Raw genomic sequence first — 144,179 nt, forward strand, 5'->3', positions numbered from 1 at the left:
GACAGGCCTCTCCCTGCTTCTAGAAGATATTCAACTTTCTACTCGCCACCTCTTTTAGACTGTGGTTCTTGAGGTGTCTGTGCTATTCTGTGCAACACAGATATTCCATTCACCTCTTTTTATGCACAGTCCCCCTACAGGTTGTAGCCTGTCAGTTTTATTTTATTTTTTTTATGCGAGGAAGAAGGAACCAAAGGCCATGAGCCCGCAGTAACAGTTCCCTACAAGAGAAAAACAAAACACAAGAGAGAGCCAAATTCAAGATCCGATCATTTTGAGATGCCTGGACACACTGCGTTTGAAAGACTGGAGATCATAGGCAGCAGGTAATACAGACAGAGGGAGACAGTTCCAGAGCTGACCTGTTGCATAAATGAAAGACTGGGAGTAACGGTTAACTCTTACATTAGAGAGTTGGACAGAAAAGGGATGAGAGTTTGCTGCGAGACGGGTGCTGCGCGCCAGTCGTAGAGGTGGAGGAATGCAAGCAGACAGTACAGAGGAGCAGTGACCATTAAAGTAGCGATAGAAAAGAGATAAAGATGCAACAGTGCGGCGAAGAGACAGAGGTTGAAGGGAGTCAGTAAGAGCAGGAGAGTTAATGAGACGAAAAGCCTTTGACTCCACCCTATTGAGAAGAGCTGTATGTGGGGAGCCTCCCCACACATGAGACTTGTACTCCACACAGGGGCGGATAAAACCCCTGTATAGAGTCAACAATTGTGCAGGGGTAAAGAAAGAGCGGAGTCAGCTTAGCACACCCAATCTCTTGGAAGCAGATTTTATAAGAGATGTAATATGATCTTTCCAAGATAAGTCCTGAGTAAATGAAACCCCAAGCATGTTCAAGGATGATGCAGGATTAAGCTGAATATTATTAAACATTAGTGGGTATACCTGTGGAAGATTTTGTCGGGTTGATAGGTGTAAGAACTGAGTCTTAGATGCATTAAAGAAAACCATATTATTTTTACCCCAGTCAGAGATACGAGCCAAGTCAGACATTAGGCGTGCCATAGCCTCATCCCTTGTTTCTTGAAGTAACTGTTGAGATGGGCGTTGCGGGAACCGAATGGAAAGGTGAAGGGTGGAGTCATCAGCGTTTGAATGGATAGGGTTAGATGTATAGCTTAGAAGATCATTGATGAATAAAAGGAAGAGAGTTGGTGATAGGACAGAGCCCTGAGGAACACCACTGTTGATAGATCTGGGAGAAGAACGATGGCCGTCTACAACAGTGGCTATAGAACGATCAGAAAGGAAGCTAGCGATGAAGGCACAGATAGAAGGATAGAAACCGTAGGAGGGCAGTTTGGAAATTAAAGATTTATGCCAGACTAGATCGAAAGCCTTTGAGATGTCAAGTGCAATGGCAAAGCTTTCGCCAAAGTCCCGAAAGGAGGATGACCAGGAGTCTGAAAGGTAGGTGAGAAGATCGCCAGTGGAGCGTCCCTGACGGAACCCATACTGACGATCGGAAAGAAGGTTGTGATAGGAAAGATGCCTTAAAATTTTTCTATTAAGAATTGACTCGAAAACTTTTGAAATACAGGAGGTTAAAGCAATTGGACGATAGTTGGAGAGTTGGGAGTGGTCATCCTTCTTTGGGACTGGCTGAATGAGAGCAAACTTCCAGCAAGAAGGAAAGGTACAAGTTGACAGACAAAGGCGAAAGAGTATGCCTAGGCAGGGTGTAAGCACAGAAGCACAGTTCTTGAGAACAACAGGAGGGACCCCATCAGGCCCATATGCCTTGTTAGTACTGAGGTCAGTGATGGCAGAAAATACATATACTGAAGAAATTTTAACGTCAGCCATGAGGAAGTCAGAGGGGGGAAGTGATGGAGGAACAGCACCAGAATCGTCTAAGGTGGAATTGGAGGAGAAAGTCTGTGAGAAGAGATCTGCTTTATCAGTAGAAGAAATAGCTACAGAACCATCAGAGTAGAAAAGAGGAGGGAAGGATGATGAGGTAAAGTTGTTGGAAAGATTTTTGGCAAGGTGCCAGAAGGAGCGAGAAGAATTCGAGTTGGAGAGTTGAGAGCATTTAGTATGGATGAAATTATTTTTAGTGGAGCGAAGAACAGACTTAGCACGATTCCGGGCAGAAACGTAAAGATGATGTGATTCAGGGGTGGGTTGGCTCCAGTACCTTTTGTAGGCCTTCTCCTTGTTGCAGACAGCACTAGAACAAGCGTGATTAAACCAAGGCTTTCTTGCGTTAGTCAAAGGATATGAGAAAGGAATGTATGCTTCCATGCCCGAGAGAATAACCTCCGTAATGCGCAAGGAACACTCAGATGGCTCACGGCCATGGAAGCAATAATCATTCCAGGGAAAATCAAAGAAGTACTGCCTGAGGGCCTCCCAGTCCGCAGCTCCAAAATGCCACAGACGGCGTTTCCCTGGAGGGTCCACAGGCCGTACCGGAGTGATAAGACAGGTTAAGGTATTAAAGTTGTGATCGGAGGAGCCCAAAGGAGAGAAAAGATTAACAGAGTAAGCAGAAGGATTAGTTGTGAGGAAGAGGTCAAGTATGTTGGAGCTCTCTCCAAGGCGGTCAGGGATACGGGTAGGGTGCTGTACAAGCTGCTCTAGGTCATTAAGGATAGAAAAGATGTAGGCTTGTTCACCAGGTGGATCTGTGAAAGGAGAGGAGAGCCAAAGATGGTGGTGAACATTGAAATCTCCAAGATTGGAGATTTCAGAGAAAGGAGAAATGGACAGAATGTGTTCCATCGTAGAAGTAAGATAGTCAAAGAATTTTTGATAGTCAGTAGAATTAGGGGATAAGTAAACAGCACAGATATATTTAGTCAGAGAATGACAGGAAAGCCGAAGCCAGAGTGTGGAGAATTCAGAAGAATCAAGTTCAGGAACACGAGAGCAAGATAGGTCGTTGCGTATTTATACACAACAGCCATCTTTGGCTTTGAAATGAGTATAGAGAAAGTAGGAGGATACAGAAAAAGGTTTGCTGTCAGTTGCCTCAGACAGCTGAGTCTCCGTTAGAAAAAGATGGTGAGGTTTAGAGGAGGAGAGGTGGTGCTCAACAGAGCAAAAGTTAGATGAAAGGCCGCGAATGTTGCAGAAATGAAGAAGAAGAGAATCAGACAGTGGTTCCAGGCACCTCGAGTCGTCACCGTGAGAGGGGCAGATGGCGGGGGCATTTATGGTCCCCCCCCCCCCGGGGACTCCGAGGCTTGATGAATCGACGCCATTTTGGTGAATTTTGAATAGGAAGTGTAGTGTGTACTGTGCATGTAGTATGGTGAAGATAGTTAGAGAAATTTGTACTGGAGAGCATGCTGGCCTACTCTCTGTGTAACTGAGACACTGAAAAAGTTCAGCAAAGGGGGATGGTCAGGAACTAGTCCTGAGGGCTGATGAAACGGGAGCTCCAGCACTCCCTGTCATCAGCTTTCCATCCACCTCGGGAGTACTGCCCTGCTCGACTGGTGCTACAGTCTACTCCTCCTGGAAAGGACTTACATCATCTGTTGCCTTTACTTACCACCCTCTGTACTTGTCTCACGTGCCGATCTTGATCGCCTTATACATCAGCTTCCTAGGCAACTTGTTTTCCTAGGTGGTGTAATGAGGCATGGTGCTTTGTCTGGTGATACTCTGAGGAATTCCCATGGTGATCTAGCATCTTCGATTCAAAATTTGGACTTGGTTCTTCTGACTACTGGCAAGCCAAAGCATTATTATGTACAAAATGGTACTTATTCTTTTATCAACCTTACTTTGGTCTCCCCTTTTCTTTACAGACTTTGCCTGACTTACACGGTAGTGATCATTACCTTATTGTGATTAAGTCATGCAACTCCGTGCCAGTGGACCTTGCCCCTCGCTAATGTTTGGGTAAGACTGACTGGGCAGTTTGCAGAATGCTGTAATATTGGCCAAAGTGTTTCTTGCATTCAGAGTGTTGATGATACAGAACAGTATTTTACATCTACTGCATGCAGTATCAGTTTAGTTTTCCCGGTATTACTCGAACGTCTGGAAAGTTTTGTAGGAGACCTGTGCCTTGGTGAAATGAGGTGTGAGCTTTGGCCAAAACTGTGCACAATGCTGCTGGTAGGAGATAAGGAAAAATATTTATTTTTTTAAAATTCTATTTAACCAGTCACGTCCCAAGCTATTTCGCACCTCCGACACCTCCCAATCCCGAGTTATTTTGGAAAAAAATGTTTTTGGCTAAAACTTCAGCTTTTGTCGAGAAACAAAGGAAAATCACCAAGAAAGGGCTAACTGTGGTCCATAAGTTGTCGGAACAGGTGAGGTCACCCGCGCCAGGTATCGTATTCTGTCACTGACGTGTGAGGCACTCACGTTTTCTATGGTAGGTAATTTTGGGAGAAACCACAAAGAACACCTGTATATTTATTGAATTTGAACTAATAAACAATAAGAATGACAATATAATGGTTTTCAATTACATATATACGAAAAATAAGCATTGTACCTTTGCACGAGCATAGCAAGTTTGGTCAGAGTGGTAACATGCTATGCGCTAAGTTTCTTGTTTCAGTCAACATATCATTTTTTCTACTTGTATACTACTGTTTCAATGACATTTTACTATTTTGTACTGTCTGTAAATGTTTTCAGCTGTTTTCATTCATTACGATGACATGTAGCATAACTATAGTGCACATCTGCTTACTCAGCGCACTCACTATGACTCGTATCACAACATACCATATTGTTTTATCACTTTCATAGTATTGTTTTTTTTACATTGAACCTTTCCTCCACCACTGTAAATGTTTTCAGTTATTTACATTCATTATGAGGGCATTTAGTGAAATGCTAACGCATATTCACATAGCAAGCACAATCTCTACCACTCGTGTTTCAACTTCTATTTTATTTCTTCACTCCCAATATACTTCCCCAGTTACATTACACCCGTTTACACCCTATATTGCACAATACATATTTAGGGGCCTTATTTATTCAACTGAGCATCAGAATATCGCACCAAAATACCCTCGCAATGAATGTTTCGACTAAGATAATACTCATACACTTACATACTAATTTTCCACTTATATTACACCCGTTTCCTCTTGTATACTCCTATTTACATATTTACGGGCCTTATTTATTCCACTGAGCATCAGGAAATCGCATCTATATATTCTTGCTAGGAATATTTTGACTTTGAATAAATTTCAGCACTTACAAAACTTTCAACTTATATTACACCCGTTTGCATTTTTCATACAAATATTTACATATTGACGGGCTTTATTTATTCCACTGGGCATCAGAAAAGCACATCTACATACACTTGCTGGGAAGGTTTCCACTTAGAAAATATTTATGCCCTTACAGATTTTTCCACTTATAATACACCCGTTTCCACTTCCATACTACTATTTACAGATCTATGGGCCTTATAATTACACTGAGCGTCTGTTTGTCGCATTTCTTTCTGAGTATCAGCGTCATATCGCATTCACACCATATCAGAAGTGCATCAAGGTGTGATACTGAAACAAGGGTGAATGGAGAGACCCACGTCACACGCAATGCACTGGTAGCGGGTGTCTTTTCTCTGAGTGGTGGGTCTCACCCTTGAAATTGCTACACACATGACACCTGCGTTGGGGCCTAGATCTATTTGGCTTGGGAGGTATAGGAGTGAGGAAATGGCGGGCGGATATTCTCAGGGGAGTTTGGGCGGTAGGGGCAGTGCATGTGCGGTGTTGGGGCCTTTCAACCACATACCGGGCAAAAATCTCACATGTGAGCTCCCTCACAAACCCTTCAAAGGTTTCCTGAACTCCTTTTGTCATGGCGTGCAGGTGGTGGCAAATCAGGGCAGTTATATCTAGCAAGTGAAAGAAGAGCTTCTTGTACCACTTCATCGTAGTCCTTGCACACTCGACAGTGGATATCATGGAGTCTGTCTGGTCCACCAGGCACATGTTGATGTTGTAATTGAGGATACACTCAGGTTTCCATATGTGGCGCCTGTTCTCTTTCCGGTAATCCACGGACTCTGTACGGTGCATCAAGGGGCGGTGAACAGTGGACAAGAGGCTGACTTCTCTATTGTGGTTCCACACTGTTGCTAGTATACTGTTTACCTGGAAGAAGACAACCTCATTTCTGTCAAGTTTCCGCCCCACCTTGACCAAGTAACGCCAGTTCACCCTAACGGTACCACAGATTCCCGTGTCATGCCTGTGTAGATAACGAGCGAGAAGAGGGCTAGTGTACCAGTTGTCCAGGTAAAGGACGTGACCACGATGAAGGTAGTCTTCTATAATTGTCTTTATCACTGCTCCAGACAGTCCAATACTCCGATCTTCTATTATGTCTGTCTGTGCAAGGGTGTACAAGACTATGTCTTGCACATAACCAGTCCTACAGTCACACATAACAAAGATCTTGAACCCAAAACGGTGCCTTTTGCTGGGTATGTACTGCCAAAATGAAATATTGCCTCTCTACAACACTAGACTCTCGTCTATGACGAGGTCTCTATAGGGATAAAATGAGGAACGAAACCTTTGCCTCAGGTGATCAAAGACCAACCTAATTCGCCTCATTTTATCTGTGTCATTTGCATTTGCAGGATCATCAGCATCGTAAAAGTGGAGCCGACTTAGGATTTGCTGAAAGCGATTACGGCTCATGACTTGGTCAATTATTGGTGTCAGCATAATAGGGTCCCTTGTTCAGTATGCCGGAATTCTGTTCTTTCGTACAATACCCATCACAAGTACCAGGGCAAAAAATAAAATCATGTCTGCAAGGGAGACTGGGTAATCATATTTAATAGAATGCCTGCTTCTTGTGCCCAGTCTTTCAATCTCACGTTGCTGGCTGCTAGCGAAACGGTTTGTTTGGTCCACTATTTCCTCCACAAAACCCTCACTGAAAAAAAGGTGGAAAAAATCCAGCCTCGTGGAATTAAGGTGAATTCCTGGAGCAGTGCAGCCAGCGCGCCCCTGCTTAGTGAAGGGGTGAATGATGGGAGAAAAATCACTCCCATCCTCCCAGTTCCACGACACAAATCCCTTGTCCCCATCATCCCCATTGTTGCCTTCGTCTGGGTGGGGAGGAGATGCTGGTGGGGGAGGTTGGGGAAGAGGAGTGCGGAGGGCTTCCCCACTCGCACTCCTCTTCCCTCAGCCTTTACCCTTTCCCTTTCCCTTACCCTTAAGGCCTTGTGGAACATTAGGGGACTGTGGGGATGAAGTCTGGGAATATTGGGGAGCATAAGACGTGCTGGGGAGTGGTTCCTCCCCACCTTCCCCCTCCATCACAACACAACGTGATTCATCACGCACCCTCACTCGCCCACATGTCTGGGAATATTGGGGAGCATAAGACGTGCTGGGGAGTGGTTCCTCCCCACCTTCCCCCTCCATCACAACCCCACGTGATTCATCACGCACCCTCACTCGCCCACGTGATACTCCCCGCTGCCTCACACCACCACGGGAGAGCAATGACTCACTCCCGCCACTCTCACTTTCTATACTCGCCCCTGCACTTTCCTTTTCACTCCCCACTCCCTCCACGCCACTTCCGCCCTCCCCAAACAAAAGACTAGGCAAATACCTGCTTGTACGACGTGGTGTGCGCTCAGGGCCAATATAGGTGATAATCTCTCAGCCGTACCATGTGGTAGCACGTCCCACGGCTCCGTCCTTGTCCTCGTCCTCATCCTCGAAATTGGGCGCCACATCATGTAGGGGCTGCCGAGAGGATGTTGCACATTGTTTTTGTGCAGGCCAGCCCTCTCTAGCAGCACGATAAGTCACGTAGCGCCGCTTCCTGGCAGACGGGACCTCCTCATCACTGCTGCTGCTTTCCACCTCCTCTGGTTGGACATAATCTTTGTTTACAACCTCATCGTCCAGTGGGGAATCACTGTTGCCTGTGAAGGCGTCCAGGGCAGCTTGGATTTCCTCCTCCGAGAGACCTCTATGCGCCATGTCTGACCAGGGCCACCGCTAACAGGTGAGTGACCGAGCCGAAGGTGAGCACGGGTCGCGCGGGGTTGCCGAGTGTCCCCGCCTGGTGGCAGGTAGGGGAAGGCTGAGTGACCCTACGAATTTTGAAAATTGTGCAAATTATGCACCTTGCCATTGCACGACGTACCAGTACGTCAAAGGGACTGGCATTTACAAAATGTTGCAACGTAGTCATACGTCAATGGACTCGGGTTAAGAAAGTTCGTACCCTTCATCGCTCACGTCACACCTCATGGAGAACCTATGTTTCATGTGTCTCCTCGTCGACTCCTTTACCAGTGATCTGGAAGAAAGTGAGGAAAATAATGGGCAAGTTATCATTCTCCTCCCCTGGTACTTAAACTCCAGGGGTTTTCTATATCCAGCACCTCCAAGGTAGCTTCAGCCGTGGCAGTCACTTTTATAATATTTCCATTTAGCTTCTCTTGCCATCAACAGGAAAGGATAGGTCTTTCTTTTTTTATCTAGTGGAGGAGAACCTTATAATGCTTCCTTCATTCTATGTGAACTGTGTGCTGCTCCCTAGCAGTGTAGTGACTCTGCTCTTGGACCTGATGACACTCCTTATGCTATGATCCACCATCTACCATACGATTCTCTGTTTTAACAAGACCCTTATTATAGGATATGGGAGGAAGGTATAATCGCCGGTAATTAGAAGATACTTATAGTCCTCCCATTTCCTAAGCTCGGTAGTGATCAGAATCTGTCTATCACAGGACGCTTGAATCCCGTAAGGGGTGGCCACAAACAAATCACCTCCATGTCGCCCTGTATAACGCCATTTCACTGCCCTGCATCGAGCTTACATCCTTCCTCTCTTGTATACTTCTCCACACCATCCACACCATGCCTTTCACCTCCCCCTCATTCTCACCACCTCCACATCACTCACATACACTCTTCACGTTAATCTACTCTCTATCCTCTCTACATGGCCAAACCTATCTATCTATCTATTGCCAGACGCCTCAATCCCGTTTGGGGTGGCCACAAACAAATCGCCTCCAAGTCGCCCTGTCCCCCGCCATTTCACTGCCCTGCTCCCAACTCACACCCCCCTCTCTCATATACCTCTCCACCCCATCTCTCCATCTCATCCTCGGCCTCCCCCTCCCTCTTTCCCCCTCCACCTCACTTACATACACTCTCTTGGTCAGTCTTTCACCCTCCATCCTCTCCACATGGCCAAACCACCTCAGTGTGTTCCTCATAACGCTTCCTATCACATCCACATCAACACCACAACGCTCCTTTATATCCTCATTCGTCAGCCTGTCTCTCCATGTGACTCCACAGGCTCCTCTTAAATAACTCATTTCCACGGCTCTCACTCTTGACTTGTGTCCTTCCAACAACGTCCACGCTTCACTTCCGTACGTTAGAGTTGGTATCACAATACTGTCATGTAGTAACTTTTTCACTTCCATGCTCACTTCCCTGTTTCTTATCACTGCTTTCAAAGAACCAGCAACCTTTCTTCCCTGCTGTACCCTTTCAAGCACTTCACCCTCCAAACCTCCATCCTTACTCATCACACTACCCAAGTACTTAAACGTACTCACATTTTCCAATTCCTCACCATCCAACCTCACTGTACATTCACTGACTTCACCTCTCTCAAAGACCATCACTTTACTCTTCCCTACATTCATGGCCAAACCACCTCAGTGTATTTATCCTAATGTTTCGTATCACATCCACACCACAGTGCTGTTTCACTTCCTCATTTGTCAGTGTTTCTCCATGTAACTCCACATTCTCCTTTCAGATAACTCATTCCCGCTTCATTTGTGTCCTGCCAACAAGGTCCAAGCTTCACTTCCATACGTTAGAGTTGAAATTACAATACTGTCATGCAGCGACTTTTGTACTTCTATGCTCACTCTCCTTTCCATATCACTGCTCTAAAAGAACCAGCAACCTTTCTTCCCTGTTGTTCCTTTTCAAGCACTTCACCCTCCTTACTCATCACAGTACCCAAGAACTCAAACAACTCACATTTTCCATTTCCTCTTCGTGCAGCCTCACTACATTCAATGGCTTCATTACTCTCGAAGACCATAACTTCACTCTTTCATACATGCACCGATATATTCCGTTTCTTACACATTCTTCCAAACTCATTCACCATGCCTTGCAGCTCCCCTTCGTCTTCACGTAACAATACAGTATCATCTGCAAACAACAGTGCTAGGAATCTCCAAAAACTGTCCTCCAACGTCCATTGCCCTACCTTGTATCTCTTTTATAACCCCCTCCATATACAGATTGAACAACCATGGGGATATGACACATCCTTGTTTCAGTCCAATATCCAAATAGCAAATTTCACTCAGTTCACTATCCACATGCAGTGCAACCATAGCACCTTCATACATACTCTTCACGGCATTGAACAACTTTCCACTTACTCCATATATTCTTAATACTTTCCACATTCCTTGTCTATTCACCCTGTCATATGGTTTCTCGAAATCCATGAAGGTCTCATACATCTTCTTCCCTTTCTCTAGAAACATTCCCACCAAAGACCTAAGAATGAATATCTGATCTACACAACCTCTTCCCTTTCGAAAAACATCCCTGTTTTTCTCCAACTAATTCCTCTGTTATTTCCCAAACTCTGCCAATACTTATCAAACCATATACTTTTCCTATTACACTAAGAAGACAAATATCCCTTGACTACCACACACTTCTTTTTCCCCTTTTCCTTTCTACAGGGTAATAATTATCCTTTACTTCCAGCCACTGGGACTCTACCTTCCTCCTAGGTTAACCTGCACATTTTTCATATCAATTCTAGTATTATCTCTCCGTGCTCCTGTGACATAGCAGGGCTTTATGATCCAGTACAGGGTCTAGCTCTGGGGAACGCCATTTCTCCCATTTTGTCTCCTCCGTGATTCAGCATTTCAGCACATACTCCATCAGTTTGAGGGGCTTTCCCCATTTTGAGACTCTCCATTGCTTGCATTACTTCCGATCCACTGATTTCTTCCTTTCTTCTCACCCCTCTCCTTCTCCCGGCCATTCCCCAGCCTCTTTCACTCCCTTCACTTTCATTCTCTTAAGTTCAACGATTCCTTAATGTGTTCTCTCCAACTGCTAATTTTTTTCCGTCTCCACTAGCAATCTACCATTTTTATCTTGCACTCCCCGACCTAATTCTTTATCATCCTGTGTAACTCTCTTCACCTCTTTCCAGAACATTTTCTTACATTCCCTCCACTTTACACACAAATTCTTTCCAAATTCCTCATTCACTCTCTTCTTGCTCTCTCTCTCATCCATCTCTCAACTTCGTCCATGCCCCAGTTTTCCATCCCATCACTGCATCCTTTCTTCTTTTGTGCCACAGCCTGGCTCACCCCCTCATTCCACCATGCTGTTCCTTGCCCCCGCTTTCGTCTTCCCACCACCTCGCATACCACCTCACATTCTGCACAAACTTCTGTGAATATCTTGAACTTACCTTCCACGTCCCCTATCTGCTCCAGATCATTTTTATCCAATCATTCCTCCACTTCTTTCTTATATTCTGCCTTTTTTCCCTCCTCTTGCAACCTTTCTACTTTCCGTGTATGGAATACTTCCTCCTGTCCTTCCCTTCTCCTGCCCGTATAATTCATTTGACCCTTGACTGTCACCACCACCATTTGGTGGCCAGAAAGTCAGCTCCCCCAACTTATGTATGTTCTTGCATCTTTTTCACACCTTCTCATTCTATCAACCACACTCATATAACCAATCGTTGCCTTCCATTCGTTCAGTTCACTCCTCACTCTCCTCATCACTAGCCACGTATACCTGTGGATCATTTTGTGTCTAAAGAGGGTATTGGCTATCACCAACGCTATCCTTGCACAAACGTCCACCAGAGTACTGCCATTCTCTTCCACTTCTGCAGGCACAACCCAGTCTCTAACTTCTCCATGCACCTTCACATTCCCTACATTTCCATTCGTATTTCCAATCAGAACTACTCTCTCATTCCTTTCAAACTTTTCCATCCAAACTTCCACATTTGTCCAGAACTCTTCTTTCAGTCTATTTGCACGATCTTGCGTTGACGCATACAAACACACTATCGCTCATATTTTCAGTCCAACACTCAACTTATCAACACAATCCTTGTGCAGAGGGATCCATACTATCTTATATTCACCTTCCATCTCAGCACACAACAATACAAACTACTCCTTTTGCTATCTCATTCTCACCTACTCCCGCACATATGCCGTATCCAAACTCCCATTCTCTCATAGTTTCACCTCCCCATTTTGTCTAATTTATTCCACATACATCCACTTTTGCATCCTCAAGCACTTGGACAATCTCATTCACTCTATCACCTCTCATTACATTCCATGTCAATCCGTACTATGTCCTTTTTTCGGTGCTTAGTAGTCAACTGTTTATCTGTCCTGGTCTGAGGCTTTTTGTTTGTATTTTTAATAATTTTCCAGGGCGTGGCACTAACCCTCCACCAACCCACTTCTTGTCACGAAGGGAACACGTGTTGGTTGGTTATAAAGTTACCACCAAGCATTGTAAATATTTTTTTTGTTTTGTTTACAGGAAATCATTTGGCTTGCCACTCAGTGTTCAGCTACCTTAAAATAGAGTACCGCTACACTAAGTGGGTGGATAATGGATGCCCCCACCTACCTCCCATTTCTTAAGCCAGGTAGTGATCATTCTACTGTCATTAATTATCACCCTATTTGTCTGACATATTGTCTGTGCAAACTGAGAAGATGGTTAGTGCAAGGCTCCTTTGGTATCTACGGAAAAATATTTTTTTTCTCTCCATCACAAAGAGAGTTTTGTACAGTGCAATGTGCATCATACAACCTCATCAGACTTAGAGACAGAAACATGTGAGGCTCCTGCATCTCAACAACATCTTGTGGCTGAATTATCTGATCTGGAAAAAAAGAGATATGCTATGGCACGGCACTATGGCATTCTGAGTCAGCTTTACAATTCTGAGATTATTCTTTAGCGGGTTCTTGTCAGATCGCAAGTTTCAAGTTTGTGTGGGCTCTTCACTTTCTGTCCTTTGAGTTCTGGGGGAGGGTGTTCCACAGGGGAGTGTGCTCGGTGTTCCTTTAATTGCTGTTGCCATAAACAGTATAATAGGTTCCCTGCCTACGGGGATGTCTTCTTCCCTCTATATGGATGGCGTAGTGATATGGTTTGCTGGATCCCGGATGTGTACAGTTGAGAGGAGAATGCAGCTAGCACTGGACAGGGTCGCCAACTGGACGAAACAGAGAGGTTTCTGGTTTTCTTCGAGTAAGACTATGGCAATGCATTTTTATAGAATAAGTGGGGTTCACCCAGACCGTGTTTTATTTCTAGGTGGGTGCTAGCTACAGCGCAAGTTTCATGGCTTAACATTTGACTGTCGACTTAAATGAGTTTTGCATTTGAAACTTCTAAGGGTATCTTGTTTGTCAGCAATGAATTTGTTAAGGGTAATATCTTACATCTCGTGGGGAGATGATCAGAAGACACTTGTACACCAGTATCAAGCCTTAGTGGGATCTAAACATGACTACAGTTTCAAGGTGTACTCCTCTGCTACTGTGCTGCGACTTCATATTCTTGATCCTCTTCACAATCCTGGTTTGCGTCTTGCACCTAATGCTTTCCAGTCATTCCCTATTCCTAGTTTTTGGTCGAGGCTGGCGTGCCTCCCCTAGATCTACAGCGCAAGTCATTAATCATTCAGTGCTGACACCTTGTGGGACGTAGCCTATGCCAGACTCACTCACCACTGTTTCTGTGTCACAACAGTAATATTTTTCAGTATTATGTTTTGCATCCTCGCACTCCACATCCCTTTGGCTATACAGTCAGTCAGATTATGGGAGGTATAGGTTTGTCTGCAGTGCCTGTCTCTACTGTCCATCTCCCAAGGATCACTCCATGGTTCCATCCATAGATGCATGTGTGATGAGATATTGAATGTATCAAGTCTTCTATTTATTCTTTAGCTCTCTATCATCTGTTCTTAGATCATTTATCCGTTCACAGAGGCACCGTTCTTGTATATACAGATTACTCGATGCTAGATACTGGTGTCGGGTTTTGGATGGTTTCCCCAAATTTTGTAAAGGGAGGAAGTCTTCCTCTATATCCCATATTTCAATTGCGGATCTGACTGCTGTTGTTTTAGCTTTTCTGCTGCTTTAAGATATGAGAAGGCTTCTTTTATGATTTTAATGATTCTCTAAGCGCCCTTTTTTTTTTTTTTCTGATACAGAGGCATGTCCAGTTTTGTTAGGTTCCCATGCATGTTAGTGTGGGGGCAGTGAGAGGGTGGGTACATTAGGTAAAGCTGTATCTTCTCGATGGCGATCTACCAATTACCAGCTTCCTACTTCCGATTGGGCGCCTTCCTTGAACTATGCAATATGTATTTGTTGCCAGAGACAGTGGGATGCTGTTCCACATAGAAAATTGAAGGAAATTTGTCATAGGTTAGTTGTGCCGCTGGTTCTCTCCTTCATGCCTCAACGATTGGATGTGTCTGTTGCCCAATTTCACAATGGGCACTCACGGCTTACTCATGGGATCCTGATGTGTGGTGGGACTCAGCTGTATTGTGATGATAGCCTTGGTCTCCTCGCTGTCCGTCACTTGTTGTCTGCGGGACCTACGTCAGAAATTCCTCCAGAGGCATAAGTGGGGAGGTTGGGGGGATGGTACATACTGCCTGTCCTCGATACTTAGAGGAGCCAAGGGCTATTTCACTAATGTTTTTAGTTTATTTTACGGGGCGGGCTTCCTACTATTTTTATATTGCACCTGATATATAATGAATTAGTCTGTTTTCTTTTTAAGTATTTTATTTCTACATGGGGACATCAACTTTGTTATAGAATGAAAATTTTTAGTTTTACTGGTGTCTTTTGACTTTTTGTCCGGTGGTATATGACCCTGGTAGTTGCGCCGATAGTTTTTTTTTTTTTTTAAATTCAATAATCAATTAATAAATCACTGAAACTAGGTCAGTGTAACACGGCCATGGTGTTGTACATTCTCAATAGGTATGATGGAAATCGGTGGAGAAAAGTGATGGAATAATAATGATAATAATAATAATGACAGGTACAATGATCTCCATCCATGTTAATAGGTGGAGAACAATGATAATAAAAATACTTGTCGTGGATTTCGGGTTTCAATATTCACGTCCACGACAGCACATTTCTTGTAAATAAATTATTGTATTGCATGATTTGGGTAAGATATTATTTATCACTAGAGATAAATCTGGTCGTGGAGAAAACAACGTATTTAGTTATACAATTATTCAGTAATGTTAAGTTTCATTTGATTGACTTCGTGCACGAAGCTGCTCGAAGCTGTACAGTTCTCTCCTTGCCACCAGCTAGTATACATGTGCCTCAAACCTTCTCCAGGAATCATCCATCATTCTGCCTTATTACCATCAACACTACAGCTAAGTACTCAGCATATTTATTTTGGGCCTTTGAATATTTATACTAAGTACAGATCAAACGCCATCCACATACTGTATATAATGGTGAGTTGTTGTTATGCTTTATGTTAGTTGATAGTTAAGACCCCCTATAGTGATAATAACTAACATAAATTGGTGCCGTGACCAGGATTATATCAAGTGATAGATAATAAGGGGTTGTGGGTGTGAGAGCGGGAACATTGTTTGTGCTGTGTCGGCCATCAACCATATGTTGCGTGGAGCACCAGGGGAGGCTGCGCGTGGTTGGGGGGGTGTCGGGGTAGGGTTTGAACCCTCCCCAGTAGATTATCCGTCCCCTTTGAAGAAAGTAGCCTTCTTTGGACATTTCTATGTCCAGAGAGTCCCACTAGGTCGTCCGGTGCAGTATCCAGACGATGGTCCACCCTTTTATGTCCGCAAATTTGGCATCCCTGGTGCCAAGGTCAGCACAATTAGAGATAGTAATGAATACCAGGACCTCCTGACATACAAGGCAGACTTAACAATTCTGATCGTCTGGGGGAACTTGTCCTGAGATACGGCCTTGAATCAGTTGGCCCTCGATATAGAAGCCTTGGCTAAGGAAATTGAGGATGAGACAATGGGCCACTGTTTCATTGTCGGCATCGAGAAAAGGACGAACCCCCGAGGTATGACCTATGAAGACTATATCTGGGCCAGAAACGGAGTAAACCTGCGTCTGAAGAGAATTTTTCCTTTTGCAAAGGCTCGGTTTATCTTCATGGGGATGAATGAGTCTGACCTGTCATGAGATGGGGTACACCTAGATACACCAGGCAACAAAAGGGTGATGGATGGCCCTCTGAAAAGAGCGTGTTGCTTTGTTGGGCAACAAGCTCCTTGTGAGGGAGTTTAGGGTTTGGACTGCTTAACATACTGCCCTCACAGGAGCTTGACAAAACTGTCAAAATTTTAATATCGAGATGTGGCTTAGTTTTGTTTCATTTTATTTTTTTGGATTCGCCCATGAAAGACTACATTTAATTTAAAATTCTGCATTTGCTGTCTTCTTCTTTCACTTGATTGGCCTATATATTGTTTAATATGGATAGAATAAAATCATTAAAGAGGCTTAGAGCACCCAATAAGGGAGCTGTCACTAAACTGACCACTAACTTGACAGAATTTATAGAACATGCCACAACCCTTCATGACATCAAAGGAATGAAAGTGGCAGTTGAGAAAATCCTCGCTGAGATCGAGTCTTACAATCAGGAGTTGTATGAATTATATCCTGATGAAGACCTAGAAGGAGAAGTGGTCAGTGATATAGAATATGTTAATAAGGTCAACAGACACTTGATAGAATGAGAGTGCTCTAGAATTACCCGCCAAGGACTCGGTAGTAAAAGAACAGGCAGAGAGTCGGAAAACAAAGGGAATTAAATTACCGTCTCTGAAACTGCCAATATTTGATGGTGATCCGATTCAGTGGCTGGGTTTTGGGGAGTTATTTGACTGTAGTGTGCACTCCCGAACAGATCTGACAGACATCCAGAAATTTACATATCTTAAGAAACAATTAAGTGGTGAAGCGCTCCAAATTATTAGTGGATTCAGTTTAGTAGCAGCTAGTTATGAATCAGCAGTCACAGTTTTAAAGAATACCTACGGTCAAGAAGATCGAAGTAAGGCTGCGCACATTGCAAAATTATGTAATTTACCTCCTCAAGCTCATGAAGTAAATGAACTAAAAGACTTTTCTGCATCATTTGAATGTGCATTAGAATCACTACGTGCAATGGGAGTGATCGTGAGTGAAATTTGTGTTGTTTTGCTCCATAATAAACTCCCTAGTACACTTTCAGAAGTGATCAAACGTGAACTAAAAGAGAAGTGGTTGGATGTAGATGATTACGCTCGTGTGATGAAGACGGAGGTATGTAATATCGAAAGTAGACAGAATCCCATGGAACATTTGGGTGTGACCGCTATGGCAGCATATGCAGTGAAGCAAGTGAAGCACGCTGAACCTATGCAGAGGAATGGATGTAAATTGTGTTTTAAACCAGGACATTTTTGGGCTAAGTGTGCAAAGTATAAAACAAAGAAGGCAAAATTAAATAGAGCAAAGCAATTGAAGCTGTGTGTCGGATGTTTGTCGGCAGATCATGGTAGTCAGAGTTGTACAAATCCCAAAGTAAGGCCATGTCGATATTGCCAGCAGAAACACTACAACTATTTGTGTCCGACTTCTCGTTCTGAACCCCATGAACAAACAGTAACTAAAAAAACAACCAATGGCTGTGGCTTCCAGTCGTAATGCAGTGTTGTTGCCAACGATTCAGATTCAATTGGTTACTCAAACGGGCGAGCAGAACAAGGTTAGGGCTCTATTAGATCAATGCTCACAACGTACCTTTGTTCTAAGATCAAGTTTAGCAAACTTGAAGGTAAACAAGATGAGAAAGGAACGTTTACAACTGCAAGGATTTACTGGCTCTATGGGTAGTGATGAGTATGAGGTAGTGGAGTTGTTTTACCTCCATCGTAGAAAAGTGCGCAAGTTGAGGGTGGTGGTTGTAGACGAACTACGTAACTATAAGCCAGGGAAGGGGCTGCATCATAACGTGCGGGATCTGAAGGCTCGGGGCTACAAGTTAGCAGATCCAAGTGTCACCAGTGGGGTTATGGTCGAATTGCTGATTGGGGCGGACTTTTATCATCACTTTGTACACACTGGCTATATAAGGGAAGGAGGCATAATTTTGTTACCCACAATTAATGGTTATACACTGAGTGGCACTTATTGGTCAGATGAAGAAGGTACTCATGTTGAGCTGGTAACTGTTCTGAAATTGGCAGTAGATTCGATAATGGAGTTAGCAAATATTGATGGCAGGAATACTACTCCAGAAATCAAGGATCTGACAGCTCTATGGGACTTAGATCACATAGGTATTAGTCCCAATGAGACCGATAAGAAAGGAGAGAAGGTATTAGGTAACTTCTATGAAACGGTACAATATTCCAAAAAACAGGGACAATATGTTGTGGAATTACTGTGGAAAGAAAACGTTGATAAGTTACCTGATAATTTTAAGTTAGCCTTGGGCAGATTAAGAGGTTTGCAGCGTAAACTCATAAAGGATCCCAACTATTGCAAACAGTCATCCAGGATCAATTAAAAAGAGCATTCATAGAAAACGTTGAGGACAAGAGTCTGGTAGGACATCCTGTACACTATCTAGCTCATCATGGTGTCACTAAAGATAGCTTAACAACACCAATTAGAGTAGTGTTTGATTGTTCAGCTAGAGAGCATGAGAGGGCATATAGTCTGAATGAGTGCTTACACGCAGGCCCATCTTTGGTTAATTACCTCACACAGATATTGTTGCACTTTCGGTGTCATCGTTTTGCCTGGGTGAGTGACATTCAGAAGGCATTTCTTATGGTGGGGTTATCTGAAACGGATAGGGATGCCACTAGATTCCTCTGGCCTGTTGAACATTTAAATCTAAATAGCCCTTACATGATATATAGGTTCAAGGCAGTCTTGTTTGGAGCCACTTGTTCCCAATTCCTCTTGAATGCCACCATACAAAAAACAATTATCAGTGGTTCAGGAGGATAAAGCCTTGATTGATAAATTAAGGAAAAGGTTGTATACTGACAATTTGCAAGGAACCAAGGAAGATGAGGATCCTTTACAACAATTGTGTTGGGATGCCCTGAGAGTATTTTCAAGTGTCAATTTGTCCTTAAGAGAGTGGGTAACAAACACTGTGAAATTGCGGAAGCTACTCCACCTAAAAGGTTTGGCTTTTGAAGTTCAGGACAAGGTAAAAGTACTTGGCATTCATTGGCTAACTGATATGGATAGTGCAGGGACATGAAAGCAGACCCACAGTATTGACGAAACGTGAGGTGTTGAGCATAACTGCAGGTGTGTTTGACCCTCTGGGAGTATTATTGCCGGTGACCATCCGTGCTAGAAAATTTGTGCAAGATCTATGGCATATTGAATGTGGGTGGGATGTTCCCATACCGGAGAACATGGGAGGCTGAATGGCAGGGGATATATGAGGATATGATTAACAGTACCAGTATTGTATTTCCCCGCCAAGTCACTGATAGTAAAAAAGGTCACGCTGCATCTATTTAGTGATGCAAGCACCACTGCTTATGGTGTAGCAGCCTACTTAGTTAGTGAGGGAAGTAGTAGATTAGCTATGGCAAAGGCCAAAGTAGCACCCATTAAACCCCTCACTATACCAAAATTAGAACTGACTGCTGTCATGCTAGCAGCTCGTATCGCCAAGTATTTTTATGAGGCCTATGCGGATGAGTTAAGCATAGAGAACATGTACCTCTGGACAGATAGCCAGATAACCTTATACAGTAATCCCTCCACTACCCGACGTAATAGAGCCAAAGGCATGTCTGGAAAGTGGTTCTGTCTGGATAGTGGGCACCAGCCTCCTGGACTTGTACTTATAGACCTAACTCAGAAAAAAACCCATACAACTCCCTCTGGACATGCATAGCACCTATTTAAGACCCAAATCACACCAATAAGGGACATAAAATACTGAAATAAATGCAAAAGAACCATAAAATGAGGTTTTTGAGGTAGGTTTATACAATATTAAACATTCTGGGTACTTACAAGTCCCTGGCTCCTGGACTGGTAGTTATGGACCCTAACCTAGCCTAACTCAGAAAAACACCTCCCTACTGCACATGCATAGCACCTAAGACACTACATATTGACACCAATAAGGGACATAAAAGAGTGAAATGAGGTATTAAAGGTAAGTACAGTATGGAAAACACAGACAGTACAGCATGAAACATTCTGCATACTTAGAATAAGTCCCTGGCCATCTCGATGAGTAACCGCCTCCTCTCAGACTCTGACAGTAAGAAGGATTTCCTGAAACACTTGCAGTACACTGTTCATGAAGTCTTGCACTTAACTTAGTCATTCGCACTCAGAAGTCTATTCTCTTTACACTGCGCACTCTTGTCTTACTTATGCTCCATTGTAAATTAATAGGTGTTGGACTCTGCACTTTAAGTCTTTCCACACATAAAACCATTTTCTAAACAAAACACACTCAAGTTAATTTACGTTAAATTTACTGTCCAAAAATTATTTGTCTTTTCACTCAGATTTCTAATTTCTTAACAATACTGTATGCACTGTTTTTCTTTCACTGCACAACACTAAATTCCCGTGTGGTCTAGTGGAGACGTTCTTGCCGTTTAATCACTGTCAGAGTCTGAGAGTAGCACAGGGAGGTGACCTAGGGGTGCGTCGCTGGGTCGTGGTGATGGCATACCCACTGCAGACGACTCTGAAGACAGACGCAAACTCACATCGAGCGGTAACTCCACCGTGGCTAATGTGCTGGGCTTTGGCTCGGAGCATGAGGGCCTGTCTTGGGGAGGCAATGGAGTGGAGCCAGGGCTGGGCACAGCGGGGGTCACGGGCCTGAAAGATCTGTCAATCGTTGATTGACGCAAGGAACGACGATTCTGACGATTAATGATGCACTGCCTAAAAGCACGCACTTCCCCCATAAGTCCCAAGGGCCCCATCTCCCTGTCGCAGTCCGGGTGTTCCAGGTAGTTCAGAACGAATTCTAGGTGTTCTCGGAGTGCGCTCAGCTTGGGGATGGCTGGAGTAGTGTCATGCTGAGAGGAGTCCGCATCATCATCGCCGTCCTTGTCGGAATCTTAAGCTGGGTACTGACACCTGCAACTGAAGATGCGATCTCGATATCAGACAGGGTCTGATACCCAGGATCGCCCTTGTCGTCATCCAACCACTCACGCACTTCGTCCACATCAACATCGTTCCCATGCGCACATAGACGTGCATGGAAGTCATCCACTTCGAAACCTAGGAAATCGTGTTCCACATCCGTTCCGAGAAGCAGACGAGACCAACCATTTTTTAGAGTCTTGACAGGGACTTCTTTCCATGCACTGGCCCAGTTGTAAATGGCAGACTTGATGTTGAAGCGGCGAAGGTTTTAAAAAGTCCGCTAGCCTCGCGTGTCCCGTCCCTCCCTGCACTTGTCTTCGTCCTCCAGAACAACCATCACCTCGTCCAGGAACTTCCGCCGGTATAGCCGCTTCGTTGCCACAATCACTCCTTGGTCCATTGGTTGGATGAGAGCAGTAGTATTAGGTGGCATGTTCTGGTGTCAACATCTTTTTCCATATGAAGTTGTAGTATCACACATTTTACATAATAATTTTTAAAGCTGTTTAGTCATAATTAACAGTGTGTAATGAAGTGTGAATGATGAACAACCAAATATCATTTCGCTGTTAGCTGTGGTATAGGAAGAAGGTGGATGGCAGACCATAAGTGCCACCCTGTTTCAATTATAAAATGAAGGTTAGGAGAAGTGAAAAGATATCTGAATAGTGCGTAAGTGTAAAGTCCTGGGGAACCATTTATTATGTTGGTATATGTGAATGTACTTAATACCATTTTATAGAGGTGTATAATGTGCTAGTAGAGCTGTCATTTATCTCTACTTTTTGCATAAGCCCAGAGTATATGTAATGCTCGGCACCTCACTTTTTAGCTGACCTAAGCACCAACGCCCTAGTCGGCACGGTGAGCATACAGCATCAGAGGCCGTTTTACAGTTTTAAAGGGAGGTTGTATCGCTCTTACATATCTCTCGGGTCGCAGTTATATTATTCTGTACCCAATAAAGAGAGATTTAATCTGCTCATTTCTGTCACCTTACGCTACCACTTAATAACATACCAGCTTCCACCTTCTCGTGGCAGAGGACCTTTGGTGGGAAGTGTCGGGCAGTGACGGCGAGTAGCTGACGTGTACTACAGACAGTGTCGTCGATCCAACACGGTGGTCTAGTTATACTATACAGCAGAACACTTAATATGTAGTCAACTGCTACTCCATAACGGCTACATTATTTTATTGGTGCTAGCGGTGGCACGATATTTAGTGCTAGCTGTGTACCGATACATTAAATTGGTGGCCAGCAGTGCGACGATACATTAAATTGGTGGCCAGCAGTGCGACGATACATTTTATTGGTGCTAGCGGTGGCACGATATTTAGTGCTAGCCGTGTACCGATACAGGCAGAAACATGCACCTAATGCGGCCATTCTCAGCCACCAAGCTCTTGTCGCACGGGTGAGCAGGTGCATTGTCAAGGAAAAGGAGGGCCTTTACCTGGTCGTGTGGGATTCCCAGTTTCTCTGTCTGGTAATGTATGACCTCCTTGACGAAATGGCAGTGGAACCAGTCTTTGAAGATGTGGCCTGTGAACCATCCCTTCAAGGAATGGTACCAGACGACAGGAAGGACATCCATCACCCGACGAAGACACCGAGGCTGCTTTGCATGGCCAACAATAATGGGCTTAAGCCGGTTCATGTCATTAGCATTAGCTCAACACAAAGCAGATATCCTTTGCTTGGAGAGCTTGCGGCCAGGTGCACGCTTCTCCGTCTCCTCGGCTGGAGTGTTCATAGGCAAAGAGTGATAGAATAAACCAGTTTCATCAGCGTTGTAGACTTGACTGAGAATGAGGCCCTCCCTGTCGATCAAGCCCTTCACCTTGTGCCGAAACTCCTCTACTCCATCCTCGTTAGCATCCAAAGCTTCGCCATGAGACTTACGGTTGGTAAGGCCATGTCGTAACTTGAATGCGAAGAGCCAACCCTTGGATGCCTTGAAGTCTAGGGCATAGTGAAGCCTTGCGAACTTCTCAGCAGCAGCCTTCAGCTCCGTACCACATACTATCACACCAGCAGCACGTTGCTGTCGATACCAAATCAACGTGGAGTGGTCGACTTCAGCAAACATGGGAGTAAACATCATCTTCCTCTCCACGTTGTGTTTGCTTTTTGACGAGAAGTCAGCCGTGTACTGCATAAGTTTCTCTCGAGATCTCTTGATATCAAACAAAGCAGATCGGGCCAGGTTGAACTCATGAAGGATGCATGACAAAGACCATCCCACATCTACTTTCTCCAGTATCTCCCTCTTCTTCTCCAGAGTGAAAACCACTCTCTTCCTCTTCTCAGGTGGTGGGGCCATCATCACACACACGAAGGAGAGGCACGAGAGCAGCAGGAGAGCCTGCAGCAGGTAAGGCACCACCCCAAAAGCAAGCAATTGGGCAGCCATGACGATGAGCGTACACTCACGACAAGAGACGGGCGGAAAGTGGGGAGGATGCAGGGGCGCTCTAGCAGATGTCGGAGGAATGACGCACCAAAACAAAGCTGTCCCGCGCCGCGTGCGCCAAATTCAAATTACGGGAGGGAAAAGTCAGATATTTTTCTAATTTTTTGCGGTTTTTGGACCATTTTGGGAATATTGGATCTCGGGACGATTATGTCCGGTAAGTGGGGATGTCCAGAAAGTGGGCGTGCGGATAGTACAGGGATTACTGTACTAGTTGTCTAGTAAAAATTATTGCCTGTATATGTTCAGAACAGAACTGACGAAATAAAGGCATTAGTCCCTGATCCTGAATTTCGTTATGTGTCTACAAAGGACAACCACAGTGATTTGGTTTCCAGAGGGATGTCATATGCGTCCTTAATAAGGTCCTCTTCTTGGTGTGGAGGGCCCACATGGTTACTTCACCAAAATATGTGGCCGGAAAATAGTCCATTTGAGGAAGTTGGGGACGCCACCACGGGTTGTCTCCTCGAAGAGACCCTGTCATTGCCAGTATCGGTAACCCTTCCTGCCATATTGAATTGGGACCGACATGGTTCTTATGTGAAGACAAGGTATGTGATGGCATGGGTATTGAGATTTATCAAGACACTGAAAGATAGGAGACAAAGAACTCATGAGGCAATGCTGGCTTATTTCACAGTGCCGGAAATAAGGACAGCAGAATCAGTAATGATTAAGTTAGCTCAAATGGAAGAGTACCCTGAGGATTACCATTATTTATCCCCTGGAAAGGGCACACCAAGTAATGTTGTGAAGCAGTTAGGCCTCTATATGGAAGGTGGGCTGTTGCGTTGTAAGGGTAGGTTACAGTTGTCGGACTTAAAGGATGAAGCAAAGTACCCTATCCTAATACCTATAGTAAACATAGGTTAGCGGCTCTCCTTTCCAAGTACTGCCACAAGAGTGTAGCCATAGTGGAGTAAGTTATGTTGTAAGTTACATAAGACAAAGATTTTGGATTCCTCTAATCAGACAAGTTGTAAAGAAGGTTTTAAGGAAATGTATAACTTATAAGGTTACAAGGTGCCCCATATAGTCCTGTACAGGCTCTGCCGTTACCCTACTTTGGGGTTCAGGAAGTGAACCCATTTCAAGTAACAGGAGTAGACTACACAGGTGCTCTACCCATTAAAGAATAGGGTACCATAGGAAAATTATATGTAGTCTTGTTTACCTGTGCAGTTACTAGGCCTATACACATTGAGACGGTGTCAAACCTCTCCTGTGAGTCCTTCATTCATGCCTTACGTCGGTTCTGTAGCAGGAGAGGCTTTCCTGAACTCATTATTAGCGATAATGCTACTACAAATATAAGTGGAGCCAGTGCATTGAGGGAGTTAAAAAATGACCCAAGGTTACAGAATGAATTGGTAAAAGTAAACTGTGAGTGGCAGTTTATACTGGCCAGGGCGCCATGGTTCGGTGCCATCTGGGAAAGAGTGATTGGCATCCTAAAGGCTGGCATGCAAAAGGTATTGGGTCAAGCTTTAGTAAGCCATGAAAAAACTGGATACCGTATTATTGGAACTTGAGGCCACAGTCAATGACCGTCCACTTGGATATACATATGGTGACCTTGAAGAGCCACTCCCTATCACTCCTTCACAACTTATTAATGGGAGGCATCTTAGACAGTTCCCGAAACAGGAAGTCAGGGATGATGATCTCACGGACATCACCTGACGGACTAATTCGGGAATAAACAGATGTCTCCTATACGTGACAAAGATTTCACGAGATCTATGGAGGAGATGGACCACTGCCTACCTAAGATCTCTCAGGAAGCAACATCGTCAATTAACATACAAGAAAGGGAAGGCAGTGCCTCAAGTTGGGGATGTCGTGCTGACACACGACGATGGGCCTCGACTTCTATGGCGACTAGGTCGGGTCATCAAATTGTTACGTGGTACTGATCAAGAATGTTGGGTAGTCCAGCTAAGAACAAGCGCCGGTTTGACCAGAAGACCGGTTGTTAAGCTGTATCCACTAGAAATTAATCTAAAAGTGAAAGAAGATGACAGCTAAACCGGCGCTACCCAACACCTCCCTACACCCATATATGACCGATGTGATGCCCTGTTGAGGACATCATGTCGGACTGCCCTCGGTTCCTCCCAACTATGGCGTACCCTGATTGGGACGGGACAGTTGTAAATATTGTATATATTCTGGGCGGGGGAGTATGTCGTGGATTTCGGGTTTGAATATTCCCGCCCACGACAGCACATTTCTTGTAAATAAATTATTGTATTGCATAATTTGGGCAAGATATTATTTATCACTAGAGATAAATCTGGTTGTGGAGAAAACAACGTATTTAGTTATACAATTATTCAGTAATGTTAAGTTTCATTTGATTGACTTCGTGCACGAAGCTGCTCGAAGCTGTACAGTTCTCTCCTTTGCTACGAGCTACTATACATGTGCCTCAAACCTTCTCCAGGAATCATCCATCATTCTGCACTTATTACTATCAACACTACAGATAAGTACTCAGCATATTTATTATGGGCCTTTGAATATTGTTACATAGCCTATGATTTCATCATCCTTTGTGTAATTTTAACGCACAGTTGCTGCATGTTTGATCACGAGCGTGTTCTGCCTCAGTCCCCCCCTTCTACCGTTATAGTAGAGTAAGTCGCCCTTTCTGTTATTCAGTGCGGGATTGTCGACCGTTTGTCCCCATCGCTTCATTTGCGCGTCCTTATTACAAGTTGTATCAGGCTCTGCTGGCCCCTATATAATGAGCTCAGTCTCTGCATCATGGCCACTTAGATCTGCTCCTCATTTTGTTCACATCTCTGTCCTCCCCTGTACAGATATTATTATTGTGAGTGCTCAAGAAATCTCCAAACATCTAGCAGCTGTGTGTAATTTGAGTATAACTATTGTTGCATTTTTTCTTGTACTGTATAGCATAAGTTTAATTTGTAGGCCTAGTGAAGTTTTTGTAATTTTTGTAGGGTTCTTTGTCAGTCATTTTTGATAATAGTTTGTATCTGTAATAATTTATCTGGCATTCACTGAGTATTATCTGGTATCTCATTTTATCAGGGCTGACTTAGATAAATTTACTCTTGCTAATTTCGTATTAATAGAGGCTATTGCAGTTAACCATATATTTAACCTGTTTATTTGCCATTACATTATCCTTATGAGTCCTGAATGTTTTGTTGTTAATTTAAGCATTAAACTTTAACTTGTAATTTTACCTAACTCTTTTGTTTTGAACCTGGAACTTTACGGGACAGTAGTGACTCTTCGTATTCTCACTTAAAGTGTACATTATCTTTCTCTGTTCCGTAACATAAATTTGGCGACCTCGCCAGGATATTCAGGATATTATCATAAGGATATTGCTTGATATTTTGTGACTGTTACTTATTCATGATGGCTACTATTACTACACTTGATGAAGCCAAAGATTTTTTGTCAAATGTGCAAACAGTGTGTGATATAGAAAACAGAACAAAGAATGAACTTAAGCTTGTTGCTCAACAGTTGGGAATTGCTGTTCGCTCTCATCATTCTAAAGATCAAATTGTTGGTATGATTAATAAAAGCTTGTTTAATGTAACTCCTCCAAATGAGCAAACGCAGATTGAATTAGCTAAGTTACAGCTAGCCCTGCAGGAGGCTCGTGTTAATGAGGCAAATGCTCGTATTCAAGAGGCAGAGGTACGGGCTCAGGCACAAATTGAGCTTGCCAGGATTCAGGCAGACCATGAGTATCGCATGAAACAAGGTGGAACTGGATCATCTTGCTCTGATGATTTTGATGTGGCTAAAAATGTTAAACTTGTCCCTCCTTTTAATGAATCTGATTTAACAAAGTATTTTCAGTTGTTTGAGAGGGTAGCTACAGGTTTTAATTGGCCTAAGGAGTATTGGCCAGTACTCCTTCAAACTGTTCTCACCGGTAAAGCTCAAGTAACTTATGCATCTTTGCCTCAGAATCAGTCTGATAATTATGATGTAGTTAAGAGCTTGATTCTTAAGGCCTATGAGCTTGTTCCTGAAGCTTATAGAGTAAAATTTAGGACAACTTACAAGCAAGATAAGCAATCCCATGTTGAGTATGCAAAAATCAAAGAAGATCTGTTAGAGCAATGGTTAAATTCTAAGAATGTGGATTCTGATTTTGATAAATTTAAGCAGATGATTTTGCTGGAGGACTTCAAAAGGTGTATTTATAAAGATGTAAGCCTATATCTTGATGAGAAAAGAATAGATAATTTGTCTGATGCTGCAGTTTTAGCTGATGAGTATGTTCTCACTCACAAGAGATATTCTAGAGAAAAAGGGAAAGCTGAGAGTAAGTACGTTGCCTCTACTCAGAGTACAGGTAACAGGAAAGAGAATAAGGATGATGTTTCTCAGGAAGTAAATACCAGCTTCACCTCTAGATTTCAGAAAAGTAAATGTACTTATTGTAGTAAGCTTGGTCATACTACGGAGAGATGTTTCAGGAGACAGCGTGATGTGAACAAAAAGGAGTCTTTAAATATTCAGTCAATTGGTCTAGTGTCCACTCTTGAGAGTTCCCAGAATTCTTTAACTGAGTTAACTGAACCTGCTTTGAGGGGTAACTTAAATTCTCATGATGGAGCTCCTCTTTTGAGCAGTAACGTGGGTGACACTCTCAAGAGTTCATGTGCTAATTTCCTGTCTGATGGTTTTGTCAGTCCTCTGGACAGTAATGACAGGAAATCAGTTAAAATATATCGTGATACAGGTGCTTGCCAATCCCTTATGCTGACCAGTGTTCTAGGCTCTAATGTTAATTCCTCTGATGAAACTGTAATCTTACAAGGTGTAGGGAATAATTACTTGTCTGTCCCTCTGTGCAGAGTGAATTTAGAGTCTGGTTTTGTTAATGGTTCCGTTATGGTTGGGTTGGTTGAGACACTCCCAATGTCAGGTGTAACTTTCTTACTTGGAAATGATATTGGTGGAAGTCAAGTGTGTCCAGCTCCTCAGTTGTCTAGTGAGCCAGTGGCTGCGTCCCAGGATTGTGATGTCCCTGATGTGTTCCCTGCATGTGCTGTCACTAGGGCTAAGTCTAAAGTTACTGGTGATTTAGAGGATAATGATGATGATGATGTTATCCTAGCTGACACTTTTCTTGCTAATTTGGACCACTCACCAGATGAGGCAGTACCCCGTAGTGTTGATAATTTGTCTCGTCAAGAGTTGGTTGAGTTGCAGGTTGCTGACCCTGAGTTGAAAGGTCTAGCTAACTCTGCTTGCAGTGAGGAAGAGTCAGCTGGTGCTTCTACTTGTTATTATGTAAAGTCAGGAGTACTTATGAGGAAGTGGAGACCCCCAACAGCATCAGCCGACTGTGAATGGGAGGTTGTACATCAAGTTGTCATCCCTCGTGTTTGTAGGCAGGATATCATTAGAGTGGCTCATGATTCCAGTTTGGCAGGACACCTTGGAGTGAGGAAGACTGTGGCACGCATTTTGAAACACTTCTACTGGCCAGGTATCTTCAGGGATGTTTCCTGGTATTGTAAGTCTTGTCACACCTGTCAAGTTGTAGGAGAGTGTAATCAGACTGAAAAGGTTGCACCTCTAGTTCCCATTCCTCCTTTTGAGGCGCCTTTACCCCGTGTGTTGGTGGATATTGTGGGCCCTCTTCCTAAGACTTCTTCAGGATTTTCTTATGTGTTGACCATGATTGACATGGCTACTCGTTATCCTGAAGCCATTCCACTTAGAAACATCTCAGCAAAGAACGTGGTTAAGGAAATGCTAGGGTTCTTCACAAAGTTTGGTCTGCCCAAGGAGGTACAGTCAGACCGAGGAAGTAATTTCATGTCAAATGTTTTCAAGCAGTCTCTGAAAGAGTTGGGTATCACCCAGATCACGTCTTCAGCTTACCATCCCCAGACCCAAGGAGCGTTGGAGAGATATCATCAAACACTCAAATCGATGCTCAAGAAATACTGTTTGGAACATCAGAAAGACTGGGATAAAGGTCTTCCATTCGTTGTGTTTGCTGCAAGAGAATCTCCAAATGAATCACTGGGCTTCTCACCTTTTGAACTACTGTTTGGCCATGAAGTAAGAGGACCCCTTAAGTTACTCAAGGAATGCTGGCTGTCGGAGGAAGATGACGTCAACCTGTTGGAGTATGTGATGAATTTCAAAGAACGGCTGTCCACTGCTTTACAGCTGGCGAGAGAGAATTTAGGAGCTGCTCAGGAGAAGATGAAGACTTGGTATGATAAGAAGTCCAGGTTACGCCACTTTCAGCCAGGAGATCAGGTTTTGATTCTGCTACCAGTTCATGGGCAACCTCTTCAAGCCAAGTTTAGTGGTCCTTATTTCGTGGAGAAGAAACTCAGTGATGTCAACTATGTCATCGCCACACCAGATCGTAAAAAGAGCAAGCAACTATGTCACATCAACATGCTTAAGTTATATCACAGGCGGGACGAAAATAATACAGTCTGCACTGTAGCTGTTCCACCCGAGTCTACAAGTGAAGTTCTCCCATGCAGCATGAGCCTGAGTGATAGTTTGGGGAAGAATCCTGATATCATGAATGATCTCCAGACTAAGCTTTCTCATCTACCACCCAAGGAAAGGCAGGAGTTTTCGGCATTACTGCAGGAGTACCCGCAAGTGTTCCGTGCTACTCCAGGAAGAACCACTGTGTTGATGCATGATGTCGATGTTGGAGACGCAAAGCCAATTAAACTGCCTCCTTACCGTGTGAACCCAGTGAAAGTTCCTCTCATCGAGAAGGAGCTTGGCTACCTGTTGGACCACAAGATGATTGAGCCCTGTCAGAGCGAGTGGAGTTCTCCTGTCACTCTAGTCCCTAAGCCAGGTGGGTCACAGAGGCTTTGCATTGACTACAGACGTGTTAATCAGATAACCAAAACAGACACTTACCCTCTCCCTCGTGTGGAAGATTGCATAGACAAGATCGGAAAGGCTAGGTACATAAGTAAGTTTGATTTGTTAAAGGGATACTGGCAAGTACCTATGACTGAACGTGCTAGGGAGATCTCATGTTTTGTAACACTAGGAAAGGCTTTTGCATGTTCTGTAATGCCATATGGTATGAAGAATGCACCAGCCACATTTCAGAAGCTCATGAATGTTGTAACAGAGGGTTTGGCAGGGTGTGTTGTTTATATTGATGATGTATTAATCTTCAGTGACAACTGGAAAGATCACCTATGCCATGTCAGTAAATTTCTTGACCGTTTAGTTCATGCTAATCTTGTAGCTAATTTTTCAAAGTGTGAGTTTGGTCAAGCTAAAGTTCAGTACCTTGGGTATGTAATTGGTGATGGACATGTTGCACCACCAGGAGCTAAGGTTCAGGTTATAAGTGATCTTCCCAGACCTAAAAGTAGGAAAGAGCTACAAAGATTTTTGGGAATGGTAGGTTATTACAGGAGATTTGTTCTTAACTTTTCTATTCTTGTATCACCACTTACAGACCTACTGAAAAAGGGAGTTAAATTTGTCTGGACCGATAACTGTGAATCCTCTTTCAACAAACTTAAAGCTATTCTATTAAGTCAGCCAGTGCTCGCTACTCCAAATTTTGCTAAGCCTTTTAAGATGGCTGTTGATGCAAGTGATACAGGAGCTGGGACTGTTTTGCTGCAAGAGGATGATCAGGGTATTGAACATCCTGTATCTTATTACAGTAAGAAGTTCACTCCACCTCAAAAGAACTACTCAACTATTGAGAAAGAGCTTTTGGCCTTGATTTTGGGTTTACAGCAGTTTTCATTTTATTTGTGTTCTGGTTTTGACCCCATAGTCATTTATACCGATCACAACCCACTGAAATTCCTTAGTAAGTTTAAAGATAAAAATCAGAGATTGACAAGATGGAGTCTACTTCTTCAGGAGTATTCATTAGACATACAACATGTCAAGGGGAAAGAAAATGTTATTGCAGATTGCTTATCTAGACTTTAGACAGATTGTTTTAGAGTAATAAGAAATTTCCTTTGTAAATTTCTTTTTTCTTTGTGGGGAGGTGTTACATAGCCTATGATTTCATCATCCTTTGTGTAATTTTAACGCACAGTTGCTGCATGTTTGATCACGAGCGTGTTCTGCCTCAGTCCCCCCCTTCTACCGTTATAGTAGAGTAAGTCGCCCTTTCTGTTATTCAGTGCGGGATTGTCGACAGTTTGTCCCCATCGCTTCATTTGCGCGTCCTTATTACAAGTTGTATCAGGCTCTGCTGGCCCCTATATAATGAGCTCAGTCTCTGCATCATGGCCACTTAGATCTGCTCCTCATTTTGTTCACATCTCTGTCCTCCCCTGTACAGATATTATTATTGTGAGTGCTCAAGAAATCTCCAAACATCTAGCAGCTGTGTGTAATTTGAGTATAACTATTGTTGCATTTTTTCTTGTACTGTATAGCATAAGTTTAATTTGTAGGCCTAGTGAAGTTTTTGTAATTTTTGTAGGGTTCTCTGTCAGTCATTTTTGATAATAGTTTGTATCTCTAATAATTTATCTGGCATTCACTGAGTATTATCTGGTATCTCATTTTATCAGGGCTGACTTAGATAAATTTACTCTTGCTAATTTCGTGTTAATAGAGGCTATTGCAGTTAACCATATATTTAACCTGTTTATTTGCCATTACATTATCCTTATGAGTCCTGAATGTTTTGTTGTTAATTTAAGCATTAAACTTTAACTTGTAATTTTACCTAACTCTTTTGTTTTGAACCTGGAACTTTACGGGACAGTAGTGACTCTTCGTATTCTCACTTAAAGTGTACATTATCTTTCTCTGTTCCGTAACAATATTTATACTGAGTAAAGATCAAACGCCATCCCCATACTGTATATAATGTTGAGTTGTTGTTATGCTTTATGTTAGTTGATAGTTAAGACCCCCAATAGTGATAATAACTACCAATATTGAAAGATACAAGGATCTCCACCAAAGGTAATAGATGAAAGTCAACTAGGAGACTGTAACTGCCAAAGACATTTACTGCTCTCCATCTATGAAATTGTTGCTGAACTTATTTTTATGAGATGGCCAAATTGCCACCAAAAAGTATACATATCTGATCCAGGACCAAACAAAACTTCCTACGCCAAGAAGTGCACCATTTTTTTTTTTTCTTGTATGGAAGACAAATTGAAAAAATGTTGAAAACTAGGGTGTCCGAAATATCGTACTGCCACGCATGAATCACCTTCAGTTACTTTCTGAGCAAATGTATGTCTATCTCTTTATCGCCAGACGCTTCAATCCCGTAAGAGGTGGCCACAAAAATCGCCTCTATGTCGCCCTGCCTCCTGCCATTTCGCTGCCCTGCTCCCAGTTCACACCCCCTTCTCTCATATACCTCTCCACTCCTTCCCACCATCTCATCCTTGGCCTTCCCCTCCCTCTTCTCCCTTCATCTCACACATATACACTCCTTGTTAGTCTCTCGCTCTCCATCCTCGCCGCATGGGCAAACCACCTCATTATATTTCTCCTAACGCTATCTGTCACATCCACATCCACAACACAGAGTCTCTTTCACTTCCTTATTTACCAGCCTGTCTCTCCATGTAACTCCACCATGATCCTCTCAAATAACTCATTTCCATTGCTCTCACTTTTGACTTATTTCCTTCCAACAAGGTCCACGCTTCTCTTCCATACGTTAGAGTTGTATCACAATACTATCATGCTGCAACTTTTTTACTTCCATGTTACTTCTTATCACTTCTTTCAAAGAACTAACAATCTTTCTTTCTTGTGGTACACTTTCAAGTGCTTCACCCTCCAAACTCCCATCCTTACTCATCACACTACCCAAGTACTTAAATGCAATCACATTTTCCATTTCCTCGTCATCCGGCCTCATAGAACATTCACTGACTTCATTTCTCAAGAAGACAGCAGTTTTACTTATCCCTACATTCAACTTTAGAGTCCGTTTCTTACACTCTCTCCCAGTCTCATTCACCAAGCCTTGCAGTTCCCTTTTGTCTTCATGTAGCAATACATTATCATTTGCCAACAACAGCATTGAAAGTTTCCAATCAATACCCTCTCTCATTAGGGCCACTTCAACATCCACTGCCCTGCCTTGTAACTCCTTTATAACCCCAGTCATATACAGATTGAACAGTCATGGAGACATGACACAACCATGTTTCAATCCAACATCAGACAGAAAAAATCACTCAGCTCACTATCCACACGCACTGCAGTCTTAGCTCCTTCATACATACTCTTCACGGCAGTCAACAATTTCCAATTTTCACCATATATTATTAATATTTTTCACATTCCTTGTCTTTCCACCCTGTCATATGTTTTCTCCAGATCCATGAAGGCCGCATACAACTTTTTTCACTTCTCTAGGAACTTTTTCTCTATAGACCTAGGAATGAATATCTGATCTACAAAACCTCTTCCCTTCCTAAATCCTCCCTGTTTTTCCCCAACTAATTCCTCTGTTATTTCCGTGATTCTTTGAATTAGCATCCTATCATTTACTTTTCCTATTGTACTCAAATGTCTGAAAAATAATTTTATTACACGTTTTCTGTCCATGTTCATGTAGCTATAATAGTTTTGGAGAAAATTTAGGTTGAAAATTAATTATTAATGAAATTTTTGGACCAGCGATCTTGAAACTGAGTCAGGATCACTGAAAAGGAGTCAGTGTAATATAGTCATGGCGCTGAAAACCCTTAATAACATGACGAAATTCAGAGATGAAAAATAATGAAATAGTAATTATAATAACATAGAGGACTGCAACTCTCAGAAACATTTAATGATCACCTAGGACAATTTAGCTGAGAGGCACAATATATATATATATATATATATATATATATATATATATATATATATATATATATATATATATATATATATATATATATATATATATATATATATATATATATATATATATATATATATATATATATATATATGTGTGTGTGTGTGTGTGTGTGTGTGTGTGTGTGTGTGTGTGTGTATGCCCCGACAGAGGATCGAGTGGCAAGAGTGAAAGATGAATTTTGGGCGAGTGTAGAAGCGTGTATGGACAAGTTTGAGAGGAGCGAGAGAGTGCTGTTGATTGGAAACGTGAATGGCAAAGTTGGGAATGTACGAGTGGATGGAGTGGTTGGTCAGTGGGGTGTGCCAGCTGACGTAGATGGGAATGGAAGTGCTTTGGTGGACATCTGTGCTGGAAATGGGTTGGCAATAGCCAACACCTACTTTCGGCATAAGATGATCCACCGGTACACATGGAGAGTAATGAGGAGGATGGATGGTGAACTTGTTGAACGAAAGGTAATGATAGACTACGTGTGTGTGGATGAGCGAATGAGAAGACAAGTGTTGGATGCAAGAATGTGGAGAGGGTGGGGGAATGGAGTCTCGGACCATCACTTAGTGATGGCCAAGGTAGAGCTGCAAAGAAAGTGGTTGAGGAGACGAAGGGGAAGACAGGAGGAAGCAACTCCTGTGAGAAGAGTGGAGGAATTGCAAGATAGTGAGAAAATGACAGAGTATAAGAGCATAGTGGAAGAAAGATTGGGAAGGTATGAGTTAGAGCAGATGGAAGGGGTGGAAGACGTATGTAAGATATTCACGGAAGAGATAGGCGCAGCGTGTGAGGCGGTTTGTGGAGTGAGGAGGAGATGCAAGGGTGTGCAAGGGACAGCATGGTGGAATGATGAGGTGAAACGAGCTGTGGAACAAAAGAAGAAGGCATATAGTGAATGGTTAGCGAGTAGAGGTAGGGGAGAAGATGAGAGAGAGAAGAGAAAGGTATATGTGAGCAGGAGAAGGGAGTTTAAATTAAGAGACTGGTGAAGGAGAGTAAAAAGAAAGTGGATGAAGAGTTTGGGAGGAATCTGAATGTGAAATGGAGGGAGAGTAAGAAATTGTTTTGGAAGGAGGTCAAGAAAGTAAGGCAGTGTGAAAGGGGAAATAGTAGGGGAGTGAAAGATAGGAATAATAGATTGTTGGTGGAGAAGAGAGAGAAACTGAGGAGATGGAAGGAGCACTTTGAGGATTTGTTGAATGTAGAGAGTGAGAGCAGTGCGAGTATAAGTGGTTGGGGAATGGCTGGGAGGGGAAAGGATGAGAGGAGGGAGGAAGAGATCAGTAGGGCGGAAGTAGTGGAAGCGATGAAGAAGATTAATTTGGGAAAGGCCCCAGGAATTGATGGAGTGTGTGGTGAAATGCTTAGGTATGGGGGTGAGATTGTTGTGCAGTGGATATGGAAGTTGTGTAGATTGGCTTGGGAAGAGGGAAGGGTTCCAGAGGACTGGAAATCAGGTATAATTGTTCCTTTATACAAAGGAAAAGGGGAGAGGGAAGTATGTGGTAACCATAGGGGTATTTGCCTACTTAGTGTGACTGGTAAAATATATGGTAGAATACTTATTGATAGGGTTAGGCATATGACAGAAGAGCTAGTTGCAGAAGAACAAGGGGGATTTAGGAAGGGAAAAGGGTGTGTAGATCAGATATTTGTTCTAAGATGTTTAGTGGAGAAGTATCTAGAGAAGGGAAGGAAAGTGTATGCTGCCTTCATGGACTTGGAGAAAGCTTATGACAGAATAGATAGGCAAGGTATGTGGAAGGTATTAAAAATATATGGAGTGGAGGATAAATTGTTGAGTGCTGTGAAGAGTATGTACGAGGGAGCTAGGGCTGCGGTGCGAGTGGATGGTGAGCTGAGTGAGTTCTTTGATCTCAATGTGAGACTGAAACAGGGTTGTGTGATGTCTCCATGGCTGTTTAATATATACATGGATGGGGTTGTAAAGGACGTGCAGGGTAGGGCAGTGGATGTGGGGGTGGCTCTAATGAATGAGAGTGAGATTTGGAAGCTTCCGGTATTACTGTTTGCTGATGATACAGTACTGTTGAGTGAAGATTAATGGGAGTTGCAAGGTTTGGTGAATGAATTTGAGACAGTGTGTAGGAGGAGGAATCTGAAAGTTAATGTAAACAAAAGTAAAGTTATGGTGTTTGAGAGGAATGAAGTCACAGAGTGTGCAGTGAGGTTGGATGGTGAGGATAAGGAGAATGTGAGTGCATTCAAGTACTTGGGTAGTGTGATGAGTAGGGATGGAACTTTGGGGGATGAAGTGCGTGAAAGGGTACAGCAGGGAAGGAAGGCTGTTGGTACAATGAAAGCAGTGATGAGAAATAGGGAGGTGTGTATGGAAGTTAAGAAGTCACTGCATGATAGTATTGTGATCCCTACCCTGACGTATGGAAGCGAGGCATGGACCTTGCAAGAGGGGAACAAATCAAGAGTGAGAGCAGTGGAAATGAGTTACTTGAGAGGAGCATGTGGTGTGACGTGGAGGGACAGGTTGACGAATGAAGAAGTGAAGGAACGCTGTGGGGTGGATGGGATATGGTTGAGAAGATTAGGAGAAATACACTGAGGTGGTTTGGACATGTGAAGAGAATGGAGAATGAAAGACTGACTAAGAGGGTGTATGTAGGTGAGGTGGAGGGAGGGAGAGGGAGAGGTAGACCGAGGATGAGGTGGAGGGATCGAGTTGAGAGGTATATGAGGGAGGGGGGTGAGTTGGGGGGAGGGTAGTCAAATGGTGGGTGACAGAGCGACTTGGAGGCGTTTTATCTGCGGCCACCCTTTGCTGGATTAGGGCGTCGGGCTATATATATATATATATATATATATATAGACACTGGGTGGATACTAAGCATACTGCCCTCCGCCTATCGGCTCATAGTCGCGAAGCTCATAGGTCCCTACCCGGGGGTTCCCTACTTTATAAAAACTTGAAAAATCCCAGCTCTGTCCAGTATTCCGGACACTGGGCTCCGATGGGAATAACTCAAAAACCGTTGAGCAAACTGTATCCAAAAAGTAAACAGACCTAGCCCAGGAGGAGACAAAACCTGTAGCGACAAGAAGTGACTTATTATATTTTGTGATTTCCTGTATGGAAGAGCAATTGAAAAGTGAGGTGTCCAAAATATCGTAATGTCACGCATGAACGGCCCTATTTTTTTTTTTTTTTTTTTCATGCAAACGTTTTGAAAATGATTGTGTCATGGGATTTCCTTCCATGGTCATCCATCTATAGTAGTTCTGGAGTAAACTGAGGTTCATAATTCATGATTTTTGGACATTTTTGAACCTGTGACTTTGAAGTGTCGGTCAAGGTCACAGAAATTTTGAACTGTAACAGTCTCATGGTGTTACACATCCTCAGTAAGTATGATGAAAATCAAAGTGGAAATGTGCGATAATAATAATAATAATAATAATAATAATAATAATAATAATAATAATTAGATTATAATAATAATAACAATAATAATAATAATAATAATAATAATAATAATAACTAGGAGACTTTAACTGTCAGAGAGAGTTACTGATCTTTACCCACGAGAAAATTGCTGGAGTTTCCTTTTTTGTAATACCTCAAAAATCGTTGGTCAGACTGCCACCAAAAATATACAGACCCCGTCCAACACCAGACAAAACTTCCAGGGCCAAGAAGTGCGTCATTTATATGTTGTTTTATCCCGTACGGTAGATCAATTTTATAGTGTTGAAAAGTAGGGTGTAGAAAATATTGTAATGTCAAGAATGAATGACCTTCAGATTTCTTCCATACGAATGTTTAGAAAAGAATTATATCACGGGATTTCCCTCCATGTTCATGTAACTATATTAGTTGTGGAGTAAACTGAGACTGAAAATTTGTGATTTTTGAACATTTTTGGACCTGTTCCCTTGAAATGTTGGTGAAGGTCACTGAAAATGAGTTAGTGAAATATCCTCAGTTCTGCACATCGTCAACAAGTATGATGAAGATCGGAGACGGAAATTGATGGAATAATAATAATAATAATAATAAATTTGTGGTAGGTGAGGGCGCTCACCATCCACTCACTCAATGTAGTGCTGCTCTCGGGTGTCTGCTCTGTCCTCTCCTCCATCCTTCTTTCCTTCCATCTTCTTCTGTCTTTCTTTCCTTCATTCTTTCCTCGTCTTTCTGCCTGTCGGTGACTTTACACTCCCTCTTCTGTCTGTCTTCCCTCATTCCTTCCTCTTCCTTCTGTCCGTGGGTGACTCTACACTGAGTGACAAGCCAAATGGTTTCCTGTACACCAGGAAACCATTTACTACGCTGGGTGGTAACCATATAACCACATTATAGCGCCTGGTGGTTTAGTGGGTAATTATTGTGTTCCAATCGGATTGAGCCGGTGAAGGTTTATATCCAAGGGTTGGTTGGGGTTTATTGCTCACGTAGTGCCACTCAGGGATGAGTGAGGCTGGTCACTCTCATCTTAAATGTCAGGACCAACTGCCTAGCCCCGGGCTCCTACGCTCCTCATGGGGCAACGTAGGATTGGATGATGATGATGAATTAAAAAAAAAATAAAAAATAAAAAAATAATAATAATAATAATAATAATAATCCACCCATCCATCATCCAATCCTATGCCGCCCCATGAGGAGCGTAGGAGCCCGGGGCTAGGCAAGTTGGTCGTGACATATAAGATGAGAGTGACCAGCCTCACTCATCCCTCAGTGGCATTACGTGAGCAATAAACCCCAACCACCCCTTGGATATAAACGTACTCAGGCTCAGTCCAGTTGGAGCACCTTAAGTACTCACTAAACCACTACTATCCATTTCATGGACCGTGTATCATGGTTTTTCTCAAATATCTTTCAAACTAATCAATTGATCGGTATGATACTTTGACACAGTGTACATGACACCTCCCGCTAATTTTTGGTAATATACGGCATTGCCAAGTGGTGTTAGTGAAGGCGTTTACTCTTGACGTTTAAAGGCAAAGTCGCGTGAGCCCTGCAGGGCTAATCTACACAAACGAACGTCCGCTACCCCCCATCTCCTTCCTCTCCCTCCCTCCCTCTGTCTCACTGTTTCACTCTCTCTCTTTCTCTCAGCATTCCCCCCAATACCTGTATGTAACATACAATATGCAATAAAATACCGTTTACCATTATATTATTCAGTAGTAGCAGATAACTGGAAAGTTCTTAATGAAAAGGATATAGCGTGGTCTGACCTAACGACCATAATAGGCTAATGGTTAAGTTTTCCCAACGAGGGTGTCAGGTCCGGGGTTGATTATATACCGTACCGTACTGGTTTGTAAGTTAAACTGTGTGATTTAATTTTGGATACCTTATCTTACCTGCTCGTAGTAAACACGTCGATATGGGGGGTAAAGGAATTAAGAGATCGTGATAGTAGGCACATTATATTGGGTGAATAAGGTGACGGTCATACGCTCTTTAGTCAACTCCCGTTTATATAACTTCAGGACATACAATAACAATGATTAAGTGAACACAGACTCTACAAACAACAACATACTGTATTTATGATACCCGATACTACTCATTATAACATGATAGAGTGGACAGAGGGGGGGGGGGGCCACGGGAAGGCCAGCAGGAATGAGGGTTGAGGGGGGAAGTGAGGAGGGGGAGGGGGGAAATGAGGAGGGGGAAGGGAGAGGGGGGAGAGGGAGGGAGGGAGGTAAGGAGGGAGAGGAAGGGGATGGGGGGTAGCGGACGTTCGATTGTGTTGATTAGTCTGGCGACTCACGCGACTTTGCCTTTAACCCGTCACGTCCCGAGGTTTTCCGCACCTCCGACATCCCCCAGTCCCGAGGTATTTTCAAAAATTATTTTTTTGGCTAAAACCTTCGCTTTTGGTGAGAAACATCGAAAATTCATAGAGAAATCGCTCACCTGAGGTTTAAAGTGCCCAGTCCAGGTAGGAGTTCCTCCTTACCCGAGTGGGTTTTCTAACATGCTGGCAGCAAAGAAAACGAGTTCTATGGGAGGGTAACTATTTTATCCACTCATAAACGGTATTTATTTATTTACTTGGTACGAATGTATATGTAGTATGACAGTATAATGGTTTTCAAGCAGTAATAAAGGCATTATAAGCATTGTTTCACTCACTAACTAATCACCATACCTGACCTATTTTTGCCACATTACTTGATCATTATTTCTGGCTGTTTCTTCTTCTAATGCTATGTAAACATTGTCCTCCACATTGTCATCGATTGGGGAATCACTCTGGCCCTGAATAACTTTACTAGCCAGGTCACTGGTAACAGGTCCTTTGCCAAGACAATGGCGTGAGGGGGGGAGGGGGGAGGTTATGCAGTGTAAGGCATGGTCCCTGCTTGGTATCTTGTACAGGAATAGAGGAAGGTGTCCCGTGTATACATACGAAAAATCACGTGCGAAAATTGAAAATTGTCGAAATTATGCACATTGCAATTGCACGACGTACTGGTACGTCGCCGGGACTGGCAAATGCAAATCGTTGCAACGTACCCATACGTCGTCGGGACGGGGCAGGTTAAACGTCAAGAGTAAACGCCTTCACTAACACCACTTGGCAATGCCATATGTTACCAAAAATTAGCGGGAGGTGTCATGTACACTGTGTCAAAGTATCATACCGATCAATTGATTAGTTTGAAAGATATTTGAGAAAAACCATGATACACGGTCCATGAAATGGATAGTAGGTGCCATAATTCGGTTATACGGCTACCACTCAGGGTAGTAAATGGTTTCTGGTGTACAGGAAACCATTTGGCTTGTCGCTCATTGTTGAGTCACCCACAGGCAGAAGGAAGAGGAAAGAGTGAAGGAAAGAAATACAGAGGAAGGAGTGTAAAGTCAACCATTGGCAGAAGGAAAAGGAAAGAATGAAAGAAGATGAAGAAAGAGAGGAAAGGGCAGACACCCAAAGCAGCACTACATCGAGTGAGTGGATGGTAAACGCCCCCACCTACCACTAAATAATAATAATAATAATAATAATAATAATAATAACAATAATAATAATGATATAAATACTTACGGACACAAATATCTCTACCCATGTTGATAGGTGGAAGTCAATATTTGACGCAATAGTATTAGTAATAGTACTGGTAACAGTACTTGCAGCAGCAGCAGTAATAGTAGTAGCAGTAGTAATAACTGTAGCAGCAACAGCAGCAGTAATAGTAGTGGCAGTAGTAATAGTACCAGTAGTAGCAGTAGTAGTAGTAGTAGTGGCAATAGCAATAATAATAATAATAATAATAATATTAATAATAATAATAATAATATTAATAATAATAACATTCATCCATTCATTCATCATCCAATCCTACGTTGCCCCATGAGGAACGTAGGAGCCCCGGGCTAGGCAAATTGATCCTGACATTTAAGATGAGAGTGACCAGCCTCACTCACCCTGAGAGGCATTATGTGAGCAATAAACCCCAACCATCCCTTGGATATAAACCTTCACCGGCTCAATCCGATTGGAGAGCCTTAATTACCCACCAAACCACCAGGCGCCAAAATTTGGTTAAATGGTTACCACACAGCGTAGTAAATGGTTTCCTGGTGTACGGGAAACCATTTGGCATGTCACTCAGTGTAGTCACCCACAGGCAGAAGGAAAAGGAAAGAATGAAGGAAAGAAAGACAGAGGAGGGAGTGTCAAGTCACCCGTAGGCAGAAGGACGAGGTAAGAATGAAAGAAAGGAGAGAAGAGGATGGAAGGAAAGAAGGATGGAGGAGAGGAAAGGGCAGACACCAGAGAGCAGCACTACATCGAGTGACTGGATGCTAAGCGCCCCCACCTACCACAATAATAATAATAATAATAATAATAACAATAACTAACATTAATATATTTTGTCTCTTGTCTTTGGGTTATACACGATGATCCACATATACAGTAACCCTCGTGTGTTGTGGTGACGGCTTAGTATGATGGTGAGGAGAACAGTGACTGTGGATCCTCTCTTAAATTATTAAAAACGATACAGTTCAAGAACGTAAGAAAAAGGTAATACAATTCACAAAAAGCGTAATGGGAACTTAAAATGATATTGGCTAAGCTCAACATTGTATCGCTGACTGAGCTGTCCCCGGAGCAGACGAGAAATGGATGGGCAATATCTAGACAACCCTGCATGAGAGTTTGTGAGGAGGATGGCAGTCTTTGGCATTAATGAACGCTTGCTCCTGACTGATGGATTTTGTTTATAGTACTGTTGAGAGAGAGAGAGAGAGAGAGAGAGAGAGAGAGAGAGTATAGTATGCGGTCATAATAATATATTCCACTACCACTGAAGTACTGAAGATACGTTGAAAAAAAAATCTCTAAGGTAGTCGAAAGAGAGAGAGAGAGAGAGAGAGAGAGAGAGACAGACAGACAGACAGACAGACAGACAGACAGGGGAGGGAGGTGAGTAAAAAAGAGACCTAACTTACCAGCCAGTGTTGAAGGGAAGTACCCTACATTTACATGGGCATCCAAGGGCTCAGAGCATTCTGAAATATAGCCAGGCACTGCATTGTAGGTCTGGTCGTCCATCTCACCGTGGAGTTTACTTAGGATCTGTGGAAATAGTTACAAAGATTCTCAAGTATTTGGCCATAAGGCTGCGAACTGACTGTGAGCGGGCAAGCGGGAATAATAGCTTGGGCGGGCTGGAGCATCTGAATGTCCAAACTAGTGGCGAGTAGGCGGGTGTTGCCATGGCAGCGTCATCACGTCACCCTCGGCAACTGCACGTGGCAAGATCCCTTGTGCTTAAAAAAAAAAAAAAAAAAAAAAAAAATTATAAATAAAAGATATAAAGGTAGACGCATTCTTAAGAAAGTAACAGCTGCTGGAAAACAGTATGCTGAAGTACAAACTGCTTCCTGAAGGAGACATCTTATCCTTGACAGGGTTGAAAGCTGCAAAAACTAAGCCTACTAATACCAAGACGGTTCACTTTCCGTCAGGGTGCAGGGAGGCGTGGCTTGTGTGACGTCAGCTGGATTAAGTACCAGAAAATGTATAAAAGGGCAGACTCAAATTAAGCATTTTTGATAAGGGAAAATGAAGAAGGGGAAGAAATGCAGACTCGTTTAACCCTATAATATAGCAGTAGGTTCCCTCACACCCCTACACCTTCCCTCACACATTTCAGTCCTTTCCCTCATTTCTCCGGACTGAAAATGTGTCATGGTCAGATGAGTGGAGCAAACATACACTCACGGTCACGGTTGTCACGGGGTTTTGTGCATCTTATATTAAGAAGGATTTAAAGGATAAGTTTACAATGTTATTCCCTCAAAGAAAGAAAAAGTAAATTTCAAAGATCTGTTACTTTCGAGCTATCAAACACCCTTGTAAATTGGCGCGATTACTTACACCCAATTCAGATTTAATTACTGGCTTCCGATACAGACATGATGTTGGGCCAGAACAGAACGGAATCTGAATCTATGTGCAAATGGTTGTCGGCACTTGCACTGGGATGATTCAGGTCATCTGGCTTGCCTGTACCATTCCGACACCACGTGCCATCACAAGCCAGCATCGGTACGGTTCTGATCCAGCATAATCATAATTCCTGGGATGAACAAGAGTCTGAGAGAAATAGAAGTACATAAATAAATATGTTGATGAATTATTAATTAAGAATCACCAGTGCAGCATCGCTGACTGAATCCATACCAACGGTAAAAGAAAAGTTTACAAATGAAAAGATGCTTCAGAATCGTTATATTTAAGATATATTCAAAGGCTTAAGGAATACAAGAAACGGCACTGTTTTGGTGATAACACTGTTGGATGGATGGAAGAAAATTATTTCCAGGCGGTGCAACAGGTACGGTTAAAGCCGCACGATTTCACTGATTACGACTAAAAGCAAATAAAAAATAAACACATTGATTAAAGTAAAAACTAAAAGACAATCAAGTCATTATACATTACGTAAAAAGAAAAAGTTAAAACCAGCCCATAAGACCATTGAACACACGACGGTGGTTACTACGGTTATGACAAAAAATTATTCTCCCTAATTTTAAAAACCCTGCTATGCTGGGTGATGAACTTTAATGTATAAATCACATATATGATGTTTGTTTTGCATTTGCCTTAAAAAAGTCTTCCCACACAAACATTTTCCATTGGGCTAATTTTGTGCATTTTTTACAGTTTGTGCTGTTTAATCGGAGTCGATGTATTTCTAGTACATTTGTGTTTGCAGGGTACCTAGTGTTTATTGAGACAGCACTACCATGGCGTACTCCAAATCTAGTGATTCTGTCGCGAAGAACGCGCAGAAATGGGGTGCAAACGTGCCATAATCTAATTATCTGAAGCGGCGTAATCTACCCAGAATAGGACGTTTGACTGTCATAATGCCTTCAAAATGTGATATATTGGGAAGGCACCATGTGTTATTAGAAAAGGATAAACTAAAGTAAAGCAGGATTCAGCAAATATATGGCGAACTAATACAGTTATGGCAAAAATTTAGTTTTCCTGCATCGAGTCAAAAAGTGATTAAAGCACTGCTGAACAAACTGATCAATGAATATGAAAGCTACCAAAGATGACCAAAAGAAGTGTTTCAAAAAGAGTTGAAAAATCTTTTTGACACATCCAAAGTTAATGAGGAGTGGCTTTTCCGGGAAGATGGGGAACTATATCACAAACAAGTTACATCTGGTGGAAAAGTTGATACACTACACATAAACTTGCAGGATTATCCACAATCCATCCATCAAAAAGGCAAAACACTGTGAAACAAGTGATACTCCAATAACACAGCAAGTTGGTACACCATACGAGATTGAAACTGAAGATACTACCTCAAGTGTCTCCACAAGTGATACAGAGAACAATAACAATGAAGAAGCCCCAGGTACAAGGAAGATGTCGTTTTCAACATACCATGCAAAGAAATTGGTAACAAATCATTCATTGTCAACCAATAAATCACCTAGTGTGAGCTCAACTGTCGGTAATGAAGGCATCCCTGTTTTCATACCAACACAATCTGGTGTATGGCGTGGCGTTGCCAGGGCTGGAGAAAAACAGAAGGAAAAAAATCAGATCACTAGTACAGGAAAAGAAAAAGTATTGTTTGCATTTTGATGGAAAATAATTATCCAATACTGAGTACCAGGTAGTCTGCCTTCAAAGCAAAACTAGGAAGATTAGTTTGGGAATCATAAAATGTAGTGGACGATCAGCTCAGAATATTTTCAATGGCCTTTAGAAAGTTCTAGATGAATATGATGCCTGGTCAAGTATTAAAATTATTATTTGTGATACAATGGTAAACACAGGACATATGAATGGTGTTGTGGTCAGAATACAGAAGAAAATGACTAAAAAGGGTTTGGAAAAACCACAATATATCGGATGTCACATTATATCCTGGACAGAATCATGAAGCATGTGTTGGACTTCTTTGTGACAAAGGTTTCCACTAAGCCATGTTTGAATTACGAGTTTGATGGGGAACTGACTGAAAAGTAAACGGAACTACAAAGTTCTTTTGAAGCAGGTAAGAAAATGGAAATGGGTGAAAATCCAGGATGGAGAGATGACTTCAAATTCCTGTATGAATTGTGCAAAGCATTCCAAATCTACAGGGAACAAGGGGCATTTCCAGAAATCAAATGGAGGAAACTACCATCATTACATAGCGCCCACTGGAATTCGGGGGCAATTTACACCCTAATCGCGTATTTTCTGCTTCCAAACAGGAGAGGCACATTGGAGATACCAGCACGCTTTATTGCCTATGGATGGCAAGAGGCGTTGTTTTCTGATCGGAAATTCAAAGAGATATACTATGAAAACCTATTGACCAGCGATAAAGAACTCAAGTGCCCTTGCACACAGAAGTGCCTTGAAACCCACTGGAGCATGAAAAGATCTCTGAACATACCACGGACCAACATCATTGATGAAAGGGCAATGAAACTGATGGAGGAGTTGAGTGGAAACTGCAAGAAGGACATACTTAAATGTGAAGATTGTGGCAACAAATACACTGTAATTATGTAGTGTGCATCCTACGTTTTACGATTTTTGTGTTTCTTGCAAAACATTTTGACTTGGTGTGGGGGATCTTTTGATGGAATTAAGCGAAATGACTATTACATTGTTCTACGTACTATCGCACCCCAAAGTTCAATGACAAAGCTGAACGAGGCCATCTTGAAACTGACACATATAATCTTAATACAGAGCCATCTCTACTCAGGATCCCGAACTACATGCCTCGGATAGTATTCATGAAGAATGATGTTATGAATATTGTGTATATTTCCAATCGGTACAAGGTATGCAACAACAACCGAAGTGGCAACTAAGTGCGCGACATGCCACTACACGCAAAGTAAATGTGCAGGCTCCAATGCTTTCTTACCTTGGAAGCCACAACCTGCTGTAGATGGCAGTACAGGTCCCAGGGTCCGAAGCCTCATACCAGCACACTAGTGTTATTTGTTTGTCAATGGACTTTTGGGCGCGATAGTACCAAAATGCTCATCGATTCCTGCTGCAAGCTAATTATTTTTTCTAGTCATAACGCTAGTGGTTACCCTTCTTAGAGGTAGGCTGAACGAGCGTAAACTTAGAGAGAGAGAGAGAGAGAGAGAGAGAGAGAGAGAGCGCGAATGCGTTCTGTTTGAGTGACGGTACAAAATAAGTCGCACAACAACGTGGGAAATGTATCCATAATTCCAGGTTGCCAAGCGTTTAACAGGTGTAATAGATAAGGTAAAGCCAAAGAAAAAAAAAATAAATAAAAAAAGCTTGTGAAATATATTACCTGGATGCAAGTGTCCAGCTGAGACTGGCAAAACTCCATCGTCCTTGGTTTACTGCACTGAGATAGCGCTGGGGAGAGGAAGGAAGTTATTGTGAGATTGTGACACATGAATGAAGTGATTTGTTGGTAAATATTGCTACACACCAGCATAACCGTAACTCCCCCCCCCCCTCTCTCTCTATAAAAGGTGAGATTTCGGTGATTACATATAGAAGATGAGACTTTCCGCTATATATATATATATATATATATATATATATATATATATATATATATATATATATATATATATAACACAAAAAATAAATAAAAATAATAATTTGGTTTTACGCCAGGATCCCCGAAGGGCTAAGTCGATGCCCCTGGGTAGAGGACTTTGGACTGGAGCGTGTAGCATTTTATGACTGGATGCCCTTCTTGATGTCTACCAATGACCCTTGGGTGGATTCGATCCTCCGATCCTTCGGTCAGAGCGGAGCGCTCTAACCCACTGAGCCACGGCTGATTTTATATATATATATATATATATATATATATATATATATAAGCATAAATAAATAGATAGACTGATAGATAAGAGAGCAGAGGAAAGAAAAACAAATGAATAAAAATAATAATCCATACACCAGATTAATGGCGTCCTCCATTCATAAAATATCTGTAACAGTTGGACTTGAACAGCTGTACGTTGAAGTTTGGGGGGAAGCAACGCCGCCGGGGAAATGAGTTCCAGAGAGATGCACTTTGGGGAATAGAAGTATTCAGATAGACAGATGTTCTGCAATATGATTGTGTGATAATCCAGTCATGAGCGCTACCAGATGCCTGTGTCACATGATGGAAGGCATGGAGAGGTGGCACAATGGACGCAACTTCGTCTAAGCATATACAATAAAAATATCTCTAAATTAATGCAAGTGAGGCAACATTCTTTTTTACCTGAAAGGGAGGTAGTTTATTTATAATAGCAAGATTATTGACCCTTTAAGATTCTTATGACTATTTCGATCGTCATGTCAAATCCAACCTCAGAGATTCCGGTGACGCTTTGCATCGTCATTTTACGAAACTTTTGTTTATTATTCACCAAAAATCGCGTTTACTCATCATAACAAAGAGGCTTGAGCATTATGTCACCGAATGGTTGCTCTATCCGTGGAGGTACTGCTCAGCTGGTCTGACTCATGGCTTTGTTTCTTTATAACTTTATCTATCTATCTATCTATTGCCAGATGCCTTAACCCCGTGGGGGTGGCCACAAACAAATCGCCTCAACGTCACCCTATCCCCCACCATTTCACTGCCCTGCTCCCAACTCACACACCACTCTCTCATATACCTCTCCACTCCATCCCTCCATCTCATCCTCGGCCTCCCCCTCCCTCTCCCCCCTCCACTTCACTCAGATACACTCTCCTTGTCAGTCTCTCACCATCCATCCTCTCCACATGGCCAAACCACCTCAGTGTGTTCCTCCTAACTCATCCTATCACATCCACATCCACACCACAATACTCCTTTACATCCTCATTTGTCAGCCTGTCTCTCCATGTGACTCCACAGGCTCCTCTTAAATAACTCATTTCCATTGCTGTCACTCTTGACTTGTGTCCTTCCAACAACGTCCAAGCTTCACTTCCATACGTTAGAGTTGGTATCACAATACTGTCATGTAGTAACTATTTCACTTCCATGCTCACTTCCCTGTTTCTTATCACTGCTTTCAAGGAACCAGCAACCTTTCACCCTTGCTGTACCCTTTCAAGCACTTCATCCTCCAAACTTCCATCCTTACTCATCATACTACCCAAGTACTTAAACGTACTCACATTTTCCATTTCCTTACCATCCAAACTCACTGTACATTTACTGACTTCACCTCTCTCAAAGACCATCACTTTACTCTTCCCTACATTCACCTTTAGATTCCGTTTCTTACACACTCTCCCAAACTCATCCACAAAGCCTTGCAGCTCATCTTCGTCCTCACTTAACAACTTAGTATCATCTGCAAACAACAGAACAGGGAGTTTCCAAACACTACCCTCTATCTCTAGGGCCACTCCAACATCCACTGCCCTACCTTGTACCTCTTTTATTACCCCTTCCATGTACAGATTGAACAACCATGGAGACATGACTCATCTCTCTTTCAACCCAACCTTCAAGGAGAAAAATTCACTCTGGTCACCATCCACACGCACTTCAGCCTTAGCATCATCATATATACTCTTCACAGCATTCAACACCTTCCCATCTACTCCTTATATTCTTAATACTTTCCACAATCCTTGTCTATCCACCCTGTCATGTGCTTTCTCCAAATCCATGAAGGCCGGATACAACTTCTTTTCCTTGTCTAGAATCTTTTCCACTAAAGATCTAAGAATGAATATCTGATCTACACAACCTCTTCCCCTCCTAAAGCCTCCCTCTTCTTCTCCAGCTAATTTCTGTGGTATTTCCCTAACTCTGTCAAAAAGTATCCTATCATACAGTTTTCCTGTTACACTAAGAAGACAAATGCCCCTATGATTACCAGACACTTCTTTTTCCCCTTTTCCTATGTACAAAGGAATAATTATACCTGACTTCCAATCCTCTAGGACTCTAACTTCCTCCTAGGCCAATCTACACATCTTCCACATCCATTCTACTACTATCTCTCCCCCGTGCTTCAGCATTTCACCACACACTCCATCAATTCCTGGGGCTTTCCCCAATTTGACTTTCTTCATTGCTTCCACAACTTCTATCCTACTGATTTCTTCCTGTCTTCTCACCTCCCTCCTTCTCCCAGCCATTCCTCAGCCACTTATACTCGCATTACTTCCATTCTCTACATTTAATAACTCCTTAACCACTTAACTGCGGGGTGTCACTTTCGTGAAGCTCGGGAGCAAGGGATCATACCGTGGGGCGTCACTTTTGTGATTCTGTGTTGTTTTGAATTCGCCAGGGCTTTCATGTGGTGGCTTGTACCATCTATCAGTACTACCAGTGTCCATCTATACTCAGTTCTGCTAATGTCACCTGTACTCCCATCCACTGTTGACAATTTAGCCATTTTTCTCCTGTCTTTGACTCCACCCCTCCTTACCTCCCCTCCATTACCCTCTCCTCCCGTCTGACCAGCTGCACTGTGCTACACAAATGCTGGACGGATTTTTCAACTCATTTTATCCATTGAAATGTGCCCTTTGCCCTATTCTTATACAAAATAATATATAAAAGAAAGAGAAAAGGTAATTGATACTGCCATACATCTGGAATGGGCTAATTATTACCTGGCAACACCTCATGTGCACTCGTTCACTAATTTTCCCTGTTTATTTCCCCTTGAAATATTTCCGTATGACCTGTTCTCATAATAAAAATATATATAAGAAAGGACGGGAGAAGCCTGAGTGATATTTACATTCACCTGGAACTACCTAATTTATTATGTATTGTCTAAATTTCCTGCCAATCATTTCATAGCGTATATATTAGCAGCTGTCACCACGCTGACATTGGCAGCCCTTCACTGTCCCTAGGCCACAGCATTCAGTTTACTGTCGTCTTTCAAGATGAAACCACATCGGATTCGCTCCTGTCCAATTCCGCTGCTTTTAAGCCCCATCCAAAGGGCCCTATGACCTCCACCCCTACTAAACCTCGTGTGGAAAGGGGTAAAGGTCTAAGTGACTGCTGTGGAACGTGAACTGGCTAATTTATCAATGATAATGATGGACAGTGACTACGATCTTTCTGGTGACTCTAAAACAGTGCAAGTGGAAATGTAAATAAAGTTTAAATAATGTGTAAACAGCAGGTGAAAGCAATGAATGTAAATATAACTGAACAGTGGAAAATTGTTTTATAAGTTACTGCAAGTGACAGTGCATAACATAGTGTAAATAAAATAGAAATGTAAATAATGTAAATAAAATAGAGAATGTAAATAATGTAAATAAAATAGAGAATGTAAATAGAAATGTAAATAAGCAGTAATATAAGAATATGAGTATATATACTAGGAGTAATCAAGGTGAAAGTTTCACTCTAGCATGTATGAATACTGGGAGTAATGAAAGATAAAGTACTAGGAATATAAAGTGTGAGTGTGTTTATAAATAATAAATGACAGCTCCGCCTCAGAATACCATCAGGGAACCAACACAATGCTCGTATGCGTTCATAATTTACATTGCTTTCAGTGGGTTTTTTTTGGGGGGGGGTTTATGGATTCCAAACTACCTGAAATTCATAGAATAGTGTTTGTAGTTATAATATCAGGCAGTGGTAACCATATTACTGGGTATCGGGAAGCGTAAAGTGGAGGCTTCATTACCAACTTCAGAAGTCTCCACAAGTCCTACTGTAGATGACGAAGGCTCAATAAACACCCCAGGGGAAAGCAGAAGGTATGTGCCATATGCATATTTATTTTCAATATTCTAGGACTAATAACTGATTTTTGGCAAATATTTTTAAAAAGTCAGTCAGAGCATGAATATCCTCGCGGGACACGCAAGGAGCGCAAAAACAACCCCGCGGTGTAGGGGTTAAAGTGTTCTCTCCATCTGCTCACTTTTTCTCCGTTCTCCACTAGTAATCTACAATTTTTATCTTTCACTCCCCTGCTAAATTCACTGCCACCCTGCCTTACTCTCTTCAACTCTTTCCAGAACATTTTCTTACAGTCCCTCCACTTTACACTCAAATTCCTTCCAAATTCCTCATCCACTTTCTTTTTACTCTCTCTTACGAATCTTTTCACCTCTCTCTTCCTTTCTACATATAACTCTCTCTTCCGCCTCTCAACTTCATCCACACCCCTATTTCTCATCCACTCATTGTATGCTTTCTTCTTTTGTGCCACAGCCTGTCTCACCTCTTCATTCCACCATGCTGTTCCTTGCACCCCCTTCCGTCTTCTCTTCACCCCACACACCACATCACATGCTGCACATTTTTCTCCAGTGAATATCTTGCACACACAATTTCCACATCCCCCATCTGCTCCAGTTCATATTTACCCAATCGTTCCTCCACTTCTCTCTTATATTCTGCCTTTTTCTCATCCTCTTGTTACCTTTCCACTCTCCTTGCAACTACTCCTTCCTCCCATCCTTCCCTTCTTCTATTTCTCCATCTTGGATCTTGATTCTGGCCACCACAAAGTAGTAGTCAGAAAGTCCACTCCCCCAACCTCAATAAGCTCTTGCATCCGTTACACATCTTCGCATCCTTTCAACCACACACACATTATCAATCATTGTCTTTCTTTCGTTCAGTTCACCATCCACCCTTCTCATCACTCGCCATGAATACCTGTGGATCATTTTGTGGCTGAAGAGGGTATTGGCTATCACCAACCCCTTCCTGGCACAAATGTCCACTAATGCACTGCCATTCTCATCTATCTCAGCAGGCACATCCTACTCACCAACTATTCCATCCACCTTCACATTCCCTACTTTACCATTCATATCACCAATCAAAAACACTCATTCCTTCCAAACTTTTCCATGCACACTTCCACATTTGTCCAGAACTCTTCTCTCACTCTGCTTGCACGATCTTGCATTGGCACATACTCGCACACAATCGCCCACATTTATATTCCAAATTTCAATCTTACCCACACAGTCCTTGAGCCAACTGATCCATACTCTCTTATGTTCTTCTTCCATCTATTACTCGCAACAGTACACACTCCTTCTTTTGCCCTCTCATTCTCACCTACTCCTGCACATATACCCCATCCATACTCCCATTCTCTCACAGTCTCACCTCATCATTTAGTTTCAGTTACTCCACATACATCCACTTTCGCACCCTCAAGCATCTGGACAATCTCTCTCTCTTTCATCTCATCATTCGCACCCCTTACATTCCATGTCGCGATCCGTAGGCCTACCATGTCCTTTGTCCGGTCCTTGGTCGTCATCTTTTGGTCAGTCCTTGTCCGAGGCTTCTTGGTCGTCTTTTTAGTTATTCTTTGTTAATATTTTTCTACAACAAGGTGTAAAATTTTTGGTTTTTGCCTAACTTCAACTCGTCATTTTGACCTTTTATTTTCCTTGTTTTCCTTTTATGAACGCACTATGATAAAGTACAACTAGTGTGAGTTGCTGACTCTAGCACAGACATAATCTGCCCTGCACAGAAACCTGATAAGGTTAATAATTCCAACAGCTTTGTTCTAAATATTGTCTATTTTTTTTTCTTTTTTTTTTTATGCTACCATTCCACATGCATTTCACAATGGTCAGCAATATTCAAGCTGTGAGCACACATGACTATATATATATATATATATATATATATATATATTTAACACAAGTAAATGGTGGATTACAATCATAACATTGGCGATGCGACATCATACACCCTTGCCTCACTCCATTGTTGATATTTAACCCGTGGAATGTGCACTTACCTTTTTTTTTTTTTTTATCCCACCAGAAGGATTTTTTCTTTTTTTTTTTTTAACTTGAAGATAAACATCCAGGGCATCGTCTGGTGAAAAGAAAAAATCTCTCTCTCTCCGTCTTTGCGTAGGGCCACGCGTAATTTTATGCACATGAGTAGTGAAAAAATGAAAAATAAATCCTTTTTTTTTTTTGTTTATTATAAACTTGGTAAACATCCAGGACATAATCTGGTGAAAAGAAAACATTCTCTCTCACTCCGTCTTTGCATAGCACCATGCATAAGTTTTCATAGGAATCAAGTTGTTTACAGTGATGCACGGCCAGCACAGCCTGAGCTGCAGCTCCCATTGCGACGCTACCCAACCTGAGCTGTGGCTTGCAATCCACGGGTTAAGGACATCCTTAGAAATCCACAATGCATCTCTATCATTAAAAAAGAAAATAATAATAATAATGGCAATATTCAGCAGCTCTCCAACGACACCATACATCCTCAAAGCTTTCCATAATCCTTCCCTATTCACCTTGGCATACACATTTCCAGATCTATAAATGCCAAAAATTGCGTACATTCATTCACACTTGCATTCTCCCTTTTTTTGCTGTAAATATTTGATCCACACATCCCCTGCCACGCTTGAGCCTGTTTTATGGTTAGTTAAGGAAGCTCCCTGTCACTTTTCCTTACCAGTTTAGTTCTTAGTACCGTTCATTAATGGGCCCGCGAGTGTTAGTTTTGCCATCCATTCTAGTGTTTAAAAGATAAATACAACATAACAGGCAGTAGCAAGGTATTTGGGAGCTTCTTTAATGGACGAGAAAACACACTGTTCATCACAAACCAGACATTCTGATATATTCTCCAGCATTCCTCTAATTATTCTTCCATATGATATTCCTATACAGTATACACTCACCAGACTAATAATACTATACTCTTATTTACTTTCATTTTTTTTGTATGTACAGGAACATAACTAAGGCAATCTTTCACTCCACTGCTATAATTTCTCTAATTTCTAGTATAATCCCTGGGTAATATTTATGCCACTCTTCCTCGCTTTACTTAGAACCGTATTCTCCTAAGTTAAGTAAGCTCACTAATACATTTTCTTTAGTGATTTATTCTGTTTATTACACCTTAGTCTCCTTCTGTGTATTACATAAATTATTTCAATAACGTCATAGTCTGCACAAGTAACGTATGGAAGGACATTAACCAGCCACATCCAAAAATATATCGCAAAGTAAAAGATGTTAGGGAGCTTTGTTACCCGATGAGAATACTACCATATATCATATCAACACCTGCTGCTTTTACGTTGTTTAATCTCCTCACAGCATTAAAACAAACAAACAAATCCTACTCACCTAACTGCCAATCAAACAGGTCCTTGAGATTAAACTTGGATGGACTATCAACCCGACAGCCCATGATTCCTGTCTCGCCCGTTGGTTCAGAGGCTGCCATCATCATCATCATCATCATCATCATCACAGGAGTCAGCAGTGCCTTCATGATGGACGATTGAGCAGCAACTTTTCAATCTGTAGAAGAGTTTGGTTAAGTTTGGTTTGTCAGGTTAGATAATGGGGTTAGGTCTAGTTGGATTAGGGTAGTTAGGTTACAGTAGTTAGGTTAGAGTAGGTTTGGTTAGGTTCTGTTTTCTTATATTAGATAAGATTAGTTAGGATAGGTTAGTGTTCCTAGGTTACGTCGGATTAGTTTAGTTAGGGTTAGTATATGGGTTAGGTTAGATTAGAATACGGCTTAATTTAATGCCTATCGAACAAACGAATTATTACGAATATATTATTTGGTGCCATGATGATTTTGGCGATACCATACTGACGAAGATTGTTGGCCATCCATTATATATATATATATATATATATATATATATATATATATATATATATATATATATATATATATATATATATATATATATATATATATATATTAGTTGAAGAAGAACAGGAAGAACAGGGAGGCAGGGAGGCTTTAGGAAGGGAAGGGGTTGTGTAGATTAGATATTCATTCTTAGATCTTTAGTGGAAAAGTTTCTAGAGAAGGGAAAGAAGTTGTATGCGGCTTTCATGGATTTGGAGAAAGCATATGACAGGGAGGATAGACAAGGATTGTGGAAAGTGTTAAGAATATATGGAGTAGATGGGAAGTCGTTGAATGCTGTGAAGAGTATGTACGATGGTGCCAAGGCTGCAGTGCGTGTGGATGGTGAACTAAGTGAATTTTTCTCTTTGAAAATTGGTTTGAAACAGGGATGTGTCATGTCTCCATGGTTGTTCAATCTGTAAATGGATGGGGTAATAAGAGAGGTACAAGGTAGGGTAGTGGATGTTGGAGTGGCCCTGGTGAGAGAGGATAGTGTTTGGAAACTCCCTGTACTGTTGTTTGCAGATGATACTGTGTTGTTGAGTGAAGACGAAGGGGAGCTGCAAGGCTTGGTGGATGAGTTTGAGAGAGTGTGTAAGAAACGGAATCTAAAGCTGAATGTCGGGAAGACTAAAATGATGGTCTTTTAGAGAGGTGAAGTCAGTGAATGTACAGCGAGATTGGATGGTGAGGAATTGGAAAATGTGAGTACGTTTAAGTACTTGGGTAGTGTGATGAGTAAGAATGGAGGTTTGGAGGGTGAAGTGCTTGAAAGGGTACAGCAGGGAAGAAAGGTTGCTGGTTCTTTGAAAGCAGTGATAAGAAACAGGGAAGTGAGCATGAAAGTGAGAAAGTTACTACATGACAGTACTGTGATACCAACTCTAACGTACGGAAGTGAAGATTGGACATTGTTGGAAGGACACAAGTCAAGAGTGAGAGCAGTGGAAATGAGTTATTTAAGAGGAGCCTGTGGAGTCACGTGGAGAGACAGGCTGATGAATGAGGATATAAAGGAGCGTTGTGGTGTTGATGTGGATGTGATAGGAAGCGTTATGAGGAACACACTGAGGTGGTTTGGCCATGTGGAGAGGATGGAGGGTGAAAGACTGACGAAGAGAGTGTATGTGAGTGAGGTGGAGGGGGAAGAGGGAGGGGAGGCCGAGGATGAGATGGAGGGATGGGGTGGAGAGGTAAATGAGAGAGTGGTGTGTGAGTTGGGAGCAGGGCAGTGAAATGGCGGGGGACAAGGCGACTTGGAGGCGATTTGTTTTTGGCCACCCCACACGGGATTGAGGCGTCTGGCAATATATATATATATATATATATATATATATATATATATATATATATATATATATATATATATATATATATATATATATATATATATATATATATATATATATATATATATATATATATATATATATATATATATATATATATATATATATATATATATATATATATATATATACCAGTAACACAAAGAGTAGGCCAGCATGCTCTCCAACACAAATTTCTCTAACTATCTGCACCAAACTACATGTACAATACACACTATACTTCCTTTTCCAAAATAAAAAAAAATCATGGCGTCTTATCACTCAGCCTCGGAGTCCCCAGGGGGGGGGGGCCATAAATGCCCCAACCTTCCGCCCCTCTCCCAGTGATGACTCGAGGTGCCTGGAACCACTGTCTGACTCTCTTCTTCTTCGTTTCTGCAGCATTTGCGGCCTTTCCTCTAACTTTCACTCTGTTGAGCACCACTTAACCTCCTCTAAACCTCACCTTCTTTTTCTAACTGAGACTCAGCTGTCCGAGGCAACTGACAGCAAACCCTTTTCTGTATCCTCCTACTTTCTCTATACTCATTTCAAAGCCAAAGGTGGCTGTTGTGTATATATACGCAATGACTTATCTTGCTTTCGTGTTCCTGAACTCGATTCTTCTGAATTCTCTACACTCTGGCTTTGGCTTTCTTGTCATTCTCTGACTAAATATATCTGTGCTGTTTACTTATCTCCTGATTCTACTGACTATCAAAAATTCTTCGACAATCTTACTTCTACGATGGAACACATTCTATCCATTTGTCCTTTCTCTGAAATCTCCATTCTAGGGGTTTTCAATGTTCAACACCACCTTTGGCTCTCCTCTTCTTTCACTGATCCACCTGGTGAACAAGCCTACATCTTTTCTATCCTTAATGACCTAGAACAGCTTGTACAGAACCCTACCCATATCCCAGACCACCTTGGAGAGAGCTCCAACATACTTGACCTGTTTCTTACAACTAATCCTTCTGCTTAAACTCTTAATCTTTTGTCTCCGTTGGGCTTCTCCGATTACAACCTTATCACCTTAACCTGTCCTATCACTCTGGTACGGCCTGTGGACCCTCCAGGGAAACGTCGTCTGTGGCATTTTGGAGCCACGGATTGGGAGACCCTCAGGCAGTACTTCTTTGATTTTCCCTGGAATGATTATTGCTTCCATGGCCGGGAGCCATCCGAGTGTGCCTTGTGCATTATGGAGGTTATTCTCTCGGGCATGGAAGCATACATTCCTTTCTCATATCGTTTGACTAACACAAGAAAGACTTAGTTTAATCACGCTTGTTCTAATACTGTCCGCAACAAGGAGAGGGCCTACAAAAGGTACCGGAGCCAACCCACCCCTAAATCACATCATCTTTACGTTTCTGGCCGGAATCGTGCTAAGTCTGTTCTTTGCTCTGCTAAAAATAAATTCATCCATACTAAATGCTTTCAACTCTCCAACTCGAATTCTTCCCACTCCTTCTGGCACCTTGGCAAAAAACCTTTCTAACTACTTTACCTCATCATCCTTCCCTCCTCTTTTCTACTCTGATGGTTCTGTAGCTATTTCTTCTACTGATAAAGCAGATCTCTTCGCACTGACTTTCTCCTCCAATTCCACCTTAGACGATTCTGGTGCTGTTCCTCTATCACTTCCCGCCTCTGACTTCCTCATGGCTGACATTAAAATTTCTTCACCTGATGTATTTTCTGCCATCACTGGCCTCAATACTAACGAGGCATATGGACCTGATGGAGTCCCTCCTGTTGTTCTTAAGAACTGTGCTTCTGTGCTTACACCCTGCCTAGGTAAACTCTTTCGCCTTTGTCTGTCAACTTGTACCTTTCCTTCTTGCTGGAAGTTTGCTCTCATTCAGCCAATCCCAAAGAAGGGTGATCACTCCCAACCCTCCAACTATCGTCCAATTGCTTTAACGTCCTGTATTTCAAAAGTCTTCGAGTCAATTCTCAATAGAAAAATTTTAAGGCATCTTTCCTATCACAACCTTCTTTCTGATCGTCAGTACGGGTTCCGTCAGGGACGCTCCACTGGCGATCTTCTCACCTACCTTTCAGACTCCAGGTCATCCTCCTTTCAGGACTTTGGCGAAAGCTTTGCCATTGCACTTGACATCTCAAAGGCTTTCGATCGAGTCTGGCATAAATCTTTAATTTCCAAACTGCCCTCTTACAGTTTCTATCCTTCTATCTGTGTCTTCATCGCTAGCTTCCTTTCTGGTCATTCTATAGCCGCTGTTTTAGACGGTCATCGTTCTTCTCCTAGATCTATCAACAGTGGTGTTCCTCAGGGCTCTGTCCTATCACCAACTCTCTTCCTTTTATTCATCAATGACCTTTAAGCTGTACATCTAACCCTATCCACTCATACGCTGATGACTCCACCCCTCACCTTTCCATTAAGTTCCCGCAACGCCCATCTCAGCAGTTACTTCAACATATAAGGAATGAGGCTATTTCACACCTAATATCTGACTTGGCTCATATCTCTGACTGGGGTAAAAATAATCTTGTTTTTAATGCATCTAAGACTCAGTTCTTACACCAATCAACCCATCAAAATCTTCCACAGGTATACCCACTAATGTTTAATTATATTCAGCTTAATCCTGCATCATTCTTGAACATGCTTGGGGTTTCATTTACTCGGGACTTATCTTGGAAAGATCATATTACATCTCTTGTAAAATCTGCTTCCAAAAGATTGGGTGCGCTAAGCCGACTCCGTTCTTTCTTTACCCCTGCACAATTGTTGACTCTATACAGGGGTTTTATCCACCCGTGTGTGGAGTACAACGCTCATGTGTGGGGAGGCTCCCCACATACAGCTCTTCTCAATAGGGTGGAGTCAAAAGCTTTACGTCTCATGAACTCTTCTCCTCTTACTGACTCCCTTGAACCTCTGTCTCTTTGCCGCACTGTTGCATCTTTATCTCTTTTCTATCGCTACTTTAATGGTCACTGCTCCCCTGAACTGTCTGCATGCATTCCTCCACCTCTACGACGGGCGCATAGCACCCGTCTAGCAGGAAACTCTTATCCCTTTTCTGTTGAACTCTCTAATGCAAGAGTTAACCGTTACTCCCAGTCCTTCATTTATGCAACAGGTCAGCTCTGGCACTGTCTCCCTCTGTCTGTATTTCCTGCTGCATATGATCTCCAGTCTTTCAAACGCAGTGTGTCCAGGCATCTCGAAATGAATGGATCTTGAATTTGGCTGTCTCTTGTATTTTGTTTCTCTTTTGTAGGGAACTCTTGTTGCGGGCTCATGGCCTTTGGTTCCTTCTTTCTCGCATATATATATATATATATATATATATATATATATATATATATATATATATATGGTGATAGGGAGAGTTGGAGCTCCCGTTTCACCAGCCCTCAGGACTAGATCCTGACCATCTCTTTTTGCTGAACATTTTCAGTGCATTCATTTACACAGAGAGTAAGCCAGCATGCTCTCATAATACCTCTACCTTGAACTGTCTACACCACACTACATGTGCATAACATATCACACCTTCTATTCACTCTCTTGAGCAATGGCCTTTGCAATGTTATTATCAAATAAGGTAGTACCTCGGATTGCCACCACCGGCAGGGTAGCGCTGGTGGCACAGGGTCCTCTCGGTTGCCATCAAGTGACTGTGCCGGCAGCGACTGTTGCAATTTTCTGTAATGCTCGTCAGCGGAGAAGTGAAAATGGAGCCTTATTCTTCACCAACATCTGCGGCTTTAACACAAATTTAAACTATGTTAGTTTTTTCCTTCAATCCATATCCCCTTTGGCCCTTTTCCTCACAGAACCACAAATCTCATCCGCTACTGATATATCCCCATTTTGTTTTTCTGGTTACCATCTCCTTACAAACTTCCATAACAAGGACTGCACCTGTTGGTATATCAAATCCCAATATGCAGTTGACACTACTTTAAACTTCACTTCATCCAGTTTTGATTACGTATTGTATAAATAAATTATCAAAATATTACCAAATATACTTGTGTAGTCTATCGCTCCCCCAGTGCTTATTCGGAACCCAATGTATGTGATTCCATATCCACACATTAACCTTGCTCTTAGCACCGAAATTACTATTTTGGGTGATTTAACATACATAATGTTGAATGGTTATTGCATTCTGCTAGGACTGATGATGCTGGTCTTGAGTGTGAGCTTTTGCAGAATCGTTTAATCTCACCCAGCTGGTGAAGTAACCAACCAGAATACCTGATAATCCTGACGATAATGTCCATCTCTTGGATTTATTCTTGACAAATAATCCAGATCAATACAGGATAGAGGTACTGTCACCACTTGGATCCTCTGACCACAATTTCATCAAAGCCTCGTTTGTTAACCCCCTCACACCTCCCCGTTCTGAACCTGTCAGGATGACCCGATGGCACTTTGATAGGGCAAACTGGGATGGATTTAGAAAATACCTTGCTGACATTCCATGGCAGTCTTTCTTCTCTCCTGATCCCAGTTCTACTCAGTCCCAAATTTGCAACTTAATACCAGCTGGTATGGATTTATTTATCCCAAGTCAACAGTTCACTAAAAGATTGAACTCTCCAAAATGGTTTGATGGCAGTTGTGCCAGAGCAACAGCCCAAAAGTCATTAGCATATAACTCTTACTTAACCCGCCGCGTGCTGGCTACTTTTAGCCCTCTGGGTCACCCCAGTGCCTGCCATTTTTTGACTTTTTCTTTTTTGGCTAAAATGATAGATTTTGATGTGGAAACAACGAATTTTGTCATTAAAATGCTCACCGAGGCTCAAAAATGAGTTTTATAGAGTCCTTCATACCTTTTGTTCAGGTGTAGTCGCTCTCACACTCACCACGTACGTGAGAGAAAGCCGTTTTCTATGTAAGGTATATTCAGGTATTTATGCTGGGAAAGTATAGCAATGTTCAGTACACTTTTCTGATCACTTATTACTTCAGCATCTATCACAATTTGCATTTCTTTCTCCCTGTGAATGCATTATCTTACACTTACTTGAAGATAGGTTCAACCTGACTTCATTACGTACAGTCCTGGCACTTACAAGAAAGTATTTTCAAACTGACTTCATTATATAGTCCTTACACTTATAAGAAAATATTTACAACTTACATTAACTTGAAAATATTTACAAAATGCCTTCACTATGTACAGCACTGGGTGAGGCACACAGGCAGAGTGAGCGTGAGAGGGGGAGAGCGTGAGTGTATAGCCTTGACACCCTGGGACATGGTAGAGGAACAGTTACCTTACATGCCTGCCAATTTTTACCTGCGAATCTTGAAAAATGCGGTCACAGTGAAGTTTTTTATTTTAAACCATTTTAAAATGGCACTGGCACTGGCCGCAGCATTGTCAGACCGTTTTAAAATGGCACTGGCATGCGGCGGGTTAAAATCAAAAACATCTGAATCACTCTCTCAATTTAAAATTGCTAGAAATCAAGCAGAAGCTGTAATAAATCTAGCTAAATCAAACTTTCTTCAAAAGCAAGCATCAAAACTACTTAACAACCCTAATGACAATAGAATATTCTGGTCAACTCTGAATTCTTTCGATAATAACTTTAACAATTCATCTTCCATTCCCCCACTAAAATCTTCAGATGGCAACATTATAAATGACCTGTGTGGGAAAGCAGATATTTTGCCAGTACATTTGCCAGCAACTTCACCGTAGACAAAGCCAGCCAGAATGTCCCTGTACTAGAACTTGACTCTCGAAATTGTCCCACTTAAAATACAGACAAGATACGTAAAATCCATCCTAGACAATTTACCTACCAACAAAGCTCCAGGCCCAGATGGAATTCTGCCAATTGTTTTGAAAAAGTGTTCCCCTAAACAAATTTCCTCTATTCTAGCTAAATTATTCAGACTATGCGTACGTATTTCTTGATTCCCAAATTCATGGAAAGAAGCTAATATCCACCCAATTCCGAAGAAAGGAAGTTCCTCTGACCCCTATAATTATAGACCAATAGCTGTCACATCTTCTCTCAGTAAGGCATTAAGAAGCACATTGTTAAACATCTTGAATCCAACAACTTAATTAGCGATAGACAATATGGTTTTTGCCACGAAAGGTCCACCATTGACATACTCAGTCTCCTAGTTCATACCATCCATCAGTCAATTGATCTACTAGTACATGGAGAAACTCATGCAGTAGCCCTTGGTATTTCTAAAGTTTTCGACAGAGTTTGGCACCATTCCCTGCTGTCCAAACTCTCTTGCTATGGACTAACGTCTTTTGTTCTCTGATTTCCTCATATCTTAGTGACAGGAAAATAAGAGTAAAAGTAGATGATGTATATTCCAATTTCCACTCCAGCATGTTGCAGGGATCAGTTCTGGCGCCATCTCTATTCTGGTTCATATTAATGATCTCTTATCTGTAACTCACAATCCCATCCACTCATATGCAGATGACTCAACAATACATAGTTCATTCACACTCAGACACCAATTTACAAAGTCTAATATCTCTACCTCTCAACTCAGTACAGCCTTCTCCATAAATCAAGACTTATCTACGATCAGTGAATGAGGAGAAAACAACCTTGTCTCAATTAATGCTAGAAAAACTAAATATACACAATTTACTGACAGCCAGATACTGCCAGATTCGTACATTACCTTCAGTGCTACTAATATTCTCGTCTCCGAAAGTATTGAAATTCTCGCCGTCTCACTTAACAATGCCCTCAGCCAGACCTCTCATGTTAGGTCGCTTGCTAAACCTGCCTCAACGAAACTTTTTTTTTTAATGTGAGGAAGAAGGAACCAAAGGCCATGAGCCAGCAATAAGTTTCCTCCAAGACAAAAACAAAATACAATAGAGAGCCAAATTCAAGATCCGATCATTTCGAGATGCCTGGACACACTAAGTTTGAAAGATTGGAGACCATAGGCAGCAGGAAATACAGACAGAGGGAGACAGTTCCAGAGTTTACCTGTTGCATAAATGAAAGACTGGGAGTATCGGTTAACTCTTGCATTAGAGAGTTGGAAAGAAAAGGGATGAGAGTTTGCTGCTACACGGGTGCTACGCTCCCGTCGCAGACGTGGAGGAATGCATGCAGACAGTTCAGAGGAGCAGTGACCATTAAAGTAGCGATGGAAAAGAGATAAACATCCAACAGTGCGGTGAAGAGACAGAGGTTGAAGGGAGTCAGTAAGAGGAGGAGAGTTAATGAGAAGAAAAGCCTTTGACTCTACCCTATTGAGCAGAGCTATATGTGGGGAGCCTCCTCACACATGAGAGTTGTACTCCACACAGGGGCGGATAAAACCCCTGTATAGAGTCAACAATTGTGCAGGGGTAAAGAAAGAATGGAGTCGTCTTAGCACATCTAATCTCTTGGAAGCAGATTTTACAAGAGATGTAATATGATATTTCCAAGATAAGTCCCGAGTTGATGAAACCCCAAGCATGTTCAAGGATGATGCAGGATTAAGCTGAATATTATTAAACATTAGTGGGTATACCTGTGGAAGATTTTGTTGAGTTGATAGGTGTAAGAACTGAGTCTTAGATGCATTAAAAACAACAAGATTATTTTTATCCCAGTTGGAGATATGAGCCAAGTCAGACATTAGGTGTGCCATAGCCTCATTCCTTATATGTTGAAGGAACTGCTGAGATGGGCATTGCAGGAACCGAATGGAAAGATGAAGGGCGGAGTCATCAGCGTAAGAGTGGATAGGGTTAGTTGTACAGCTTAGAAGGTCATTGATGAATAAAAGGAAGAGAGTTGGTGATAGGACAGAGCCCTGACGAACACCACTGTTGAAAGATCTAGGAGTAGAACGATGGCCGTCTACAACAGCGGCTATAGAACGACCAGAAAGGAAGCTAGCGAAGATGGCACAGATAGAAGGATAGAAACCGTAAGAGGGCAGTTTGGAAATTAAAGATTTATGCCAGACTCGATCGAAAGCCTTCGAGATGTCAAGTGCAATGGCAAAGCTTTCCGCAAAGTCCCGAAAGGAGGATGACCAGGAGTCTGAAAGGTAGGTGAGAAGATCGCCAGTAGAGCGTCCCTGACGGAACGCGTACTGACGATCAGAAAGAAGGTTGTGATAGGAAAGATGCCTTAAAATTTTTCTGTTGAGAATTGACTCGAAAGCTTTTGAAATACAGGACGTTAAAGCAATTGGACGATAGTTGGAGGGTTGGGAGTGGTCACCCTTCTTTGGGACTGGCTGAATGAGAGCAAACTTCCAGCAAGAAGGAAAGGTACAAGTTGACAGACAAAGGTGAGTTTGCCTAGGCAGGGTGTAAGCACAGAAGCACAGTTCTGAGAACAACAGGAGGAACCCCATCAGGCCCATATGCCTTGTTAGTATTGAGGCCAGTGATGGCAGAAAATACATCAGCTGAAGAAATATTAATGTTAGCCATGAGGAAGTCAGAGGGGGAAAGTGATGGAGGAACAGCACCAGAATCGTCTAAGGTGGAATTGGAGGAGAAAGTCTGTGCAAAGAGATCTGCTTTATCAGTAGAAGAAATAGCTACAGAACCATCAGAGTAGCAAAGAGGAGGGAAGGATGATGAGGTAAAGTTGTTAGAAAGATTTTTGGCAAGGTACCAGAAGGAGTGGGAAGAATTCGAGTTGGAGAGTTGAGAGCATTTAGTATGGATGAAATTATTTTTAACAGAGCAAAGAACAGACTTAGCACGATTCCGGCCAGAAACGTAAAGATGATGTGATTCATGAGTGGGTTGGCTCTGGTACCTTTTGTAGGCCCTCTCCTTGTTGCAGACAGCATTAGAACAAGCGTGATTAAACCATTGCTTTCTTGCTTTAGTCAAAAGATATGAGAAAGGAATGTATGTTTCCATGCACGAGATAATAACCTCCGTAATGCGTAAGGCACACTCAGATAGCTCTCGGCCATGGAAGCAATAATCATTCCAGGGAAAATCAAAGAAATACTACCTGAGGGCCTCCCAATCCGTGGCTCCAAAATGCCACAGATGACGTTTCCCTGGAGGGTCCACAGGCCGTACCGGAGTGACAGGACAGGTTAAGGTGATAAGGTTGTGATCGGAGGAGCCCAACAGAGACAAAAGATTAACAGATTAAGCAGAAGGATTAGTTGTAAGGAAGAGATCAAGTATGTTGGAGCTCTCTCCAATGCGGTCTTGGATACGGGTAGGGTGTTGTACAAGCTGCTTTAGGTCACTAAGGATGAAAAAGATGTAGGCTTGTTCACCAGGTGGATCAGTGAAAGGAGAGGAGAGCCAAAGGTGGTGGTGAACATTGAAATCTCCTAGAAGAGATTTCAGAGAAAGGAGAAATGGATAGAATGTGTTCCATTGTAGAAGTAAGATAGTCGAAGAATTTTTGATAGTCAGTAGAATTAGGAGATAAGTAAACAGCACATATATATTTAGTCAGAGAATGACAGGAAAGCCGAAGCCAGAGTGTAGAGAATTCAGAAGAATCGAGTTCAGGAACATGAGACCAAAATAAGTCGTTGCGTATATATACACAACAGCCACCTTTGGCTTTGAAATGAGTATAGAAAAAGTAGGAGTATACAAAAATGGGTTTGCTGTCAGTTGCGTCAGACAGCTGGGTCTCAGTTAAAAAAAGAAGGTGAGGTTTAGAGAAGGAAAGGTGGTGCTCAACAGAGTGAAAGTTAGAGGAAAGGCCGCGGATGTTGCAGAAATGAAGAAGTCAGAGAGTGGTTCCAGGCACCTCGAGTCGTCACCGGGAGAGGGGCGGAAGGTGGGGGCATTTATGGTCCCACCCCCCTGGGGACTCCGAGGCTGGGTGATGAGACGCCATAATTTGAGTTTTGGAAAAGGAAGTGTAGTGTGTACTGTGCATGTAGTTTGGTGTAGATAGCTAGAGAAATTTGTACTGGAGAGCATGCTGGCCTACTCTCTGTGTAACTGAGACACTGAAAAAGTTCAGCAAAGGGGGATGGTCAGGAACTAGTCCTGAGGGCTGATGAAACGGGAGCTCCAGCACTCCCTGTCATCAGCTTTCTATCCACCTCGGGAGTACTGCCCTGCTCGACTGGTGCTTCAGTCTACTGTAGTAATTTCTTCACTGACGAGCAGTTACGTATAATTAATAAAAGTCATGTGTACTCTGAGCTTGAATACTGCTCACCCTTGTTGAATGGATGTGGAGAGGTTGCATTAAAACAACAAGACAAAATTCAGAACAAAGCCATTAGAATTATTAATAACCCTGCTATTACTAACAAACTACCTCCCCTACAAGTAAGAAGGAATGTTGCCTCCCTTGCATTATTTTACAGATATTTTTATGGCAAATGCTCAGACAAAATTGCGTCCATGGTGCTATGTCTCCATACCTTCCCTCGTGCTACACGGGCATCTGGTAGACTTCATGACTGGAATGTCACTCAGCCGTATTGCAGAACTTCTGCCTATCGGAATCCTTTCATTCCCCGAACTGCATCTCTCTGGAACTCGCTTCCTCAGAGTTGTTTCCCTTCAAACTTCAACCCACAGCTGTTCAAGTCTAACTGTTACAGATATTTTATGAACAGAGGACACCAGTAATCTGGTGTGTGGATTATTATTTTTTTTTATCATTCGTTTTTCCTTCCTCTGTTCTCTTATTTAATATATATCTATATCTATATCCATCTATTTATCTAATCTCTCTCTCTCTCTCTCTCTCTCTCTCTCTCTCTCTCTCTCTCTCTCTCTCTCTAAATATACCGTATATATATATATATATATATATATATATATATATATATATATATATATATATATATATATATACTAAGGAGAAAGTCACCTCAAAGCTGATAATCTTGACCTTTGACCTTTAGGGTACGTTGGGTACGTTGGGTACACACGTGCTTGCAACCTAATGAGGTAGCAGGTGTTAAGGTACATAGAGGTCATTGACCTTTATGGTACACACGTGATTTGTATACTAATGTGCTAGGGAACGTAGAGGTCATTGACTTTTACATACCCAATGACCTTCACAAAACCGTTGAAGGTCATAGGGTACAGGGAGGTCATTGACCTTTAGGGTAGGGAGAGGTCATTGAATTTTAAACTGAGGTTGAAGGTGTGAAATGGGCTTTCATGTGTCCCAGAGGTCAATGACCTTTGCGTACCCAATGACTTTGACATGACTGATGCTTAGTGCATGACTTTGAACGCCATAGGGTTCAGGGAGGTCACTGACCTTTAAGGTAGAGAGATGTCATTGAGCTTTAAACTGAGGTAGAGGGATGTTAGAATGGGCATAGAGATCATTGACCTTTGCGTACCCAATGACCTTGATATGACCTTGAAGGTCATAGGGTACCCACATCCAAACGTATCCCCCCCTCCCCCTAGTTATTGCATCATGTTTGGTAATTCAGGTTGAAACAACATATCGTATTTTTACACGTTGGTCCCCCAAGGTATTGCATCATGTCTGGTAAATACAGGTTGAAACATGTTACTGCTTTCCCACTTGGTAAACAGAGGTTCGGTTGGTAGAGAGATGATGTAAACCTCCTGGATGTTTCAACTCAGAGCATGTTGATCCTTATTGGAAAAAAAAAATCAGGTGTGTCCTCGTAACATATTTGTTCCATTTCAAAATGTTATGTATGGTTTAACAGGTTATGTGTACTTTTAGACACTCCACTCCCCTTCCTGTAACGGTTCCCTGCACTGCCCAAATCGTGTCCCTGCCCCGTCCGCCCAGTGCTGCCCGACAAGCCTGCCACCTTAGTCGAGGTGAGAGAAAGAGAGAGAAAGAGAGAGAGCACACACACACACACACACACACACACACACACACACACACACACACACACACACACACACACACACACACACACACACACACACACACACACACACACACACACACACACACACACACAGAGTTACATAACCATCAGACCTGCTCTTCCCACCACCACCCCCCGACACACACACAAACACAGAGGAGATACGTAACATTAGATGCATACTTCCTGCCATCCTCTCCCCCCCCCACACACACACAAAGAGGAGTTACGTAACATTAGATGCACACTTCTCGCCACCCCCTCCTCCAACACACAAAAGGCAGGAAGGGCGTATTCCCTCCTTCAGTTAGTTTTGTGGAAAGTGAAGTGGGGGTGGGTGGGAAGTGGGAGTTCATGAGCAGACCATGAGAGGAGCAAAGGTTTGCCCAGATTGCCGAAGGCGCAGATAGAAGCATATGCCAAACACAAGTGTCGTGGTAAGTTAGTTAACACCATTTTAATCCTAAAATCACTTCCTCTCTCCCTCCCTCCCATAGATAAGAAGGTACTAATATATTTAACTAATTACCAATCCTTAACCCAAATCTTATTTTGTATCACGTACGTAAAACTAACAGCCATAGAAATAAATATAGGAAAAAACTATCTCATTCCTGTCCCCAATATTGAACATTTTTTTCCATCTTTTACAGGGCACCAACATACCCACTCACAGAACACACACACTGTATCTCCCATACACCAAACGAATCCCCGTGATGGAGACATTAACACACCACCCGAATCTAACAGACCGACTTCTCCTCAACTTAGTACCAGCAGTTATAGAAGAAAATGCACATTCATGCCGGGTAGTAAGCGCGACTCAGGGAAATCAGACATGTCACACGATGATGTAACCCCTCCCTCTCCACCACCACCACCACTAACATCACTACCACAACCACCACCACCTGTGAACAGAAAGAGTACTGTTTGAAGATGGGGAGGGTGAAAGAGCAGGTTTAAATATCATTGATGACGATGATGATGATGATGATGATGATGATGATGATGATGATGATGATGATGAAACTCCGCACATTCTTGAAATAGAAGAGGCTTTTGGTAGGCGTTATATTTCCATTATCTTATCCATTCCAAAACATGAAAACCCTTACCCAATTCTGTACATTCAACGACATTTTCAGTATTTCACTGACATGCTGAGTTTAGTTTATCACAGTCATATATCTGAGAGGAGATCATTAAGAATTTGGGGCATGATGCCACTGATTCTCATAAAACAGGATGACAACCAACATTTCCAAAGATCAGTGGTCTATCAGATTATACCGAGTATCAATGCATTGGCAGATGAACCAGAGGTTGTTGAACAGCATTTCCATGATTATCTCTATGAAAGACTTGAAACGGATTTACAGTATCTGGAGGGTGGCGGGTGGGTTTTGGATGGCATTCGTTACTCCAAAGTAATGATTTGTATTCTAGAAAGGGAGAATGCTGTCGGTACCTCTATGCCTTACCCGATGGAAGTACGTGGGAAAGAGTGGGTATTCAACATCCCTGATGATGACAATTGTTGCATGCTTCGATGTCTCGCAGCATACCAACGTCAGTTAACCAACCCCCGGGAAGAATGGTCCCACACCAAAAAATGGTAGCCGAATTGTGCCGCTGCAGAATGATAGTGTCGGTCGGTGATTTGAGCTTTCTAGTATCATTTGAAAAGATCCATATTTTAGAGATATTAAACAATCCCACCATGTATGTGTACAGACTAGAGCCCATTGACACGCAACACATGGCTTTCCCGATGCGAAAAGGGAGCAAGAAGTATGAGAATGTAGCATATCTGTTTTTAGCTGGCGGTCGGCATGTCATACTCATCAAAGATTTCCACCAGTGGGTCAGGTACTATACACACCAAAAATTCCCCTTCTACTGTCGCACTTGCATGTACGGTTGTAAAAGTCTGGGAGACCTTAACTCCCATGAGCAGGGATGTATGGCTGAACAGACGCTGATTTTCCCAGAACAAGGGGAAAAAAAAGAGGTTCATGAACTATGGCTACACCTAACCCCCATCTCACCTGGCATTCTTTGATTTCGAGTCAAGAATGCACGAGCATACTGACATTGAGTATGAAACATTTGGTCTTTCTCCCATAGGAGGGGGGAGTCATAGACTCACACGTGTATGCCTGGGAGGATGCCGCCACCCATTTCATCAACACCATACCAGATTTCTAAGATTTTATTCGCGCAAATTTTCCCGACTATAAAATAAACTGGGGTGAGGAAGTCAAAGCTAAATTTGCGAGGCAGGAGAGGTGTGAACTGTGTAACATCGAGTTTACTGAGGGTTCTGATAAACACTCTCATCACAACCACCGACTTCCGACTTATAATTACATTGAGGCATATTGCTGTCGGTGTGACCAGGCCTGTCACAACTCATGCAAACGTTTGATAACTTAAGCCCATAACATGTCATACGATTGCTCCCTGCTCCTTAAGGAAATGGAACGTGAAGCAGACGACATCAGTATATCGTGTAAAGGCGGGATGACATTGTTAAGGGTTGACATCGGCAATATTCGCATGAAGGATTCCCTGGCATTATTACAAGCCGGCTTGGGTAAACTAGTTAAGTCGCACGTAGCCGAGGGTCTCCCTCTAATGTACACCTGTCACATGATAGAGCACCTACGCCTCAAGGGTCAGGAGCTCTTAATGACAGGCAAGGGAATATTCCCTTATAAAACAGTGACTACGTATGAAAGTTTGAATGAGATAGAGATTCCTGCCAAAGAGAGATTCTACAGTCATCTAAGACAGGAAGGCATTTCAGATGAGGATTATGCCTTAGCCTAACGTGTTTGGGATAAGTGCAGGTGCAGAGATCTCCATGGTTACATGCTAAATTACGTCAGGTGGGATGTTGGATTCCTGTCGGATATATTCATGCACTGGCAGGGCATTTTAAAGGACATGTATACCTTAGACCCAGTTTACTATGTCTCCCTGCCTGCCTATTCTTCTGATGCCTTCCTTATGTCCTCCAGTGTTGAACTAGATCTTCTCTACGTCCCGGAATTGTACTGATTGATGCGAAATAACATTTTCGGGAGACTGACAACAGTTGTCAGACAGATCACAACCAGCAGTAAGTTTACTGATCCTGTGGGATTTAACCCCACAATTGAGAAAGGGTCCTGGATTCCCTACCTGGACCATAATGTCCTCTACCCAGATATCATGCAACAGCCACTGCCAGTGGGAGATGTCTGCAAACTATCACCAGAGGAAATGAGAGAGTTCCTCGGTGTTGGGCTTTCAAATTACGGCACCAAAGGAGAAAGACGTTACTGAATCAGGCTCGCCACGAAAGCAGTTCGTCCGGAAGTAGCAAGAGAAACTGATGAGCTGCCCCTGGTACTACCACACAAAGACATAGGGCCCTCTCTCTTGTCCTACTTCAGTACCGGTATTCCACAGAGAGGGGCGAAAGCTCCCCAGCTACAATCGTAAACTCGTGGCCTGTCACGAATGAAAGCACGATGCGTTGTACCCCCTCACAACGTTACAAACACTTTTGCGACTGGGGATGGAAACTGAGAGTGTTCAAGAGATTTACACCTTCAAGCAACAGCCGTTCCTGAGGGATTTCATTTGCAGAAATGTCCGCATCAGACACCAAGCCAACAGCAAAATCAGACAAAAGGCACTGAAGACAGCATCAAATGCCATGTTTGGGAAGACTTTAGAGAATCCGAAGAAATACTCAGAAAAAACCGAGGTCGTGACAAAAGAGGCGAGATTCAAAAACTAATTCGGGACCCCTTTTAAAAAGAGATCGTCCGTTTGAGAGACAAGAGGGTAATATGCACTCATAAAGTCAGGAGTGTCAAAATATTGCATCCCATGGCCGTAGGGTTCCAATTCCTTCATTTAGCCAAGCAAAGGGTTTACGAGTTCTACTACAATGTACTGAAGAAACATTACTGTGATAGGATAGAACTCGCCTACCATGACACAGACAGCTACATCTTTCTGCTGAAGGAGGTAGATGACATTTTCGAGGAAATAAAAAAAAAAACACCACTATGTGACTGGATGGATTTTTCAAGCTTCGTCCCCACTCACTCTCTTTTCGATCCATCACGGAAAGGTCACCTGGGGTACCTCAAGAGCGAGATGGGGAACAGTATAATAAAAGAGTTTTTTTTTTCCCAAACCCAAGAGTTACACCCTCCTTCTGTGCAATAAGTCTTCCTTTAAACACAGCAAAGGCCTCCCTCAACATCACATCAGAAGACTGACACAGGAGAAATACCAGGAATCCCTGCAAGGAGGTGCAGATACAGAGTACTGTAATGTTTACAGCATCAGAAGCATTGACAGACAGGTTTGCACAACAGCCATTCAAAAGAGGAGTCTGTCTTTGCTTGATGACAAGTTATATCATATTAATTGTTCGCACTCGCTGGCAAACGGTCACCCAGATATACCCCCCAGCACCCCTGACCCACCACCACCACCACCACCACAGCTCCCACACTTCCCCCCAGAAGGGAAACACTGGAATGAGAGAGAGCAATGATACAGATGGTTACTATGCAGGCCACCACCACCACGGTCAGGTGGGGGGGGGAGGAGGAGGTAGTACATAAAAGCCTCTTCCCCCCCTCAAAATCAAGGCAGTCAGTTGATCAAAGTTAGGGCACGTAGGGGTGGCAGGCAGCCTGGCAGGTGGGCATGTAGGTAGGCAGGCAGGTGAGTCGGGTGATTAGTTTGGAGAATGCACATTGTGTATCCGCAGAGCATCTCAATATTTTCAGAACACCTACCAGGCTATTCGTGGTGAGGGACAGCAACAGTGATATATCTGAATTTCTCTCAAAACTAATTACCAAATACCAGAGTAAATTTTATAAAATCATCATTTCAGGAGTTAATAACCACCCTTTGCAGTCTAATCCCAAAATATCCCCTAAACTCGAACTGCACAAATGTATAATTAATATTTTTGTGGAGGTCGATGGATCAGAAGATGAAAGGGGGATTCTATACATCCTCGATGATTTATTCTTTGATGCTTTGGAAGATAAGACTGTCATGAAATCTTACACAAGGGGAAGACACGACAATATCAGTTTTATCCTCATAACCCAGAATCTTTTTGCGCGTGGAAAGTTCTCTAGGGATATAATTTTAAATGCAAGTCACTTTGTTCTTCACAAGATGCGTGATTTGAACCAGACTGAAACTTTAGGGAGACAGCTGTTTGGGAAGGTGGGCTGCAGGCAGATTGTGGATGTTTATAAGAAAGCAACTAAGGAGACCTACAGGTATTTGCTCGTAGACGTTGCCTCCAGCACACCCAATTATTTAACCCTCAGATCCCAAGTTGTTGGACCAGATCCCGAAACTGTTTACAAATGGAAACCATAAATGCAATGGTGAAAGGACTATACGAAGACGCCGATGAACCTTTGGTGTATGGGGGTGTGCAGAAATTATACTGAGCTGATAAACGCTTGAACCCGAGCCTCACAATGAAAATGGTAAAACATTTTTTAGAGGGAAATAGAGCCTATATCTTCTATACTTAATAAAAAAAAGTTTCTTCGCCTTAGAGTACTGGCCCCTAAACCTAAAGTTATCTTAGCTTGCGATTTGTGTGACATGAAATGGTTAGCAAAGCTTAACCCGCCGCATGCCAGCTATTTTTAGCCCTATGGGTGACCCCAGTGCCAGCCATTTTTCGACCTTTATTGTTTTGGCTAAAATGATAGATCTTGATGTGCAAACAACAAATTTCGCCATTAAAGTGCTCACCGAGACTCGGAAATGAGTTTTATTGAGTCCTGCATACTCGTTTACAGGTATAGCCTCTCTCTCACGCTCACCACGTACGTGAGAGAAAGCCGTTTTCTGTGTAAGATATACTCAGGTAGTTATGCTGGGAAGGTATAGCAATGTTCAGTACACATTTCTGATTACTTATTACTTCAGCATCTATCACAATTTGCATGTCTTCCTCACAGTGAATGCATTATCTTACACTTACTTGAAGATAGGTACAACCTGACTACATTACGCACAGATCTGGCACTTACAAGAAGGTATTTACAACTTGACTTCACTATATAGTCCTTACACTTACAAGCAAATATTTACAACTTACACATACATGAAAATATTTACAAAATGCCTTCCCTATGTACAGCACTGGGAGAGACACACAGGCAGAGTGAGGCAGAGCGAGCTTGAGGGGGTAAGCGAGTGAGCGTATGCCTTGACAGCCTGGGGGATGGTAGAGGACCAGTGACAATACATGCCTGCCAATTTTTACCCGCAAATCTTGAAAAATGTGGTCACAGTGAAGATTTTTTATTTTCTATCTATCTATCTATCTATTGCCAGACGCCTCAATCCCGTTCGGGGTGGCCACAAACAAATCGCTTCCACGTCGCCCTGTCCCCCGCCATTTCACTGCCCTGCTCCCAACTCACAACCCCCTCTCTCATATACATCTCCACCCCATCCCTTCATCTCATCCTCGGCCCCCCCTCCCTCCTCCCCCCTCCACCTCACTCACATACACTCTCTTCATCAGTCTTTCACCCTCCATCCTCTCCACATGGCCAAACCACCTCAGTGTATTCCTCCTAACGCTTTCTGTCACATCCACATCCACACCACAACGTTCGTTTATATCCTCATTTGTCAGCCTATCTCTCCATGTAACTCCACAGGCTCCTCTTAAATAACTCATTTCCACTGCTCTCACTCTTGACTTGTGTCATTCCAACAACGTCCAAGCTTCACTTTCATGCGTTAGAGATGGTATCACAATACTGTCATGTAGTAACTTTTTCACTTCCATCCTCACTTCCCTGTTTCTTTTCACTGCTTTCAAGGAACCAGCAACCTTTCTTCCCTGCTGTACCCTTTCAAGCACTTCACCCTCCAAACCTCCATCCTTACTCTTCATACTACCCAAGTACTTAAACATACTCACATTTTCCAATTCCTCACCATCCAACCTAGCTGTTCATTCACTGACTTCACCTCTCTCAAAGACCATCACTTTACTCTTCCCTACATTCACCTTTAGATTCAGTTTCTTACACACTCTCCCAAACTCATCCACAAAGCCTTGCAGCTCCACTTCATCTCCACTCAACAACACAGTATCATCTGCAAACAACAGTACAGGGAGTTTCCAAACCTACCCTCTCTCACCAGGGCCACTCCAACATCCACTACCCCATCTTGTACCTCTTTTATTAACCCATCCATGTACAGATTGAACAACCATAGAGACATGACACATCCCTGTTTCAACCCAACCTTCAAAGAGAAAAATTCACTCAGTTCACCATCCACACACACTGCAGCCTTAGCACCATCATAGAAACTCTTCACAGCATTCAACAACTTCCCATCTACTCCATATATTCTTAATACTTTCCACAATCCTTGTCTATCGACCCTGTCATATGCTTTCTCCAATCCATGAAAGCCACATACAACTTCTTTCCCTTCTCTAGAAACTTTTCCACTACAGATCTAAGAATGAATATCTGATCTACACAACCTCTTCCCTTCCTAAAGCCTCCCTGTTCTTCTCCAACTAATTCCTCTGTTCTTTCTCTAACTCTGTCAATAAGTATCCTACCATACACTTTTCCTATTAGACAAAGAAGACAAATGCCCCTATGATTACCACACTGGCCGCAGCATCATGTCAGACCGTTTTAAAACGGCACTGGCACGTGGCAGGTTAATAAAGGCACTTGATACCTGTTAGTCTCCATCGATGTAGATTGTTTGCTAAAGTCATGCCCTTAAAGAATAAATCTAGTCATTCAGTCACTGGAGCTTCTATACAGGTTCTGGAGAGCAAAGATTTTAAAAGAGTCAGTCGCCTTGTCTGAGATAGAGGCACCAAGTTCACCAATCCACAACTGCAGAAGTACCTAGCACCTAAGGGCATTTGGGTCTATAGCACATCATCTCAAGAGATAAAGATCTTACCAGCCGAGTGCTTCGTACGAACTCTAAAAGCAAAAATATATCAATATTTAACAGCAAAATAACGCACGAATGTGTATCACCGTCCTACATGAGTTGGTGGAAGGGTCTAATAATACCCCGCCCAAATGACTAACATCCGGTCAGACACCTAAGGAAGTGAATTTGATGAAAGGTGCTCGTTCATTCAGGCATCAGTTCAGGAAAATGTTTAAATCCCCGAGGTCCAGTGCTCCCCCCATCACTTTACTGCTAATCCCGGGACGTGCGGTGCATATTGTGGGAGCTGACTAATCATCCAAATTTACCGGGGTATCATGTGCAAAACACTGAGAGGTCTTTGTTATAGATAAAGTTGTGCATCACAGGATTACACACGTACTGGTTGAAAGATTTAAAAGAACGAACCCATAAGCGGGGTATTTTAGAGGAAGGAATTAGTATGTGTATCTACACCAGAGACCTTCCTGGTGAGGGTCATCTGCTCTCGTACCCAGAGAGGAAATAAAGAATGTTTCAGGTGGGTCGGGTATCCCAAATCCAAAAATTCATGGATTGCAGCCAAAGATCTTCAAATTATGTAACATGCCCTCCTCTCCCCTCCTTAAGAGACACAGTAAGATTGTACTGTTGCTTCAGCACCTGAAACCCCAGCTAAGAGTGAAATTCATAACCTCTCTCTCTCTAAACAGCATATCGATACCATTTCCAATCTGTTCAGGAACTTTCTGAGAGGAAACCTCGCCCGAGATCCGCAGATTGTGAAAAAAGCTAAGAAATTCGGGAAGGAGCTCAAGGCAGTAGCGTGTAAAAAAACGGAGGTTAAATCCATGAAACACATTCTTTTGAAACCAATGGGAGGAGCATTTTTGAGTGTGCTATTACCCCTGGCTGCTTCCCTCATCAGTGGATTAGTAACACGATGATAAAAGAATATCTTTTGATCCCAAGGCCCAAAGCCGAAAGTTTCTTATCCACGAATATAGAAAAATCTGACATCAGCCCACAACCGCGAAAACTCTTCATCTCACAACCCCGTCTCTCCCTCCCTAAAAAAAAGTAAAAGTCGGGAAACCCCCACTTTGGCACTTACTCCACCTGTACACTCCCCTGAATCATCGGAATTACACCAATTCTCTTCTCTCTATGTTTGAAAATGTACCAGGGGTGGAATGGGACACCTCTGGAAATTTAATCTCGCCAGTGACATGGCAAAATATCCTTGAAATAATATCTCTGCTGGGTATGCCCAAAGCCTCCCATCGCACCCCAGGTTTGGATATCCTGCACCTTAACATGTAACTAGATACCGCTAACATTCCCCCGAAGTTTTTGAAAAGTGCAAGCTTAAAGGCAAAGCTGAGTAAGAGTGGGGGTTGAATGTCATTAGGCAACAGTTGGGTGGCTTACAGTTAACTGCCAGTTCCCAAGCCCCTCCCTGGAATCCCACCCCAACCCCAACCCCACCCTCTGGATGCTTTGGGGATAAAAGTCCCCACCGAACCCGTTGGCTGCATCACACCTCACCTCTCCTCACCTTACAATGGACACACCCTCTCAAGCTAAGAGCCCCCAGTCACCTCGTGGACGAAGATTACAGGAAGAAGACTTGCCGTTTCGTGGTGGGGTTAGATTCTACTGCCTGTGATGCGTTCGGGTATGTGAAGGAGCTGGGGAAAAAATACCCCCAGCTCAACTTCTTCAAAAGCCAGCAACATCTGTACAACTTAAACCATTGTACCAGAGAAAGCCACATCAAGGTGGGGAGTCTTTGCCTTGTCAGAAACATCAGCGAGGATCCCTGGTTTGCTGGAATTGTGGTGCAGTACGCCATTTGATACCCCACAGAAGACAATGAAATGTCCAAGTGTTACATCCAACACTCGACCGACGCAGATTATGTTGAGGGATTGAGGAGCAATACTCGAGAGAACCACCAACAGTATTTTGCTGAGGCCCTGGAGTGACTGACTGGTTTTCTCAAGTCCAGGATGAATGATCTGCAAACAGTGGTGTTCTTGAGGAGCAATACTCGAGAGAACCGCCAACGGTATTTTGCTGAAGCCCTGGAGTGACTGACTGGTTTTCTCAAGTCCAAGAAGAATGATCTACAAACAGTGGTGTTCTCCATGAACAGCGATAGTTGTGTGAAGAAACACTGCAGGAAACAAGAGTTTGCCGAACATTAACTTCTGCTGATTCGCAGTCACTGAAGATGTGCACCAGGATGGAATAGAGGTGGTGTTAACTTCCCACTCGGAAAACTTCCTCCAGGATGTGCGTCTGTATGCACAATATCTTGAAGTCATGAAGGAAGCCACTGTTGGGAATACAAAAGGTGATGAAGATGAACTGTGTACATCTACAGATTGCCCCACCACCACCGGTCCCGCAGGTGAAGAGCAGGAAGAAAAAGAAGAAGAAGAGGAGACGTTCGACCAATCCATGGAATTTGCTAAGCCCAGCCAAAGAATGGACGAGGAGGTGGATATTGAAGGCAAAAAAGAAATGGAGGAAGACAGTAAGAAACGGAAGCTGGAGTGCAGTGGTGATGACTCCCTTCCCCAGGAATGGAAAAAGAAGAAAATCACAGGTAGTGGTCATTAACTCATTGTACCCATCCCAATAAAAAGAAAAAAAGGAGCATTGTATATTTATACCACTAAATGTTTAGGTCTGGAGTTATTCTAAGGTGTGAAGCACAATGGAGAAGTCTGATACTTAGGTGTGTCTGAGCAGCTATGGTAACTGGGACGTATTCCCTCATAACCAAAACCATCCATTGAAAATAAACTATTCCCCTCTCTTCATCTCAATCCTACTAGACAACACGAAGTTGGTTTAGTAAACACTGTGTATCCATCAAAACAATATGCCTTAATTGGAGATAACCCCGACCGCAGGATCACACTTTATGGTATCAAACCGAATGATAGCACCGAACACGAGTTTTTTGTTTACACTCTTAGGTCAGACCCACATCACCATGATGTGAAATTTGCCATCAGAGTCTAGAACAGCGAGATATCCAACGACTTAAAGAAGAGGGATGAGGGATCATTATCAAAAATCCTTCAACGAGAAGGGGTTCTTTGAATATTCTCCATGTTTTGACAGAGTTATTGTGTACTGGAAAGAGGGAATATCTAACCCACAAGATGTATATTGCACCATTAAACTGAAGTTTGGGTAGATTGGCAAAGTTCCTAGGGTCCGAACAAAATGAAACATTGGCATTATACAAACCCTTTGACTTAAGAGTACTGGCTGCGAGAGTCCATACACCCGAGGCCTCAACAGCAGTACCTACAACAACAACAAGAGTATGGTGGAGATTGAGAGAGGGGTATGGGGCAGTGGCGGCGGCGGAGGCACCGGTGGTGGCTGTGGAGGCGACACTGGCAGTGGCAGCGGCAGTGCGACGCACACAAATAATTCTTCCCTTGGAGGGGGATCCCGGGTGAAAGCGTCGATACAAGTATGTGGCCAGCCTACCACTAAGACAGTTTTGTTACTGCAGTGTATGTGTGTACATACATTAATGAAAGAAGTAATATTGGTAATCAGTTTGTAAATATTTTCTATATCTTTGCCCTTCCAATCTCCCCAGCAAAAAATGATAATGCAGTCGTTTACAAGAAAGTCTTCTCACATCACATTGAATCCATAACCATAAAAGTAACAGATGCAAATGAGTAGCCCATTTACTTCCAAAGAGACCAAAGAGTCATATGCATCTTGCATTTTAGGTCCAACTAAATACCATTACTTCTGAGATATTTCATCAGTGCTGCCTCACCGCACTCAGAATATAGGTGCCGTTTCACCCACTCAGCGAGGAACATTTCCTCAAATTATTTGTCGAGCCCCTGTCTGGGGGCTCACTGGTCGATTTTTAAATATTATAAACCCTCTCTGTGAGGAACAGGGATGTCCGGACTACCAGCGGGGCTGGGTAAAGAAAGTCACCCTTTTTCTTGTTAAAAAAAAACTCTCCTCTCTGGGTTAAATCTCATTCAGAATGTAGCAGATGATGTTTTAGCCGTCAAAAATTTCAAGTCTTCGTTAACCCGTCACGTCCTGACCACTTTTGCACCTCCGACACCCCCCAGTCCCGACCATTTTTGGAAAGAATTTTTTTTGGCTAAAACCTCCGCTTTTGGTGAGAAACATCGAAAATTCATAGAGAAATCGCTCACCTGAGGTTTAAAATACTCGATACAGGTAGGAGTACCTCCTTACCTTACAGGGTTTTCTATCAGGCTGGATGCAAAGAAAACGAGTTCTATGGGAGGATAACTATTCCACACCACTCCTAAACAGTATTTATTTGGTTCGAATTTATATGTAGTATGAGTGTATATTGGTTTTCAAACAGTAATATAGGCATTATAAGCATTGTTTCACTCACTAACTCATCACCATTCCTGACCTTCTTTTGCCACATTACCTGATCATCATTTCTGACTGTTTCTTCCTCTAATGGTATGTAAACTTTGTCCTCCACATTGTCATAGATTGGGGAATCACTCTGGCCCTGAATGTCTTTATTGGCCAGGTCACTGGTAACAGGTGAATTGCCGAGACAATGGCATGCAGGGGGGGGGAGGTTATGCGGTGTAAGGCATTGTCCCTGCTTGGCATCTTGTTGAGGAATAGAGAAAGGTGTCCCGTGAATACTTACGAAAAATCATGCGAAAATTGAAAATTGTGCAAATTAGGGACCTTGCAATTGCAAAACGTACCAGTACGTCGATGGGACTGGCAAATGCAAAATGTTGCATCATACCCATACGTCGACGAGATGTCTCTAGTTAAAGCAACCGCGGGATCTCTTCCCCTCTCCCCTTTTTCTCCCTTTCCCCCCTATTTCATCATTACCTTCTTAACTCTTCTACTTTCCATCTGTTTCCTCCTTCCCATCCTCACTTCTCTTTTTCTATCCAGTTCTAAATTGCTCACCTCCTCTTTCCTTGCATCCCTTTTCCCCTCTTCCCTATTACTACAGTAGTGTCCCCCTGGTTGGTTTTGTGTGTGTGTGTTCTTACCTTATTGTTCTTACCTAATTGTATCTTTACAGGAATGAGTCAAGCTCGTATTGTCCCGTGTCTTAAACCATATTTATCGTACATATCCTTAAATTTGTGAATTGTTTTGGCACACACTATTTCATTTGGTAGTGCATTCCATTGATCAATTGCTCTGTTTGGGAAACTGAATTTCCTTATGTCTTTATCACCTCTCTTCTTATGCAGTTTTTTGCAGTGTCCTCTTGCTGATGCTTCTCCATATGTTAAGTAATCATTTATGTCTATTTTCTCCTTTCCTGATATGCATTTATATAGCATTATCATGTCACCTCTTTTCCTTCTCTCCTGTAGTGTTGGTAGATTCAGTTTATTTAGTCTTTCTTCGTAGCTTAGGTCCCTTAAGCTTGGTATTCATCTTGTAGCGGCCCTTTGAACTTTATCAATCTTGTCTCTGTGCTTTTTGAGATGAGGACTCCAGACTACTGATCCATATTCCAGGGTTGGTCTAATGAATGATGTTATCCTTCTTAGCATGTCTTCATTTATGTATGTGAATGCTATTCTCATATTTGCAAGCAGTGTATACATGTTCCGTACCTTCTCGCTGATGTGGTCAGCCGGAGATAGTCTGTTATTGATAATCACACCTAGGTCTTTCTCTCTTTCTGATGTGTATAGGGTTTTATTTCCTAACTTAAAATCCCAATCAGGTCTTTTTCCACTTTTACCAAACTTGATTACATGACACTTGTCCACATTGAATTCCATTTGCCATGTACTACTCCATTCATGAAGTTTATTTAATTCTTCTTGTAGCTCTTTACAAGAGTCTGTGTTAGTAATTCTCCTTTGTATTTTTGCATCATCTGCAAACATATTCAGATAGCTTTCATTTCCAGTGTTATTGTTTATATCATTTATATATACTAAAAACATGATTGGTGCCAGCACTGAACCTTGTGGTACTCCACTAGTCACTTCTTTCCATGATGAGTAGTTTCCTCTTAGTACTGTTCTCATTTCTCTTTTTATGAGAAAGTCTTGCATCCAACAAAACAGTTTGCCTCGAATTCCTCCTTGATGGTACAGTTTCCATAAAAGTCTTTGGTGTGGTACTGTGTCAAAAGCTTTCTTGAAATCTAAATAGATACTGTCCACCCATCCTTCCCTTTCCTGTATTGTGTTTGTTACTCTGTCATAGTAGCTCAATAGAGTAGTAACACATGATTTTCCTTTTCTGAAACCAAACTGTCTTTCTGTTATCATACTGTGTTCTTCTAGATGATTTACCCAAGCTTTTCTTCTAAGCTTTTCTAATACCTTGCTTACAACACTGGTCAGTGATACTGGTCGGTAGTTGAGTGGATTTTGTCTATTTCCTTTCTTGAATAAGGGGACAATATTTGCTTTTTTCCACATATCAGGCAGTTTACCTTGACTCAAGGATTTTTTGAAAATTAAAAATAATGGTTCACTTAACTCCTTTGCACATTCTCGTAGTACCCAACATGAAATTTCATCAGGACCACTTGCTTTTCCTCTGTCTAATCTACTTAACTCCTCCTGTATTACTTTTTCTGCTATTTGTATATCTGGTAGTATGTGTAGACATGCATGTGCCACATAGTCCCTCTCAAAATTTTTTTCTTCTGTAAAAACTAATTGGAAATTCTTATTTAGTGCTTCACAAATATCTTTCTCTTGTGTATAAGTGATTCCCTCGTCCGTAATGGATTTTACTTTGGTTTTGCTTCTGATATAGCTGTAAAACAGCTTTGGTTGATCACTACTTTTATTTATTATATCCTCCTCAAACTGTTTTTGGGCTTCCCTCCTTATTCTTGTATAATAATTTCTTGCCTGTTTGTAATTATTATACGCCCTTTCACTATTGTGTCTTCTGTATCTATTCCACAACAAATCTCTTCTTTCTTTTGATTTTTTACATTCTGTATTGAACCATTTCTGTATTTTCTTATCTGCTTCTTTGTGCTGTGGGATGTACTTCTGGACTCCTATTTCATAAAATTCACAGAATTTTTTATATACAGCATTTAAATCTTGTCCTCTAAGCTATCTATCTATCTATCTATCTATAGCCCGACGCCCTAATCCCGCAAAGGGTGGCCGCAGACAAAACGCCTCCAAGTCACTCTGTCACCCACCATTTGACTCCCCTCCCCCCAACTCACCCCCCCCTCCCTCATATACCTCTCAACTCCATCCCTCCACCTCATCCTCGGTCTACCCCTCCCTCTCCCTCCCTCCACCTCACCTACATACACCCTCTTAGTCAGTCTTTCATTCTCCATCCTCTCCACATGTCCAAACCACCTCAGTGTATTTCTCCTAATCTTTTCAACCACATCCACATCTACCCCACAACGTTCCTTCACTTCTTCATTCGTCAACCTGTCCCTCCATGTCACTCCACATGCTCCTCTCAAGTAACTCATTTCCACTGCTCTCACTCTTGACTTGTTCCCCTCTTGCAAGGTCCACGCCTCGCTTCCATACGTCAGGGTAGGGATCACAATACCATCATGCAGTGACTTCTTAACTTCCATACTCACCTCCCTATTTCTCATCACTGCTTTCAGTGTGCCAACAACCTTCCTTCCCTGCTGTACCCTTTCACGTACTTCATCCCCCAAAGTTCCATCCTTACTCATCACACTACCCAAGTACTTGAATGCACTCACATTCTCCATATCCTCACCATCCAACCTCACTGCACACTCTGTGACTTCATTCCTCTCAAACACCATAACTTCTAAGAAATACTTCTTTAGGTCTTGATAATTTCCCCTTTTATAGTTTAGGCTCTTTTTGTAACTGTCATTGCTGTTTACTATGTCATATGCTATCCTGAAGTTATAATTTAGTACTGCGTGATCGCTTGTGCCGAGTGGAGAGTGATATATTAAACTGTTAATATCATTTTCTTGCCTAGTAAATATTAGATCTAGCACTGAAGGTACATCAAGTCCTCTTTTTCTGGTGGTTTCCCTCACATGTTGCGTTAGGAAAAACTCTTGCACGAGATCCAGGAGCTTTTGGTCCCAACAGCTTTCTTGGGTAATTATATCTAGAGTATTCCAATTTATATTTGTATTAAAATCCCCAGTTAGTATAATTCTTTCCGATTTCTCTTCCATTTTATGTAGTAATGATCTTAAACTCTGAATTGTACTCTCTGCCAGGTCCTCATATTCATCTCTTTCCCATGTGTTTGATCTGGGTGGCATGTACAAATTGGCTACAATTACTTCACCTTCAGATGTGTTGATCTCTACTGCAATCAGTTCTACTTGTGATGGTATATCTATTTTTATTTCATTGACTTTTAGATTTTTCTTAGTTAATATTATAATTCCTCCTCCTTTTTTTAAATTTCTGTCTCTTCTCCATATATTGTATTCCTCTAAGGTTAGTATGTCATTGGATATCCTTGGTGTTAATTTTGTTTCAGTTAGGCATATTATTTGTGGTTCATTTTCTCTGACGTAATCGTTAATCTCTAGTAATTTAGATACCATTCCATCCACATTTGAGTACATCAACTTTATCATCTTGTTTATATACTTGTCATGACATGGTTCTACTACCTTCCTCCTTTTTATTCCATCCTGTTTGTGTACCACTTTCGTACCTGCGATCCTATTACTTTGTAAAAAAAAATTCTTCTTCTCCTCTTCTGATCTTCCCTCATTTTTTGTTTTTGTTTCCTCCCTTTTCTCTTTCAGTAATTCCAGTTCCTCTTGTGTTAGGCATCTTTTTATCCATACATTTTTGAACTCCTCTTTTTCCATAAAATTCTTTGCATTTTTTAGTATCTCTTCCACAGTGTTTACACTCTGGAAAGTCACCTTTAGAGGTCTTGTCTTGCTTTTCTCGTATTTCCCTAACCTTTTGTGTTCCTCTGTCTTTACTACAGATTTCCTCTGATACTTCTTTCAGTAAGCTCATTACATTTGCCATCTCCTTTTTGTCTCTTGTGATCTTGTTTTTTACTTCTTCCTCTTCAATACCAGTGATTACTATAGATCTGTTTATATCTACTGAATCTCTGACTAACTTTGGATTATTCTTTTCACTTCCTTTTTAATGCTTTGTTCCTCCACCCTTGTTTCTAAGTCTTTCTTTACTTTCACCATTTCAGCATACGTGGTTTCCACATCATTTTTGTAGCTTTGCACAGCTTCATTAACCTGTGTTATCTTCTCCTCAATATCATTGCTTTGGTCTATAAGACTGCTTACTTGCCTAATTGTCTCTGTCATTTTTGAACTCTTTCATAACACTCTCGTGATTGACTACTGTACTTGCCATTTCACTCATTTTCTTCCTAAGTGTACTCATTTCCACTGTTAGTTCACTGATGGTTGTGTCTTTCTTGTTGGCCTCCCTTTCTAGTTTTTCTATTTCTTCCTTTTGCAAGTGCATGTGCTTCTTTATTTCATCAATTTCATTTTTGAAAGCCATTTCTAGTTTGTGTACACGTTCAACTAGTCTATTGTGAGTCTCCACTTCAACCAGTTCTTGGTAGAAATCATCATTTGTGTGTGTGTGTGTGTGTGTGTGTGTGTGTGTGTGAGATCTCCTTTGTGTGCGCAGGGTGGGGAACATGCATTTGGTGTTACGTAACTGTGTGTGTGTGTGTGTGTGTGTGTGTGTGTGTTCTTATCTACAGTCGTGGTCATAAATAATCACCTATCCTTCCGTACCCCGATCCTCAGGCTGGCTCCTTTATGTGCGCCAAGTCACAGTGGAGTAAGAGGGGCTAAGGGCGACTGGCCAGAGAGAGAAGGAGAGGTGGGTGGGGGGATGAGTGATGGTGCGGGGGTGGAGTGAGGGTAGGTGAGGGAGGTAGGATGAAATGCGAGGTGGTGGTCATATTATTTGTCAATTTTCTTTCATTCAGGGCATGATATAAAGTAGTTTATATTCGGTAGATAATGCTGCATTACATCTTGTATACTGGCATCAGATAACAAGCTTTTGATAGGTGGTGATATCAAGGGTTGGCTTGTGGGAAGAATATACTGATGTGCCAGATCAAACATTAGTGTGGAGCAAGATATTTGTGTTTATCCGTGTATTTTGACTTCGGACACAGAATGGAATCCAGATGGCTTTCCTTCCGTAATGTTTGTGTATGAAACGTGCTCTACCCTTAGGTGTAATTATTTTTTGGAACTAAATACCAAATGCAACTTTTGATATTGCTGTGTCCACAGTAAATACGATCATCATCTCGGTATACACTCCCTCTACACAGTCACCATCATGTCAACTATTTTATGGCATATCTATATGAAAAGGCTATTCAAATTAATTGTGCATAAAAGGTAAATAAATCTGATATCCGTGCACATGAGTGGATGTAATAATGATATTGCTCGTAATCCGTACCTTGGCCTTCGTACCGGTATGGGTTTGAATGGCCGTCCAACAACCACAACACCCTCTCATCACCTCGGAATGATATTTTTCTCCTACAAAAAAACAGCTAGTTACAAATTGGTGGACAAAGCAATAGTGTGTTGTGCTGAAAATTTCTGGTTTTGCATTAATGTTTGATTTGTCACATCAGTATATTTCTCTCATGAGCCAGCCCTTGATATCACCACCTATCTAAAGCTTGTTATCTGACACAGTTCTACTAGGTGTAATGCAACATTATCTACCGAATATTAATTCCTTTATATCATGCCCTGAATGAAACAAAATAGACACATAATATGACCACCACCTTGCATTTCATTCTCCCTCCCTCACATTCCCTCCCTCCCCTCCCTTACTCCACCCCTGCACCATCACTCATCCCCGCACCCACTTTTCCTTATTTATCTGGCCCCTTCCTCTCAGCCCCTCTTACTCCACTGTGACCTACCGTACATGAAGAAGCCAACCTGAGGCGTGGGGTACCGGAGGATAGGTGATTATTTATGACCACTACTGTACCTAACTGTTCTTACCTAACTGAGTAAGGCTCGTACTGTTCTGTGTAATAATCCATTTTTATCATGCATATGCTTGAATTTATGAATAGTTTTGGCACACACTACTTCATTTGGTAGTGCATTTCACTGACCAATTGACTTATTTGGGAAACTGAATTTCCTTATGTCTTTATCACCTCTCTTTTTATGCAGTTTTTTGCAATGTCCTCTTGCTGATGTTCCCCATATGATATATATTCATTTATGTCTATTTTCTCCTCCTCTGAGATGCATTTATATAGCATAATCATGTCTCCCCTTCTCCTCCTCTCCTGCAGCGTTGGTAGATTCAGACTTGTCAGTCTTTCTCCATAGCTTAGATCCCTTAAGCTTGGTACCATCTTATGGCTGCCCAATGTACTTTTTTCAATCTTGTCAATGTGTTTTCTGAGATGAGGATTCCAGACTACTGATGCATACTCCAGGGTTGGTCTGATCAATGATGTTATTATCTTCCTCAGCATATCTTCATTTATATATGTGAATGCTATTCTCATATTAGCTGCAATGTATACATGTTACATACCTTCTCACTGATGCGATCATCTGGAGATAGTCTGTTATTAATAATTACTCCTAGATCCCTCTCCCTTTCTGATATGTGTAGGGTTGATCTTCCTAACTTATAAACCCAATCTGTTCCTTTCTCACTTTTACCAAATTTAATACCATGATACCTGTCCACATTAAATTCCATTTGCCATTTGTTGCTCCATTCATGAAGCTTGTTCAATTCCTCTTGCAGCTCTTTGTGAGAATCTGTGTTAGTAACTTTCCTTCGAATTTTTGCATCATCTGCAAACATATTTAGATAGCTTCCATTTCCAGTGTTACTGTCTATGTCATTTGGTGCCAGCACTGAGCCCTGTGGCACTCCGCTGGTCACTTCCCTCCATGATGAATAATTTCCCCTTAATATTGTTCTCATTTCTCATTCTCTGAGAAAATCCTACATCCAACAGTAGAGATTGCCTTGGGTACCTCCTTGATAATACAGTTTCCATAAAAGTCTTTGGTGCGGTACTCTGTCAAATGCTTTCTTAAAATCTAAATAGATAATGACCACCCATCCCTCTCTTTTCTGTAATGTTTCTGTAACTCTATCATAGTAGCTTAACAGATTAATAACACATGATTTTCCCTTCCTAAAACCGAACTGCCCAAACTTCCCTTATCAGCTTTTCTAGTATCTTACAACACTGGTCAGCGATCCCGCTTATAGGCGGGACAGTCCCGCTTTTTGGACGTCTGTCCCGATTTTTTAATTGTGACTAGAATGTCCCGCTTTTTGAGCAGATTATCTTAAATGTCCGGCTTTTACAAAATTACTATTACATTTGATAAACCATGACATTCTTTTATGAAATTAGGATGACTTAGAAAAATTATGCATAATCCTAACCAAATGAAATAATTGTTAATATAAAATCTGTTATACTCACTAGCTGGTAACTTGGTTGGCCCATTCACTGTACCGTACTGTATATTCGGAGTTATATATATATATATATATATATATATATATATATATATATATATATATATATATATATATATAGATAGATAGATAGATAGATAGAGAGAGAGAGAGAGAGAGAGAGAGAGAGAGAGATACTCATATACACACACACACACACACACACACGCACGCACGCGCGCGCGATAGTGTCTTGCTTATAGCTCCACTAAATCTGGTCACCTTAGTGATACTGGTCGGTAGTTGAATGGATCCTGGCTATTCCCTTTCTTGAATAGGGGAACAATGTTTGCTTTCTTCCAAATGCCAGGTAGTTTCCATTGACCTAAGGATTCCTTAAATATTAAATACAATGGTCTGCTTAGCTCTTCTGCACATTCATGTAGCAACCAGCCTGAAATTCCGTCAGGACCATTTGCTTTTCCTTTGTCCAATTTACGTAACTCTTCCTGTACTTCTTTTTCTGATATTTGTATATCTGTTAATACGTGTGGGCATGCATATTCCATATCATCTCTTTCAAAAATCTTTCATTTGTAAAAACTGAAAGTTGATATTTAGTGCTTCACAAATATCTTTCTCTTGTGTATAAATGAACCCCACATCCGTAATGGACTGTATTTTAATTTTAACTTTTGTTTTACTTCGGAGGTAGCTGTAAAAAGCTTAGGTTGATCACTACTTTTATTTACAATGTCCTCCTCAAACTGTCTCTGAGCCTTCCTCCTTATCTTTGTATAATCATTTCTTGCCTGTTTATAGTTGTTATATGCCCTCTCACTATTGTGTCTTCTGTATCTATCCACAGCAAGTCTCGTCTTTCTTTTGCTGTTTTACACTCTGTATTAAACAATTTCTTCATATTCATTTCTGTTGCTTTATGCTGTGGGATGTCATTTTGGACTCCTGTTTCATAAAGATCACAGAATTTTCTATACAGTGTTTAAATCTTGTCCTCTAAATTCCTTTTTCCAATCTATTTCTAAGAAAAACTTCTTCAGATCATGATGGTTGCCCTTTTTGTAATTTAGACTCTTTTTGTAACTCACATTGCTGGTAACATCATATGCAATCCAGAAGGTACAATTCAATACTACGTGGTCGCTTTTGCCGAATGGGGTATGATATATTATATTGAAAGTTTCGTATTCTTGCCTGGTAAATGTACTGTACGATCTAGTATGGATGGGTCATCAACTCCTCTTTTTTTTATGTTTTTCTTTACATGCTGTGTTAGAAAGAACTGCACAAGATCTAAGAGCTTTTGATCCCAACTGCTTTCTTGGCTTTCTACATCTTGAGTATTCCAGTTTGTATTTGAATTGAAGTCTCCGGTTAATACAATTCTTTCAGATTTCTCTTCCATTCTGTGTAATAATGTTCTTAAACTCTGAGTCGTACTTTCTGCCAGGTCTTCATATTCGCCTCTTTCCCGGGTGTTTGTTTTAGGTGGCATGTATAAATTTGCCACAATTAAGTTCCCTTTATATGTATTAATTTCCAGTGCAATCCGTTCTACTTGTGAGGGTATATCTAAGTTTTATTTCTTTGACTTTCAGATTTTTCTTTGTTAAGATTATAGTTCCTCCTCCCTTTCTTAAATTTCTGTCTCTTCTCCATATATTGTATTCCTCTATTTTTAGGGTATCGTTTTATATAATGTTGGGGTTAATTTTGTTTCAGTTAGGCAGATAATGTGTGGTTACTTTTCTCTGATATAGTCTTCTATCTCTAATAATTTATACACCATTCCATCTACATATGAGTACAACCTAACCATCTTGTTTACATACTTGCCATGACTTGAGTCTACTACCTTCCCCCTTTCTGTTCCCTGTTGGTTATGTACTTCTGTCTTATCTACAGTCCAATTACTTTGTAAAAAAAAAAAAAAAAAAAGGACTCTTTTCTTCTGATCATCCCGCATTCTTTGTTTTTGCCTCCTCCCTCTTCTCTTTCAATATTCCCAATTCCACTTGAGTTAGGCATCGTTTTACCCATACTGTTTTAAATTCCTCTTTGTCCACGAGTTTGATTGCATTTTTTAGAATTGCCTCCAGAGAGTTCACACTCTGGAAGGTTGTTTTCAGGGGACTTGACTTATTTCTCTCGTATCTCCCTAGCCTTTTGTGTTCCTCTATGTTTTTATTACAGATTTCCTCTGATACTTCCTTCAATATACTCATTATATTTGCCATCTCCTTTTTGTCTCTTGATTTTTTTTTTTTTAATTTCTTCCTCCACTATGCCGGTGATTACTGTAGATTTATTGATATCTGCTGAATCTTTGACCAATGTTTGGTTGTTTTGTGCTTTCTAATGCTTTTTTCTTTGACTCTTGTTCCTAAGTCTTTCCTAACTTTCACCAATTTAGCATACGTAGTTTCCACATCATTTTTATAACTTTGTATCACTTCATTCACCTGGGTTATTTTCTCTTCAGTATCATTAGTTTGGTCCATCAGACTACTTGCTTGCCTAACTCTCTCTGTATCATTTTTGAATTCCACCATAATAATCTCATGGTTGACAACCGTACTTGCCATTTCACTGATCTTCCTTTTAAGTGAACTTACCTCAACTGTCAGCTCATCTATTGCGTGTGTGTGTGTGTGTGTGTGTGTGTGTGTGTGTGTGTGTGTGTGTGTGTGTAGGAAGAGCGGATCTGATGGTTATGTAACTCCTGTGGGTGGGTGTGGATGTGGGTGTGGGTGTGTAGGTCTCTCTCTCTCTCTCTCTCTCTCTCTCTCTCTCTCTCCCTCTCTCTCCACGACTAAGGTGGCAGACTGGTCGGTCGCCGCGGGGCGGATGGGGCAGGGGCAAGATGCTGGCGGCACGAGGAACCGCTACAGGCAGGGGAGTGGAGTGTCTAAAACTACACAACCTGTTAAAACCATACATGATATTTTGAAATGGAACAAATATGTTACACGAACACACCTGAATTTTTCTTACCAGCAGGGATAAACATGCTCTGAGTTCAAACATCCGGGAGGTTAACATCATCTCTCCACACACACACACACACACACACACACACACACACACACAAATATATACTAGAGAGAGAGAGAAAGAGAGAGAGATCATCATCATCATCATCATCAGCCGTTTGAGTGTCCACTGCAGGACTGGCCTATCCCAACCGAAGTGGGGACGATACAGCCAATGTAGTGGCTTAGGCTGTCTGGTAAATATTTTATGTAGGGTGAGAAGTGCTTGTAAGTGCGGTTGTAATACTGGAGTGGCTTTGGATGTGTGTGTAGTCTGTGAACCAGTGTAATCGCGCCCTCAAGGCGACTGGGTGCAACTATACTTTACAGTATGTGACATTGGTTCAACTACAGCACCTCTTATGTCTGCCAAAGCAGTACATGGCAGGGTGAACACTCCCAAAGTTTATTAACCTGGCGGGGCGCTAACCCTCGTTCTCCTATGTGCGAAATCGCACACTATACAACTGTACCACAGAGGCTCCATATATATTTATCTATCTATCTATTGCCAGACGCCTCGATCCCGTTCGGGGTGGCCGCAAACAAATCGCTTCCACGTCGCCCTGTCCCCCGCCATTTCACTGCACCCGCTCCCAACTCACATCCCTCTCTCTCATATACCTCTCCACCCCATCCCTCCATCTCATCCTTGGCCTCCCCCTCCCTATTACCCCTCCACCTCACTCACATACACTCTCTTCGTCAGTCTTTTACCCTCCATCCTCTCCACATGGCCAAACCACCTCAGTGTATTCCTCCTAACGTTTCCTATCACATACACATCCACACCACAACGCTCCTTTATATTCTCATATGTCAGCCTGTCTCTCCATGTGACTCCACAGGCTCCTCTTAAATAACTCATTTCCACTGCTCTCACTCTAGACTTGTGTCCTTTCAACAATGTCCAAGCTTCACTTCCATACGTTAGAGTTGGTATCACAATACTGTCATGTAGTAACTTTTTCACTTCCATGCTCACTTCCCTGCTTCTTATCACTGCTTTCAAGGAAGCAGCAACCTTTCTTCCCTGTTGTACCCTTTCAAGCACTTCACCCTCCAAACCTCCATCCTTACTCATCACACTACCCAAGTACTTAAACGTACTCACATTTTCCAATTCCTCACCATCCAACCTCGCTGTACATTCACTAACTTCACCTCTCTCAAAGACCATCACTTTACTCTTCCCTACATTCACCTTTAGATTCCGTTTCTTACACACTCTCCCAAACTCATCCACCAAGCCCTGCAGCTCTCCTTCGTCTTCACTCAACAACACAGTATCATCTGAAAACAACAGTACAGGGAGTTTCCAAACACTACCCTCTCTCACCAGGGCCACTCCAACATCCACTACCCTACCTTGTACCTCTTTCATTACCCCATCCATGTACAGATTGAACAACCATGGAGACATGATACATCCCTGTTTCAGCCCAACCTTCAATGAGAAAAATTCACTCAGGTCACCATCCATACGCACTGCAGCCTTAGCACCATCATACATACTCTTCACAGAATTCAACAACTTCCCATCTACTCCATATATTCTTAATACTTTCCACAATCCTTGTCTATCCACCCTGTCATATGCTTTCTCCAAATCCATGAAAGCCGCATACAACTTCTTTCCCTTCTCTAGAAACTTTTCCACTAAAGATCTAAGAATGAATATCTGATCTACACAACCTCTTCCCTTTCTACGAGTAAAGCCTCCCTGCTCTTCTCCAACTAATTCTTCTGTTCTTTCTCTAACTCTGTCAATAAGTATCCTACCATACACTTTTCCTATTATACTAAAGACAAATGCCCCTATGATTACCACACACTTCTTTTTCCCCTCTTCCTTTGTATAAGGGAATAATTATACCTGAATTCCAATACTCCGGGACTCTACCTTCCTCCCAGGCCAATCTGCACATTATCCACATCCATTCTACTACTATCTCTCTATCTATCTATAATATATATATATATATATATTTATATATATATATATATATATATATATATATATATATATATATATATATATATATATATATATATATATATATATATATATATATATATATTTATATTTATATTTATATATAATTAAAGAAGGAAGTAAATGATCTAGGAAGAAAAATTAATGCAAATTCCTCTCAGAACAGGAAGTTAAACTGGAAAGAGGTGCGGACGTGTAGAAGTGACAGCAGAAAGAAATGTGATTTTGTGACTGTGTGAAAGATGTAAGTGGTAGATTATTAACCCATGGTGATGAAGTAAGGACCAGATGGATAGAATGTTTTGAATGCCTGATGAATGGGAACAGAAAGAGCACAGCCGCTCTAAACATGATTGGTTTGGGGGGGTGTTCAAAGAACGAATGCAGTGCCAGGAAACGCGCCACTCGCACAGGTGAAGAACGCTGTGAAATGGCTGAAAAACGAGGAGCTGGGGTTGATGAGGTGAACTGTATGTATAGATGATTAAGTGTAGTGGAGAGAGCGGAATGAAGTTCTTGCTGGAGATATGTAAGAAGGCATTGTTGAGTGAAACTGTGCCAGCAAAGTGGAAAAAGGCTGTGATTGTATCCCACTTCAAATAAATAAATAAATAAATAAATAAAGGTGAGCGAAGTGAATGCAAGAATTATCGTGTGGAGTCACATGGAGAGACAGGCTGACGAATGAGGATATAAAGGAGCGTTGTGGTGTTGATGTGGCTGTGATAGGAAGCGTTATGAGGAACACACTGAGGTGGTTTGGCCATGTGGAGAGGATGGAGGGTGAAAGACTGATGAAGAGAGTGTATGTAAGTGAGGTGGAGGGGGAAAGAGGGAGGGGGAGGCCGAGGATGAGATGGAGAGATGGGGTGGAGAGGTATATGAGAGAGGGGGGTGTGAGTTGGGAGCAGGGGAGTGAAATGGCGGGGGACAGGGCGACTTGGAGGCGATTTGTTTGTGGCCACCCCAAACGGGATTGAGGCGTCTGGCAATAGATAGATAGATAGAAGTTTATTGAGTATGGCATCGTTCACTGTGGTCTAAACTCCCTTGCTATGGACTATAGTCTTATGTCCCTTTGATTTCCTCGTACCTCAGCGGCAGAAAAATAGGAGTAAAAGTAGATGATGTATGTTTCAATTTCCACTCAACGCTGGCGTGCCACAGGGATCAGTTCTTGCGCCAACCCTGTTCCTGGTTCATATTAATGATCTCTTAACTATCACCCACAATCTCATCCATTCATATGCAGGTGACTCAACACTGCATAGTTCATTCACACTCAGACACCCATTTACGAAGTCTGATATCTCTAACTCTCAACTTAGTACAACTATCTCCCTAAATCGAGACTTATCTACAATCAGTGAATGGAGACAAAACAACCTTGTCTCATTTAATGCTAGTAAAACTAAATATTTACAGTTTACTAATAGACAGGTATTGCCTGATTCGTATATTACCTTCAATGCTACAAATGTTTCCATCTCCAAAAGGATTGAAATTCTCGGCGTCTCGCTTAACAATACCCTCAGTTGGACCTCTCACGTCAGATCACTTGCTAAAACCGCCTCAAAGAAACTTGCTTTATTGTACAGAGTCAGTAACTTCTTCACTGACGAGCAGTTACCTATAATTTATAAGAGTTATGTGTGCTCTCAGCTTGAATACTGCTCACCCTTGTGGAATGGATGTGGAGAGGTTGCATTAAAACAACAAGACAAAATTTAGAACAAAGCTGTTAGAATTATTAATAATCCTGCTATTACTAATAAACTACCTTCCATACAAGTAAGAAGGAATGTTGCCTTCCTTGCATTATTTTACAGATGTTTTTATAGCAAATGCTCAGACGAAGTTGCGTCCATTGTGCCATCTCTCCATGCCTTCCCTTATGCTACACGGGCATCTGCTAGCGCTTATGACTGGAATGTCACTCAGCCATATTGCAGAACCTCTGCCTGTCAGAATTATTTCATTCCCCGAACTGCATCTCTCTGGAACTCGCCTCCCCAGGGTTGTTTCCCTCCAAACTTCAACCTGGAGCTGTTCAAGTCTAACTGTTGCAAATACTTTATGAACAGAGGACACCAGTAATCTGGTGCGTGGATTATTTTTATTTATTTATTTGTTTTTCCTTCGTCTGTTCTGTTATTAAAAAAAAGGTATATAGAAAAATTATTATAAAGTAAGAGAGATTTCAGAAGTCCCAGTGAGTGATGAACAGGGTGGCTTTAGGAGTGGCAGAGGATGTGTGAATCAAATATTTGCCATGAGACAGATAGTGGAGAAGGCTTGTGAGAACGACTTCAAGGTGTTTATGACATTCATGAATCTGGAAAAAGCATACGACAAAGTAGACAGAGAATGATTGTGGAAGGTTTTACGCATGTACGGTGTAGATAGTAAGCTGTTAGGTGCCGTCAAAAGTTTTTATGATGGTAGTCAAGAATATATAAGAGTAAATGACATCTATGTGAATGGTTCAAGATCACTGTGGGGGTATGACAAGGTTGTGATGTCCCCATGGTTGTTTAATATATATATGGACGGGGTGATGAGAGAAGTAAAACACAAGAAATGGAGAGGGGGATGGCGTTGGTAATGAATGGTGATGGATAGAATACCTCAAATTTGTTGTATGCTGATGATGCAGTAGTGCTTTCAAATAACAGGCAAGAACTTCGTAGACTAGTGCAGTTTTGCTGATGTCTGTGAACGTCTTGAATTGAAAATAAACGTGCAAAAGAGTAAAGTGATGGTTATTGAGAGGGAAGCTGATTCCTAGTGTGATGTTACAGTGAATGGAGGGAGACTTGAACTGGTGAGAGAGTTCATATACTTGCGTACAGTGATAGAAAAGAGAGGAAAATTGCCAAAGAAGTGGAAAGCAGAGTGACACGAGGAAGGAAGGTAGCTGATGCAATGACGGCCTTGATATAAAACGGAGGTTTTATTGTTGCAGTTGCACGAGGCTTATATGAAGGAGTGTTTGTGCCATCTTTAACGTATGGAAATGAAACTGTGGTGAGGCATGAAATTGAGAAGCCAAGAGTGAGAGCAGTGGAGATGGAACTGCTGAGGAATGTATGTGGAGTACAGAGAGTGGATAGGACACGAAATAATGTGATTCGTGAAAGATGTGGAGTAAGGAAATCGGTGGATATCAGAATCGAAGAGAGTGTACTGAGGTGGTATGGTCATGTGGAGAGAATGGATAATAGCAGAGTGGTGAAAAGGTATATCTGGGTGAATTTGAAGGAAAGAGGAGGCGAGGTAGGCCAAGGAGAACGCGGAGGGATATGGTGGATAAGTGTGCGAGGAAGAGAGGTTTGGAAGTTGGTGAGGCTGGGGGACTGACAAGAGAACTACAGTTGGCTGGATAGATGCTGTGAGGAGGAGCTCACGATCAGGGATTTGGCACCCCATTTTAACGTGACGGCGTCCGCATTGACTCTGTTGGATGTGTTTATGTGAAGCTACAGTACGTAGTGAATAATTTTGGCGTATCAGATAGAGCCAGGATTCTCGGGGCTTGAATGGTGAGTGAATGGAAGCGTGGCCCATTGGACTGGGCAAATTTGGGCTGCCTTGACGTTACTACTCCTCACCCTGCCCTAAGGTGGGAAAGGGGGTCCGGATGATGATAATGATATAATTATAGTATATATATATATATATATATATATATATATATATATATATATAGTATATATATATATATATATATATATATATATGAACATCATACTGTAAAGCACCCTCATCAGTGTGGGACTCGAGTCCTTTTCGCCACAGCAGATCTAAAAAGATGTGTGTCCATCACCTACTTATGAAGTTTTTCTTTTCAGATCCACACACCTCGACCTATTGCAGTGTGGGTGGTAGAGAAGTTCGGCTCTTCCGGTCACGATGGTTGACAAAATGTTTTCACATGAACTATACACAGGTTCAATAACATCGTGCCGTAAGGCACCCTCATCAGTGTGGGGCTCGAACCCACTTCACCACCGCAGGTCTAAGAAAAGTGTGACGTTTTAATTTTTAGGTCCACACAGATGCTGAATGAAATCGTCTAAACTAACAGGGTTAAGAAATGTCATAAGAGTTATATGTTTGACTCGTTAAGCGAATGTTTTGTATATTTTACTTCAGTTATCTGCAGATGTCTTGTATACTGTCTTCTTGTTATCTCAAGATGACTTCGTTCTGTTTAGGAAACTCTTTCCAACCTGGAGAGACTATAGATTTCAAGAATTCCCTCATTGCCAAAACTCCCTTCTGAGAGTAATAAATCTTTTTGTTTGTTGTAAAATAACATTCAGAAGGGATTTAAAGAGTAAGTGGTCGTCGAAGTGAGTTTTTTATATAGAGAAATTAAATCATCTGTCAGGATCAGTAATGAAGCAGAAAATACCACATTATGAGTGGATTGAAAACAGTCATCACTAAAATCTCTTACTTGTAGATGGAGGTGAGATGAGCAGAGAGGCAACTGTTTTGAGTGCTGAAGTGCTCTTCACTTCCCGCTGCTTCTGTACCTGGTGAGGCGTGGAACACAAATGTGCTCTTACCAACTGGGGTGATCCAAGGTGGTACACGGGAAGGGGAGGTGGTGGACCTGCCCCCTATCCTCTCTCTCTCCCTCCCTCCCTCTCTCTCTCTCTCTCTCTCTCTCTCTCTCTCTCTCTCTCTCTCTCTCTCTCTCTCTCTCTCTCTCTCTCTCTCTCTCTCTCTCTCTCTCTCTCTCTCTCTCTCTCTCTCTCTCTCTCTCTCTCTCTCTCTCTCTCTCTCTCTCTCTCTCTCTCTCTCTCAGGGATTCATTTCCATATCAACACTATCTCCGTGAACTTGATTAGGAGTATTATAATTCGGAGTGTATCGACAAAAACAACGTGTTCTTCATCATCACCATCATCATCATCATTCCCATACCATCGCGATTTCTGACCTCATACGTCTCTCATACTGACGGTGTTAGTGAAGGCGTTGTCTACTACATTTTGAAAATCCTATCCTAAACCAAATAAAAACATGTAACGTTACACATGAATAAATAAGAATGACGACATCGTTGGTAATGGGTTAAGGGCTCGTATTCTCGTAGCTTAAGGAAGATCCCTAACACCTCTTCCTTCGCGATTATTTTTTGAATACGGCCGGCTAATATCCTTTTCAACATCGTTCATGCAGAGTATGGTTATATTAGAATGATCTAAGTAACACAGAAGAGGACCGCATGATGTAGTAAACATAATAAATCTCTTAGGAAGAGGTCTTATGAAGCTTCCTTAACCGACGAGAATACAGGCCAAGGTGTAATATGGTAAAGTTGATCATTCAGAAGTGCTGCGCAGTGTCCGATACCAGCGAGAAAACGGCTGATCTTATAGGCTCGTCGGATAGGATTTAACCGCTTCATCATAACGTACTCTCTGCTTTATTATTGCTATCGACACGCGATTTTATGCAGGCTACGAAACACTTCCTGAATGGTACTTGTTAACTGTCTTACTGTGTTTGTATTTTGTACTGCCTATGACCTCCAGTCTTTGAAACACAGTGTGTCCGGGCATCTTGAAATGAATGGATGTTGAATTCGGCTCACTAAATTTTTTTTTTTTACATCTTTTTATTTTTTCGTGATATAAACAATCTTGAAGATTTTTGGCCTTTGGTTCCCTCTTCTTTGCATTAACACACACACACACACACACACACACACACACACACACACATATATATATATATATATATATATATATATATATATATATATATATATATATATATATATATATATATATATATATATATATATATATATATATATATATATATATAGATATATCTATACATATATAAACAGACATATATATATATATATATATATATATATATATAGCTTTAGGTAACCTTAACAACTATTGGTTGTCCTAAGGCGAATAAAATCGTCTGGAGGCGGCATAATAAGTATAAATTACATCCTCTTAAGGTGTTCAGAAGGCAGAGTTTCTAACCTCTTGAAGGAAATTATGCCCATTTAATGAAACTGTGTTTATCATGAAAGTACACATATGGGGAGGGTCCAAGTCGGGCCGTAACTGTTTTACATTTAGAGTTGACACAATTTCAACATTTGTCCGACTTTGACCTGAAGAGATTCAGGTAGGTCACGACTGTTTATTCTTTATGAAAAAAATAAAACGAAGATCAGCAATAGCAATAATAATGAAAATAATAATAACAGTAGTAGTAGTAATAATAATAATAATAATAATAATAATAATAATAACAATAATAATAATAACAATAATAACATCGACAACAACATAAACAACAACAATAATAAAAATAAAAACAATAATAATAATAATAATAGTAATAATAATAATTGTATTGTGATACCCACTACAACGTATGGAAGAGAAACTTGGACCTTGTTGAAAGGATACAAGTAAAGAGTGAGAGCAGAGGAAATTGGTTATTTGAAAGCAGCATGTGGAGTAACATGGAGACGACTGATAAATGAGGAAGTAAAGCAGAGTTTTGGTGTGGATGTAGATGTGATAGAGAGCGTTAGTAGAAATACACTGAGGTGGTTTGGCCATGTGAAGAGAATGGAGAGTGAGAGACCAACGAGGAGAATGTGAGTGAGGTTGAGGGGGGTAGAGGGAGAGGGAGACTGAGGCTCAAATGGACGGATGAAGTTCACGGGTCTATGAGAGAGTGCGGTGTGAGTTGGGAGGAGGGCAGCGATATGGCGATGAGACAAGGCGACATTGGGGGCGATTTGGTTGTGACCACCCAATACGGGATTATGACGTCTGGCTATAGATAGACAGAAGGGCAGATGATGATGATAATGATATGATTAAAGTAATAGTTATAACAACATGAGCATCAGCACCAGCAAAAACATCAACAACGACAGTGACAATGACAACTACAACAACTGCAACAGCAATGATGATGACTGCAACAACAACAACAACAACAACAACAAGAACGTCGACGACATCAAGAACGCTGACAACACCAACGATGACAATTTCAAAGACGTCAACAACGATGACGATGTTAACAACAACGACATCAATGCTAACAACAACGACGAAAATAACAATGGCTACAGCTACAAGTCGGGCATATAAAAAAATAAATAAATATATAAAAAAATTGTGTTTGCCAGAGACGCAGTGATTTGCTAGTTCATTAGTGCATGTGAGTAATGGAGCGGGGTCACGCAGCGCCTGGTAATGACAGCACTGGAGCTACACGTTGGCAAAACTCTGACTAATTAGAGAAAACACTGCCACATGTGTTGATGGCTCAGGTGTTCATTAAGACTGCTTTAATGAAGGCAAAACTGTCATCACGGGATACTTATTTGCTGAGACACAACAAACATTCTCTGGTTCCTGTGAGTCACTTTGGCCTGCCGTTAGCTGCAACAAAATACTAGACTCCTGGCCATGAAACAGTCCATGGTGCCAGTATGAACAGTTTCACGTGCCTACTATTGCCCTAAGTAATATCAATACACTTTAAAATGAACAATTATGAAACTCTTGCACAACATTCTGAAAAGTCTGTTGAGTTGTAGCTATCACAATACTGGATTTCAAAAGACATTGTTCACTGTCTCGTAATGTATCGCACGGATGTAAAATGGTATTAGTGTCTGCAATAGTGCCGATACCTACTCTCACCCAAAGAAATGCTTGAGTTGTCCTGGCAATGAGATGGTCAGTGGTTTCAGTCTTAACACTCTGGCTAATTTAATTCATTTTTAAGTGATGAAAGTGTCAGTTGACTGGCATGGTCAGCCTATACAGTACAATGTATAATGTACCTTGTCCGTAAATGCATCCTTTTATTCCACTCTTCCGTATTTTTTTAAAAACCAATTCTAGCTCATGAAAATACATTTCCTACATAAAAAAAATAACAGTTTAGAATAGATTTGCGAGGTGTCTTGTTCATTAAACAGAAGAAACATTCAAATTTTGTGCCCTTTAAGCGCTCATACAGCACATTCTCTCCCAGTCTAGCGACTGTCGCGGCATTCAAACTCCTAAACTGAGTTTCGTCAAGACTGACGGTCTAGATTTTTTATATGTCTGACGACTGAACATCGCCGCTGGATCGCCTGAACTCTTTGTTTTTATAGAACGGCCCAAAGTGGGACATAAGTTGCATAGCATTAAATCATCGACTTCTCCTTCCCGAGGTTACATGAAATACGCATGAGGCTGATCGGTCAGTTGGTATCCCTTGCCAAACCCTTTCCCATTTTGTCTGTTTTTGATTTCTCGAAAAACAACGATAATATAAGAAAAAACGAAAACCATTATTGGGCCTATATTGTGACTGCAGAAAAGTTCTTAAAAGGTTATGGGCCCACAGCAAAGTTTCAGATTACTGCGATGAATATTTGCGAGTGTATACATAATGGGCGTATTGATTAACTGTGAAGAAAAGTGGACATATTCTTGTCTTTTTTGTATGCTCTGAGTAACACAAAGTACAAATGAAGGAAGTCAGTGATATATGCTTTGTGACATTAAGACAAAACTGTGGGGGAAGAAATCGACCATGAGTGAAAACATTCATTACGAGTTTTAAACATGTAAGTTTTCCTCACAAAATACCTATTGGGTTGAACACAGAAAGGTGAATCAAAGATTTCGCCACAGGTAACTAGGATTGCCCTAAAGAGGGAAAAGAAACTACGCCCTCTTAAACTGTTGCGCAGGTGTTTGAATCCTAATTAATCTGCAAGGTTCTCTCTTAGTTCATTTAGTTAAATTAGTTGCTTTTATTACATCAATCATCCATAAATCACGGTGCTTTTTAACTCTCTCTCTCTCTCTCTCTCTCTCTCTCTCTCTCTCTCTCTCTCTCTCTCGAGCGCCACATTAGTCTCAGGTCATAAGAAGATATTCAGTAAATCGGGAAATCATACATAATTTTCCTTGAACTTTTTTTTTTGGAAGCTACTTACCTGCAACAAAGAGGCCTCGGGTTCGTCATTCACTCGGGAACTGGACTGTGGGAATGTGTGCCCCCCCCCCCACCTCGGAGTCTATTTGAAACTGAAATAAGGATATGAATTGAACTCTAATTCTGATAGCTGTGAGTCTGTGCTAGGAGGATGATTGGAACTTTACAAATATTGATTTTTTTTCTTAAATATTTCTCCTGTAATAGATGAGTATAATTATAAACCTTCTTTCAGCCTCGAATACTTCTTTTAACATTTTCTTTGATTGTTTTTTTGGTATTTCTGTGTATGTACATAAGGCAGTTAGTTGCGAAAAGCTGAAAAATTTCATACTTTTGAGAAACAGTGCTAATTACGCTTGGAAGCCAATAGCCTTATACTTTAACTTGTCTACTCCTCATTTTCCACTTGAGTTTACTATTCCTATGCTGAGAAAAGCATGATACGTGCCTCTGTCCTTGAATGATTACCATTATTATGATTCATTAGGGATAAAAGTGGCGGACATGCCCTAAGTATACAGAAAACACAGTGGAATAGGAATTTTTTTTTTTCCTTGATTGTACCACACCTATAAAAGCATACACTTTTTTTAGGCAATGGAGAAGAGAGAAGCAACGGTAAGCAAATAAAAAATATTTTTAAGGGAAGCAAATAAAAAGACCTATAGTTCCAATCAAAGTGGATGTTACCTTGAAAGCTATGACTAAAGATTTAATTTTATATTATTTTAACCAAGAACTGAAGACCCTCTATCTACATACCTAGGCTGCTTCCATCAAAGAAAGGGAGGTAGCCGACACTCCCAACTTACTCATCCTAAAACACACATTTATTCATATTTAAGCCTCAAGGGGAGAAGGGACAGATCCTCATTGCACCACACCACACGAGGGTCAACTGTGCAGTGCATTCAGCGACATCCACTGCAGGATGCGACAGCAGAGCTGGTTTTCCCCAGCCGTATCATAATGGGCCCATTCCCTTACCTGCACCTGACCTGATCAGCTGATCAGACCAAATGAGGGAGAACATCCCTCAGGACTGTGTCTCCACTTATTCATTCACATTTTCTCCCCAGTCATTCCTATCATGCACAGTCACACTTCCATGCTCAACAGACATACCTCTTGCATCTAATGTTCTCTTCACACTGTCCATCCATCCTATTCTTGGTCTTCCTCTCTGCCTTACACCTCTCACATCCGATCCAGTTATCTTTTTCATAAGTCGCACTTCCTCCATTCTTTCCATATGCCCAAACCATCGCAACACACTGCTCAACTCGATCAACCATTTCCCGCATAATTCCAGTTCTCCTTCACACTTCATCATTTCACACTCGATCCATATGCGTCACTCCACACATACTCCTCAGACATGTCAGCTCCATTACATTCAAACTTTTCCTAACTGCTACACCCAGATTCCATGTTTAATCCCCATATACAGTATTGCAGTCGGTACCAATACTCCCTCATACAGCCTTCTCTTTACATCCATTCTAAGCGAACGACATCTAAACACCTTTTTCACTACTCCCAGCACCTTTCGTACTTCATTCGTTCTAGACTTCACTTCTACACATATTCTTCCATCCACAGCAACATGTGACCCTAAATACTTAAAACACTCTATCTCCTCAAGCAACTCACCATTCAAAACTATATTCATCCTCCTACCATCTACCAGCCTCATATACTTCATCACTTTACTCTTATTCTCATTTACTCTCAGTTTCCTCCTTTCACACACCTCTCCTATACCAACTGACTCTATTCTTCTTCATTTCTGCAACATTCACGGCCTTTCATCTAACTTTCGCTCTGTTGAGCACCACCTCTTCTCCTCTAAACCTCATCTTCTTTTTCTAACGGAGACTCAGTTGTCTGAGGCAACTGACAGCAAACCCTTTTCTGTATCCTCCTACTTTCTCTATACTCATTTCAAAGCCAAAGGTGGCTGTTGTGTATACATACGCAATGACTTATCTTGCTCTCGTGTTCCTGAACTTGATTCTTCTGAATTCTCCACATTCTGGCTTCGGCTTTCCTGTCATTCTCTGACTAAATATATCTGTGCTGTTTACTTATCCCCTAATTCTACTGACTATCAAAAATTCTTCGACTATCTTACTTCTACGATGGAACACATTCTGTCCATTTCTCCTTTCTCTGAAATCTCCGTTCTTGGAGATTTCAATGTTCACCACCACCTTTGGCTCTCCTCTCCTTTCACGGATCCACCTGGTGAACAAGCCTACATCTTTTCTATCCTTAATGACCTAGAGCAGCTTGTACAGCACCCTACCCGTATCCCTGACCGCCTTGGAGAGAGCTCCAACATACTTGACCTCTTCCTCACAACTAATCCTTCTGCTTACTCTGTTAATCTTTTCTCTCCGTTGGGCTCCTCCGATCACAACCTTATTACCTTAACCTGTCCTATCACTCCGGTACGGCCTGTGGACCCTCCAGGGAAACGTCGTCTGTGGCATTTTGGAGCTGCAGACTGGGAGGCCCTCAGGCAGTACTTCTTTGATTTTCCCTGGAATGATTATTGCTTCCATGGCCGTGAGCCACCTGAGTGTGCCTTGCACATTACAGAGGTTATTCTCTCGGGCATGGAAGCATACGTTCCTTTCTCATATCCTTTGACTAACGCAAGAAAGCCTTGGTTTAATCACTCTTGTTCTAATGCTGTCCGCAACAAGGAGAAGGCCTACAAAAGGTACCGGAGCCAACTCACCCCTGAATCACATCGTCTTTACGTTTCTGCCCAGAATCGTGCTAAGTCTGTTCTTCGCTCTACTAAAAATAATTTCATCCATACTAAATGCTCTCAACTCTCCAACTCGAATTCTTCCCGCTCATTCTGGCACCTTGCCAAAAATCTTTCTAACAACTTTACCTCATCATCCTTCCCTCCTCTTTTCTACTCTGATGGTTCTGTAGCTATTTCTTCTACTGATAAAGCAGATCTCTTGGCACAGACTTTCTCCTCCAATTCCACCTTGGACGATTCCGGTGCTGTTCCTCCATCACTTCCCCCCTCTGACTTCCTCATGGCTGACATTAAAATTTCTTCAGTTGATGTATTTTCTGCCATCACTGGCCTCAGTACTAACAAGGCATATGAGCCTGATGGGGTCCCTCCTGTTGTTCTCAAGAACTGTGCTTCTGTGCTTACACCCTGCCTAGGCAAAGTCTTTCGCCTTTGTCTGTCAACTTGTACCTTTCCTTCTTGCTGGAAGTTTGCTCTCATTCAGCCAGTCCCAAAGAAGGATGACCACTCCCAACCCTCCAACTATCGTCCAATTGCTTTAACGTCCTGTATTTCAAAAGATTTCGAGTCAATTCTTAATAGAAAAATTTTAAGGCATCTTTCCTCTCACAACCTTCTTTCCGATCGTCAGTATGGGTTCCGTCAGGGACGCTCCACTGGCGATCTTCTCACCTACCTTTCAGACTCCTGGTCATCCTCCTTTCGGGACTTTGGCGAAAGCTTTGCCATTGCACTTGACATCTCAAAGGCTTTCGATCGAGTCTGGCATAAATCTTTGATTTCCAAACTGCCCTCCTACGGTTTCTATCCTTCTATCTGTGCCTTCATCGCTAGTTTCCTTTCTGGTCGTTCTATAGCCGCTGTTGTAGACGGCCATCGTTCTTCTCCTAGATCTATCAACAGTGGTGTTCCTCAGGGCTCTGTCCTATCACCAACTCTCTTCCTTTTATTCGTCAATGATCTTCTAAGCTGTACATCTAACCCTATCCACTCATACGCTGATGACTCCACCCTTCACCTTTCCATTCGGTTCCCGCAACGCCCATCTCAACAGTTGCTTCAACAAACAAGGGATGAGGCTATGGCACACCTAATGTCTGACTTGGCTCGTATCTCTGACTGGGGTAAAAATAATCTTGTTGTTTTTAATGCATCTAAGACTCAGTTCTTACACCTATCAACCCGACAAAATCTTCCACAGGTATACCCACTAATGTTTAATAATATTCAGCTTAATCCTGCATCATCCTTGAACATGCTTGGGGTTTCATTTACTCGGGACTTATCTTGGAAAAATCATATTACATCTCTTGTAAAATCTGCTTCTAAGAGATTGGGTGTGCTAAGCCGACTCCGCTCTTTCTTTACCCCTGCACAATTGTTGACTCTATACAGGGGTTTTATCCGCCCCTGTGTGGAGTACAACTCTCATGTGTGGGGAGGCTCCCCACAAACAGCTCTTCTCAATAGGGTGGAGTCAAAGGCTTTTCGTCTCATTAACTCTCCTCCTCTTACTGACTCCCTTCAACCTCTGTCTCTTCGCCGCTCTGTTGCATCTTTATCTCTTTTCTATCGCTACTTTAATGGTCACTGCTCCTCTGAACTGTCTGCTTGCATTCCTCCACCTCTACGACGGGCGCGTAGCACCCGTCTGGCAGCAAACTCTCATCCCTTTTCTGTCCAACTCTCTAATGCAAGAGTTAACCGTTACTCCTAGTCTTTCATTTATGCAACAGGTCAGCTCTGGAACTGTCTCCCTCTGTCTGTATTTCCTGCTTCCTATGATCTCCAGTCTTTCAAACGCAGTGTGTCCAGGCATCTCAAAATGATCGGATCTTGAATTTGGCTCTCTATTGTATTTTGTTTTTCTCTTGGAGGGAACTGTTAGTGCGGGCTCATGGCCTTTGGTTCCTTCTTCCTCGCATTAAAAAAAAAAAAAAAAAAACATCTCAATCTCTCCTTGGAATCAGACACCAGTGCAGTATCATCTGCAAACAGCAGCTGATTTAGGTTCCACTCTGTACCATCAGCATTCACCAGACTCAAACCTTCACCTAATACTCTTGCAATCACCTCCCTTACAACACCATCCGTATAAATATTAAACAACCAAGGCGACATCTCACATCCCTGCCACAGCCCCACTCTCACGAGAAACAAATTTCTCACAGTATTTCCCACTCTTACACACGCTTTACTATTTACATAAAAATGTTTCACTCTTTTTAACAACCTACCATCAAGTCCATACAATCTCAAAACAATCCACAAAGCCTCCCTATCACTTCTATCATATGCTTTCTCTAAATCCATGAATGCCCTAAACACATCTTTATCTTTTGCTATATACTTTTCACACACCTGTCTCACATCAGACACCTGATCCACGCATCCCTTCCCTCTCCTAAAGCCACGCTGCTGATCAGCAATAACTCTCTCTGTACCCTTTCTAACTCTCTAAATTAACACTACCATACATCTTACCTACGACACTCAACAGACTTACACCCCCAAACCTACGACATTCATACTTATCACCCTTATCTTCATACAGTGGAACCACACAAACACTTGCCCAGTCAATTGGCACCATACTGCTCACAAAACACACATTCAGCAATCTTACCATGCACTCAACAATAATCCCACCACTACCTTTCAGGCATTCCACAGCACACCCATCCATACCTGCAGCTTTCCCTGCTTTCATCTTCTTTACTGCCTCCTGCATTTCCTCCATCATGATCAAAGAATCATTCAACTCTCCCAGCACATTTATTCCTTTCACCCTTCCATTTGCCACAACCTCAGCCTCCCTTTCCTCCGCTGCATTTAACAATCTTTCAAAATACTCTGCTCATCTCTTCCTTACTGCATCCACCTCAATTAACATCCTTCCATCCTCTGCTTTTACTCACTCTTTCTTTCCAGATTGTGCCTTTCACACCCTTTTCACCTCCTTCCAAAACATTTTCTTATTCTGTTGAAAATTCTCAGTCAACCGCCCACCCAATCTCTCATCTGCTGCCACTTTAGCATCAGGCACAGCCCATCTCCCTCTTTTTCTCTTGTTTTTATACCTCTCATATGACACCTAATCCTTCCTCTGCAGCCACACTTCATATGCACATCTCTTCTCAGCCACAGCCCTAGGGGAGCGCAGTGACAGTTCGGCCAGGAGGATGGTTCGGCCACTGACCTTCCTGAATAATGTAGGGAACCTAGATCACTGAGATTTCACATGAAGTTGCGTGATCTTGCCGACAAATGGCACATGTGTTTTTGTTTTGGTTGGCCGGGAAACAGCAACATCAGGTTAGATTTTATGATTTTTCATGACCCCTATGTACTTTTTCGGTGATCCAACGTAAGCAGTAGCTCCATTAATACTTCAGGGTTGTTATCCATATATAGTGCAAATATCATTTATTGTCTATAGGTGACGTGAGAGTAGATAACACTCGAACAGCTTATGAACTCTGGGTTTTGGGGCGCCATGTGTACATCTTTATACATGGGGGATGATTCGGCCACTTGAAGTGAGGGATGGTTCGGCAGGGTTGCCAGGTGGCCGAACCATCTCTCATAATTATCTAATGATTTATTTTCTTTATTTAACAATTTTTTTCTATCTATCTATCCATCTATATACCTAGGCTGCTTCCCCCAAGGAAAGGGAGGTAGCCGAGATTTTTTCTATCTACCTATCCATCTATATACCTAGGCTGCTTCCCCCAAGGAAAGGGAGGTAGCCAAGACAGGACGACTCACTCTCCATTTACTCATCCATTCAAACACATTCATTCGCATCTTAGCTCCAAAGGGGAGAACAGACTGATCCTCACCGCACCACACCGCACAAGGGTCAACTGCGCAATGCAATCAGTGACATCTGCAGCAGGGCCCAACAGCAGAGCTGGTTTACCCCTGCCACATCATAACAGACTCATCCCCTTACCTTTTTTCTATAAAATTACATATTCTCTCTCTCTCTCTCTCTCTCTCTCGCTACTTTCCCTCAGAAATTGATGAAGCTTCTGTTTCAAGAAACGCTATAGTTGGAGTATTACCTGAACCAGTTTCACAAAGCACTAAGCGAAGGCAAAGGTATTACAACTTTGGATTTTTGTTTCACTGGATTTAAAATGCGTTAAGAGTAAACAGCATGTAAGAGTAGTAGCTTTCATTTGACTCGGATATTTTCTTTCACAAAATTATAGTTTTATTTTATCTGAGATAGGCAAGAGTAGAGCCATTTAATTTCATTATAAGGAGATTGTTTGTTCCTTGTTTCATTAAAAGGAGATTGTTTAGGTAAAAATAAATCCAATAAATCATGTCAGCACTTGCCCCAGAGGCAAGTGGCCAAATCATCCCACATGGTGGCCGAACCATCCAACGCCAGTGGCCGAATCATCCACACCAAGAGGGATGGTTCGGCCATTTTGGAGACCTTAAGAGTTTGGATTACTGCCAAGAAATGACGTAAGTTTAAGAACTGACAATAGCACACAAAAGAGCCAAAAGATGTGGCTTCCTCTTGGAATAAGCAGATTTTAAGAATTTCTTAAACTTTATTTATTATGATTTTTTTTCGAAAAAGTGGCCGAATCATCACCGCCCTCCCCTATTTACTTCCTCACACCACCATTCACTTCCTTTTCTTACACCACCACCCGCTCGTCTCACACCACACACTTCTTTCGCATCAAGAATGCTCCCAAACGCACCAATGTCTCCAGCTGAGACCCACAGGAAGAGAGAGAGAGAGAGAGAGAGAGAGAGAGAGAGAACCAGGCAACTAAGAAAACTGGGCATGATAGTGATGTCCAATTTTGCACTATTATTGTGTGTAGGGGAATGTATCATTAATCCCATAATGATGCAACAGCACTGGTGTATTTCTGTGATCTAGATATACATAATTACATAACCAAAATCATACAAAACCTTCACACATACAGCATCCCTCACGAACCACCACCAGACATCCACCCACAAGAAATCACCCCATCTAGAGAGCCACGAGTATCCTTAGCCATCTACGGTGCGGTCAACGCCCTTCCCTGCTACAGTTCCAACACAAATTACCACTCACAGGCAATCCACTATGCTCACAGGGCAATGCAGCTTCCCCTATCACAACACACTCATGTATCACATTATCACATCACAGACAATCTTTCAAAATGATCTTAAAAAAAAAAAAAAAAGCAGACACTGGCTGAACTTGTCAGTTCTCTGCAGTCCAAGAGCTTCACATTCAGGTCAGCCTGTGACTTCAGTAACAACAATAGATAAATATAGTAATAAAGTTAATGATCTCATTCAATGCCTAACCCGCCACGTGCCAGTGCCGTATTAAAACGGTCTAACAAAAATCTGCGGTCAGTGCCAGTGCCGTTTTAAAAATTAAAACATTCACTGTGACCACGTTTTTCAAGATTTGGGGGTAAAAATTGGCAGGCACGTATGTTAACTGTTCCTCTATCATGCCTCAGGCAGTCAAGGCCATACACCCACTCACTCCACTCCCCCTCACACTCTCTGCCTTACTCTGCCTGTGTGCCTCACCCAGTGCTGTACATAGTGAAGGCATGTTGTAAATATTTTCACATCAGTGAAGAGACTATACACAGTGAAATGAAGTTGTAAATATTTTCTTGTAAGTGTAAGATAGTGATGTCAAGCTGAAAATATCTTCTTCTAAGTGCCAGGACTGTTCATAGTGAAGTCAGGTTGTAGGTATCTTCAAGTAAGTGTAAGACAATGCATTCAAAATGAGAGAGGCACGCAAATTGTGACAGATGTTGAGGTAATAAGTAATCAGAAAAGTGTACTGAACATTGCTATACCTTCCCAACATAAGTACTTGAGTCTACCTTACATAGAAAACGGCTTTCTCTCACCTACGTGGCAAGCGTGAGAGAATGGGAATATCTGTATATGAGCAAGCAGGACTAAATAAAACCCATTTCTGAGCTTTGATGAGTATTTTAATGGTGAAATTCATTGTTTTCACATCAAAATCTATCACTTTAACCAATAAAAAAAAAGGTCAAAAAATGGCCAGCACAGGGGTGACCAATAGGGCAAAAAATAGCTGGCACATGGCGGGCTAAGGGGAGTATTTGGATGAAATGTGTAAAAATTTTCGAAATTAAAAGAAATAAGAAAGATGCACATTCAGGCAGGCTTTCTGAAGAGTTGTGCCAAGTATTATGACAATTTGTCTATTGTGTGGGGAGTTGTTGATATTTTTGTATGATTAACCCATGAGCTTATTGTAAGAACACCAGTTGAACGCATCATGTATGCTATTAGTATACCCCCCTCACAAATCCATTTTTAAAATGAATTTTTACTATTATTATGGTGTTTAGGGGTAAAAAAAAAACAAGGTTTGCATGTCAAGTGACAGTCCTTGACCACAACTGTGGGTACGAGTCATCTTTACTTTTGTATCTTGGTGTCAAAATTTTATTAACATTTTATACTTTGGAGGGAATATTTGTTGCTTTATTGCCATCATGGTATATGTATATCCTCTGGGGACTAGGTACCAGAGTCTGTTGAGATGTAAATGTATATACATACTACAAAAAGGTCATAACAGCAGCCCTACAGTACATGTAACTTTAGACATAAATTTTGAATAACTAATTTTTCACATTCAACAGCTATATGTTCCTCATTATGAAACCTATGATCATGAATTTTTGTCAACTTCTTAAACGTTAGTCTGTCTACAAGAAAATGACTATTTATTTTTTTAACCCTTTAACCACGGGGCATCACTTTCGTGACGCTAAGGCACAATGGATCATACCGCGGGGTGTCACTTTTGTGATTCTGTGTTATTTTGAATTCTCCCGGGCTTACAAGTGGTGGCTTGTATCATCTATCAGTTCTGCCAATGTCCAAAACTAGTCAGCACTCCAAATCTCATCTGTACTCCCATCCATTGTTGACAATTTAGCCATTTTTCCCCGTTCCTGACTCCCCTCCCCTACCTCCCCTCCATTACCCTGTCCTCTCACCTCCCCGGCCGCGCTGCGCTAAAGCAAATTTCCCCCGGAATTATCCACTGATTTTATCCATTGAAATAAGCCCTATGCCCTATTCTTATACAAAATAATATATACCAAAAAGAAAAAAGGTAAGTGATAGTGCTATACACCTTGATTTGGCTAATTATCACCTGACAACACCCCACGTGCAATCGTTCGCTAATTTCCCACGGAAATTTCCCCTTTGAAATATGCCGTATAATCTATTCTTGTAAAAAAAATATATATAAGAAAGGAAGGGAGAAGCCAAAGTGACATTTACATTCACCTGGAACTACCTACTTTTTTCTGTATTTTTGAGATTTCCTATCTATCTATCTATCTATATACCTAGGCTGCTTCCCCCAAGGAAAGGGAGGTAGCCAAGACAGGACGACTCACTCTCCATTTACTCATCCATTCAAACACATTCATTCGCATCTTAGCCCCAAAGGGGAGAACGGACAGATCCTCACCGCATCACACCGCACAAGGGTCAACTGCGCAATGCAAGCAGTGACATCCACAGCAGGGCCCGACAGCAGAACTGGTTTACCCCTGCCACATCATAACAGACCCATCCCCTTACCCGCACCTGACCTGACTAGCTGATCAGACCAAATGCGGGAGAATATCCCCTCAGGGCTGCGTCATCACTTATTCATTCACAATTTCTCTCCATTTATTTCTGTCACGCACAGCCACTCTTCCTTGCTCAACAGACATCCCTCTCGCATCCAGCGCTCTCTTCACACTGTCCATCCATCCTATTCGTGGTCTTCCTCTCAGTCTTACACCTCTCACATCAGATCTAGTTATCTTTTTCACCAATCACTCATTATCCATTCTCTCCATATGCCCAAACCATTGCAACACCCTCTGCTCAACTCTACCAGCCATCTCCCCGAACAACTCCAGTTCTCCTTCGCACTTCATCATTTCGCACTCGATCCATACGCGTCACTCCACACATACTCCTCAGACATCTCATCTCCATTACATTCAAACTTTTCCTCTCTGCTACACCCATATTCCATGTTTCAGCCCCATATAACGCAGTCGGTACCACAACACCCTCATACAGCCTTCTCTTTACATCCATTCTAAGCTTGAACGACATTTAAACACTTTTTTCATTCCTCCCAGCACCTTTCCTACTTCATTAATTCTAGACTTCACTTCTGCATCTATTCTTCCATCCACAGCAACATGTGACCCTAGATATTTAAAACAATCTACCTCCTCAAGCAACTCACCATTCAAAACTATATTCATCCCCTACCATCTATCAACCTCGTACACTTCATCACTTTACTCTTATTCTCATTTACTTTCAATTTCCTCCTTTCACACACCCTTCCAAACTCCTCTACCAACTGTCTCAATTTCTCCTCTGAATCAGTCACCAATGCAGTATCATCTGCAAACAGCAGTTGCTTCAGATTCCACTCTCCTCCATCAACATTTACCAGACTCAGACCACCTAAAACTCTTGCATTCACCTCCCTTACAACACCATCCATGTAAATATTAAACAACCAAGGCGACATCACACATCCTTGTCGCAGCCCCACTCTCACGGGAAACCAATCACTCACAGCATTTCCCACTCTTACACACGCTCTACTATTTACATAAAAACTTTTCACCCCTTTTAGTAACCTACCATCAAGTCCATACAATCTTAAAACAGTCCACAAAGCCTCCCTATCAATTCTATCATACGCTTTCTCTAAATCCATAAATGCCCAAAACACATCCTTGCCTTTCGCTAAATACTTTTCACACACTTGTCTCACAGCAAACACCTGATCAACGCATCCCCTCCCTCTCCTAAAGCCACACTGCTCATCACTAATCACTCCCTCTGTACCCTCTCTAACTCTCATAATTAACACTCTACCATACACTTTACCTACAACACTCAACAGACTTATACCCCTAAAGCTAGTACATTCATACTTATCACCCTTGCCTTTATACAACGGGACCACACAAGCACTTGCCCAGTCAATTGGCACCATACCTTTCTCAAAGCACACATTCAATAATCTTACTAACCAGTCAACAATAGTCACTCCACCACCCTTCAGGCATTCCACAGCACACCCATCCATACCAGCAGCTTTCCCTGTTTTCATCTCCTTTACTGCCTTCTCCACTTCCTCCTTCGTGATCAAAGAATCATTCAACTCTCCCAACACATTTATTCCTTGCACCCTTCTATCTGCCACAATCTCAGCCACGTTTTCCTCCTCTACATTTAACAATCTTTCAAAATACTCTGCCCATCTCTTCCTTACTGCATCCATCTCAATTAACATCCTTCCATCCTCTGCTTTTACTCGTTCTTCCTTCCCAGACTCTCCCTTTCGCACCCTTTTCACCTCCTTCCAAAACATTTTCTTATTCTGTTGAAAATTCTCTGTCAGCCGCCTACCCCACCTCTCATCTGCTGCCACTTTAGCATCACGCACAGCCCTTCTCGCTCTATTGAGATTTCCTACTAATCATTTTTTAGCATGTACTGCTACTGTCCACCAATAGTCAGCACTCCTAATCTCATCTGTCCTCCCATCCATTGTTGACAGTTTAGCCATTTTCCCCCGTTCTTGACTCCCCTCCCTACCTCCCCTCCAGTACCCTCTCACCCCTCCCTACCTCACCTCCTTTACCCTTTCCTATCGCCTGCCCTGCCGTGCTGTGCTAAAGCAAATCTCCCCCGGATTTTTCCACTGATTTCATCCACTGAAATAAGCCCTATGCCCTATACTTATACAAAATAATATATACCAAAAAGAAATTAGGTAAGTGATAGTGGTATACACCTCGAATTGGCTAATTATCACCTGACAACACCTCACATGCACTCGTTCGCTAAATTCCCACTGTAATTTTCCCTTTGAACTATGCCTTGTAATCTATTTCTGTAATAAAAAATATATATAAGAAAGGAAGGGAGAAGCCTAAGTGACATTTACATTCACCTGGAACTACCTATTTCTTTATGTATTGCCGAGATTTCCTACCAATAATTTCTTAGCATGTAAGTTAGCAGCTGTCAGCCCAACTGTCACTGTCAACCCTTGCCTTCTCAGATAAGCCGCGCCATTCAGTTCCTTTTCCTCCTCTGAGGTCAAAGCTTGTCGTACTTGTGCCCCGCAATTTCCACCGCTTCTGCGCTCATTGCAAAGGGCCCCTGACCTCTACCCCCAGAAAAACTCATGTGGGAAGCAGGAAAGAACTAAGTGACTCTGCAGTGGAATGTGAACTAGCCGAATTATCAGTGATAATGATGGATAGTGACTATGATCTTTCGGGTGATTCGTGTGATGAACCGGGTGAGGAAATCATGCCAGAAACTCCTAGTACGAGTGCTTCAGTGTCCCAAGTTATCCCAAGCTCCAAAGGAAAGGAGCCCTTAGTGCAGCAAGGGAAGGAATTTGGGAAGGGAGTGAAAAGGCTGCGGGATAGCCCCAGAATAATGGCCCCGCGTGACCCAGCCCGACATGAGTCCCGAGGTGAATCACCTCCCCGTTCCCCAAGCCCCACTTCACTCATTTCTTCCTCTTCTTCTGCTAAATTTTCTCCAGAGTCTTCATGATCGGAGTCGCCACCAGCATCAACAGTGAAGGCAGGCCGTAGAGGAAGAGGTAAATCCCTGACCCGTAAAAGTAGAGTTGCCAGTAGAGTAAGAGATACTAGTGCTGTATGGCATCCCAGGGTCAGTGCGAGTGACCTTGAACCAGATAAATCTCCCTCACAGCCACCCTCCACCCTCAACCGCCCTACACTGTCACGACATGGAATCCTGGACGCCTTCGCGTGGGTGGAAGGGTCCGATTTTGTCCCAGAACATCCTGATTTCAACGAGAGTTCCTCAGGGATACAGCCTGCCTTCAATCTTGACGAGGATGCTGAGTGTGTTGACTTCCTTTTGGCCTTCCTTGATGACGAAGTCATGCAGCACACATGTGATGAGACCAACAGGTATGAATCACAATGTGCTGCAAGTGGTACAGGTGCAGCCAAGATGCAACAGTGGTCCATGCTGGGAGTGCAGGAGCAGTATGTGTTCTTCGCCCTCATGCTTCTCATGCCACACTCAAAGAAGCATGAGTTGGAAGAATACTGGTCCATGGACCCCTTACTACCCTCACCCACCTTCAATAAGTACATGGCCAGAGATCGCTTCCGGAACATCATGGGAAACTTGCACTTTGCCAACAACTATGTACCTTCCCAAACCGATCCACTCTGGAAGATCCGGGAGATTCTGAGCAGAATGAAGGATAACTTTATGACATTCTTCCACCCCTTTCAGAAGGTTGTCATTGACGAATCCTTGGTTCTGTTCAGAGGACGTCTTAGGTTTGTGCAGTACATTCCAAGCAAACGCCATCGCTTTGGAATCAAGTTCTTTGTACTGTGCGACTGTAAGACGGGGTACATTCTTGACTTCGTAATTTATTCAGCCAGCACTGTCGATCTTGATAAAACACACCCCCTTGGCTTCTCAGGCTGTGTAATGAAAGTGCTCCTTGAAAGGTATTTTGGTGGGAATCATGTGCTGTATACAGAAAACTATTATACAGCACCGAAACTTGCCAAAAACCTTTCAGAGCACGGATCGGCTCTTGTGGCACTGTCAAGAATATTCGTGCCCACTTCCCTAAATTCCCAGAGGCAGAAACTTCGTAGCGAGGAGACGTACACCTACGCAAGTCTGAGAAGATGCTGGCAATACGGTGGCATGACAAGAGGGTCGTGCACATGCTCACTACCGTACACAAGGGGGAAGGTCAAGCGTAGGACAGGCGAACCTGTGAGGAAACCTGATGCTGTCATAGACTACAATATCAACATGCGGCTAGTGGACAAGTCCGACATGATGATTGGAGAGATAGACTGCCTCAGGAAGAATACTAGGTGGTACATGAAAGTTTTTCTGCATCTCATAGACATGACGATGCTGGACGCCTTCATCCTGTACAAGACGAAGGTCAAGCCACCCAAGTCCTTCTCCCTGAGGTTGTTTGCCAAGACTTGTGTTTAGCAGCTGCTTGAAAGATATGGTAAGGTGACAGCAGCAGCTCCAAGGCGCCATGCAGTAAGACTTCCCGACAGACTTGAGCAGAGGGCGTACATGGATCGGCACAGACTGGTCAAATGCCTGCCACAACCAAGAGGAAGGCTGCGATCTGCAGGTGCCAGGTGTGTGCACATACCACCCGACGCACACCCGAGCACAAACGCACCTCTTGGCAATGTGCTGAGTGCCAGGTTCCCCTCTGCATTACCTGCTTCTTTGATTACCACAGCCAGAAGCAGTTCTAACAGTGCAAGTGGGAAATGAAAATAATGTGTAAATAATGTGTTAATAGCAAGTGAAAGCAATGGATGTACATATGATTGAACAGTGTAATATAGTTTTATGTTACTGCAAGTGACAGTGAATAACATAGTGTAAGTAAAATAGAAGTGTAAATATTGAAAATACAATAGAAAATGTAAATAGAAATGTAAATAATTAGTAATATAAGAATATGAGTACAAATACTTGAGGTTATAACAGTGAAAGTGAATCCCTGGCTCTCTACGAATTTTACTGAATGAAAAATTGAATGACGTCAGTGACAATAAACTAATACTACTGAAGGAAACTTATGGATAAAGACTGCAGATATATATGTTATATAATAATAGAAATATAAAGGGTGAGTGTTTGTTTGAATAATATATGACAGAATACCAGCGGCGAACTAGCGCAAGTGGGAAGGTCATACGCGCTCGTAATTTTCATTGCTTTCACAGTGTTTTTTTTTTTTTAAATATGGATTCCAAACTACTTGATAATCATAGAACAGCGTTTCTAGTGATAATATCTGGTTGTGGTAATCATATTACGGGTTGTCGGGAAGTGTAAAGTGGAGACTTCGTTACCCAACTTCAGAGGTCTCCACAAGTCCTACGGTACTCGACGAAGGCTCAACAAACATCCCAGGAAAAGGCTGAAGGTCTGTGCCATAAGCATATGGAATTTTAATATTCTAGGACTAATAACTGATTTTTGGCAAATATTTTTTGAGAGTCTGTCAGAGCCCGAATATACCCGCAGGACACGCAAAACAGAGCAAAACAAGCCCGCGGTTAAGGGGTTAATACAGTATGTTTGGGGGGTATGGCAAATGTTCAAACTGTTGAAAAATACTTTATTATTATTATTATTATTATTATTATTATTATTGTTATTATTTTCTTTCTTTAAACACTGAAACGGTAATTGAAAGTCTGGGATAATTTTTTTTTTATGCTCTATGTAGGGATTATATATGGTAATAACTTCAGTCAAATTGATGGAAAATAGTAGGACTAGATAGGTGTTGAAAATTCGCAAAAATTGTCAAAAATCACCAATCACCAAATCGCATTTGTACCCACCAAAATATTATTCCAGAATATTGAAAACATTGACAAAATACATCTCTTGAAAGGTAATATTTATGGTAAATCTGTCATTCCTCTCTGACCATTTTTTGTAGTTCAAGATAATCCCCTTAAATTTAAGGGAGTTTATAAGTACTGTCCCATATAGTACATTCTGGGCTACATATGGAAGGTGGCAACTGTTGGTGCAGTGGTAGTTCACAGCTGGAAAATATCGAGTTCATATCTCTAGCTGGACAAACTCTTGATAGGAGTTAAATTCCCTTTTGTACCTGTTCAACCAGCAGGACAGTGGGGAACCTCGATAGAAATAGAGTAGTTGCAGGTATTCTAGGAGATAATTGGATGTCAGCAAACAGTTATTTATTCATTTGTTTATATATTTTTTTTACCCCAAAAGACTGTTCATACAAATGACAGGTATTATTTTGTCATTACTAAAAATAGATATTAAGAACAGAGCCAGAATACAAGTGCTATAAATACCATAGAAAACAGTAAATGTACAGAGAAGAATAACAAAAACTGTACATGATATTCGGAACCTTTCATTTGGAGATTGACTAAGAAGACTAAATCTGCACTAAGAAGACTAAATCTGTGTGTGATGAAAAGCGTACAGTAAGAGGAGACATAATTGAGGTGTTTAAGTGGATGAAGAGAATATTATATGGGAGCTATTAGCAAGGTACTTAACCTGAGGCATCCCGTCAACGTATCACTTTTTTGCAACATTATGTAATTGCCAGTCCTGTTGACTTACTGGTACGTCGTGCAATTGCTAGGTTCATAATTTTCACAATTTTCAAATCTTGCGCTTGATTTTTGGTACGTAGGGTCATGCAACTTTCCCCTAACTGCCACCAGGCAGGGACACTCGGCAACCCCATGCGACCCGCACTTACCCTCGGCTCGGTCACTCACCTGTTAGCAGTGACCCAGGTCAGACATGGCGCACAAAGTCTCTCGGCGGAGGAAATCCAAGCCTCCCTGGATGCCTTCATAGGCGACAGTGATTCGCCACTCGATGATGAGGTGGTGGACAAAGATTATGTCCAACCAGAGAAGGAGGAAACAAGCAGCAGTGATGAGGAGGTCCTGTCCCCCAGGAAGCGGCACTACGTAAAGTATCATGCTGCTAGAGAGGGCCAGCCTGCACCAAAGCAGCATGCAACCACCTCCAGGCAGCCCTTACGTGATGTGGAGCCCGATTTCGAGAACAAGGAGGGAGCCGTGGAACGTGCTGCCATGTGGTAAGGCCGCGAAATTATCACTCATCGCGGGCCCGAGCACACAGCACATCATCCTAGCAGGTATGGGCCTAGTCTTTTGTTTGGGGAGAGTGGAAGTGGAGTGGAGGGAGTGAGGAGTGAAATTGAAAGTCCTGGGGTGACAACTGAAAGTGAGAGTGGTGGGAGTGAGTCAACGCTCTCACGTGGTGGTGTGAGGTGGCGGGGTGTATCATGTGTGGCAGTGAGGATGCGTGATGAATCACGTGGTGTGGTGATGAAGGAGGAAGGTGAGGAGGAACCACTCCTCAGCACATCTTATGCTCCCCAATATTCCCAGACTTCCTCCCGACAGCCCCCTGATGTTCCCCAAGGCCATAAGGGTAAGAGAAAGGGGAACGGTAAAGGCCGAGGGAAGAGGAGTGCGAGTGGGGAAGCCCTCCACACTGCTCCTCCCCAACCTTCCCAACCAGCATCTCCTCCACACCACAACGAAGGCGATGATGGGGACGATGGGGGCGAGGGTTATGTGAATTGGAATTGGGAGGATGGCAGTGATTTTTCTCCGATCATTCACCCCTTCACCGAGCAGGGGCACGCTGGCTGCACGGCTCCAGGAATTCACCATAGTTCCACTAGGCTGGATTTTTTCCACCTGTTTTTCAGTGAGAGTTTTGTGGAGCAAATGGTGGAACAAACCAACCGTTTCGCTAGCAGCCAGCGGAGTGAGAGTGAAAGACTAGGCACAAGGAGCAGGCATTCCATCATTTATGATTACCCTGTGTCCCTTGCAGAAATGTTTTTGTTTTTTGCCCTGGTACTTTTGATGGGTATTGTACGTAAAAACAGAATTCCGGCATACTGGACAAGGGACCCTATCATGCAGACACCAATATTTGGCAAAATTATGAGCTGTAATCGTTTTCAGCAAATTCTAAGCCGTCCCCACTTTTACGATGCTGATGGTCCTGCAAATGCGAATGACACAGATAAGATGAGGCGAATTAGGTTGGTTTTTGATCATCTATGGCAAACATTCCATTCCTCATTTTATCCCTATAAAGACCTTGGCATAGACGAGAGTCTTGTGTTGTGGATAGGCAATATTTTCTTTCGGCAATACATACCCAGCAAAAGGCACCATTTTGGGTTCAAGATCTTTGTTATGTGTGACTGTAGGACTGGTTATGTGGAAGACATAGTCTTGTACACCGGTGCACAGACAGACATAATAGAGGATCGGAGTATTGGACTGTTTGGAGCATAGGTAAAGACAATGATTGAAAACTACCTTCATTGTGGTCACGTCCTTTACCTGGATAACTGGTACACTAGCCCTCTTCTCGCTCGTTATCTACACAGGCATGACACGGGAATCTGTGGTACCGTCAAGGTGAACCGGCATCACATGGTCAAGGTGGGGCGGAAACTAGAAAAAAATGAGGTGGTATTTTTCCATGCTAACAATATGCTAGCTACACTGTGGAACCACAATAGAGAAGTCAGCCTATTGTCCACGGTTCACCACCCCTTGATGCACCGTACAGAGTCCATGGATTACGGCAACGAGAGGAGGCGCCACATCAGGAAACCTGAGTGTGTCCTTGATTACAACATCAACTTGCGCCTGGTGGACCAGTCAGACTCCATGATATCCATTGTCGAGTGTGCCAGGACCACGATGAAGTGGTACAAAAAGCTATTCTTTCATCTGCTAGATATAATTGCCCTCAATTGCCACCACCTGCACGCCATGACAACAGGAGTGCAGGAAACCTTTGAAGGGTTTGTGAGGGAGCTTACACGTGAGATTTTTGCAAGGTATGCGGTCTAGAGGCCCCAGCAACGCACATGCACTGCTCCTACCATCCAAACTCCCCTGAGAATATCCACCTGCCATTTCCCCACTCATATACCTCCCCAGCCAAATAGACCTAGGCCCCAATGCAGATGTCATGTGTGTGGTAATTCCTGTGTGAGATCCACCACTCAGAGAAAAGACACCCACTATGAGTCCGTAGAGTGTGACGTGGGTCTCTGCATTCACCCTTGTTTTAGTGAGTATTACATCTTGATGCAGTTCTGATATGGTGTGAATGCAATATGACGCTCATACTCAGGAACAAATGCGACATACAGACGCTCAGTGTAATTATAAGGCCGTAGATATGTACAGCTGGCCGCACTCCCGCGAGGGCCACAGCGTTGTCAACGCTGGCCAAGATATTTACTCTGAAACACTAGTAGAGAGATGGATTCGAAGCATCCACAGCCAGTAAGAGAGAGTCATACAGAGAGAGTTTGGGGGGGAGGAAGGGGGTTTGAGGAGAGTGGGGGATACCTATGCACGAGAGGTGAGGGATGACGTCTGAAACAGATGAGTGGAAGGCTGGAAGCTATATATAATAAAAATCTTACAGGCACCCACCTCAAACCCGCTCCCTCCCTCAGTCCTGTGAATGCTTCGATCAGAGCTCACTACTAATGATTCGCAGTTACTATCTCGGCCAGCGTTGACAACACTAAGGTGGCCCTCGCAGGAGTGCGGCCAACTGTACATTGTAGTATGGAAGTGGAAACAGGTGTAATATAAGTGGAAAATTATTACGTAAGTGAATAAATATTTTCCAAGTGAAAACATTCCAAGCAAGTGTATATAGATGCGAGATTCTGACACTCAGTGGAATAAATAAGGGCCGTAGATATGTAAATGGTTGTATAAAGTGGAAACGGGTATAATGTAAGTGGAAAGTTATTATGTAAGTGTATAAGTATTACCTAAGTCGAAACATTCCTAGCGAGGGTATTTTTATCCGATATTCTGATCCTCAGTGGAAAAAATAAGGCCCATAAATATGTAAATAGTACTATAAGGTGGAAACGGTGTAATGTAAGTGGGGAAGTATATTGGGAGTGAAAAATAAAGTAGAAGTTGAAACACGAGTGGTAGCGAGTGTGATTGCTACGTGAATATGCACTAGTAATTCGCTAAATACCCTCGAATAATAAGTGAAATAAGTGAAAAAATTTACATTGGTTTCTAAAAGATTAAAAAAAACAAAAAACAATACTATCAAAGTGGAAAAATGACAATGTATGTTGACAGAAGAGTCATAGCGAGTGCGCTGAGTACGCAGATGTGCGCAATACTTATGCTAAATGTCATCATAATGAATGAAAACAGCTGAAAACATTTACCTACCATAAAAAATGGTAAAATGGCATTGAAACAGTATTTTGCAAGTAAAAAAATGATATGTTTACTGAAACAAGAAACTTAGGAACTAGCGTGTGACCAATATGACCAAACTTGTTATTCTCGTGCGATGGAACAATGGTTATTTTTCTTATATATATATATATATATATATATATATATATATATATATATATATATATATATATATATATATATATATATATATATATATATATATATATATATCACTGAAAACCATTATATTGTTGTTGTTATTGTTTATTAGTTCAAAATCAATAAATGTAGATGTGTTCTTTGTTGTTTCTCCCAAAATTACTTACCATAGAAAACGTGAGCGCCTCACACATCAGTGACAGAATACGATACCTGGTGCGGGGTACCTCACCTGTTCCAACCACTTATGAACCCCGGTAAGCCCTTTCTTGGATGATTTTCCATTGTTTCTCAACAAAAGCGGAGGTTTTAGCCAAAATAAAATTTTTCCAAAATAGCTCGGAATTAGGGGGTTTCAGAGATGCGAAATTGGTCGGGACGTGACGGGTTAAAGTGGGCATACAGGATAGGACTAAAAAAAATGGTTTCAAACTAGATAAATTCCGTTTCCGTAAAGAAATAGATAGAAATTGGTTTGGCAATAGAGTAGCAGACCAATGGAATAAGCCATCTAGTAATGTAATTGCTGCCCCTTCCATTGAGAGTTTCAAGCATAGGCTGGACAAGCATATGACAAATACGGGGTAGGCATAAAAAAATATCTTATAACCATTAGCCTTCTAGGCCATTCTTTTTCCTTTTCAGGTTACACTATGATAGTCTCTTTTCCTCCTATCACATTTCCCTATACAACGTCCGTGACAGTTTTTCTATACTGCATGGTGTTCCTTCTGACTTTCCCGCTGGCTTTGGCTGGAGGGTTTGGAGGGAGGGAAAGAGCCTTATTATTTTTTGTTTTTTTTTATGCAAGAAAGAAGGAATCATAGACCAGGAGCCTGCAAACCGTTCCTTCAAGAAAAAAAAAAAAAAAAAAAAAGAGACCCAAATTGAAGATCCATTCATTTCAAGATGCCTGGACACACTGCGTTTGAAAGATTGGAGATCATAGGAAGTAGGAAATACAGACAGAGGCAGACAGTTCCAGAGTTGACCTGTTGCATAAATAGCTGGACAGAAAAGGGATGAGAGTTTCTTGCTAGACGGGTGCTACGCACACGTCGTAGAGGTGGAGGAATGCAAGCAGACAGTTCAGAGGAGCAGTGACCATTGAAGTAGCGACAGAAAAGCGATAAAGATGCAACAGTGCGGCGAAGAGACAGAGGTTGAGGGGAGCCAGTAAGAGGAGGAGAGTTGATGAAACGAAAAGCCTTTGACGCCACCCTATTGAGAAGAGTTGTATGTGAGGAACCTACCCACACATGAGAGTTGTACTCTAAACGGGAACGAATAAAACCCGTGTATAAAGTCAACAACTGTGCAGGGGTAAAGAAGGTACTGAGTTGGCTCAAACCTAATCTCTTGGAAGCAGATTTTACAAGAGATGCAATATGATTTTTCAAGATAAGTCCCGAGTGAATGAAACCCCAAGCATGTTCACGGATGATGCATGACTGAGCTGAATATTATTGAACATTAGTGGGAACTCCTGTGGAAGATTGTGTCGGGTTGATAGGTGTAAGAACTGAGTCTTTGATGCATTAAAAGCAACAACATTATTTTTACCCCAGTCAGAGATATGAACCAAGTCAGATATTAGGTGTGCCATAGCCTCATCCCTTGTTTGTTGAAGTAACTACTGAGATGGACATTGCAGGAACCGATTGGAGAGGTGAAGGGTGGAAGCATCAGCGTATGAGTGGATAGGGTTAGATGTACAGCTTAGAAGGTCATCGATGAATAAAAGGAAGAGAGTTGGTGATAACACAGAGCCCTGAGGAACACCATTGTTGATAGATCCAGGAGAAGAACGATGGCCATCTACAACAGCAGCTACAGAACGAATAGAGAGGAGGGTATAGATAGAAGCACAGATGGAAGGAAAGAAACCGTAAGAGGACAGTTTGGAAATTAAAGATTTATGCCAGACTCGATCGAAAGCCTTTGAGATGTCAAGTGCAATGGCAGAGCTTTCGCCAAACTCCCTAAAAGAGGATGACCAAGAGTCTGAAAGTAGGTGAGGATATCGCCAGTGAAGCGTCCTTGACAGAACCCATACTGACGATCAGAAAGAAGGTTGTGATAGGAAAGATACTTTAAAATTTTCTGTTAAGAATAGTCTCGAAAACTTTTGAAACACAGGATGTTAAAGCAAATGGATGATAGTTAGAGGGTTGGGAAGTCACCCTTCCTTGGGACTGGCTGAATGAGAGCAAACTTCCAGCAAGAAAGAAAGGTACAAGTTGACGGACAAAGGCGAAAGAGTTTACCTAGGCAGGGTGTAAGCATTGAAGCACAGTTCTTGAGGACAACAGGAGGGACTCCATCAGGCCCATATGCCTTGTTAGTATTGAGGCCAGTGATGGCAGAAAATACATCAGCTGAAGAAATTGTAATGTCGGCTATGAGGAAGTATGAGGGGGAAAGTGATGGAGGAACAGCACTGGAATCATCTAAGGTAGAATTGGAGGAGAAAGTCTGAGTGAAGAAACCTGCTTTATCAGTAGGAGAAATAGCTACCGAGCCATCAGAATAAAAAAGAGAAAGGAAGGATGATGAGGTAAAGTTGTTAGAAAGGTTTTTGACAAGGTGCCAGAAAGAGCGGGAAGAATTCGATTTGGAGAGCTGAGAGCACTTAGTACGGATGAAATTATTTTTAGCAGTGAAAAGAACAGACTAAGCACGATACCGGGCAGAAACATAAACAAGATGTGATTCAGGGGTGGGTTGGCTCCAGTACCTTTTATAGGCCCTCTCCTTGTTGTGGACAGCATTAGAACAAGCGCGATTAAACCAAGGCTTTCTTGCATTAGTCAAAGGATATGAGAAAGGACTGTATGCTTCCATGCCCAATAGAATAACCCCCATAATGCACAAGGCACACTCAGATGGCTCCTAGCAATGGAAGCAATAATCATTCCATGAAAAGTCATGAAGTACACTCTGAGGGCCTCCCAATCCGCAACTCCAAAGTGCCACAGACGGCATTTCTTTGGAGGGTCCACAGGCCGTACCGGAGCAATAGGACAGGTTAAGGTAATAAGGTTGTGATCGGAGGAGCCCAACGGAGAGGAAAAATTAACAGTGTAAGCAGAAGGATTTGTTTTAAGGGAGAGGTCAAGTATGTTGGAGCTCTTTCCAAGGTAGTCAGGGATATGGGTAGGGTGCTGTACAAGCTGCTCTAGGTAATTAAGGACAGATTAGATGTAGGCTTGGTCACTAAGTGGATCAGTGAAAGGAGAGGAGAGCCAAAGGTGGTGGCGAATATTGAAATCTCCAAGAATGGAGATTTCGAAGAATGGAGAAATAGGTAGAATGTGTTCCATTGTAGAAGTAAGATAATCGAAGAATTTTTGATAGTCAGTAGAATCAGGGGATAAGTAAACAGTGCAGATATATTTAGTCAGATAATGACAAGAAAGCCGAGGCCAGAGAGTAGAGAATTCAGAAGAATCAAGTTTAGGAACACGAGAGCAAGATAAATTATTGCGTATATATACACAACATCCACCTTTGGCTTTGAAATGAGTATAGAGAAAGTAGGAGGACGCAGAAAAGGGTTTGTTCTCAGTTGTCTCAGACAGCTGAGTCTCTGTCAAAAAGAGAAGGTGAGGTTTAGTGGAAGAGAGGTGGTGTTCAACAGAGAGAAAGTTAAAGGAAAGGCCGCGAATGTTGCAGAAATGAAGAAGTGGTTCCAGGCATCTCTCTGAGTCATCACCGGGAGAGGGGAGGATGGTGGGGGAATTTATGCCCCCCGCCCCCGGGAACGCCGAGGCTTGATTTACAACAGCCATATTTCTTTTTGAATTTTGAAAAGGAAGTGTAGTATGTACTGTGCATGTAGTTTGGTGTTGACAGTTAGAGAAACATGTACTGGAGAGCATGCTGGCCTACTCTCTGTGTTACTGAAACACTGAAAAAGTTCAGCAAAGGGGGATGGTCAGGAACTAGTCCCGAGGGCTGATGAAACGGGAGCTCCAGCTCTCCCTGTCATCAGCTTTCCAACCGCGCTGGGGGTACTGCCCTGCTCGACTGGTGCTACAGTCCGTATCTCATTCAAGTAGTTCAGTTAGTCTTTTAGAAGTTGCCTAGCATTGGTCAAATGCCCTACCGCAGTTATCCTCTCTTCTTATGTTCTTATAAGTGCTCAGCGTCGGTTAACCTCTTTAATGCTACAACTTCATTCATATTTTGTTTTGGCGATCAACGAACCGTTTTATTCAGCTTTGGATATATTTTTTAATTAACTCCATCGTTTAGAAACATAATTCATAATCATTCAATATGAGACATTTTTCTTAGGTTAAATAAAGTCGTCTTAACACAGCAAGTGTAAAATTATGATGTTATGGGACTGAAGGGGTTAAGTTATCCAAGACTGAATATTGCCGGAAAGTACACAGCGGCATTTAAGCCATTCAGTACGATGACGTCTTTGTTTACTCAGCTTTGGAGAGACTTACAACTGGAGGATTTACATATATTCCTCATTAACCTCTTCACTAATAAAGGTCCCTCCTAAGCTAAGTAAAGTCGTTTCCTGATAGCAAGACTAAAAGAAAATACGTCATTGGACTGAAGGAATTAATAAAGGCTTCTACAGTATGACTCTCAGCTGAATTAAATAGACTGGCGTTGGCTGCAGTAAAATACTAGAGTTTTCCCAAGGATGTAACGGTTAATGATGATAGAATAAAAACTTCCAAGCTCGTATGACCCACTCTCAGCTGAATAAAATCGTCTGGCGTTAGGTGGAGTAGAATACTAAGCCAGCCTGATCACGAGAGGGTTAACAGTAACAGCAAATCTCACTCTCCTATGACTCACTGTTTGATTTTTAAAATGTGGAGTTATCAGGAACAGAATACTAGAATTGCTCCAACCATGAGATATAATGGTGGCAGTATTAACACTCTCGGGCCCTTGTGACTCACTCTCAGCTAAGTAAAATGGTATGTTCTTAGATAGAGTGCAATAGAGAAGGATAATGGTGACAGTGTACGTGTATTTCACTGAAGCTTCATGACTTACTCCCAGCTGAATATAATGGTATGATTTCAGCTGCAACAGAAAGAGTTACCCAGATAATGACTGGGTTAATAATAACAATATTACTAATAATTTATTATGGCCCTCACTCTCGTGTGACTGAATTGCATAAAAATAAAATAGTCTGGCGTTACCTTGAATACTACAGCAGACAATGGTCGTATTATGAGTGAAAGCATTAATGACGGCTGTATTAACACCCTCGGGATTCAACATCTCTCCCAGATGAGTACAATCGTCTGGCGTTGGCTGGAAGAGAATATCAGAGATGAACCGAGCAAGAGAACGATATTTGTACCGATATTAATATTAAGGTTCCTATACCTCATTCTTGCCGCATTATATTGTCTGGCAGTATTCGGAATACATTTCTAGAAAACGTTCAACAATAAGAGCATTATTATAATAACTTTAGTAACTTTATCAAAGAATTCTCCTGTGTGTGTGTGTGTGTGTGTGTGTGTGTGTGTGTGTGTGTTCATAACCTATTGTATTAACGACGGTAGACAGGTTTGCATTGTTCTACTCGGTGCACCAACGATTAACCTAGACAGCATGATCACTCGGGCGTCACGCTTGGAAGATCACACTGTATTGCACAGTAACACATCATCCAGTTTTATAAAACGTCGTATTAGATTCAATAGCATAGATCCAGAGAAGTTTATACAGTCACTTGCACAGCGACCAGCGTGTGCTTGATGCTGACTTTGACACAGCGGTAAAAAATACGTGATTTGTGTTGTATGGATGTACGTATTGTAGTAGGGTCCGAGGTTACACTCCTGACCGGGTCGATGTGGGAGACAGATGGGACCGTCTTTTACAGAATATCGATGATACTCAGCTATGGCGTACAATTACTGGCGCGGTGAAGTAAACTACACCCTTGTCACACCTAAGACTACACTACTGCCCGCAGACATAGAATTTTTAGAAACATTTTGATCATATCTATAACCCTACAGGTGTACCCGAATGCAGTGTTAATTCTTTGCAAAATGACGTTTACATACCAGTGTTAGATGACCCTATAACTCTGCAAGAGGTCTCATATCAGATCAAACCATTGAAATGCAACAAAGTGGACCAGATTGTGTATCACCTAGAGTGTTTCGATTACTACCAGCTTTCTGGGTTTGAACGATAATCACAGCATATATATATATATATATATATATATATATATATATATATATATATATATATATATATATATATATATATATATATATATATATATATATATATATATATATATATATATATATACCGGTATATATATATGGAACCTCTGTGGTACAGTGGTAGAGTATGCGTTATCGTACTTGGGAGAACCAGGGATCACGCCCCGCCATGGTAATATAATCTGGGAGTATTCAGCCAGCCATATACTGCTTTGACGGACATAATTGTTGCTGTGGTTGAACCAGTGTCGCATATTATAAAGTACGCTTGCACCCAGTCGGCTTGCGAGAGCCAATTACACTTGGTTCGCAGACTATAAACACATCCAGTGCCACTCCAACATTACAGTCACACTTACAAGCACTTCTTACCCTACATACAATCTCTGCCAGACAGCCTACAGTACTTGATAAAGCTACATAGGCTGTATCGTCCCCACTTTGGTCGGGATAGGTTGGTCCTGCAGTGGATACTTAAACGGATGATAAAATATATATATATATATATATATACTATATATATATATATATATATATATATATATATATATAATGTATATCTATCTATCTATCTATATATATATATATATATATATATATATATATATATATATATATATATATATATATATATATATATATATATATATATATATATATATATATATATATATATATATATATATATATATATATATATATATATATATATATATATATGTGTGTGTGTGTGTGTGTGTGTGTGTGTGTGTGTGCGTGTAGGAGTGGTAACTTGCCCAGGTATTTAGTCGATCTCTGGCCTGTAATAAAACGCATTTTTTGTTAATGAGCATTTTAATAAGCATCAGAGCACTTGTACAACGTTTTGGTTTAAGATCATGATTATACAAAACGACTGTACTGAAGCAGCCTTAATGAACATCACTGGTCTCTACTTATGTGCCCGGTAACTCACAAATTTGTTTAATTTCTTTAGCTGTGTAATGATTATATAACTGATGAGGTTCTTTAAATAATTACTTAATAAATACGCACTTCCACATCTTTTAAGCTCATTACGTTGATAATTATATGACGCTGATGAACCATTACTAAAATTACAACTGTGCTTCCCACCTGGGCGATGAGGAATGCCTGGCTCCGTGTGTGGTTTTGTTTAGTGGTTCTCTTGTAAATTCTCAGTTATTTTTTTCTACTCCCACATTTCTCTTTATATGAAGGTTTGAAATATGCAGCTTGATCACCACACCCAACCTGTATAACTCTGATTGAATTAAAGAATAATCTAATGAAGAAATTTGATACGAATGTAATTTCCGCTATCATGGTGTCAATTCCCATGCTTGATGGAGGAAATTGGTGAGTCAACTGCCATAACTTGCCTGTGTATAGTCTGCCAGCTATTTACTAATGTGTCCATCGTGGCAGATGTAAGTGCATCAAATGCCATAACCTCCCAGTGTACAGTCATCAACACTAATAAAGGGACAGGGTAGTCTGCCACTAGAGGACAAGTTAATCGCACACCTCCAGACCGCCAAACCCTCTGCTTACCCCCACCAAAGCACTGATTTATTAGAGGGATGGATCTGATATCTAAAGCTTCGCTCATCCTCACTTTTTGCCGTGTGAAATATTTCTTTTACTTAAACTATTATTAGGTGTATTATAACGTGCATAGAACCAAATACGTATCAATGAAAAAAAAATGTATTGAAGTTTCAGAGATTTCAGTAGAGTGAACTTAATGCATACAGCCTTTTTCAAATAGTTTTCCAACGTCCTCTAACCGATATACTAAAATACAAGTAACAGTGACAAGTTGTATGATTTCTAGCCACAGAATTCCCTCTCCTGCATTGTTATTGGGGAACTAAATATCCACCCACACATTTATCCATCTATCCACTCAGCCCATCCAACACAACCCACCCACCCCGCCGGCCACGCACACTGCCCAACCACCTGGGCGACCCTCCCAGCCCAAAGATCCAGGCCATACCCCCTGCCCATCCACGAATGTCACCCACTAAGTTCACCTAACAGTGCCACCCAACATATCCACCCACTCACCTACACACCCTGAACCCATCCAACCACCCAACCCACCAACCTAACCTCCCACCCAGAGCACCGCTGTCACACAGACTTCTCAGCCACCCTGGCGACCCACCGTGCCCACTCACCCTGGCAACAGTCTGCCCACACATTCCGACGACCCATTTTGCGCACCAGCCTGGTCACCGATCACCCACGAATGTCACCCACCCTGCTCACCCACCAGTGCATCCATCACTTCCACCCACCCACCAACCTGTCCCTGAATACTCACACACCCTCCTCACCCACCCGATTCAGGGAACCCACCGATCCTATCCACCCACTCCTCCCACTGCCCCACCCGCCCATCCGCATGCCCAGCCACCCGTCTTGCCCACCCAAACCTCGTTCCCCTCCCCACCCTCCATCCTAAACACACATTCGAACTCCATTCTTTCACCAAACTCATTCAATCCAAACCTAACGTTAAGGACCCTCCCCGACCATCCACCGATCCAGCCAACCACCCACCCAGCCCATCCCACGCATCCACTCGCCAACTTATTTACCCATACAACTCACAACCCAACCCAAGCCACTCCACACACCCCATCCAATCACCAGACCCCACTCTTACCAACCATCCTGCACATCAACCCTGGTGATGCACCGAACCACCACACCCACCAGTCCAACCTCATCCACTCAACTCACCCAACCAGCTGACTCCAGTACAGAGAGAGAGAGAGAGAGAGAGAGAGAGAGAGAGAGAGAGATGTGAACTGAAGTAAACAAATAATATGTTCTTAAAGGCACCAGCGACTTTAAGAATGCGCATGATGAGCCATGTTCGTAGTTGTGTGCCAGGTCATCTTACATCTGCTTGCACTGCCAGCTTTTGATGCGGATTCTGAGTGATTTTTGTTCTAAATTACAGCTAATTATATCAGAACAGAAACACGATGCCTTCATTAACACAATAAACATTATTTCAGGTGTCTAAATCGATGAATGAAGTTGTTGCTTATTAGGGCAGCATTCTAGGTATCACAGGTGGATTTCTTGTACCTCTTCCTTGGCGATTTATTTACAGTAGCAACCATCTTGCTTTCCCCTTGGATGTTATTAATATCATTTCGGTATAAACAAAGTTTGAACCAACGACATACGTGAGAATATTAAGGTGCAATTGGCAGTACAAATGGCTAAGGAAAAGGTGATATGAAACCTCTTATGCCGTTAATTTCAACCTTGTCCCTCAGTGATAGCACAGGTAAAACAACCAAGTCTGACTGTGAATAAAATTGAATCTGACTGACTATAGATTGTTTGACGGGTAATACAATCTGCATCATAGTAAATATAATACCGTATAGCTGATGATGGTCGATAATAATGTTTATAAATATATACTGTATATTTTGAACATTTTCGTCTTCTTTATCATAACCTAAGTAAAAATGTCTAAAATCACGTATATTTGTGATATCATTATTAACTCCTCTCTTATTCTCTTTTGTACAGTAACCAACACTAACAACTGTTACTGTGGCTGGCGTGCTTTGGGATAGGTGGTTATAGTGTGTTTATTTACATACACTACATGTTTCAGGGGTATGAATGGGCTGGCAAACACGTTACTACGATCATAACAAGGTATTTGAGATTCCCTTTCCATATAGGCTGAACTGATTGGCAAGTAAAATATGTTTATGCATTATACATCCATATGAAATATAAGTGCAGCACTCGCAACATTATAAAATAGTCGGATATTGTATATAATTCATTTGGTTGATTGTGTCTAAATTGGATCAGGCTAGATGAAACATAAGTACACTGAAGCAAATGAGATCAAAAGTATTAATAAGTTAGTAGGTTAAAGCATGAACTGCACTCAATAAAACAGCAGTAAAAATATATTATGTACTACATAACAATTCTTCAGAATTAGAGTTATATATATATATATATATATATATATATATATATATATATATATATATATATATATATATATATATATATATATATATATTCGGTAAATATCTGGCAGAGAAGCCTGAGAAGCTCCCTTCTCATTGTCACTTAACTTTTCGCTCACTATTTCACCACACGTTACCTTCCCTTGCGTAAAACTTTTCCTCTTTACCCTCTCCTTCCTATACACACGATCTTGTTCTTCACCCTTCCACATCCTGGCACACACTATTACTCCCAACTCTTCTTCCTGTCTCACACACTTTCCCTAAGGGCGCGTCCGCATGTGCTCTCGAACATCTGTTGGCAACACGGCAGGCAGGATATTCGGGTACATGTTTGCAGCAGCAGTATTTGGACAGATGTATGCAAACAAGTTTCAATGCAGCTTCGAACACTGGCAGCAGAGGCGATGGGATAAGTGTGTCCATACCAGGCAGCTGATACTTCATCATAATGTTGCCAACATGATCTGGACGCTGTTGTTCCCATCATGTTTGCAGCGTGTTCGTTACTGTGTTGCCTACATGTTGCCAGCAGTTGTTCCAGCACACGTGTGGACGCGCCCTCATACAAACACTCTTTCGAGCACTCATTCTCACAGGCTAATCCCATTTTACATGGGACTTCTTTTGTCAGACTGTGTTGTAGTTCTGCATTAACTTATGTCACTGAATTTGGGATTTAAGAGCAGTTGCTGTCTTTTCTTCGACGTGATGTGTCTGCCTGTCTGTGAATTTTTTAAAAGTTTATCTTATTTTAATCAAACCTAGTTTAATGGTTGTAAGTCAGCCTAGTGATCGACATTGTTTGGAAACCATATAAAGGTCACGGGGTTAGAGCAATGTGCTAAGGTCAACCACCTTTGTTTTTTTGTTTTTTTATCCGATTAAAGCAAAATTTGTAAAAGACTGAGAGTAAGACATGAACGAAGAGATTCAATTTTAAGGTCAAGGTCAAAGAGCAAGGTTAAACTTCGAACCATGTGTTTGTGTATGAGCAAAATGATTACCACATTTTCGATCTAATCTGGACCAAACTTAGTGGAATGGTTGAGGGTCAGGCAAAGGGTTGATCTATAGCTTCTGAAGACAGTAGGTCAGAGGTCAAGGGCACATTGCAAGATCAGCCTAATTTTTTTATTTGTGTTAGATAAAAGTTTGTGTAATATTATGGACTAAAACAGCTATATCGGCATTCAATATCGAAAACAACCAATCAATACTGAAGGTCACAGGGAAAGGTCAAGGGTCAAGGCCATAGGACAAGTTTAGCTCAGACACTTTTGGTCTAATCTGGATCAGACTTAATGGATAGGTTAAGGGTCAGACGGAAATGAAACTGTTCGTATCTGAGAGCATTTGGTCAAAGGGCAAGGTCACTGAGCAGTGTCAAATGTTCGACCCCTAGACTATTTGATGGATGGGGGGTGTGCCATTCTCAGGGTCTTCCTTCTTTCTTCTTGTTTAATTATGTTATTTCAACTGAGTGAATGATAATTTATATTAATTTTGAGCCTAATGAAACATTTAAAAAGAAAGAGACAAAGGTTTTGGCTATGCAGAATAATTCCAACACCAGAGTGGAAGACAAGTTTAGATATTCCTTCTCCTCTCGTTCATTTCTGTGTTCACCCCTGCACTGTGTTGATTATCCTTAACAATATGCTACTATCATGTGTGTGATTATGGTGCAGGCTCGTCTACGTATGCACTCATTTATCGTTAACACATCGACTCACAGTGCAGAAGAGACGAACATTTGCAGCAAACGATCTTAAAAGCCCTGTTGCAGAAGATACGAATATTTGCAGCGAACGATCTTAATAGCCCTGTTGCTTATCCTTTCCTTGCCCTCAACCCTCCATCCCCCTCCTCCCGTCTTCACTATGTCGTATTATCTAAACATACCGCTTAGAGCTGGTTGGTGTAGTGGGCTGCAACAGACCACGTGATACATATGTTCTTTCCCGCTCTCCAGTGCTATGCAGCAAGTGTTCTGATGTCTGCCTGCTAGCACATAGCTTAGAGTATTCTAATACAACATAGAAAGAAAAACATATTTACTGTATAACCAAAGGATATCAGGTCACCAGTGACAAATGCGCGTATGTTTCTGAGTCAATGCAATAAATCAGATGGTATACTTGTTATAGTGAACAGTCCTTTAGCAGCGGTACTGCTTCACACACACACACACACACACACACACACACACACACACACACACACACACACACATGCTATTGATCGCCGTCATTTGTGTTGTACTCTCAAAGCCCTCCACGAACATTACTTTCCTATAAGATTATACCTCTAGTGTTTTCGCACCAGGCGAAACTGGTAAACAAAATCTTCTCGATCTAAATGTCTGCAATGTACCATTCACAAAAAAAAAAATAAATAAATAAAAATAATCAATAATCCTCTGTTCAGCCACTCTACTTCACGATGATGATACTGAGGGATCCATATATTCTTGTCATGAGACAACACTGTATTGGTGGTGTAAATTATATTGTGGTTTGGATATATACCAATAGTGGCCAGTGATTGCTTCATTAAAACAAGCACATAAAACCCTCTCTGGCAAGAATTAACATATGTCGCCTCCCACCCACCCATTTCTTCAAGGGATCTGTTCCCACATTGACAAAATCTCCCTCATGGACCTATGAATCTATTATCTCTGTAGGCCAATTTTCACCCGATCAATGTTTCCATTTGGATCTAGTTTCCCCACAGGTCAATTTTTCCCGGGGCCTTATTAAATTCATGGATTAATTTTCCCAATGGACCTATTTTAACTATGGACCTATTATTACATGGCCTCAGTTGGATGTGTTTCCCTTGTGAACCTATTTAATATTCCTCATAAACATAACATTTTCTCTTATGAACCTATGTTCTTCCTACGTTGCGAAACTAAATCCAAACATGGACATTTTTCCTCTAATGGTCCTATGTTTACCCCTTGGTTATGTTATTGTTTGGGCCATTTTCTGCAGGAACACATTCATCTTAGCCATACTTAACATATAAACCTGTTTCTATCATTTACTGTACCTCTTCACCCTATTGACATATTTTCCCCTTCCCCACTCCCCCATCCGCCGTGGCTGTCCTCTCACCTTGTGCCTCCACCTATGCAGCCACCCAATCCAACCCATCCTACCCTACTCACCCACAGACGGACCCATCCACCTTCTCAACCCATCCACCCCCCCTCCCTATCCACTTACTCTACCCATCCTCACAGTCACCCTGCCTGCCGGCCTACTCAGTAACCATAGATCTTCCTGCCAACCCAGCCGCTCACCCAGAGAACCACTCTGCCCCTCACCTAACCAATAACACACCACGTCCACCCTACCACTCACTCCACGGACCGTCCCGCCCATATTGTCCATGCACCGCACCCACTCACCAACCCCTCCCATCCCACTCAGCCTGGCCAAGCACTCACTCTGTCCACCCACTCTCCCACCCTCCCTAACCCGCCCACTCTGACCCACCCACCCACCTGCCTACCCCATCTATCTCGTTCACTCTCTCTACCTCATGTTGACCCTCCTAACCTGCCAAACTGGCCATTATGCTTCACGAATATGATTTGCAAGCTCACACACACACACACACACACACACACACACACACACACACACACACACACACACACACACACACACACACACACACACACAAGTGGATACGAGGGTGTGGATGACGGGGTGAGTCTAGCAGAAGGAGGGTAAGAGGTGGGAGAAAAGTGTGTCAGAGTGAAGGAATGAGGGCTTTTTTCATATGAAGATTAAATTCTTCGCCATTTCATTTCTCACATTAACATTACACATCAATAATAGTTACTATTTTCTCAAGGACTGTGAACGGCATTCGCTGAGAAGTCCCTGCGCCGCAACAGATATACCCACTTGACCCGGGCATATCTTGGTCATTCTTGCTATCTCTGATGATATTATTCGGTTAAAGTCAGCTCAAGGGCGAGCTGTAGCCCCAGCAAACCTCTTTTCGACGCTACATAAAATTGTCTTTTAGCAGCAGGAGTAATCTGAAAAGGAAGTCACCGGGACTAAAGGAGTAAATTTATACCTTAGTATTACACAAGACCACCTCTCATTTTCCTACCACAGAAAACATGTGCGGAAGCCGTGTCGATAATTTAATGGCAGTTTTGCAGTCAGTGTTAGTTTACTAATGACACAATTAACCCTCTTATGTAGAAAGTCTGGGTCCTGCAGTGGGTCTGTTACGAACAAAGACAGTGGCCGGGCCAACCCCAGGCCTCTGTTCCAGCTGACGTCACACAGTTTTATTTTCCTAAGAGTGGGTCATAGGGGCATGATTTTATTGACTTTGGAAGATAGATGCTGTTCCTACCGCCACTGTGTTCTGTAGGTCCTCTCTCTCTCTCTCTCTCTCTCTCTCTCTCTCTCTCTCTCTCACACACACACACACACACACACACACACACACACACACACACACACACAGAATGTGTGTGTGTGTTTGTGTGTGTGTATGTGTTTCACTGTCTACTCTGAGTGAACTATTTTTATCTTTTCTCACTGTGTATGTTGTCCACTACTAGCAGCAATGCATTGAAGTAGAAAGATACTGGAAAATTATGAGAAAGATAATACATACCTGTCATCGCATTAAAAAAATGGAAGAAAACTACAGTATAGGAAACGACCTAAAATGAAATGAAGTTTACTGACAAGGTGAATCTAGTGATACACCTGAATCAAAACTCAACTAAAAGCGACAATATAATGATGAAATAGTAGGACGGAAGTGAGGTGATGTGTGTGAGACGGACTGTGGTTTGATGCTGTTGCTGCCAAAACATATTCAGTGGCATAAGTAGAAGAAAAACAAATACTGTATAGAAACTAGATAAGAATTATTAGATAGAACAGCAGTGTAATGAAACTACTGCGTGGATGTCACGTGAAGTTGCTTCCACAATATATTCAGTGACACAAGGAATAATCACATGCAACAGCTGGAATAGAGTCATTAAAAGAGAAAAGTCTATTGAAGCTGTGGTGAGGATATCAGGTGAGGCGAACTGATGTGTGTGACAGCTTTAGATGCCATAAAGTCCAGGCAACGCTTATACATTAGTGAAGGTGATGTTATCGTCCAGGATACAATACTACGGTGATGAAAAAATAATGAAGTGGCATTGTGGGGGTGGCGTAAGGTGAGATTTGCGTGACTGAGGTTGAAGACTAACACTGTTATAGCTACTCCCAGGCCATTCTTTTCATTATAGGAATAACTGGTTAAAATGAAGTGACTTAACATGGACTGATGGATGGATAATAATAATTTCATGATGACAAAGTGGCGAGGTGGTCGTGATGTAGGGTGCATGAGACCGAAGTTAAAGTACAATACTGCTGTTACCGAAACATATTCAGAGGTTAAAAAGATGACATGCATCAGCAAGAATCAAATCATTAGATAAGAGAACTGCAGAATAATGATGAAGTGGCAGAGTGGATGTGAGATGAGGTGTGTGAAACAGACTGAGGTATGGCACTTGCTGCCACAGCAAATCTACTATATAAAGAGCATTTTCTGTCTGTTTGTTCACGAACCACTGCCTCAATTTTCATTTTACCTGGCCTTAACCCACATATTTGGAATCCATATGACCCAATGAAAGTTTTAGGGGGGTCAGAATTCAGATATGGGTCATTTGAGGCCACTGGTTGAGTGTTCGGCTTTTTGGCCCGGGCAACGCCGGGTACCACTGCAGCCCAATTTTTGGCATGGAGACTCACATGACCTCCAGTTCGGACATAGGCTATTTGAGGTTGACTCCGAGGTCATTTGAAGTCACCGATCGGAGGTCATTTTAGGTCACTGGTGATAGTAAACAAGTAAACACAAACACTGTCTGTTAGTCTGTGAAAGCTGAAATAGAAAGTTCCTGGACCTCCTCTAATCCCTCATCAAAAGCGTTAGAGATACATGGTCTTTTTGGACTAGAAAGAAGGACTGAACTAGAACAAATAGGATTGGAGTGTTCGTCTTTTTGGTCTTATGACCCAAGCAAGGTTTTAAGACCAACAAGACCGATGGTTCGAGAGAGGGAGGGCAGAGTAGTGAGAGTTAGATAAATAAGGAGGGGTAACGAGAGAAGGATGAGAGAGAGAGGGGGGGGGGAGGGACAGGAGGAAGTTAAATAAAGGGGGGGAGGGGGGAATGCCGGGTACCCCTGCTAGTCATGAGATAAGGTGTGTGGGACAGGCACAGGTACGACACTTGTTATCACAGTATTGCCTGGCATGCAGGGCGGGGCGGGTAGTGGTGTATCAGACACTTGCTGATTAAGCTGCTTGTTGCTCCTCCTGCTGCCACCGTCTTCTGTAAGTTACTTTTTTTCTACTATTTTTTAACTGTCTTCTGAATGTGAGATACTGATGTATATATTTAAATGTTATTAAAAATGAGTTATTTAAGAGGAGCCTGTGGAGTCACGTGGAGAGACAGGCTGACGAATGAGGATATAAAGGAGCGTTGTGGTGTGGATGTGGATGTGATAGGAAGCGTTATGAGGAACACACTGAGGTGGTTTGGCCATGTGGAGAGGATGGAGGGTGAAAGACTGACGAAGAGAGTGTATGTGAGTGAGGTGGAGGGTGGAAGAGGGAGGGGGAGACCGAGGATGAGATGGAGGGATGGGGTGGAGAGGTATATGAGAGAGGGGGGTGTGAGTTGGGAGCAGGGCAGTGAAATGGCGGGGGACAGGGCGACTTGGAGGCGATTTGTTTGTGGCCACCCCAAACGGGATTGAGGCGTCTGGCAATAGATAGATAGATAGATAGTTATTAAAAATGAGCTGCTTTAATCTGCTTTTATGCTGTAAGCTACTATTTCCTCCGCCAAGGAGGTTATCTTTTTGCCGGTTTTTGTATGTTTGTCATTTAACAGGATTACTCAAAAAGTTATGAACGGGTTTTGCTCAATATTTTTGGAGGGGTAGGGTATGGCCCAAGGATGAATCCATCATTTTGGTGGTGATCCAGATCGTCATCCGGATCCAGGAATTTTTTAAAGGACTCTTTACCATTGCGGGATAGTGGCAATTTCAACACTCTTGCTTCTAACTTGATAAATAATGCCTAGCTTGACAGAGGTTTGCAGTCTCGGATTGCTCTTGCTGGTTATTGTTCTCAGTGTTCTTTAATTAGCCTGGTGTTGTCCACTGTTTTTACGGTTCTTCAAGTGAGATGTTACTGATTTTTTTTTTTTTTTTTAGATTTTTTTTCTAAGCTATAATTATCCATTTTTCAATGTTCTTTATTACCGAGCTGTATTGGTTACTTTTTCAGTCTTCAATAAGTAACTTTTTTTTATCATCTTCTGAAAGTGAGCTGTTTCATGTACTGTTTCATAATTTGAGAGGACAATCATCTCCAAGCTACCTTGTCCTCCGCCAACTGCCTTATTTTTCTCGAGCTTACACACCTCCCAATCATATATTTCTCAACCCCTTCCTTCTATCTAATCCTCCCCCCCCTCTCTCCCTTCCCCTTTTCACCAGACTCCCATACACTGCCTAGTCAGTCTCTCATTTTGTGCAACCAGCAAATAACCTTGACGTTGCTTAATATCATGTTGTGTCTGTAATATTTTCTTTTGAATTCTTTTTCAGTTTCATTTCATATTCTTGCACTCACTGGATAACACTTCACTTCACTGACGTAGATTCTATTGTAATCTTGCTATGTCAGAAACTTCTAGTTAAAGGAATAAGGATTAAGAGTGGTGAAGAGGTTTCTTAATGTTACATTCACCCCTTCCCAAGTGAAAAGTTTTCCCTCAGCTAAATAAAATAGTCTGGAGATGACAAGGGTACCAAAAAAAAAAAAAAAAAGTTTTGAGGGTTGAACGGGCATTTATTAAAACATCTTCGCCACTGTTCTGTGTGAGTTTGTGTGAGTTTTTCATCAAGTTTTAGGTAAGGTCTCATCACTCAGCTGCACTCGCCTTGAAGTGAAATAATGACCTGCATTGCAAATACGACGGTAGCGTGTTGTAGTCTCGGGGAATAGGGGTGCTTACCTTGTCAGTCAGGTGTTATGCCTTGCCTCCAGTTGACAATGGCAAGATGTATAATTTACTCTCATTTTGCCTCGAAGGAAGCATTTTCCTTTTGAAGGATTTTACCCATTCTCTTTCAAGTAAGCAAAGACTGAAATTTGCTCATATTATACAGTATCTAAAGCCAACAGGCCGTGTAAACTCTATCGCAGTCCAATGGAGGAGGCATTATCCCATCATATCGTTAACTGCTCAGTTAGTGCCCCCCTAGAGGCCCCCTGGACTCTTGTTTTCTGCATTGTGTATCTACTTCATCACACATCTTGATGTACTCGAGGACATTCTCACCCTTCACCCCGACTTCCTTTCATTGTAATGCCCTGGCACTAGGACAATGATGGGACATTTTGGTATACCGGTATATCTATCTATCTATCTATCTATCTATCTATATCTATCTATCTATCTATCTATCTATCTATATATATATATATATATATATATATATATATATATATATATATATATATACAAGCCTGTGTGTGTGTGTGTGTAATTCACCGGGTCGGTCAGGATCATTTGATGGTCGTGATCGTCAGCTTTTACCCCCCCGGAAGGGAGCTGAGAGCTCATATAGTCCGATCTAAGGGCCAGGCTGTGACCTTCACACACGCACATACCTGTCCCCTTGCTCCAGGGGGACAGTAACCACCCACTTCGTCAGTGAAACTTTTCGCAACCTGAGCGAGGCTCGAACTCCCGTCTACCAGATGGCAAACGAGAACGTTACACTGAGCCAGTGTGTGTGTGTGTGTGTGTGTGTGTGTGTGTGTGTGTGTGTGTGTGTGTGTGTGTGTTGTCCACACGCACACATCAGATGCATGTGTATGTATTGTCCTAGTGCTGGGATTTTGAATCAAGAGGCAATTTTACAATGTATATCGTTTTTTGTCTATCTACCTACCTTTGTATGTGACTATGTATATGTATCTACTTAGGGTGTATACTTATATATATGTCTCCATGTCTATGAATATAGTCCAGGAGCCCAGACCAATTTATTCAAGTGAACAGAGGGATAAGGTTTGTCGGCATCATTACATTGGAACAGTCCTAAGAATCACGAATCATAGTTGCTGCCGCTTAATATCCTGTACCTACAGCCTGTAGGGTACCTTTAATTAAGGTGTAAAAAAACATTTATTCAAATGGGTAAGAGGAATGGACATTTTTATATGGTAATCACTTTTTGGAAGTTGAGGGACATAGTAATCACACTGACAGCAACTTGTGCATGTACCTGACCCCAGACACCAACATTTTGGGGGGTCAATTTTGCATTACTCAAACATGGAGAGGAATGGACGTACCTTGTTGCATTTTAACTGTCAGGTACTGAGTTACACAAATATGTCAATGACAGCAATTATTTATTGTACCGGGACCCAGACAGCAGCTGCAAAATTGCTTATTCTTGACTAAACTGGTTTTCTTTACAAAATGAGAGGAATGGTTAAAACCGACTTTCTAGATCTATACAAACATGATGGAATATGAGAATGGCAACAAC

At 42.0% G+C, this 144,179-nt stretch overlaps 1 protein-coding gene across 1 annotated transcript; it reads right to left on the reverse strand.

The window, feature by feature from the left end:
- Positions 1–37,857: 37,857 nt before the first annotated feature.
- LOC145395467 (uncharacterized) lies at positions 37,858–98,944 on the reverse strand. The gene is made up of 5 exons (XM_080269069.1): positions 98,852–98,944; positions 55,201–55,377; positions 47,408–47,475; positions 43,050–43,176; positions 37,858–37,931 (listed from the first exon to the last, which is right to left on the reverse strand). Exons 2-5 carry the CDS (start codon positions 55,346–55,348, stop codon positions 37,858–37,860), a joined length of 417 nt encoding a protein of 138 aa, XP_080125195.1. The 5' UTR covers positions 55,349–55,377; positions 98,852–98,944.
- Positions 98,945–144,179: the final 45,235 nt, after the last annotated feature.

The sequence above is a fragment of the Coenobita brevimanus genome, chromosome 31 (genome assembly GCF_032717465.1).
Source record: "Coenobita brevimanus isolate Jiangsu-jjx chromosome 31, ASM3271746v2, whole genome shotgun sequence".
Classification (NCBI taxonomy): domain Eukaryota; kingdom Metazoa; phylum Arthropoda; class Malacostraca; order Decapoda; family Coenobitidae; genus Coenobita; species Coenobita brevimanus.

Bases quoted from the DNA above. Each gene is read 5' to 3' on its own strand.
- LOC145395467 (XM_080269069.1), bottom strand. From the start codon at position 55,348: ATGAAGGCACTGCTGACTCCTGTGATGATGATGATGATGATGATGATG. The intron at 47,476-55,200 runs GTGAGTAGGATT...TCCTCTCCCCAG, and splicing joins CCTGTTTGATTGGCAGTTAG to CGCTATCTCAGTGCAGTAAA. The intron at 43,177-47,407 runs GTAATATATTTC...CTATTTCCACAG, and splicing joins AGCTGGACACTTGCATCCAG to ATCCTAAGTAAACTCCACGG.